This window comes from Chroicocephalus ridibundus, chromosome 7 (assembly GCF_963924245.1).
Source record: "Chroicocephalus ridibundus chromosome 7, bChrRid1.1, whole genome shotgun sequence".
NCBI classification, from domain to species: Eukaryota; Metazoa; Chordata; class Aves; order Charadriiformes; family Laridae; genus Chroicocephalus; species Chroicocephalus ridibundus.
The window spans coordinates 41,964,888-42,108,434 of NC_086290.1; the positions used below are offsets into that span (position 1 = coordinate 41,964,888).

At 43.7% G+C, this 143,547-nt stretch overlaps 2 protein-coding genes across 10 annotated transcripts; one reads left to right on the plus strand and one right to left on the minus strand.

Moving 5' to 3' along the window:
- The first annotated feature begins 9,507 nt into the window (after nt 1–9,507).
- ATIC (5-aminoimidazole-4-carboxamide ribonucleotide formyltransferase/IMP cyclohydrolase) lies at nt 9,508–33,844 on the plus strand. The gene is made up of 16 exons (XM_063340586.1): nt 9,508–9,629; nt 10,364–10,490; nt 12,356–12,432; nt 13,526–13,592; nt 15,898–15,986; nt 17,311–17,462; nt 17,595–17,751; nt 19,448–19,573; nt 19,744–19,851; nt 21,104–21,189; nt 22,415–22,504; nt 24,177–24,305; nt 25,236–25,328; nt 31,167–31,349; nt 32,838–32,993; nt 33,492–33,844. Exons 1-16 carry the CDS (start codon nt 9,608–9,610, stop codon nt 33,609–33,611), a joined length of 1,782 nt encoding a protein of 593 aa, XP_063196656.1. The 5' UTR covers nt 9,508–9,607; the 3' UTR covers nt 33,612–33,844.
- A 4,622-nt stretch (nt 33,845–38,466) lies between these two features.
- On the minus strand, nt 38,467–94,090 carry FN1 (fibronectin 1). 9 transcript variants are annotated; one of them, XM_063340484.1, is made up of 47 exons: nt 93,806–94,089; nt 93,301–93,432; nt 91,686–91,823; nt 89,713–89,844; nt 89,460–89,597; nt 86,784–86,942; nt 85,187–85,387; nt 84,524–84,703; nt 82,909–83,085; nt 81,859–82,011; nt 79,832–79,960; nt 78,065–78,208; nt 75,516–75,637; nt 74,214–74,391; nt 73,913–74,089; nt 72,151–72,279; nt 71,942–72,031; nt 71,213–71,407; nt 69,535–69,807; nt 66,031–66,297; nt 64,372–64,466; nt 63,857–64,025; nt 63,464–63,550; nt 62,503–62,694; nt 59,847–60,119; nt 58,612–58,794; nt 57,553–57,642; nt 56,734–57,003; nt 56,212–56,328; nt 55,639–55,803; nt 54,787–54,942; nt 53,888–54,001; nt 51,890–52,159; nt 49,846–50,033; nt 48,650–48,737; nt 48,292–48,468; nt 47,959–48,048; nt 47,567–47,746; nt 46,923–47,012; nt 45,987–46,086; nt 45,620–45,851; nt 44,889–45,027; nt 43,261–43,425; nt 41,873–41,998; nt 41,177–41,283; nt 40,812–40,922; nt 39,511–40,348 (listed from the first exon to the last, which is right to left on the minus strand). In XM_063340484.1, the coding sequence occupies exons 1-47, from the start codon at nt 93,963–93,965 to the stop codon at nt 40,274–40,276; spliced, it is 7,323 nt and encodes a 2,440-aa protein (XP_063196554.1). In that variant the 5' UTR covers nt 93,966–94,089; the 3' UTR covers nt 39,511–40,273. The 9 variants fall into 9 exon arrangements, with proteins under 9 accessions (XP_063196552.1, XP_063196554.1, XP_063196551.1 ...); XM_063340482.1 differs by lacking the exon at nt 39,511–40,348 and adding an exon at nt 38,467–39,469 and having other exon boundaries at nt 45,620–46,086; nt 93,806–94,090; XM_063340481.1 differs by having other exon boundaries at nt 45,620–46,086; nt 93,301–93,429.
- Between the last annotated feature and the right edge of the window lie 49,457 nt (nt 94,091–143,547).

The following is a 143,547-nucleotide window of genomic DNA, read 5'->3' on the forward strand; positions in this document are numbered from 1 at the left end:
CTTACTGTCCATTCATCAAGCCCACTCTTCCTAAGCTTCCCTGTGAGGATGCTGTGGGAGACCGTGTCAAACGCCTTGCTTAAACGTGTCAAACGCCTTGCTTGTTCAGTCAAAACTGAACAAAAAGACAGGATGTGAAGAATTAACCATCCTTTCCCCAAACTATAACATTAGACCTGAGTCTCTAACATTAAGCCAGGAATAAAAACCATTTCACGTGATTAAAGCACGTGAATTTCTTAACTCCTAGTCTCAGTGTGCTCCTTGCTATGGTTTACGGCATCAGTAGGATTTCATGCTGCCTAACACTGGGATTTCAGCCCCTTGTAGGAGTTAATCTATAACAGAAGAACTCCCCGTGTTACATTTAAAAGATTTCTATCTGACCCATCATGATTAAACTGCCTCTTGCCTGGAGAAATTGTTCCTCTCCAACGTGTTTCTTATAATGCCAATGTGAGCTAGTGAGATGAGTTAAATGGACGTGATCAGACCTAAGCAAGTCTTTTTCCAGGTTCTGACAAGGTGTGTATGTGAAAAACAGTGTAAATAAATAAAAAAAATCCTGCTCTCCAGAGATAACTAAATGTTGCTTATTGTCTGCAAAATTTTGTTTCAGGAATTCTGTCCCCAGCATGTTTGCTTCTTTTCAATTACAGTAAATCAGTCAATAAAACACAGCAAAATAAACTGAAGTGTTACTCTGTCCTTATTAGTCACCTGTGTCTTATAAAACAATAGGATGAGTCCATAGTTATGTGATTAATGATATTATCATTAATTAAAAAACAGGGCTGGAGAAAACATTAGTTAGGTAAATTGAAGAACACAGCTGAAAGCAGGAAGTCCCATTAAGTTCCCTCTGGCGCTGCTGCCTTGGCCTGAGTCCCAGGCACAGTTTTTACCACTGAACTCACATGGGGCCAAAATTGTCACCCCCGTGCATGTGTTAATTTAGCCCAGGAAAACAGCTCTGCCTGTTGGGTGTCATTTGGCTGCTCAGTGGACTCTCTCTCCCAGCCAGCAGACACGTAAAGCCAGCAGTACCTCCTGCCTGCCCAGAGACGGCGTCCATTGGGAGCTGTATGATGACTAACCTGAACCCCGTCAAAGGACCGCTGCTGTTCTCCGAGCGTGACTGAGGACTGACATGTGCACTTCCCGTGATCGGATCCACAACAAAATAAAACTTGATGATAATGACTGTTTCCGAGAGCCCTGTTTTCTGCTCTGTCCCCCTCTTGTTTCTCCTTGCCACTGGAATTTCGAGTGCCTATGTCCACAAAATTCAATCTATAACAGCCTGTGGATACACAGAGGGTTAACATCCCAACAGAAATCAGTTGCTAGAAAAGCAGAGTCTAATTCACTTTGAAAAACACAATAACAAATAGCCTTTAAATGAACATTATAATGCTTCCCCACCCCAACTCGCCATACAATTGAAGTACAACTGATGCTCCAGTGATTCCAGAATGAGAGCCACTGAGCAGAGATGGCCACAGAGTCCCAGTTTCAACACCCGAAATGTATGGAGACAACTGCAAGCTAGCGCGAAGGAAAGGTGCACTACCGCAAGGCCAGCGCTAATCCTGCTCTCACCCTAGAGGGGTCGGACCCAGCCACCTTCCTCGCTGCTGATCTGCAGGAACCAACAAGTAAGTCAGGACACAGCTTGCATGCCGGCAGGAACCACCAGCATCGCGACTCTGCAGCTCCCGGGTAATTAGTACCCGCCTCAGCTCTGCCTAATGAGGGGTAGTATTTGTCATCCTCATCCTGAAGGCTCCCTGCCTCTTACAGGTGGATTTGCCACATCCACGCAGGCAGAGCCTGTGCCTACGATTAATGTAACTCAGTCCTGCCTGCGGCTTTTCATCAATAGCTTTCAACTGCGCTGCACAGGCGGACACGTGTTATTGCCCCCTGTTCGCATGCAGGGAAACACAAACCCCACACACTTAATTTGCACGGGATTATCACGCAGGAAGCAGAACTTGCATTTCCCAAATCTGGAGCTGAGCAAAACCTGCTCGAAAGTTTTCCTGGGGACCCTGGTTAATGGAATGACTACATGACTAAATCCTATTTGTCTGAAAAATATCATCTGGAAAATGACATTGTTTACTCTAGAACTTGGAAATGTTCATTTTAAGGCTTCCTGATCGGTTTCAAACACTTGTTTTTTAATGAAAAGCTGAAAAACTTGGCTTTGACTGAGGTGAAAAATAAAAGGGTTTGATTTAATGATGTTTTCTGATGAATAAAACCCTTCCTTTTCTAGTCATCCCTAGCCACAAAACTTCAGTGAGATGGTTTTGAAAAGCCAGAATTTGTCCTGTTGCGACTGGAGACTCTGAGCAAGGAAGGTCAGAACTGAAAGATGGAGCCACAACTGATTATGAATGCAGGGCATACAGGACAACAGCCTTTCAGAAAGCACAAGAAACTCCTGGGGATTCCAAAGCCATCGAGTTTTGAACACAGAAAAGAAACAACATTTATTTTCTTTCTTTTTCCCTCCACAATTCTTCATTAAAATGTTATCCATGTTTCTAAGGTCAAAATACAGTGCCCTGCTCCAGTTTCTTGGGAGGGGAAAAAAAAAAGGAGTAAGTGATTTATGAAAAAACATTTCACTCACTCTCTCTCTCCGTTTTTTTTTAATTGTTAAAATTAGACCATGTGTAAAATCAGCAAAATCTGAAAATGGATGATTTGCTGCAACTAAAAGCATCTTCTATTGGAATAAAAACAACTGCTCGTTAGAGGCTGCTCCAAGCCTTCGCTGGCTGTGGCACAGACTGCTGTATTATGCTGGACATGTCTCTTTGTACAACTCTTTGCCATCTTTTTCCATGCTCCTATTTGGCCATGATTTCTATTCATATCACAAGGTCTTGGCGGCAAGATCCTGTTTTATCCTATATCCTGGCTCTCTGAGGTCTGGATCACAGTTAGCTCTAATGCAACACACATAAATAACCACCTAAGACTGCCGTTCCAGGAGAGCTTCCTCGGGCCATCTTTGGCAAGCTGCTGTCTCTTCAGGCATCCTGCAAAATGGCAGCTCTGCATTTTCCGTCAGGTCTCCTATAAGGCTGTTAGCAATCGGACAGGGTTTCCTGGGTCCCCCAGTGAGCTGGAAATGAATACAGGCTCACGGCATCTGTCCTTCCCTTTAAGACAGCTCCTGGATATTAGACAGAAAGATGAGCAGAAAGTTTGATGGAACAGAGTGATGGGGTTTGTGCCTAAACCCTTCACAGCCAACATGGGCTCGTCTGCCCCTCAGGGAAATTACTGTTTCCTCCCTGTCTCCAGAGCCTCTCTCTTCCCCAGACAAGTCTCACATGGACTTTGTGAAGCAAAGATGACTGAGGCTGGCTTGCTATACAAAATGCCTGCACTCCTTAATCCATCGCAGGCTCTCTCGCCAGGCTTCACTGATTTCCAGATGCATCTCGACTCTTTATAATCAGCCTTGTCTCTATTTGCATTGTGTATTAAGAACTCCTCAATGGCAATCTGCTTTCATTTTTGCTGTGGATGCCCCATGCTCTACAACACGTGATGTCTGGTGGACAGTAAAACTATGTCACCTATCCCTCCAGGCTCTCGCTTGGGACATGGGAGAACACCCTACCCAGGCAGCATTTCAGCATCTCCCAGATCCTGTCGGAGCAAATTCCAAATATCTGGGGAACCACAATGAATTAACATGCAAATTGAATCCTAAGCCAAGATTCATGTCACTGTCATCTTTATGTATTAGGCCGTAGATCATGAAAGGCATTACGCTCCAGCTGGCTAATTAAGTAAACATGAGGCAAAGGAGGATAGTAGACAAGTGCTAGGGTCTGGGAGCCTGGGTTCAAGTTCTGGCTAAGGCAGAAAATTCCCGTGTGACGATGGGCAAATTTGTTAGGGGTGGTTTTGAAATGCACAAAGGATAGTAGAAGGCCATTAACAGGACCTTGAGATGGACTCCTGTCTGCGTCAAAGTACAACACAGATTCCCACTTCCCCTGTCATACAGAGCAATAAGCTAAAACAAGGGGGCTGTGAGATGAGACTAGTTAAATAAAAGCCTTCAGAACAAAGCTTCTCCCTGCCCTCTGTGTACAGGGGGGAGGCCTTCCACAAGGTCTTTCACAGCACCTGGCTCAGCCGAAGCCTCAGTGCGCTCAGGCAGCTACAGCTGGCTTTGCAGCACTGATCAGCCTCACGCGAGGGAACTGTAGCCAAAAGATGGGGAAGCTAGCCAGATTCCCTGGTTTAGAATCAAAGGTGCCTCGTTTTACGTAGGCATTTTGATGGTTCCACTCTGATGCCAGAAGAAAACCATCCCCATTTTAGCTGTCCTAGCGCGCTCTAGTGGGAGCCTGTCCCCTGCACAGCCGGGCAGCATCCCTGCAGGGCTGCTCTCCCAGCAGCAGCCTCCTCACCCAAGGGGACACCCAGTTACCCAACGCAGGGAGCGAAGGGAGACACCTATAAAACCAGCTCCCCTGGGAAAGGGCCAGTGATTTCAATAGTCAAATTAGAGAAGAGGTAAAACAGCTTGGCATTATTTCAAGATAATGTTGTTTCTTTGCTACTACACACAAGAAAAAAATACCCAAAGCCCAAAACATTTCCCCCCCTTTTCAATGGGAATTCTTCCTTTCATATGAATAGCTCAAAGGAGCACATGAAGAAACTCAAAGTGGATGAGATTTTTGGGTTTTTTAACTGCAAAACGTATATTTGCAATTACAAACAGACCTCTGCAGTCACACCCTTCAAGCACCATCTTCCTCCCATACCCGCACCCTGTTCATCAGTAATGTACCACCACCACTGCCTCCACCTTGCTGAGCTGAGGCTGCTCTGAGGGTACACAACCTTTCCGTAGGACACCACTTTGTCCCTTTGCTTACATGTCACAGGCTGCTTCCTCACCCACTGATACAGGGTTTCATGCTCTGGGATTCATTGTCTCACTGCATGGGGGTTTCAGACAATAGAGTAGGCACCAACTCGCCAGCAGGAGAAACTATTTCTTACCTTTTTATTATTATTATTCTTTCTATGCTTGGATAGGAACAAACCTCTGTAGGGAAAGGAATGGGAACATTCAGAAAATAAATTGTTGTTCGGTTTATGTACCTTTGGGTCTCATTCATAATCCAGAGCGTTACGAGAATAACTCAGGTTGAAATCTGCAATATTTATTCTATTGCAAGGAAACTGTTCCTTTCACAGGAAAAGCATTAGTGATATCAAAGGTTTGGGAAACCCAACCACTTATGTTGGTGCTTGAAGAGGGGATGTAACCTTCAAACCCCAGGTCAAATTGTACATGCAAAGCTCTTTGGTGTCTCTGAACCTTAGCTAATAGGCTAGTCGACATCTCTGCCACTACGTGGAACCCTGATCACGGATTTACAAGGACAGCCGACAGACAGCATGCCAGCCCCATGTATGTGATTTAAATGGGACCTCCAAGGAACACAGTAAAACAAAAGCTGCTCCAAGCTGATAAGGGTTGTAAAAGAAACTCAAAATGCATCGGAGCTCCCGAGTCTCTCAGTTATTGTGGAGTACTCCCAGCTCGCCTGTTCATCAGCTCAGCTGCTGGCGTTACCCCAGAGATTTGGTAACTGGTGGCAAGTGGCATGGGCAGTGTGACGCAGCTTTCAAAGTTCAACAGAGCAATACTTAGCAGCTCTTTTTCTCCTGGAATACACCAAAAAGACTTCACCCTGCAGTTCTCATGAACGCTTAAAGCAAAAAAGCAGATAAACCAAAAGACTGCATATAGCACTATTGATTGAGAAATAGCCTGTATTAAATTTCACTCCCATCTCTACTGTTGTGTAACATTTGAGATGAGGCATTTGAAGCCTGCTTGAGCATGCACCTTCAAGAGTTCTCAATTTTGTGGTAAGTAATCCCATAATACTGAGCGTAGGGGTATATACAAGTGCTTGCAAGACTGTGGTCTCTGTTAGACTGGAGAAATTGAGGCCCAGTGTCCGGCAAACAGTGTCCTGAAGGAGGATACCCAATACCAGAACAATGCAGATGACAGCAGTGCCCGTTGTGAATATAACGTCTTTCTCATTTCTACTTCCTTGCTTCCCATTTAAATAACTGTCAGTAAAGAAAACAGGAGTTTGGGCAGGACAGAGATGTATGTATTTGTCCTACATCATGCTAAATACCACCATGCTGAGACAATGCAATCTCTGCTTGAAGGCAGCTCAGAAAAGAGCATAAAAGAGGCAAGGGGTTGCTTGTATATGAATAGGGCATGGGGAGGTATATGAGGGCCGGGTTAAGGAAAATAAACTTGATACGAAGAAGAATTTCAAAGTTGAAGATTGTTTTTATACAGGCAGAGCTGCCCGCAATATCGTGCTTTTCCAAAGCAGCCTTATAGCAAGGAGACGCATTTAGTGGGCTAGGGCCGATCCAGATGAGACCACTGCTGTAACACTCACCTCCGATGACACTTCATTTCTTAAGCCGAGGCTGCCCCAAACCTGACCAAACAGAGACTTGTACTTTGGTTTCCTACATTTCGTCTGGGTGTTCCTTGCCCCACCACCAGGCCCAGCCCACCCCTTCGCTAGACCCAAAGCAGCTGCAGTATGAGCTGGAGAAACCCGGCTTGTTGGCTTCCTACCCTAACAAATTAATACATGGCCAAATTAACCTGCTTTCTCTACACTCCTCTTGGTGTGCCACATGGGAAAAAAAACACAATAGAGAACAGACTTACAACAGGGACTCACAGCCAAGGTAGAAAGCATTGCTATTACTCCCTACAGTCTCAAGAGAGGGAATCTAGGGTATTGTCTTGACAACCGCAAAACCAGGAATGCCATCCCTTTTGTATGCCTCTATTCAGCTTCACCCTCTTTTTACTTCTCTTTATTAACACAGCAGAGTACATTGCTAATTAAGCCTGATTTTTCTTTCTTGGATGTAGGCCCCGGTATGATTTAGAAATAACCTTAATCTGGTATTTGCAATTTTAGTATTTACCTCTTCCCATGATTTCCAATATGATGTTACTGCATTCTTGACTCAAGATGAGCTTCTGCAATGGTTTAAAACACCAAGAAAAACTGAAGTGAGACCTCAATCCTATTGAAAATGATGGGACATGAGCAGTGCACAGGATATTTTAATATCCTCTAAACATCACCAAAACCAGTTCATTAGTTAAGCTCTATAAAGCAAAACTAAACATTTAGGGGGAGGCAGACTGTTTGTTTTTCCTGTATGGCCATCCCCAAACCAGGACATTATGTGTCACAGCCAAAACCATACACCCTTCTAGCACACAGCCAAACCGCCCCTTCTTGGACTTCAATCCAAGAGAGGACACGGGGTAAAACCCAAACTGCCCTCCGGCCACCCAAGCCCCTGTGCAAACAGAAACCTCATCTCATGTGTCAAGGGACAACAAACTGCTGGAGAACCTAAAAAAGCAAATGCCACTATTTACATTGATAACGTCCCTCCGACCGTTTGTCTGAAAGCAGCAGTGTCCCTGTCCTCTTGTGCATAGGGTGACATAGCCACCCATGCTCAACACAGCTTCTGCAGCATCACAAAACACCCGGCTTCACAAACAGCAGGCAGGCTTCCCAGGCGCTGCACCAGAATACGGAATTGCTCTCCAACATTGGATAAATACGCAGAGCTCTCTCGAATTTTTCATTTTCTTTCACATACATTAATCATCCCCAAAGCCCACCTCAATTGTACAGACCTGTACTCTTTGTACAACTTTTATTCTCTCAAAGGTGTGTATTTTCATAATGATAGTGCTCATGTACCACTTAACAGTATATTTTCATTTGGCCCCAGCCACACTTCTGAACAGTAATTTATTACTGCTTGTCACTAGCTGCTACTAAGAGTAATACATATACTGGGTTTGTTTAGTGTGTTTAGTATTCCTTGCTTGACTCTTTCTTACACAGACAACATTGCCCAAGCCCAGAGATTCACAAATCAAAACAGCCAAGCTTCTGGGCCTTCCAGGTTTTGCACTTCCCAGCTTTTTGCCTGCAAGATCTAGAAACTTTCATTTATTTGTTCTTTTGTTGTTTTTTTTTAATGAAAGTGGAGAGTCTAGTGCAGTCTGCCTACTCCGGGAGCTGCAAGTGTGCAGTGAATACTTAGAGTGGACGATGAAAACGTAGGGGTGTCTCAGGGGCCTGCGCGTGCTGGCTTTATCGCCTACAGACCTGGTTCAAAACCCGTATACCAGGCCCTCACCACCCCAGAGGTAACACGTCAGGGACGTGCATGTTATATGAAGGCAACCAGGTCCTAGCTTGCTGGACTCAATACCTGCAAAATGTTTACCATTTTTTACTATTTGCAAGCTTAAATTTTTATTTTTTTACTATTTGCAAGATTATTTTTTTACCTCAGACTCGGTAAACAAGTGTTTTGTCTTTGCTCTTGCTCATCGTTAGACTGTGGGCTCTGCCAGAGGATTTTCCACAGACGAAATTCCAGTGAGTATTTCTGCGAAAAAATTAATTGTCCTTAGTGCACCACCTTTAACTGCAATGAGGTATTGCCTCACCTACACCTCATTTTTCACCTGCGGAGAAAGGTGGGTTTCCCGTCACTGAAGAGGCCCCAGAAAAACCTGTACCCTGGCCTGAAGGTGCTTGGCCTGCAGGTACCACACTTGTGGCCACCCACCCTGTCCCCACTGGGGACTGTATCTCCCCCCAGGGGGGCATCCCCCTCCTCACCCCGGCAATGATGCCTGTTTGCATGCCTTTCCCCCACACCAGCACCCTGCGCACATCCACACGTCTGCTGGACACACACGCTTCAAAAAAGCGTGGCCAGCGGGTCGAGGGGGATCATTCTGCCCCTCTGCTCTGCTCTGGTGAGACCCCACAGGGAGTACTGCGTCCAGCTCTGGGGCCACCAACATAAAAAGGACATGGACCTGTTGGAGCAGGTCCAGTGGAGGCCACAGAGATGATGAGAGGGCTGGAGCACCTCTGCTGTGAGGACAGGCTGAGAGAGTTGGGGTTGTTCAGCCTGGAGAAGAGAAGGCTCCAGGGAGACCTTATAGCAGCCTTCCAGTACCTAAAGGGCCTACAGCAGGGATGGGGAAGGGACTCTTTATCTGGAAGCATGGTGATAGGATGAGGGGGTAACAGTTTTAAACTGAAAGAGGGGAGATTTAGATTAGGTATCAGGAAGAAATTCTTACTGTGAGGGTGGTGAGCCCCTGGCCCAGGTTGCCCAGAGAAGCTGTGGCTGCCCCATCCCTGGAGATGTTCAAGGCCAGGTTGGACGGGGCTTGGAACAACCTGGTCTGGTGGGAGGTGTCCCTGCCCAGGGCACGGCGTTGTAGCTCGATGATCTTTAAGGTCCCCCACGCCCCCTGGCACACGCTCAGCGCGCTCGTTTCGCACCCCGCCGCCTGCCCGCCATTCCCCCGCCCCGTCAGGGCCGCCCCCTCCGGCCCCCGCCCCTCCCTGCAGCGGGCGCCCAAATCCCGCCGGGCCGCCGCCGCTCGCCCTTTTCCTTCCCGCCCTCCCGCCGCCGCCTGCGCGCACTCACCGACGGCGCCATGGCCGCCCGGCAGCAGCTCGGTAACGCGGGGGCGGCGAGGCCCTGGCAGCCCGGGTCGGGCTGCGAACGCCCGCCCGCCGTGGTGGCGGCGGCAGCGACCATCGGTCGCGGCTGTTGGAGCCGCCGGGGGGCTGTGGGGATAGGGAGGGTGAGCCCGAAATGGCCGTCGGGCGGGTGGGCCAGGGTCGCCGGGCCGAGGCGTGTTTGCCGGGCTCAGCCTAAACAGGGCGGCCCCGGAAGGCGAGGGGCGGCCGGGTGCCGCTCGTCTCGGAGCGGGGCCGCCGCTTCCAACCCGGTAGTTCCCGTGCCCTGAGGCGGTGTGTGTGTGTGTGTCCCGCTTCTTTCCCTCCGGGCTGGTTATACCTTGGCTTCCAGGGGTTTGAACTCCTGGGAGTGGGAGGGAAGCGGGAAGGACGGTGAGGGGGTGCCCCGCGCTCGGCGCCCTGAGGCGGGAGCGGCGGCGCTGCAGGCGGCGGTGGGGGGGCAGGAGGCAAACGGCGGCTTGTCCGGGGGTGAGGAGGAGGAGCGGGGGGGCCTTCTCAGGGTTGGAGGTGACGAAGTTGAGGCCCTGGTGGTCAGCAGTCCTCTCCCCGGCCCGGTCACCTCCTTGTCAGGCCTTTCCTCGCCTCAGAGAAGATTCATAAGTTATAGAACTTACAAAGTGTGTTTCAGTTTCTTAATCCTGTTGTGTTTTTTTTTCTCTGTTCCACTTCTAAAAACTAAATATTTGTGCTCTTTTTCCCTCCTCTGTTAGCTTTACTTAGCGTCTCTGACAAGACCAACCTGGTGGAATTTGCAAAGAGTCTGAATGCTCTCGGGCTGGGTTTAATTGCCTCTGGAGGAACAGCCAAATCCCTGAGGGATGCTGGCTTGCCTGTCAGGTACAGACACTTTCCTATAGATCTCCACCAAAAATGCTCATTTGGGTCCTGAGGTTGCTTAAATTGCTTTCTCCATCTGTGAGCAAAAATGATTGAAAACTGGTCTGCAAGCAAACCTGCCTTTCCAAAAAAACCTGCCCCAGAGCAAACTACACAGCTTTCTTGGCCTGAAGTTGGTTGACTGAGGTCAAAGAGTATCACTGTGCAGGTCAGCACACAGAGATGTCAGGAGCCTTGCATTGGAGATGATGCCTTGTCTACCTTGAGCCAGTTATTTTTCCCGCAAGACCATCAGTTGTCTTGAAATTCATAATCTGACCCTGGTGCGGCTCATCACAGCCAGGTGAAATCTGATTTTTGCCCGGTCCTGGGACAGGAAAGGTGACATGTGTCAGGAATATGCTGAAGCTCACTGGAGATCGTTTGTCACATATAATTTTCCCAGCATGATGGTCACCTTTTTCAGGCAGAGCCTTTTAAGTGTTGTGCATCCACTGTTCGAGGAGGGGCTTGTACAGTCACTGGCTCTTTTGACCCATGATTCCGGGGAAATCTGTTTCAGTTTCTTCCATGCTGTGATTAAAAAAGCAGCTCTAGCCAAATAAAAACTATTTCCAGTACAGTGATGAAAAATCTGTCAAGTATTTGGCAGGACAGGTGACTATAGCTCCTTGTTTGCTTCCAGTGAATGCAGCGATGGGCCCCTGGGACACATGAGCATGAACATACACCACCTCCAGTGCTCCCTGTCCTCGCTGTTATCCAGCACTTGGTCACGTCCCTCCAACCTCTTTGTTTGGCTGTGTTATCAGTGAAGCCTGGAGCAAAGGATGGTCATATTTCCCCTGCCCTTTCCAGCTTCTTGTTCCTTTACCATCATAGAATGTGTTGAGTTGGAAGGGACCTTTAAAGGTCATCTAGTCCAAGCCCCCTTTGTTAAGCAGGGACATCTTCAACTAGATCAGAGATCATAAGCAGTCATAGGGAGCAGTGAAACTTTTAATTAATGTTTTGGCTAAGCTGGGAAGAAGAGTAGTGAGGTATTGTATCTTCTGAGCGTGGGCTTCCATTCTGTCTTATAAACCATGTTGACTTGGGATTTGCTTATCTTGATTATTTCAGCATATTCGAGAAATAACTGTACTGCTTAGTTGAGCATGAACTTTAATTTCATTCCTGGGAAAAGCAGATGTTGTCCCATCGGCATAGGTGGGTTTTGTAGTGACATTTATACAATTTTTTGTTTTGGGTCACTAGAAAGCAGTGTCCTTTCTGTCTTCTGTCAGATGTAGCTTTTGCATAAGATACAGATCATTATCTTGTGAAGAGTGAGAGCATTAAACCAACATTTTGGCTGTTTTTACTAATCCTTCTGTACCTAGCAGCATTTGGCTAAGTAGTTGATGGATGCCAACCGTAATGAAAACAGTCAGATCTATCTTAACATAGAATGCCTCATCTCAGAACTACTTCACAGCCTTCTGAAGGATGTATCCTAGTCTGTCACTCAGCATAGGTTTTTCCTAGCAGTTTAGTAATACACCTTCCATATGTTGTGTTCTTACTGAGATACAAGGTACTGATGTTTAGAGAAATCCTGCATGTGTTTTCTCTCTAAACTCTTCCTATTGTTGATGGAAAGGTGGTGATTTATTATTATTTTTTTAGCAGATGGACCAAAAGAAAGCTAGGTTTATTTCCCCACTTCGCTGCCTTCGAAACTCCTAGGTTTTACATCTCCTTCCAGTAAACCGACATTGCCAGTAGATCTAAGTTGCTGCCCTGATGGGGATAATAAACATTCAACCTATAGATTAAGGCGGTATGGCACATCTATTATTGTGCTGTGTTTTCTCGTTGAGCAGAGATGTTTCGGACCTGACGGGATTCCCTGAGATGTTAGGTGGACGTGTGAAAACCCTTCATCCTGCAGTGCATGCTGGTATGTTTCTGCTAATATATTTTCAGTCTAAAAAAGAAATCCATGGGCAGTGAGGGTGGGAAGAAGGGGTTGACAGATGTCTTTTTTTAAGGGTTGTGTGGAAGACCTGGGTAATGAAAACAGATTTGCTCTAGCAACAGAAGGAGAGGTGAAAAGCGCGGGGTGGAGAAGTGCACCGTGGCTGAATTACTTCCTCTGTTGCTATGCTGGCATCTCTGCAGTTAGAGCTTTTCCTCCCCAGGGCTACAAGTAACAGGCCTTCTCTGCAAATGCCTTTGCACGTTCTTTGCAGACTCCATTTCAGACCTGTTCAGGAGAGAGTCCACTGAATTTAACCTGTGGATGAAACTGGTGCACAGCATAAGGAACGTCACAGCTTAGTCTGTAGTGGGTAGTTTCTGCATGTCTAATCTTCCTTAGCCCCTCTTCAGCAGGGAAGATGTCTGATAGTCGGTCAATCTGGACATTAAACCATCTGCTTTTTCATCTCCTCTTACTGTGCTTGAGATCCTTCAAGTGGAGCCTGTTGCCCATCATACCTGAGGGCTGGAGGCAATCTCCTGTGACAGCCTTGAACCCAGGACTGGGGTGTTGCTTTCTCCATGCCAGACAGTCACCTGCATGTTCCTCCAAGCTCCTGGACCCAAGCCAGCCACTTACACTGCTCAGCTGGAGGCAGAGCCTCTCTTGCTCCTGTTGTTTCATGGCCTTTTGGTGTTGTTGGCTGATGAGCGGCAGGTGCCCTTTCCCTCTCCATGAACTCCTTAATGACAGTTTTAGTGTTAAAAGGGTAGCAGTGCTTATATGCTTATAAAGCACATTTTTGAGGTTGCTGTTCAGCACTTGGAATGCTCTAGGATTTAGCGTTGGGGGGGAAAAAAAAAGATAGCGCAGAGTTTGAACAGTCAAAGAGGCAGTAAAATGGAATAAAGACAGAGGAGTAAGGGCTGAGGACTGTTGTCTGAACTAGAATCAAAACTTTTGTGATAGAAGTCTCTGAGGAAAAGCACAGTCTGAAGGAAGATGTTGAATTAAAGGAAGTGTTGGTGATTTAATTATTTTTTAATAAAGATGTACTGTTTTTTGTAACTAGGCATTTTGGCTCGCAATATTCCAGAAGATAATGCTGATATGAACAAACAGGATTTCAGCCTTGTAAGGTAAATGTTGGGGAACATGATGCAATTCATCAGTAGTCCAAAATGAACATTGGTGACCCGTCAACACCAGTGAATGGGAGCAGTAGGGATTGTAGCATCTGCCCACCAGGAGAACTGCAATCTCCCTTTTCCCTGCCAGGAGATACTATGTTTTAAAAATACAGTCCTCTACAGATGCATCTTCATCACTGGTAGTAAGAGAAAACTGAACCAAGAAAGTTACATTGTGGTTTCCACAGGGAACAGAGGTTTTAATTTCTTCTGGTTATCTGAGAATGTTGACACTTTATATTTAACCAATGTTGGGCCACATTACGCTTCCTGCAAAGCTGAATTCAGTGCTTTAGAAGCTGGTGCATCTCCCCTCACCTTGGCGCTGGATGTCTGATCAGATGACAATCCCTGATTTTGAAATACCTGCTTAGTAAATATACCCTTTGATATTTGCATAATGTTTACTGAGTTTCAACATGTAAATAAAGAGTAGACGTGAACACGCAGCATTTGTACAGGCAGAAAACACACAGATAACAGACAGAAAGCTTACTTTCTGAGAGCCATTGTGTGAGCAAGTGAGCTGCAGCCAGAAATTGAAGCAACACAGTTTGTGTACTAACGTAACAAAAAAACATTCTGTTTTTGTTAGAATGTATTTACTCAGTACACTCACACAGGGCAGTTTGGGACTATGTTTAACTAATTGGTTTTAACATCTAACTAGGGATTGTGAGTAACCAGTCCTATGTCAGTGGTAGCTCCTGGTTTAGAAATAAATGGCTGAATTGAACATAGTAAGTTGTAGGTATATCCAGGGTGGGAGGTGTAGTTTGGCTGTGGTGGTTGGTCCAGAATGCATCTTAGCTTTTAAAATTACTTTTAAAAACCTGATGTGCCTAGGAGGGATGGCTTTCCAGGCTGAATTTGAAAGCCTGACATTTTAAACAGCAGGAATCCTCATAGATGGTGCAGCAGTGGTGGCTCTTCAGAGTACGCTACATATTAAATCAGGCTCTGCTGAATTGCAGGAGGAGTAACACGCCTTTACATCAGTGACTTATAGGGCGCTCGCGTCTGGAGTAATAATTTGGATTTGGGTTGTCTTACATAAAACAGAAGGGGCTGATCCTCAGCAGGTGTGTCTTTGCATAGTTGCATAAAATTTACATACCGAAGTCAAGGTAGGAAACAGTGATATTCATTATCTTGATTTCCACAGATAAAAGCATTAGCAGTGTTAAAAGTCCACAGATTCCTGATGGTTTGGAGCATGAATGGATTGGGAGGAGGGGGTGTTAGAAGTAGAACTGGCAATAAAAGACATGGTAGGAAATTTAGAGACATAGGGGGTTCTGAAAACCATACTGGAAGCTGATCATCCCTTCTGCTCAAGTTCATCACACAGTGTAGAAACAAAGGAGTATTCTAAGTTGGACACGAGTGTATGCATCACAGCAATTCACTGCCAATACTGGGTATGCAGTGGAGTTCAATACTTTCATATATTCACAAATTAATTCTTTTGAATTAAAAACATTGTTTGTGAAGGTCAAAACAGATACTTCCTTCCACCACAGTTCATGTGGCACTGGTAGGATGGGACAGGGCAAGATATTACTTCATGCTTTCTGGAATACGGACTGCAGCTTCTTCCAGATCAGATCAAAAAACTAATTCCCCTAAGGTCCAGTCTTAACTTGAGAAAGGAAAGCCAATTTCCCCCCCTGCTTTCATGTGCTACAGAGGCTTTATGGGATCCAGGCTGTGCACTCAGGTTTCATATGCTGTTGGTATTTTGAAAGGCCAGAAGGTCATTTTCTGCTCTTGGAAAAGTTGCAGAAAATTAGATTGATTGTACTTTGTTTGCAATGGGCCTTGCCCTGGGTGCTTGCTCTCTTGTGAAAGTGGTGGATGCCTATTTTCAGTGCTGCTGAGAGCCCACTTTGAAGTCCTCTGAAATGGATGAAGTTGTGCACCAAAATCACTAAACATTTAAATACAGGCCCATGTATTCAAAGAAATGCTTCCTTTAAACTACTCTAAACTGTGGTTCTATCTGCTGTAATGTTGTTTAATGCATAGAGTTCAGTTAAATTTCATAATGCATTGTACCATCGCTTGGCCTTTGGCTGAACATCACTGTCTCTTCAGTCTTTTGGAGAAAGAAGCCTCGGCTACAGGATTTTATGTTGGTCCCTGGTCTGAGAGATAAGGCCGTACAACCACAGGTGGTATGTTGTGCTTGCCAAGCCCAGTTTGGCATTTTTATTTCTTACTGAATAACCGTGCTTTTCCCTTCAATTCTCAGAGTTGTAGTGTGTAACCTCTACCCCTTTGTGAAGACCGTATCTTCTCCAGATGTAACTGTGCAAGAGGCAGTGGAAAAGATTGATATTGGTAAGTTAAAGGCAGAGCAAATCTGTTGTCTAGGCAGACTTGATGATTCTGGTCTCTTAAGTGGTCTTGGTTCTTTTCTTTTTGTTTGGTGGCCTTGCACACCCATAAAGGAAGTCTGCTAAAGAGCTCAGGAGTTGCAAGGAGCAGACTGAAACCGTAGCTGGGTAAAACTCATTGCTTTTAAGCAGACCTACGATTAACATGGCAAGTGGCTGTTGTAACAGGCTGGCAAGCCATGCTGCCTGGGTGGGCAAGTCATGCACTGCCCAAAAGAAGGAGCCTGATGTACCGGAGAAGGCTGTGCTAGGAAAGGCCAGGTGGAGCATGCTTCCTACTGAAACACAGAGAGAAAATTAAACTACTTTTGCAGCCTCTGGCAGTGTAATAAAAGTAAACACGAGCTTTGGAGAGAAAAAGCTGAACCACTGAAAGTGCTCTGGGGGTTGCTGAAGACATCACTGCAGGAAGCCATTACAAGGAAAGGGGCTGGTCTGCATATGTAGGAGAGTAGTTAGGACCTGAGTTTGGAAGCATGGATACCTATATCAGCAGCAGTTTTGCTTCTGCCGGTTATTAACCCCAAAAGGCTTTCCGTTCCTTCACTGCAGCATCTCTGCTTGGTAGCTTGTGAACAGTACAGGCACGGTTTTGTGCCACGAGGCTGGATTGCGATTGAATTTTCTTGCAGTAGTTTAGTCCAAATGATGCCCAGCAGAGCGCTCTATTAAATGTTTTATGGAGTAATACTCACTCTGCATGCGGCAGTGCCAGCCTCTACTTTTGCTTTGCAGCAGCCTAGTGTCTTGTATGATTTAAAGTGTTGTAATAGCTGTGTAGAGTCAGATTTAAGGGGAAAGAGTGGCATTTTATCTTACACAGAGGGCCTGGGCCGGATTCATTAGTGGTTGCAGAGAGATTTGGGAGCCTCTGTTGCTTGGCAGCATAGAAGTAAATCTTGCTATAGACCCCTCCCCAGCTCCCATCGCTTACGCGATGTGTGAAGACAGCTATCCTCTTTGTGATGTGGCTGTGCTGCTTGAAGGCATTCTTGCCCCAGTTGCTCATCGCAGCCCATGACCTGTTTCCTTGCTGCTGCCGCTCTGCCTGTGCCTGCACCTTCACCAGTGGATTCAGTCACACTCACCAGCCTTGTGTGTTTTGAAGAGTGCTCTTATAGTCCCTTCTCTTTGCTGGAGAGGTGGGGGGCACATTCATTTGGCACAAATGATTAATTAGTGCATGTCCCTTCTTGGCCTCAGATGTGTCTCTCCGCTATGCCGTGTCCAGAAAGGAAGTGCCTCATGCCTCCATCCTTCTCTTGCAGGAGGAGTTGCCTTGCTGCGAGCGGCTGCCAAGAACCATGCTCGCGTGACAGTTGTGTGTGACCCTGCAGACTACTCTGCAGTAGCTAAAGAGATGGCGACATCAAAGGACAAAGACACCTCCATGGAAACCAGGCGTCATCTTGCACTGAAGGTTGGTCGTGTTTGCTTGCAGTGAAGAGCTAGGCCAGACTCGTTTGCCTTTTATTCATTCACTTCTTTAAACACCAAATTCTTCGTAAGTTGATGTTTGTAAGCCGACAGATGTCCCCCATTCTGTCCCCAGGCATTCACGCACACTGCTCAGTATGATGCTGCCATCTCTGACTACTTTAGGAAAGAGTACAGCAAGGGGGTGTCTCAGCTGCCCCTGAGGTACGGCATGAATCCTCACCAGAGTCCTGCGCAGCTCTACACGATGAGATCCAAACTTCCCCTGACAGGTGAGCCCTAAGGCCATGCTGGCCCAAAGGGAGCTCTGGGATAGCTGGGAAAGGAGCTGGTTGGGCATGTTCAGCGGTTGTCTTTAAAACTGAAATACCATCTTGTCCGAGGGATGTCCAGTGGTGCCTTAACAGCTACTTAATTGCTGAGTGATGCTAGCTTTGCAATGAAAAGGTTGAGCTGTGTGAGACAGAAAAGCTTGTCTGCTGACCCCCACAAGACTTACTGTAGCTCCGTATCCTCTGCTAGTGTAAGATTGTGCGTCCACAGTGAAGACATTTTAAGCAGATTTACATGGTGCACCTTCTGCTTGACATCAGATCCAGATTTTGCAAAGAAAAACTTTGTTATCCTTTTAAGATGCTTTGCTCCTTTCCATTTTCCTTATTTAGAACTTCCCAGTCTTTTTGTGTCACCATTTACTCTGTCCAGAAACCAAACGAGTCTTCTCTATGTTTGAGTGGGTTTTGTTCTTTTTTTCTTTGATGGTTTTAAGCAGAGATTTATTACCTTAGTGTTCTAGAAAGCTGCTTCTGCTACTGGTGGCAGGGGGAAGGGATACTAGTCTCGCTCAAAGGGTTTGGGACAGGTCTGGTGGGTCTCTGCCATTTTACAGGGTGTGCCACTCATCACAGCACTACTGCAGTGAGGAAGACCCCTGTTCTGGAGAGGAAGAAAGCGTGGCTACTCTTGTTCTTGAGATTGCTTTTAATGTTGGTGAAAACCAGCTCTGACTTGGTGCAGGCATTGTCCTGTTGAACAGACAATGAAGCTTTGTGTTGCAGAATTTCCTTATTTCAATTTTGGGATCATGTAGGAAGCCTTTCCATGCCTGTACTGGAAGTTGATTTGCCTGCAAATCTGCCTCCCAGTATGGCAGCAGAACAACGCTGTGTCTGCTTGTTTTGTCCACAGACTATTGGTAAAATGATCTTTTCCTCCTATCTCATGAAATGCTCACAGTCCTGACATGTCAGTATGAGCAGTTCTTCTTGCAGGACCAGGGTAGAAGCTTTTGAGAGCACACTTTTGAATGACCTTTACTCTTGACATGGATTTCTCATGGGAGGACCAGATGAAGCATTTTGCTAAAAGCTTTCCCTGAATTTCATGGCTGTGAGTGGTTCTGTTGACATCAGTTAGAGACAACATGTACTTAAAGTTTGGGTAGTGCTGGAGTACTTTGTTGAATCAAAGCCATAGTCACTATAGAAATTTATTTACTAGAATAATAGGGAGCAAGTGCTTTTTGTGTTCTTCCCTGACAGCACTGCTCTGTGCACCTTAGTCAAAATCAAGCTCTGGTAGACTCCTTCAGAAAGAGATCTTGTTCCAAACGGCTGCCAGTTGAAGAACTCAGAGAACATATGGGAGAATGTTCTTTTTTTGTTCCCCTTTCACAAGAGGGCAGGTGCACAGGGTCAGTGTGCATCGTGCTCCAAGGTCATATCAGCAGCTTCTCATAGGGAAGAGAGTTGTATTGGCATCTCCTGAGTCTCAAGCCTGTGCATTCCTCACAAGTCACTGAAGCTCTTCAGGCACTTAACTGGTTGCTGAGGAGCGAGGGTCATTTAACAAGAACTATTTGTAGCGATTTCAGTTCTTGGTGGGAGAAATCTCTTCTGCGTGCTGTCCAGACTCCAGGGAGCAGACTCTGCCTGTGTTAACGTGTCTGTTTGTGTGCTACATTTGCAGTGGTGAATGGCTCTCCAGGGTTTATCAACCTGTGTGATGCTCTCAATGCCTGGCAGCTGGTGAAGGAACTCAAGCAGGCATTAGGCATTCCTGCTGCGGCCTCCTTCAAACATGTCAGTCCTGCAGGTGGGTGGCTCCTTCTTGCCATGCTTTTCTCTTTGAACAGACTGCGGCTTCTGGCGGGCTCTGCCAGGTGTGTAGCTGTGTCCCTTACCCTGGCAGTTTGGGGAGGTCCCAGGGGCAGGGATCAGCGAGAGGGTTCCAATTTGAGTGCCCTGGCTTGTATTTCCCACTAGGTGCTGCTGTTGGAATACCTCTCAGCGAAGAGGAGGCGCAAGTCTGCATGGTGCATGACTTCCACAAGACCTTAACGCCCTTAGCGTCTGCCTATGCGCGAAGCAGAGGTGAGAAGCCCAGGAATAAACTAGCATGTGCAAAGAGCTGAGCCTAATTCTCAGTGCTTGAGCAGCACACTTAGAACTTCACAGCCTCTTCCCTTTGCGTTGTACTCCTCCTCTGTAGGGCTTTTCTCCAAAGGATTGGACTGACTGACTAAATGAACGGACTGCCTATCAAAAATTGCTCTGCGAGTGAGCAGACCTTGCATATCATTTCAAAGAGGCTAAAGCCATTTTGCATTCTGTTCTTTGGTGTACCTGTAGAGATTTTAGGGTTTTTTAATTTAGATGTGTGTATGTACACACACACATAAATCTGTGGAGTTTTGGCTAAAGGATCGGGATAAACAGCTGTGCTTGTAGCTTTTCACACTCAGCTTTCCACTGCAAATGGGGTGCTCAGAAATACTTAACTTCAGTAGAAATGTTTCATCCTAGTATTTGGTGGTGGTTTTTTAATGCTTTTGTACTGCAGAGCTCACAAAAAAGCTAAAAATAAGTAAATAAAAATAGCGTCCTCCTGCTTAGCAGAGGTAGCTTGCTAATTCTTCCATTTTTCCATGATACTCCTAGAAAATCTGCACAGATTATAGAAAACAAAGGAACCTTACTTGATAAGGGGCACATTGGCTTGGGTTCATTTTCACCACTTTAAAGACTGCCTTTGAACGTTGCCCTCAGAAAACCGTTGCATGATAGGTAGAAAAATAAACCTTTAGAATGGCAGGGACAGAAGAATTGAACTCGCTAAGTAGTAGAGCATCCATGATGGGAGCTGAGTTTGCTTTAGCTATGCCATTAAATATAGGGAATACTTATTAAAAAAAAAAATAATTGCTTTTAGTTACATTTTTTGGGTCTGGTTTCTTGCAGGGAAAGCCAGATTGGGAGCATAGGCATCTAAAAGCTTTACTCTTTCCAACTGTCTCCCATGTAAAAGCTTTCTGTATAATCCTTGCTTCTCCTTGTCCTCTTGCCACTATGGCTACAGCAGAGCTGCTTGCAGTAATGGAGGTAGTCATTACAGAGTTAGAGCTTTGACAAATGTAGTGAAGAATGAAGGATATCTGAACTATGCGAATACTTAAAGGCACGTATGTTTGAGGTAGGATTTCTCATCCTTGTTGCTCTCATTTTTTTTTTTTTGATGTGGGATTAAATTATTAGCTCTCATGGAAATTGACTGGATTGTAGGAGCAAAGACGTTCCTTTGTATTATGCTGTAGTTTGATAAGTTACTAAAACCACGATTTTGCAGGTGCTGATCGGATGTCGTCTTTTGGTGATTTCATTGCCCTGTCCGATATCTGTGATGTGGCTACTGCCAAGATTATTTCCAGAGAGGTTAGTTAAACAGCAGCAAATCACTCAAGTATAAAAAGGAGAATCGCACTAGATGGAGTCATTAGTTTGTAACAGCCATTCTGTTTGAGTTTGACCCATTTTACTAAAGACTATTTATTGGTCCATTTGTGTAATTTGGTATCTGGAGTGCAGAATTTACACCTATCTTTTGACACACTTTTCTTCCTACCAGTTAAAACCTGCTTGTATGGGCGAGCCTGTGAAATAGCAGCGTTTGAAATGCTGCTTTCCAAGAGATGATTGCAAACGTCTGCCTCCGAGTAGGCCTCTGGAAATGAGCCCTGATTACGCTGTCATGAGTATCTGGTTGAATGGCTGTAATTGGAACGATAGAGGACCAGAGAGCTGATGACCAGCCTCTTGCCCAAGGCAGGAAGGTGGATGTAGATTGCTGCCTGCCACTTGTTACAAGTTGTGTGTAGGCTCAGCCACTTTTCCAGCCTGCGCTTTTAACTTTGGATTCAACATAAACTCCATATCTGACCGCATGCCACAAGTCACTAGTTTAAATACAGAGTTAACGCTTTAGCAAACACGTTCATCCCATTACGTGTTGCTTACAATTTTTTTGAGAGGGGAAAGGCACAATGCAAAGGGCTGACTTGTACGTTGGGGACTTGTTTTTCAAACAAATGAAACAGCACTTTTGACTGGTTTGTGAGGATAACATTTGGTATGCTATTACTTAAACAACAAAAAAGCCCCACCCACATTGTAGGATAAGAATGTGAAAGGTGTATATCACTTCACGGCACTGATGAATGTAAACTCTTCTCAGTTTCAGTGCTGTTAACAGGTCTTTTGACAATATTTTTGTCTCATCAGGAGTGTCACTTGAAATAAGGATTTTATTATTTTTTTAAGCCATGTTTAGTGTTAGGGTTGAGAAGTGGGGATGTAGTGCATAAGCTGTTTCCCCCTGGAGGGAGATACTAGTTATTGGTTCCATTCTGCTTAAAGTGATGGGGGGGGGGTATTTTTTTTACTAACTCCTGCCAAGAGCTTATAGCACTCTGCTGTTTCTTGTTTCCAGGACTGAAACCAATATTGTAGTAGTGCCTTTGGTATTGTATGCTACATATAGACCTCAATAAGTGTGTGTTCAATGCCTTTCTGGAAATGGCAGGTGGAGCTTTTGGTATTAGCTCCTCTTTTCTTTTCTTTTTTTTCTTTCTCACATGAAAGCTGAAATTGTGTGTTGCAGGTATCTGACGGTGTGGTAGCTCCTGGCTATGAGGAAGAAGCTCTCAAAATCCTTGCGAAAAAGAAGAATGGTGGTTACTGTGTGCTCCAGGTTTGTACTCCTGCTCCACTATAACCCTCTGCTGCTTTTCTGTACCTGTTTTTCACAGATGTTACTGTCCAAATAGCTGGGGGGTTTGGCTGATGCAGGCCCCCCTACAGTGAATGCAAGTGTTTCCACTGGGTCTTTGGGGATTCCTGTATGAGCTGGAATTCCACCAGCAGTGTAGTGGTCACATTTAGCCTATAGTCCTAGAGGGGAATATTTATACAGTGCCTTCCTTGGCTTTCAAAGTGATGTGGATTTAAAGTAATTAAATCTATGAACCAGCAAGAGTGCTTCATAGAAACAGAACTTCTGTGCTCTCTTTCCACTCTTTTCAGCTTTCTTCTCACTTTTGCTGAATTTGTTTCCTCCCTGAATTCTTTATATCTAAGAGATATATATATAATTCTTTATATCTAAGATACAACATCAATGTTGTGAGTCTTGGCAGTGAGAAGTGTGTGTAGTGTGTCACTGGAGGAAGCCGTGTCTTGGCATGTGGTATTTGTGGAGCGGTCTTTATTACGGTCAGTGATGAAGATAACAGCACAGGCCGAGTTTGGACCTGGGATGATGCACCTTTACATACTATATTAATATAGTGTGGTCAAGTCAGTGTCAGGTTGCCTTCCTAGTTTCTCCAGTGGTTGCTGGGACTTCAAAATCATCACATTTTGGTGAACGTTTCTAACAGATTCCATAATGCTGTCAGGGCAGCCAAACAGGTGCTATTTCTGCCTGACTCTGAGACAAATGAACAGAGAACTTTACTATAACATTACAAAAAGAAAATCCAAGGCTTAACTGAAGTCACAATTGTAGTGTTACTACCAGGGAAGCTGTAGAAGATGGCTCAGGAGCTTCAGGCAAGAAGGAATGAAATTGCAGACAATCTTGGCAGCTGATTACCTCCTGAATTCAATTAGTTTTGCTAGGATGAGGTTATATTGGCTAAGCCTGTATCTTCAGGGCCTGTCTGCAGAGGGATGCTAAGGAAAGTTGATCTCAACAAATTTAAATGGATTAGGGAAACCACAGAAAGCACGTGCATGCTCTTATTTAGAGCTGGTAGCCTTAATCTGGTTTACTTCATGTCTCAATAACCTGAACTGGGGCTACCAAAATTCTAAACAGGCCCATGCATTGCATAGACCTGAATGCAGTTTAACAGCTCCATTTAACTTCGCCCCTTACACTGGTGTAAACTAACTGGTCTGCATGTTTGGAGATGTGCCCCAAGAGAGTCCATCTCTGGAAATAATCGCATTCACTGTTTAATGTCAAAGAGGGTTGGGAGTTGTACCTTGAGGCATGTATGAAGCAACTTAAAATATTTCTACCTTCCTGTGGAAGACTGAAAGACTCTTTTTGTGTGGATATTTTTCCCTTTAGTACAAAGACTACAAGACTTTGTAGATTTTTGTGGCTCGCAACGTGGACATTTGTATATAAGCATCCATACTGCATTACCTCTCTTTGCCCTGTAAATGTCACTTTGTGCTCTTGAGACCTTGCTGCTCCAGTTAATTCTAACTACTTCTGATGATTTGACATTGCTTTCTGTAAACAGCTCGCTTCTTTGGATTCTTTAGATAATGTTTTTTAACCTAAGCTATTACTGGACATTGGCTTTCAAGAGCTCTCAGAGCGTTTTATTGCCCTGTCCTTTGGCTTTTAGATGGATCCCCATTATGAGCCAGATGACCATGAGATTCGGACCCTCTATGGATTGCATCTCATGCAGAAGAGGAACAATGCAGTCATCGACCGGTCATTGTTCAAGAACATTGTTACAAAGAATAAAAATGTAAGTGTTAGAACATAAATGAGCTTAGAGAGCGGTGGGATGAACTGGTGTGCTGTCATCAAGGAAGTCATCACTGTTCTATTTTAAGAGTTCTTAAAATATTTTAATGAGATTTAACTGGCTTTCAACAAAACAATGCAACAAACTTTCTGGACCAAATATACTTTGGTAAATCAGGGCAGTTTGCATCGTTTTGATTCCTTGAGTAAATAAGAAGAGCTGGACCTGCCCTTTGTCTCTGACTACCAAAATATTTGTATGTATTATTTATAAGAAGCTACCTTGTGTATTTTCTTATGGTGAGACAGCCATGTGCTCGTTCTGACTCACTGTTTACTTCTCCCTTTTGTATACAGTGTGTTGTATAAACTCTGGCCCTGCTGATATTGCTCATCCTTTAGAGTTCACATCATCAGAAAGTTATCGGTTATTTCTTTGTCTCTGATCTTGTTCTCATTAAAAAACAGATGTTAAATGAGCACATGATTAGTCATGGGCTCAGAAGCAAGTTCAGACGTTGAGGTAATAAAAATAATTTTAATAAATTAGTAATAGAACGGACTTAAAATAATACTTAATGCAGATACTAGGAGCTATTATTGTTCTTGTGGTCCTATGCATACTTCGTTAGCTTTTTGCCTATGAGTACATCTGATGACAGTGAGCGAATACAGAAGACTTTGCAGGCTTAGGGCCACTGGTAGAGCCCTCTTGACTTGGTAACTGTGAGATTAGCTGCCAAATCAATCACTTAGTTTTTAACGTAAACAAAATTTGCTGGTAATTGAACAAAACAGGATATGTTTAGTTACCTTGTTTTACCTTTCTGTGATACAGTACTTGTGATGGCTTTGGGGGTTTGCAGATCACTAGCCAGTTGGCTGGTCGTGGTTGTTAAGATGGGCTGTTGACAATGGCGTTTTGTTTCAGCTGCCTGAGTCTGCTGTCCGCGACCTGATTGTTGCCAGCATCGCTGTCAAGTACACCCAGTCCAATTCCGTTTGCTACGCCAAGGATGGGCAGGTAACCAGATCAGGCAGCTCTGGAGAGCCTGCTTTCACAGCCAAGCTGGTTAGAGTGCTTTTGTCAGGCATGAGTTTTAAAATCATTTAGCATACAGGAAGCTATTAAACAGGTACAGACTAACTGCCCTAGACAGTGCCATGCAGAGCAGGAGCTAAATGTTTGTTTCTCAAGAGGCTGCTTCAAAACCTTGCTGTAATTTTTTCACGGTAATGACAGGGCTGGCTCTTTCAATGATAGGGTTGGAAAAGCTCTTAGGTGCTTCTGCAAGTTTGGCCTTGGGTCATTTCTTTCTAACTACTCTGTCCTTTGATGTAATTTTTTGAGGGCATGTACATGTATTGTAGTCCGTATAGAGCCTTAGGAAATGACAGTGGTTTTCACAGCTGGATTGTGACTGTCCAAATGCTTTTTAGTTTTATTTTCACTTTTTGTATACGAAAGATGGGCTGCGCTTGCTTTTTTCCCCTTTGGGGCATTAGAAATCTTCTGTTCTCTCTTGATTATTTTTTTAAAAACTTATGTTGGGATTTACAGGGGCATTATCAAATATGAATCTTGAATTTAAAGAAAAAAGTATTCTTTCTTTCCAAGTTATCAGTATGTATTCAGCTTAATTCAGTTACCCAAAAGTTATTGTAACTGTGTTAACAATTGTATTTTTGCCCAACCACTCAGTCTCGTAATGCCCTTGTTTAGCTGGTTCTGTATTTTCTGTGCTAACTTTTCCATAGGCCTGGATTATTTAAAAAAAAATACAGAAGAAAAAGACAAAGAATGCTTTTGATCTTGAGCTTTGGTACGTCATAAATCAGCAAAATGGATCAAACAGTGTACCCTACAGGTACAGGCTGCGAATGAACTGCAGTGCTGTCCTTTTTGCATTGGGAGTCAGTCTGCCTTTGTCAGAGTGTTGTTACAGCCTGAAAATATTGCAGTGCTGTCTCTCTGTTACCTTCTGGGGTCACGTGCTGTATGGTTCTTGAAAACATGTCTCTGGAGATCTGGCATTTTTCTTTTATTCAGCTTTAGGGTTTCTTCTTGCTTTTAAATGGCTCTCTGTACTCGAGAGTGTTAGTTCTTGTAGCCCCAGAACAAAGGTGTCACTATCTTTGCTCCTTCTCTCTTATTACAGCAGCAATTTCCCCAGTGCTTTTGCAAGTCTGGACTTAACGTGGTGCTGCAGATGTTTCTGAAATGCGTGTGGTAATGCATGTACCATATGGAAGGGAGAAGGCATGGGGGAGGAGTGAAAAGCAGTGGAGGCAGGCAGGAGTTTAACTGTCTGGGCCTCAGTGATGTTTTGCATATTTGCAGCCATATGTTTAATTAAATTCAAACTTGTGTTGTCTTGGTTTGTTGTGTATGTGACAGGGAAGACCAAGATCAGAGGTCTGGATACTGCACTAAGAAACAAGTAACCTTTTTAATAGTAAAGATCATCAGCCCTTACAATCACTTACTCAAAGAGGTGTTGAATCTGTGTTGGGTTCTTCAAATCAGAGCTTAATGTCGTCTTCCTTAGGAGACTCATTACAGTCTGAGTGCAGAAACAGCAGTGTGGCGTGCTATAGGCAGCAATGGAGGAGCTCAGGTAGGAGCTCCCTTCTGGCTTTAAAATCTCTAAAAGCTTCCTGAGGCTGTTAAGTATTGAGGCTGTTGTTAAGGTACAGATGGGGAAGGAAATAAAGTGGGCTGAAAACCAGTCTCACTAGGATAGTGATTAGCTCAGGTTCTTCTTGGTGATGCCGCGCAGAACTAAGTACTGGCCATATCACCTACCAAGACATAACATCAGATGCGTACGGTGGTATTTGGGTGCAAACCAGAAAATAGCACCAATGGAGAACCGGGGGTGGAAAGTAACTTCCAGATTGTTACACTTAAAATGCTTTTCCAGCATGTGACTGACTTTGGGTTGCATGTGCCAAGCATGGGAGGTCCAGCTCTCTCTCAGTTCCATTGCTTTTTGTTTTCCAGGGATTATTTCAGCCTCGCAGCATCCCCGTAGCAAAACTCTGGTGTATCAGATACGTAGAACGTTTTTGACAGCTTGGCTTTGTTGTGTTTGTGAGTGGATTGGCCACTCCAGCAAGGGCTGGTGCTTGTGTTAACAAGTTCTGGGAAAACATGGAGTGGGAGGAAGCATTTATGGACTTGAGTGTCACTTAATTTGCAGGAAGCCAGCTGCTGCTAATTGCAATAAACACTTTCACTTGTTTTATCTGACTTTCAGCACGGCAAAGCCAGTTTGTAACATGTTGATTTACACGTTCTTTAATGATACCATCATGTTTCAAATTAGCAATTTAAAATTATTCTCTTTCTCTCTGCACAGTAGGATAAAACAAACCTGTTAATTTACCTTATTGTTTTCCACCAGTGGTGCAGACATTTGTCAGTAACTTCATTGTTTGTTTTTCTTCCTAATTGTGAAGTCTTTTATTTATTTTTTACAATTCTGAATGTATTTAGGGTTTCTGTGTTCACACGTTCATTATCCATCTCATCCGCTCAGTGCTTTTGCACAGTATTCCAGCTCTGTGGCACGTTTGGTTCTCCTGCTAGCCAAAGTGTTTTGGTCAAGTAGTTCTCAATTTTCACCCAAGCTTGCTTTTTTTAAGTGATTTTTCTACTCACCCTGTATTACTGTCTCCTTTCACTCCTTACGCTTAATAGGCTCTGCTTAAGCACTTTTTGATTCCCAGGAGATTTAACTCTGAAAGAAAAACAATTAATTTTTGTGCCGAAAATAGGCAGAAAATAGAGGGGGAAGGATTCCTTAGTGGAGGATTTTGAGGTTTCGGCTGTGTTTTCATATAGGAGAAAGCCAGCATTTGAGGAAGGGAGAGATGAGGTGTATTCCTTCCAAAGGAACGGAGGGAGAAACACGAAGTGGAAAAGGGGGAGAACAGTTAGGCCAGTGGGAAGAGAGATTCAGGTACAAGTCGATAGTTTGCATTAAGCAGAAGCTCAACCTTGTGGTTTCTCCTCGGTAGACTAGAAATTCCAGGCTAGACTGAAGAAATCTTCCCTAGCAGTGTTGCATCAAAACACATTTTTCTACAAAAAAGGATTTTGTTTTCCCTGGATCAGCATTTTCCAGTGAAGTGCATCTTACCAGCATGTTCTTCCCGGGCTGTAACTATGAACTTCCTTCTATAACAACATGGGCTCATCAGAAGGCGGCACAGGGAAGCAGCTTTTATATTCCCTTGCCATTATAAAATGTGCCATGTGTTGCAGATAAATCTCTGTATATTTGTGGATGCCTATGAAGAGTTCACAGGAAACATCACTTTAACTGTAATACAGAGTTTTTGCCATTTCAGAGTTGTTGAATACAAGCCAAAGTTCAGTTATGCATCTTCTGACAGAAGTTACGTCACAAAAAATGTAAAATATTTGGAGTAGCTCATAGAGAAAAGGAAAACACCCTTTTTGAGAAGGGTGATTGGGTGCTGACAGGTAGAGCTTGATTTCTAAGGTGCCTTCATGAAGGAGCTGTGTGTGTTTGGGGCTGCGGTGGCCTGGAAACACTTTCTCCAGTACCGTTGCCCTTGCCGGCTGAAGGCTGGGGCTTGCAGCAAACCAGCCAGTTCCATCACAGGAGTGCAAGGCCACAGCTCACAAGTACGTGATGAAGAGGAGGCACCATTCTGGCTGGGAAAGGGCAGAGAGGATGTGGCACTTCTGGCACATGATATCACATTTTTTAGAAACTTGGGAACATTTCATGGTGTTTTGGCCCCTGCTACAATCTGCATCTCCAGATGAGAACTTCTGCTTTAGCCTAGCCTGGCTTGCTAGGCCCACTCTTAAGGGCTGGGTGAGTTATTGGGTGCAGTGTATGACACTATTTTAAGCCCTCTCCTTTGTCCAGGGAGAGAGGATAAACTTCCTTGGAAGAGACGATATACCTACACGCAGCTGGTGTTGAGCTCCCTTGAGATGCAGGGTCCCCTGCAAGTTTGAAGGTTAAACAGGGTGGATGGGAGAGCAGAGGCTGGACATCAGGAGTGTTTGTAGGGGTGAAGGTGTCACTAAACCATGAGAAACTTTGCATATATTTAGTATTTATGATAATACTAATATCCTTGTGGGTTTACTAAGCACTGGTGACTTCAGTTATAGCTGAGCAGATCATATTAGATAGCAGCCCAAGTCTTTCATTTGCTCCCTGGGGGAATAGTATCCAGCAGCATGTTTTATGGTTCTGGTAAGAGGTGAAGTCACTGTGTGTCTTGATGAATGAGAAGACAAATGATTCATTCCTTTGAGGGCAGCCTTTGGCTTATAGCTTTACCATCTGTTTCAGTCTGAGCTGGAAACTCTGAGGCATTGGCCAGACCCGCTAGCCTCAACACAGTGTCCCTGGAGCAGTCTCCCATGCGAGCAGTCTGCTGAGCAGTTCAGCTGTGGCTTCAGAGGAGGAGGAAATTACGGGAGAGAGACTTGTTTTCCATCAGATCTCTGGTTTGAAATGGTGGGAGCTGTCTTTGGAAAGCAGGACCCACAGCTCTGAAAGCCATGGAGAAAAGTTATCAGCCCAAGTTTGATGGTGTTGAGGTCTGCCCTTTGTGTGCCTGTCATGGCAGAGCTGAGGGACAGCAGACAGTCTGGAGCCCAAGAGACCTCAGCTCTGTCCCTTGCACTTGCCAGTTGTGACTGCAGGCAGACCATGTCTGCAGGGGACGATGAAGCAGGGCTTGTTCTGCCAGCATCCAGTAACCAAGATGTCCCCAGCCACGTCTAATTTTCAGTGGTGTCAGCACCTAAGAGTCACCTTTGTCTCCAGTGTGAGTTTGCAGCAGCCCAGAGGGGATGCAAGAGCTTGTTTGCACTGTGTGATACCCTGTGACAAATGGCTGGCGGAGTTACCACCGCCAGGCTCCAAAGAGTCTCTATGTATTTTAATCTATAGTGTACCTGAAAAAATTGTCAGGGGTTGAATATATCCGATGAGAACTCTAAAGAAAGTGGTCTGATAAAAGCAAATGGAAATGGAGCAAATACCGTATTTTCATAGCAGCCTCTTTCAGGGGGAAAAAAATCACCTTTTGGATTTTGCTTCCAGAAGCACTAGGTCTGATATCAAGCACGAGTGCTATTAAGGTTAGCACCAGCTATTTTAAAAATCCTGGACTCTCTGGCAAATGGCAGAGGATGAGATGTGTTGGTAGCTCCGGGGCCTTGACAATTCATGGGATGTAATGGTCCTACTGACCAGCCTTCCTGACTGAGCAGTGTATTTACCTTCTTATCAGCCTTGACAGACAAACTGCCCTGTCACCCACCACATGTCGCTTGGTCTGTTCAAGCAGCGTATGCCTGGCCCTCTGGGAGAGATGATGGTGTTTGGGTGAGGTGGGCTCAGACTTTAATCCTCTAACCCAAGTGCCCTTTCCAAGAACAGGTAGGCAGCCTGTCATCTCTTAGCAGCCACATTTGTTTCTACATCCAACAGCATTTTGTTTTGCCTTAAACAAAAGCCATAATTGTATCAACTCTCCTGAGGTTAACAGTTTGGCTCTGATGGCTGGGGCTATGCTATGTATAGGGAGGAAACAATCTTGTGTCCTCAGAGTGACTGTCAGCTCAGCAGAGCCATGGAAGCTACCTGTGCAGAGAGCTGTAACCAGTGTAACCAATTTACAGGATTGGGGGTGCAGGAATTTTCAAGGTTTTCCTCACTGATTACCCACTCTCTCTCTCTCTGCTTCAGTGAGGAGCAGCTGATTTGTGGGAGGTCTTTCCTAATTGCTTGGCTGGAATGCAGCTCTGATTGCGATCTCTGTGCAGCAAGGTGTGATTGTGCTCTGTATCCATGTGCTTCAGGTCATAGGTATTGGAGCCGGCCAGCAGTCCCGGATCCACTGCACGCGTCTGGCTGGTGACAAGGCAAACAACTGGTGGCTCCGGCACCACCCGCGCGTGCTCTCCATGAAGTTCAAAGCAGGTGTGAAGAGAGCGGAGATCTCCAACGCCATTGATCAGTATGTCACTGGGACCATTGGTGAGGTAAGGGCTGGCTGAGAAGTTTCCCTGGAGAGGCCAGCTTCTGTGAAACAAAGCTGCTTGAAATATCAGCTGTTTGTGTTAGGACCTGGCAAGGCATCCTGATGCCTGGGCCTTTTCTCATACACCTCAGTTTTAATTCTGGCCCTGGAAAAACCAAGTCCTTCCATAGCTCGCTTCAGAGTTTCCTCTGGCATAAAATGAGGCCCTTACCATTTCCACCTCCTGCCTATGCCGAGCTGCTTCTCTGCTGGCTCCATGCTGAGGAGACCTTCTCAAATTTGGATGGGCTTCAGGCAAGAGGGCGCTTGGTTGGTTACCACTTTTGGAACTGGTCAGCCTTTATAAAGGCAGTGATTCCTGTTAGGGCAATGGACATTAGCCACCTTTAACTCTACCTGAGTCACTGAGTTCCCTTGATGCGCCTGTAGTTCTGTAGCCGGCCAACAGGAAGCTGTAGATACCAGGATTAGAGTGTTTTGACTATGGCTTGAAATGTCCGTAGATATTCTTCATGAGAAGCCCCCGTACTGGCTGCCAAACTGTCAGTGCCAGAGGTGATGGGTGCATTTGCAGATTTGATCTTTAGGTAGTACTTAAAAGCCTGGCTTGAGCTTTGTGCCTGGGTGTCAGCAGTAAGTGATCCCAAAGAAATGGGTGATCAAGTGGCCAGGGCCTGGGATGGTGACTTCCCCGTTTCATGGCCAGTGGCCAAGTGTCCTCATTCACCCCTCTGATACCCTACCCACCGCCCCACGTGCTGGAACTGCCCTGCACTTTGCTCTGCAGCTTAGTTTGATCTGGTAGTTCCCCCGGCAGTGAGGAAGGGTTAAAGCTGCAGTTAATGTTTCAGCTCTCACTGCCCTGTCGGGGCAGCTGCCCTTCCCTTGCACACTGCTGTTTGCTTGTGCGGCGTTTTGGCTTCTCACAATCCCTCTGGCCTCCCCGTTACAGGCAAGAGTGAGACAAGAAAATAGTATGTCCTTTTTAAGTATCAAAAGCCAAGAGCTGGATTGGGGACCTGGTGAATCATCTTTGTGAGCAGTCGCTTGTTTAAGGGGGCAAGAACTGGAGCGGTTGCTGTTTCAGAAGGTGAATCATAAACCAAGCTGCTGTTTGTCATGTGTTAAGTCATCTACCAGATCCTGTTTGTGTGTGCTGGCATTTACACAGAGCAGCATACTGCAGGCAGCCAAGCACAGCATCTCCGAATTAAAGGGGACAAGAAGGAATCCCTTAAGCCCTGGGGTGAGGAGGGGTAAGGAAGGGAGTCAAAAGGATGCAGAAAGAGCTGATGGTGCTAATGTGTTCCCACCACCACTTGGGATTTTAAAATCCCTGGTATGAAGCTCTCAGCGGCAGAGCTGTGGGAGCAGAAGGCGCAGCTGAGCTGGGTGTCAGAGGGATGTCATCATCCCTCCTCCTTACGTGCTTCTGGCAGGGGATTGCCGGGAAACCCGTGCTCTGGGGCTGAGCTGGCTCTTCTCGCAGGATGAAGACCTGGTGAAATGGCAGGCGATGTTTGAGGAGGTGCCTGCGCAATTAACGGAAGCGGAGAAGAAGCAGTGGATTGCCAAGCTGACAGCTGTCTCCCTCAGCTCCGATGCGTTCTTCCCTTTTAGGGATAACGTTGACAGAGCTAAACGGGTAAGGTCATGGTGGGGAGAGGATGTCAGGGTGACTCCAAGGAAACCTCTGTGCAACCTGGGCTTTTTGTTTGAATTTTGTGCGGATTGCAGAGGAATGGCTCTGCTCCGCACTGTGGGCTAGGGTAGCGCATCCTGGGAAGAATGTTTCTCATGGTTATTGGTCTCACATGGATAGTAATTATCCAGCCATTGCTCAGTTTGTTGATTTGGGATGAATAGAGGATTAAAGTTTATTAAACTGTTTAAGAATATCAAGACAAGGCCTTATTGCCTCCAGAGGAGCCATTTTACTCTTATTTCTGAGCTGTGGGGAGAACTGACTGCTCGCATGAGGAGCTCCCTTGTGAATGGCTTTGCTTTGGGCGATGGAAGCTTTTGTTTGTTCAACGCTTAGTATCGTGGGATGTGGATGAAGGACTGGGGCTGCCAGCTCCTTTTCAGGGGGATTTTGGTTTTCCATCCTCTAATCCTTCCACTTATCTCCCTCTTTGTTCAGAGTGGAGTCCAGTTCATCGCTGCTCCATCTGGCTCGGCTGCCGACGAGGTTGTGATCGAAGCTTGCAATGAGCTGGGGATAACTCTCATTCACACCAATCTTCGGCTGTTCCATCACTGAGCTTGCCCTGGGCTGTCGTGGTCCCTCTTTGGTCACAGTCTCACCAGCAGCAGCAACTGGAATATCACCAGCTTAATTAGGAGGCATCTGCAGTCTGTGCTTAGCAAGTGTTTGTAAGAGCTGTACGTGAGATCTTTCCCTGTGTTAACAGAATGACAGTGCCAGAAGTTGGCCTCCAATGTAGAAAATAAGCGTCTTTTGCAAATAAACATACGGTTCTTAGCTATGTGAAATCTGTAGTCTTTGTGTCATCCAAATACTGTGTCCTCAGGAAAAAGGTTTATTTTTGAGGTAAATCTTGTGGTTCAGACTTTACTAATTCATTAGAAGGCCTATGGAATGGTATGAAAGCCTGGCTCATGCCCAGCTTCTTAATGAACTGATAAAAATCTTGTGTTGTAAACTGAACTGAGCGGCTTTTTTTGTTTTTGGAGTCAGCAGGTAGTTTTCTCCAGGCACTTCTAATCCATTATCCTCTTTCCCTGTGAGGAGAAGGGAGTGGGTCCTTTGCGGCAATCTTGGTGCTCTGAATCCTGCTTTGGGCTGAGAGACAGCATGGGATTGCTTTGTCCAAGGTAAAAGACTCCTTCCTGCGAGTTTGACATACTTGTTCGCATACCAGGGAGTTCAACTCAGAGTTCATAGGCGGGCATCTGGGAAGCATCTTGCCTGAAGCCACTTCCCTTCTCCATTGTGCGCAGTTTGCATGAAGCAGATTTGAACTCTGATTAGAAAAACAAAGTGAAAATCTGGAGCACAGCGAGATGAATAAAGTAACAGCCCAGACACGTTTCTGCTGGCAATCCCTCTGACCATTTCAAAGCGATTTTTTTTTTTTTTTGGTTCCTTTTTATAAAATCTGTTTGGTTTTGGCAAGGAATGATCCACAGTTTTGCAATAAACACTTCTGTTGTGGCTCTGATCTCAGCTGGTACAGAGCAGGAAGTCTGCATGTGTTCCCTTTGCTCGAGCAATAGCCAGGGCACATAGAATCATAGAACTGCCTGGGTTGGAAGGGACACAGCCCTTGAGGTGGGGCCTCACCAGTGCCCAGTACAGGGGGACCATCACTGCCCCAGTCCTGCTGGCCACACTGTTCCTGACAAGGCCCAGGATGCTGCTGGCCTTCTTGGCCACCTGGGCACACTGCTGGCTCATATTCAGCCAGCTGTCAACCAACACCCCCAGGTCCTTTTCCACCAGGCAGCTCTCCAGCCACTCTGCCCCAAGCCTGTGGTGTTCATGGGGTTGTTGTGACCCAAGTGCAGGACTTGGCACTTGGCCTTGTTGAACCTCACACCATTGGCCTCAGCCCATGGATCCAGCCTGTCCCAATCCCTCTGTAGAGACATCCTACCCTCCAGCAGATCAACACTCCACCCAACTTGGTGTCACCTGCAAACTGACTGAGGGTGTACTTGATGCCTTCATCCAGATCGTTGATAAAGCAGCCCCAGTACGGAGCCCTGGGGAACACCACTCGCGACCGGCCGCCAGCTGCATTAACTCCATTCACCACCCCTCTGTGGGCCTGGCCCTCCAGCCAGTTTTTTTACCCAGCCAGAGAGCGTTCCTGTCCAAGCCACAGGCAGCCAGTTTCTCCAGGAAAATCTGGGGGATAACGGGAGACAGTATCGAAGGCCTTACTAAAGTCCAGGTAAACAACATCCACAGCCTTTCCCTCATACACCAAGCGGGTCACTTTGTCACAGGAGGAGGTTTGTCAAGCAGGACCTGCCTTTCATGAACCCACGCTGACTGGGCCTGACACCTTGGTTGTCCTTCATGTGCTGCATAATGGCACTCGGGATGGTCTCTTCCATAACCTTCCCAGGCACCGCGGTCAGGCTGCAGTTCTCCGGATCATCCTTCCAGCCCTTCTTGTGGATGGGCGTCACCCTTGCTATAAGCCAGTCAACTGGGACCTCCCTGGTTTGTCAGGACTGCTGGTAAATGATGGAAAATGACGTGAGCTGTTTAGGCGATTGTAATCCGTGTGCTGGCTTTACCTTAGTGCATCCGTTCCCTCCACTGCTCTATGTCCATGTGCCCCCCTTGCTTCCTTGTGTCCCAGGCCCCGGGCACTACCCTGGAATTCTGTGCACCCAGTGCTGCCCTTGCTCTGGCCTGCGAAGGGAGCAGTCTCCTCTCTTTTCTGGTCTCTAAAGCGGATTATTTTTTCTTTTCTGATGTCTACCGTGGATTATTTCCACGTGGGTGGCTTAGGCAGGACAGGGTAGAGAGGGTTTTACCTTTTGGGCCCAATAGTCCAAAATAAAAATGGTGCATGGCTCAACAGCTGCCTGCTGGCTGTGCGAGCCCCAGCCCTGGCCTGTTGGGCTGCTCTCTGTGCCAGTGCTTCCCATGGACAGTCAGTGTTCGGAGTCTTCTGTGGTGTTTATATTTTAAAAGTTGGTTTTTGGACTCTCTTTCTTCCAGCGTTCTTCTATTCTTTACGTGTCTTTTCTGTCATGCTGTTTTGACTGTGGCTGGTTCGCACCACGCTGTGAGGTTCTCAGGGATCTGTTAGTCTGTTCTTTACCTGCATCTGAAGCGTTGGCTAAAATAGGGACTGGTGCTAAGCATCCGGCAGCTCCTGCTCTCATGCATTCCCGCTTATCATTACCCTTTGTTTGCTGTCCTTGGGGCACCGTTTAATCTACTGATGGAAGTTAATAGGTACTGATCTTCCAGGTGAGCTCTCTGCATGAGGTGCTAGTAAATGTCTAACTAAGGTGAGATCTATCAAGGGCTTCTCTGCTGCGTTACTTGTACTGAGCAACTCGCAATGTTCTACGTACACACAACGTCTCACGGCGTCTGTAGAGGGATGCTTTTGCCTCCTGCTCTGCCTACGGTAGGGTTAAAGGACGTAGAGGAGTCACACCGAGTTGGAGAAAGGCACCTAAGCGTCCAATGTCCCCAGCAAGTGTCCTTGACTACCCTGCCTCACTTGTCTGACTGATGGCTGAAAACCCTCTGGTCTAGTTCCAGGTGTGAGGTGACCTCATAGGAATGCCTTTCAGGGTGGTTTGTCACCTGGGCTGCGGTGACCATTTCAACCACCCTGAAGCCTTCCCCTTGAAGGAAATTGGCAGTGCATGAAGCCCGGCACTTGACTGGCTCCTGCTTTGGGCATGGAGCCATGGGCATCCTTCTGGAAGGAGTACGCAGGTCTGGAAGCAACGGCTCCAGCTGCTGCTCTGGCAGGTCAGGCCAGGAGCTGCTGTTTTTAAGCTGCTGAGAGATGCCCTAAAGGCGGGGGGGGTCCAGTCCTTCCTGGTAGCAGGTCCCTGCTGGCAGCTGGGCTTAAGAGCTGTGAGCCCTCCCCAGGGCAGCAGGCCAGATGAGTGGTTCTTGGTAAGAAAGGGCTCTGTTGGTCTGGAAGGGTTCCTTTTGAGGTACGCTGACCTCCTGCTAGCTGAATGCATTACTTCTCCCTTTGATATTTACAGTGATTAAAAGCGAAGCGCATAGCTCTGCTTAGGATCTGGTTCCCACAGGAAAGGGCATGTCCCTTCTCGCGGGGGGGGAGGGATAGGACTGCGCCCCTCCATTGATGCTTTTTGAAGCGCGAGCTGCTGACAGGCTGTTTTGCACCATCACCATATGGCACCTTGCCCCTGGCAGGTCCCACGCCGCAGAATGAGAACGGCTCCCGAAAGTGAAGAGAGGGCAGGGAGGGATCATTCTCAGCCTATGTTGTCACTAGCAGGGGATATTTTTTTTCCTTTTTTTTTTTTTTTTTTTTTTTTTTTTCTTCCCTTCAGCCTTGCTGGAATAGAGTCCTGACTCTGGTGGTTCCTGCGCTCTAACCGAAGCTGTGTGTTAGCTGAGAAGACAAACCATGTGGAGATGTGCCTCCTCCTCTGTAAAAGAACAGCGAAGGGCTTAAATGCCACCGAGCTTGGTGTAGCTGTGAGTGCCTTGTTTGGGGGCCTGAAAGCTCCCCGCCATCAGGGGCTGATGCTCCCTTCATCCCCGCCTTGACGGTAACTTGGGTTGGACAACACTAGCTGATCTTAGCACTCAGGTGGCCCATGGATATCAATCGATCCTGTGTTTTAAAGTCCAGCTGCCGTCCTGTTGCCACTTGATGCGCCATGGCCTGGGTGACGCATGGGAACCATCAAAACCCTTGGTTCCTTTTGTTGCTGATTGATTGTTTCTAAAAGGGAAGACTTGTGGTTGATACTTTGGGTCTCACAAGTTTCTCCTGCCTCCGCGCTGCGCTCTGGGAGTGGTTTTCAAGTGTAACTAAAAAGAAAGGATTTAGCTGAATGACAAAATACCCGGCATTACACCAGTAAATGTCAAACAGAAGTTGTCAGCAATGTAAACCCTCGTGCTTTAAGGCGTGGACAAACCGCTGCAGAGAGCTTCAGCAAATGTGTTGTTTAAATCATTTTATCCGGTAATGGTTACTGGGGGGGGGGGGCAGTGTGACGTTGGAGTGAGGAGATGGGATGGACTCTGACTCCTCTTTAGCTGGGCAATTCCTGTGTCTGTGAAATGAATTACTTAGTGGCAAAGTGACCCAGGAGGGATCATTGCAATTGGTGGAAACCAATATATAACCCTCACTTGGGAAGGAGGAATGAATAGAACTCCGGTTTATCAGGAAAGCATTCTTCTGTGTCTACGCCATTTTTAGTTCTCATGTATTTTAGAAACTCATTTGGCTCTCGAGCAGTGGTGGCATACGACTGATTTCTGCCGCAATCGTTTTACTATTTGCAAATGTTTTGGTTGCTCTGTAGATAGCAATCTGCGAAAACAACGGCCATGTGTGTTTCTCATGTCAAGAAGCCGGATTCTATTTTCATGCTCTGCTTTATTCAATCCAGAGAAATGCATTGACTTGGGTGATACAGTGCTTGCGTAGCCAAGAGAGGAACGTGGCCTGAGGAACCACGACACAACCTTTCCTGCTCTGTATGTGCAAGTGCTGTGCAGGTTTTTGCAGCGTTGGCAGCGCAAGCTAAAGGGACGCGTTGCTAACTTTGTTCATTGTAATCAAGACTGGCTTTGTTTTAAAAAAGGTTTTGAGGAGAATTTCCTTTACCTCCCTCCCCACCCCGCGAGGCAGAAGCAGAGTAGATGTGGAAGTGGTCGTGGCCTGTAAGATGCAGGCAGAGACCCAGGTGCTGACTGTCCCCCTCTTTTTTGGGGCTTTCTGCAGAGGTAACGGAAGGGTTTCTCTGGCGTTGTTGCAGCATCACTGTACTAGTTATTTGAATTTACCTCGTTGCAAATGGAGATGGAATAGGTGAGAGTTAAAAGAAGGGTGCGATAGCCCCTCTATAAACCCTTGAGATGGTCACAGGCAAGTTATCCTCCATTGCAGAGAGGGGGGAACTGTGGTCCGCCCCCAGGGCAAGGCACAGAGCAGGGCCTGGGAGACCCAGTGTCCCTTTGGACTGGTGGGAGGTGGGGGTCACTGGGCCCCAATACAGTTAATCTTTGAACACATCCAACTTCAAGGGTGTGGATGACCTCACTAATTTTGGCAACTCAAACACAAAGAGCATATTTGATTCTAGGTGTTGAAGTGTCTGGCTGGATTGAGGACCATCTCTTTGCCTCAGTTAATGTGCAAAGCAGGGAATATTTTCCTTTCCCTCCCCCTTTTCTCTCCTCCACCTATTCCCACAAAGCAAGCCTCTGCCTCCTGAAGCACGGCATACATACTCAGAGTGTCTCTGCCTTCTACTGGGGCAGGGGGTGCAGCTGGAAGTCTTTAATTAACAAACTGCTCTACAAATATTCTCTTGAGGTTTACTTCATGCTTCATGGAGATGTTTGTTCCATCTTGTTTCAAGGCAATGTTACTCCAGCTCAGAATAATAATCTTCATCCTAGATTCCACGGTAGCAAAGAGAAGCACTTAAACTACATGTCTGGTTTGTAAATCTTTTTATTAAAAGAGTTGTTTTTTTCTTTTCCACAGTAGTAAAGCTTTGGCACTTACAGTATAAAAATAATCACTGATCATAATTACACCAAATTCCTCTTTGTCAACTGCATACTAAGTGTCTTCAATACATTTTATTCCCATATAAAAACACTTGAAGGTCAGGGGAACAAAACTGATAAATAACAGTATGAGATATAAAGATACAGCTAGAAAAATACTAGGATCATCGAGAAAGAATTAGGACTGTGCATATTTTAAATATCACAGTGATTGGATTTGCTGTTCCTATCTTATTGCTGGCTGCACGCTTATGTGAAAGCAGAAGTGTTTGGTGGACTTTCCTGTTGCTAAACTTCAGTACTCCAATGTTCTTTGCATGGCACGGGAACCTTGAATTTCTACATGCTCCCTCACCCTTAGTATTTTGATCCCCCACCGCTTTGTGATTTAGCATCTCCCCCCTTTTTCTTTAAATTTGAAAATACTGACTGGTATTCAACACTTGGAGCAAAAACAAGGCAATCGCTATCAATCATGAGAAAAGTCTGAAACACTCCAAGAGTGGCGTTTGGAGAAGCTGTGAGTTGAGCTTAAGCTGGGAAAATGGCTCCAGAGCAGAGGGCCATTCTCAAAAGATGCAGTTTGGCTAGCATCACTCCAGTTTGGATGGTAAATCGTGGCAGATAGATAGGTATTTATACTTTGGTTTGTCTGTTGCCATTGCCGCAAGAAGTCTTGCTGGATGTTACTTTCCCCGTGGATGTTGTGTGTCTGCCTGTACATCTAGGGGCATGAAACACTCAATTGGGCAGTTGACGTTCTGTCAGGAGGGAAGGAAATCAGTTAGCGCTCTGTCCTGTAAGGACGGACACTTCTGCGGTGTGGTTTGGGCTGAGAATTGTTGCCAGTCCGTGCAGCCGTTCAGCTTTCTCAGCACAAAGCACACAGCTGGTTTACAGCAGCAAGTGAAGACTAGGAAATCACTGCATGCACTACCGCCGCAGCCACAGCATGCAGCCGCATCCCGGCACTAGTAAGGGAGACGTCCCGCTGACGTGAGTGTGGCACTGGGCACTGTGTGTGGAAGTGTGAGCTCGAGCGTTACGTTCTGTGCTGTGCAGAGCGATGGCTGGCTGGATGAGTGGCTATCATGCACTTCTGACCAAGCAGAAGAGTTACATGCTGCTCTTCTACCCTGAGCCCTCTACAGACCCCACGTATCTGTGCCGATGACTATGACCCGACTCCCAGTAAGGGTGGGCAGAGAAGGAAAGCGTACTCACGGTGTTTGTGGCCTGGTGGTATCTCTGTGTATACTGTGTGTAGGTATGGCCAGCAGAGCCTTCAGGGGCCACTTCCACGCTGGGTCTGCGGCAGTTGTCACAACGCCAGCCCTAGAAAAACAGAATGTGCCGGTCAGACCACGCTGATGCAGCTGGCCGAGGAGCTGTCAGTATTCATACAGGCGGGTACAGCTCCACCACCACCAGTGAGGTTCATACCAATTCTTTTTCTTCTTATATGGGCCTGTTTTGGCCAGGCATTAGACACCATCTGACCTGAAACCCAGAAGACATAGGACTGCACTCCAGCGCAGCCTCCTCTCTTCATTTCCCTGCGTTCAGCACGCAAAGTCCCTCCTGCTTACCTGCTGTCCTCCGTAACAAGTGCAGGAGCAGATGGCCCCGAAGTACTCCTTCTGCCACTGCTCTCCAACTTGGTACATTTTCCCATCATCGTAGCACGTGGTCTCATCTGTGGAGGGACAGGCAGAGCTCAGTTCATGGCTTGTGCTTGGCTTTAAGCACTCTCAGAGCAGCTCAGTGAGCTGAACAGGAGCCTCTGGCCAGTACGCTCTTCCCTCTTTGACCAGAGGCTCACCGACCAGGAGGGGGAACGTCAGTCATTTTTATAACTCTCCAGACACTTTAAACTAGAACGTGAAGGTGTTTGCCTGACAAGAGCAATGCAGTTTAATTCATAGTGTGAAGACTAGAGGATCTTCAGGGGACAGGCCCTGCAGAAAAGTCCTGTGTTACTGATGAGGGTAATCCACACCACTTAGTGCAGTGTCGTGGCCCTCCTGCGCAGCTCCAGTGCCAAAGGCAGACAGATGCTGAGTGTGCCGCAACCTTAGCTAACAAGAGAGGGTTTTCTTCTTTTTAAGCTTGGGAATGCGAGTTTTATGCCTTCGGCTCTTGTGAGAACAGGGTCAATCTGTCATTGAATCAGACGCACTGATACTCTGCCTGCCCTGGTGGCAGGACCTTAATGGGAACAGCCCTGAGAAGCTGAAACTTCCTGAATGGAAGTTCAACTAAATTAACATCATAAGGAGACTTACGAGGTTCACACTTGAATTCTCCTTTTCCATTTCCAAGGCAGGTACAGCTCATCATCTGGCCATTCTCCCCCTGCCGGTCCCACTTCTCCCCAATCTTGTAGTTTACACCGTTATCGTGGCACCACTCTGGAGAAGGCAGGGGAACAAGAGATGCAGGAGTTATTCCCCACGCTGCAATGACACAGCGGGAGGAGAACAGCTTGGTGTTGTCTCAGGAACCAACAGAGGGGCAGGAGAAAGAATCTTTTCAGCTCATGTAAGTCCCAAGGTGGAAATGGTTTCCTGCTGGAAATGGGTTCAGTTCCTGCAGCTTTTAACTGCTGAGGACTGTTACAGCTCCAAGAAATGGCTAGAGGCTCTTTGGAAAGGAGTAAGTAGGATGTGACGAAGAGTGGGGAGGGGAGGAGGAGGGCTGGCTAATAGGAGAGGAAGAGAAATGAAAGGGAATTTAATAGACATGGGGCAAGAAGGGAGAGAAAAATATTTTAAGTGCTCTTTTCTGAGCAAATATGCAGTAAAACCATATCACAGAGACTGTAAAACACAATGGGTAAGCCCTGTGTATCAAACGATGAAATATAAATATTAGTCCTGTAAAACAACTGTCTTCCCTGCAGTCACTCCTCTGAATCCATGCAAATTGCAGAAATACTCTCTTCACTCAGCTTATTCCACAATTTAAAAGCACAATTTAAATTAGTTGGATATGTGCTGTGTTGACCCCTCAATCACAGATGTTTGTTCCATTCCCTTACGTGAAGTTTGATATTCTTCCATGTAAACCACAGTCCTGCAAGGAATAAAACTTAGTGCCCCAGCAGAGGTGTTGCCTGCTTGACAGAGCTTCAAAGAGCAGCTGACGAAATGAGAAAACTGGTTCCGCAAGATGCTTTGCAGAGGGTTGCCTGCAATGCCAAACAGACTGTACTTGCTCTAATGCCCACTGCAATCCAGAGAAGTTCTGTCTGGCCCAGTGCAACGATGTATGTAATTAGGGAGATGAAAATTCAACCATAATTTAATACTCAAAACTGTCTTCTTAAATGGCTACTCAGATATCGTCACTTAGGCATCTTGCCTATCTCACTTCTCCACCTGGCAAGGGTAAGGAAAATGCAGCAAACATTTAACTTTGGTGAAAAAGTCATTACTTATCACTACAACATCGATTGCTCTTGCGGCAGGGAATGGCAATACTAGATAAGCTGCACAGCTCAGACGTAACCAAAGTTTTCCATCACTTCTCATGATGCAAAACACTGATTTGGTTTAAAAACTTAGGAGTCTGCAATCGTTTGCATCATGTTTGGATCAGGTTGGTTCTGACAAACATGCTATTAGTGCCCAGGGAGTTTAGAGACAGGGATGGTGAAAAGCAAGCTACTCACTAGAAGAATCGCATCTGAAATGACCACTGCCAAAGCCTAAACACTGGCACCAGAGTTTAAAGCCAGTTTCAGACAACCGCTCCCATTCCTCGCCAATGGAATAGAAGGAGCCAGTGTAAGTATCAAAGCAGGTATCGTCAGCTGGCTGGTTTAGTCCTTCAGACACTGGAACGAAAAAAAAAAAAAAGAGAAACAGGCATCACACACAGCAATAGGAACTACTGAAAGACAGGAGAATTTTCACCGAATACATGCTTTTTTTTTCTTCTTACAATATACTGGCAGTAATGGAGCTACCCCATGGGCATATACTTGATGGTTCTGTCAGCAGTCCAGACTCCCTGTGATTTATTTTCCATTTGCATGTGTCAGAGCAGTCGAATGATAAAAAAAAAAACCTGACATGAAGGCTATTTTCATTTTGACTTGCCAAGTTTCGAGCTAGTGTGAGTTTTTGCATTTGCTGCTAGAGAGCAGCAACCTGACTGAGCCTGTTTGTAAGAGAAACGTGCTGTGCGATGCTGGGGAACAGCAGGAGGTTGGTAGCTGCATGTGCACTTTTTTTTGGGCACTTCAGACTCTAGCTCATGGCAGGGGGATGGAAGAAGGGGACCCGGCCTTATAGCCATGCTGTTGTGTACAGATTTCCACCTTAGGTGTGTGCCTTGATTGAAAAATGGGTGTTTTACAACCACCAGTTCAGTGTGTGATGACCAGGGTCAAGAGTTCATGCCCTCTGTTCAGTCTGTGACAGACATAAGGCAATTCAGGTGCTGGAAGGGGAGAAAGAGCCTTGTTTTCCCAGGGAAGTGGAGGGAGTAGGGACCCACATGGAGACACCTAATGGGTGGACAACGCAAATCCTTAACTCTTCATTTCCTCGTCTCCTATCCTGCCCTCCTCTTCTTTTTGTCCTCAAAATACACCCAGGAGGAGATGGAGGGAGAGAAACAGAATTGTTGACCAGATCCTTGTAATAGCAAAGCCCAGGTCCCTCAGGGTGTGTGTGGGCTCTGGGCTTTCCAGCTGCAGCAAGTTGCGTCTCTGACCACAAGTACTTGTGGTTAGTCACATGGCTTCTATGAGCTGCCTGTTTGTCCTTAATCAGCATCTCTGCAGGCAGCCTGTCCTGCTGCTGGACCTTCAGAACGGTCTAGCGGTGCTGCTGGATAGCCGACAGCTGGATAACAAATGTGGCAAATGACTGACAGAACAGTTGAGCTGGCCACTGGCTCCTTCCCATAAGCATGATGTGTTACTGTGACAGCAGATCTTCACTGCTGGGCAGGAATCTGCAACACCAGCGTGATCCCTGACTTCCTTTGAGAGCACTAAATACCAGACCTCTTGGTCTCTCTCAGGCACTGACCCTACAGGAGCACATTCTTCATGAACAGACAACAGACCAGAACAGCTCTGGTCACGCCATCGGTGTGGCAGTTAGTCATCCCATTTCAGCTGACTTCACAAATCACTTGTCCTAGCATCCTGCGATGAAGTCTCCGTGTTAGGAAAAGTCTCCTTCCTGAACTATTCTCGAGCCTGGGCACCAGGTAGGTTGTCTTGAGTAAGGGCAACAAGGCAGGGACAGCAACGGTTTACCCAGGCTCCATAAAGCTTTTACTTACCAGTATTGCCAACTGTGACCACCTCTTCCAGCACCTTTTGTCTCCGGTGATCTTTCAGGGCTTCCACTATGATGTTGTAGGTGGCCCCTCTTGTAAGACCAGTGAGCGTAGCACTGGAGGAAGTGCCAGGAACCCTGAACTGCAACAAAAGGCAATGCCAAGTCACCGGCAAAGGAAGAGTGATTACTCCTTAGGCATCACCCCACCCATAGGACAGACAGGGTGTTTAGGTTGACATCGCTATACCATGATGGAGCCAGCCCATCCCCCTTAGACATTCTGAGAACTTCAAATGTTACCAAGTTAAACTTGACTACTCTGGACTATGGTTCATGAGGGATACTTTATTACCCTTATTTCAGGGAAACAGAAACCAAGGGAGACAAAGGAGAAGGGCTAAGGGAGTCTTTGGCCTGGAGAAGCAGCACCTCAGTCTTTGAAACTCCCAGTCATCTTCCTGACTGCCCCCTTCCCTGGTGAAATGGTGATGCTGGCAGCATTTCAAGGGCTTTCTGTTTTAGCAGTTTTAACCTGTAGCCTTCTCCATGAAAGAGAGGAGGGAGGCATTTATCCTACTCTAAGCTACATGCTAAAAAGACTCTTTAAGCCAACTCTGACTGCCCCTCTTAACCCCCATGAGATGGGGACACAGCTAAGGGACACACTCCCAAGAGACGTCTGCTGCCACAGATGAGGCTAACGCTGTTCCTGTGCTAAGACAGTTCAGTTACCTGCAGAGTATCTTCATCCTGGCTGACTGGCTGACATGAGATGATGTATTCGGAGCTTTCCAACAACGGCCTCCAAGAGATGGTTGTCTGAGAAAGAGCTTCTTGACCTGTGGTGTCGTTGCGCCTGGGCCCACGGGAGTGAGGGTATGAAGGTTCGACTACGATAGGCACTTGGTACCCAGGGATTTCAATCGCTTCGTCTACGTTTGGCGGTTGCCGTCTTGACCCCGGCCTAAGGGGAGTTGCCGTAGTGGGTACAGGCCGTCTGTAGCCATGCTCCTCAAAGAAGACTTGTTGACCCTGGTGCCCTATTGTCTGTGGGTGCCCAGAGGTGCCTGGAAGTTGGATACCGTTTCCATTGTCATACCTATTGTTTGTGAGGTAAGGGGTCCCCTCGTCAATGGAAGGTACGTCGAGAATGTCGGGTTGGTTGGGGTGCGGTCTGGTAATCAACGTGGGAAGCTCATCTAGCCAAAGAAAGGTTAGAAGCCATAAAGCAAAGCATGGCAAATTAACGATGGTAAATTAAACAGCTAGCGGGGATGCTGTACACCACTCCATACATCAAAGATTAGCAATCATCCTAAAACGCAACACACTTTTTATGACCTCACTGTGATTGTGAAGGTATTTTCTATCCTTCTATATATTTATATACTATATAAATATATATCTTTCATACATAGGCATAAGAAGTGTGTTGGTATGAAATTTTCATACAGCTGAGCAACACTTTTGAACACTGCAACCCAAAGAAGCCACCACTGCCCAAATTGAGAAGTGATTACAAGAGATAGTCACAGGCTATCAGTTTAAGAAAAATCACTGCTATGCAGTAAGAAACTAGCTCCTGGGTCACATTCGGATATACAGCTGGATTTTGCTTGCTACAGGTATCTCAATCTCATGCTGTGGAGGGCATAAATTAAGAGAAATGCAACAGGCAACAAATGAATAGATTCTGCCTTTTGATGTCATCATGTGCTATATGCAAGTGTGAGTGTTAACCCTAATTTAATTATCAATTAGGTACCCAGGCAAGAATCAAGCACCAAGCAGGTTATTCTGTTTTTAGTGTTCAAACACAGCTAAATGTGATTCACGTAACTTCATAATCTTACCTCCTGCATCCTAGAAAGGAAAACTTCCTTACAAAGCTTATTTGATTCATAAAAAAAGGTGTGGCCGAATGGTGTGAACAGGGTATTTTAAATAACATTATTATTTCAGTCCTGAGATTGTATTCCCCAAGTGGAAGACATCATCGCCTGTTGGCACACAACAATCCAGAGCTTTGTTTTACCTGTCCTTTTTCTGCCAACCAGCGGTTCACTCTTCTGATTGTTCTTCACAGCAATGATGTAGATGATGTATTCAGTTCCTGGTTCCAAACCTAGGGAGGGAGGAAACGCATAGAACAATCTTAAATTTAAGAGCTGCTTTTCTTTTATGATTTTGTGTGGGATCTAAGGCAGAACGAGAGGTGGGTATGGCTATAGAGTGGGTATGCACGTTTCGGAGCTGAGGTTTTTAGGACAGTACAAAGAGTCTGGCCTCCTGCTCCTCAGAGGGAGTTTGAAATCTGACCATGTCAGCTGGGATCATGGACACTGCAGACACAAAACATAACGAGTCTTCAGAATGTGTGACTGATGGCGTGCCAGAGTCATGGGCTTTTTTCCTTGAATGAACGACGGTTGTGGTGGCAGTGGAAACAAACATCTGTGGATTGTTCAAACCTGATGGTTGCTCTGATCAGAAAAGTGTGTTTGTAGGACAGCTGTGCTTATAAAACTGCTGTCTGTCACTAGAAACCACAAGAAAGGAACAAAATTTTGTCTTTGTCTTAGCTGACCATCAACACGTTTTATAATTAGGCCTTCCCCCTCTCTCTTCAAATTTAAGTGTTTCAGGTGAAGAGCTCACAAACAAACCAGAGACAGGTACCAGTAATAGTAGCCTCGGTGGTGCCGGGCCGAGGGCGAGGCAGAACCTCCTTGGCTGGTGAGCCAGGTTTCTCATATCTGATGATGTAGCCTGTGATCTTGGCTCGTGGAGGCTGCCAGGTGATCAGGAGGGAGTTGCTTGTGGTTGTAAGGAAGCGCAGGTTAGAAGGAGCGTCGATGGCTAGGTGAAAACAAAGGGAAACAAGTCAAATGAAGTAAAGGCAAGCGTATTCTTCACGTGAACTACATCTTCTGACATCCTTTTCAAACTCAGGAGTAAAGCCTACTGCTGTAGGTCACAGTAAATATTATATATGATCAGATAAAGACAAATTCTGCCTGACCATGTGTGATTACTATGTGTTAGCATCAGGAGAAAAGTCAGATCATTACCAGTGGAGGCATCAATCACTACTGGGGAACTGCGTGCGTTCTCGTTCAGAGTGTAAAGGTAGATCTTGTAGTCATTGCCAGGCTGCAAGCCTAAAATGAAGTTGAAACGTAAATGTTAGCTAATCTGAGGAAGCCATCTAAAAGGGACATCAGAATGTCTTTCAACAACTTCTTCCTACGAGACTAGTCTCTATGACTCAGATCTATTTTCTTACCTTTTGTTCCTACATTGTTTCTTATCAAGGAAATTCAACTACTAAACAAGAACTCAGTGTATGTTCTGATATGAACCCAGAAGCTCCTGAACCTGCAGAAGCCCCTCACCTCACTTACCAGTGATAGTGTAACTCCTAACATCAGGGCTGATGGTCCTTTGAATGGGGTTCTGGCCACTCGCTGGGACAGCATCAACTTGAAAGCCAGTGATGGTCTCAGTCTTGGTTCTCCAGGTAATGGTGATGGTTGTCTCAGTGGCATCTGTCACACGGGCCCTGCGAGGGGGACTAACATCTGCACCAGAAGGAAAAGATCTCCTGTCAGTACTGTGGGGATTCTGAACCTGCCCAGCTAAGCGCTTGTGAAGGCCTTTGCTGGAGCTTTTTATAGAGCCCTACTTTCGACACAGAACAAGATCTCGGCCTCTGCACCCAGCACAGGACTAATTGCTCATTTGTGGAGGGTGACTACTTACTTTCAAGAGTGGTGACCACCCCCTGGGCTGGTCGGCTGGTCAGAGAGTCCTTCAGGGCATACACGCTCACTTCATACTTGGTTGCTACCTAGAATGGACAAAGTTATATACCATGTTATGAGAAGGACCTGTCACAGTGGGAAATACTCCTGCTCTCATTCAGTGTTTGGTGGAGCCACATTTCTTGGTCACCCGTTACTGAAGTATGACATCTTAAAATAACTCAAATCAGTGAAGCATCGATGGGATAGTTCTAATTATTTCCAGCTGTAATAAAAGAGTAGACATGGACCCTGATAAACAGTGCTGTTGATAACACTAGTAGTGCACATGTGCACACCCCGCAGCAGAGGAAATCCTGGAAGAAGCTTATTTGTCATCCCTCATTTTGGAATCTGTGCTTCAAAGCTGATTCTTCAGAAAAACCTAATTTACATCCTGTTTTTCCTGGGGTTAATGGATGCCATTTGCTATGATAAGGGGCTCTTGCTGTGAAGAAAAGAGAATGGTGGAAGTTACAGTGTGGTCTTTAGTCCTTGACTGCATCAGACCAGGAGTCCACTTAGATTAGAATGTTTTCTAAGGCTCATTTTTGAAAATGATTCATAAAATTCCTTAAAAACAGATAAGTCAATTTTTAAGATAGCGGGAACCATAAAAGCAGTGATTTTCAGCCTTTCCCAGTTCAGGAGCTCCTGAAATGTTTCCAGTGGAGAAGATGGCTATATAGCAAATTTAAGCCTACTCACAGAAGACTTGCATTTTTTACTTACTTTTTGCAGATGTCTTAAAAATAGGCAATAGACTGCCAGAGCTCCCATATCACAGCTTGACAACTTCTACATTAGGTCGCTTTATCTGACCTCTTTTGTGAAAGATGAATAAAAGCATTTTACTGTTACTGTTGATGATGAACCTGATAATTTGAATTTCATTAAGGCATCCGATCTCTCTGTGCTAAATGAGGAAGGGGAAAGAATGCAGATTTGGCAGGCCAATTCCTTGCCTTTTAAAAACCATGGTAAATGAGTAGTTAGAGCTGATGGCTAGTCAGACTTCAAACAGAGTCAGACCCTTAGGAGCTGTAATGATCTACTCCAGCTGAGGTTCCTGACCCAGGAATTTGAAATTGCTTAAACTTCTCCTAACATCTTCCTCCCACAACACAGTCTGCATTCCACAAAGAGCAGAGTTACCATTAATCCAGACACGACAGCAGATGTACTGTCCGGAGAAAGGTTGATTTCTTTCATAGGACCAGTCTTTTCTTTGGGGTTGACTCTGACTCTGTAGCCAGTGAGGCGAACGTTTGGTGCATTCCAGTTGACAGTAAGGCTGGTAGGAGTTACCTGAGTAAACTTCAGGTTTGTTGGAGGTGGAATTGCTGCAAAAATCCAGATTGACATATGGTTAGTTTAAAGAAGACAGTCATGGATAAAACAATATTCTCTCCTGAACACGAGACAGGCTGAAATACATGGGCAGGAAAGTGGTGTGCCTTCTGCAAACACAGGCATAAAGCCCCATGGAAGGGCACAAGGTATTCAGGAGGAGATTCTCAAATCTACAGTAACACTTTTCATGAGAAATAAGGAGATCTCAGTGCTCCCTGAAGTTAGGTGAGTAATGACAATTGCTGTGATATAAGGTGAAGTCTTTGGGAGGTGCTTAAATCTGCGGTAGGCCAGTCTGTTTTAATTCTTCTGCCTGTCTCTGCTTTTCATCATACAGCTAATAGTTTAGTCCTGCTTCACTTGCCTATCTCTGTTCATTTCTAAAATACGATGGATGGTTTACAAAAGGAGGAAGCAGGCTCAGGAATCGCAAAGATAAAATACTGCAAATGCAGAAGGGAAGCACTTTACAGCCACTTACACAAGTGTAAATTACTACACAGAGAGCAAGGCAATGGAAAAGCAGAGCTGTGGTGGCCATAAGGCTCATCACACGAGAGCCTGTTCATGAGCTAACACATCTGATATCTTTAAAAAAATAAACATCAGCTTAAAAAAAAGAAGCACCCATTGAAACATTTTCTTGCCTTACTATTGGTAATCCTTGGGCTGTAAACACGGGAAAAATACACCTTACCATAGTGCTCGCTATCGGCATATTGCTGTCAAGTTTTCTAGTTTTACAGAGTGGAAATACAAGATAATTCTCCATTGTTGCTCTGCTCGGAGCTCTATCTGAAGCCCGTGAGAGACTTCAAATATGCTTTTGAACAGCCCACAAAGGGTAAACCCACAGAGCATGGGTTTTAAAAGTTACTATATTTGCATTTGTGGCAGGTAGTCAGCCACCTGTTTCACGGGCTGACTTTTTTTTACAGCAGTTTGCTTCAGTTTAGCATAGCAACCTGTACTGTCTTCATTACACACCTGGAACTATAGTGCCAACTTTTCATTCACAAATAACGGTACAGCTTTATTACAAAGGTGCTACCTTTGTAATAAAGACACATCTGGTAATGCTGGAAGCATTGCAATAGATTCCACATTGCTGGAAGTAATTTTTATCTCAAGCTATTAGCTTCCTTTTCCTTTTTCACATAGGAAATTTAAATGTATTCTACTTGGAGTTGGATCAGACTGGCACATAAGGGTCTCTCCTGAATGGAGCGTGTCCTCTTCTTGTGGAGGTGATGTGAGCACAGGGTGTGGGCATGCACGTGGGCTGTAGTCCTTAGGGCAGTGCCAGTGAAGGATCTGGCGGCTCTGTGAGACCTGAGGGTTGAGCAATCTCCTAGCCCTTTGTGCTGATCTTGTGCTCCATCCACCAGCGAGGACCCTGGGGGATGAAAACTGCCCTAATCTCCCAGTTATTGGTAACTGCCTCTGCTTGCAGGGGCCCCATATCCTAAAGACAAGACAAGAGCGTTGTGAGAGGGTGATTCACCATGAATTAGGTTACATGACTAGGGACCGGACATTGCTGATCCACTTGAGGACTGAGAGGCAGCTATAAGGTAACATCCCTCCTTCCTTTAGAATCTGCTCCTTCCATCCTGCTGATCTTTCCTCCATTCCCTGCCTTCCCTAATGTGCATGTAGGCTGACTCCACTTGCAGCCAGCTCTCCAGCGCCAACGAAGCCATCTCTCAAGAGCAATCACATCCCCTTGGCTGCCCCTGGGGCTTTCCCGGCACAGAGCACTAGTTGCGCATGGAAGCACACTTTACCCAACAGGGCAGAAGCCACTGCTGCCACGGCCTGCTGGGTGGTGTAGTTAAAGGTGTACCTGTGGACTGGGTCCCAGTGAGGGGCAGGCTCTCCATGTCATCGTATATGGCAACGATATTGATAGTGTACTCAGAACCTGGCCTGAGGCCATGCAGCTCAGCAGTGTCTTCTTCGCCACCTGGGGCCGGCAATAGCTCATGGATTCCATCCTCAGGGCTTGAGTAGGTCACCCTGTACCTGGTGACTTGCCCCTGCGGGCTTTCCCAAGCAATTTTGATGGAATCAACATCCACCTCAGTGAATGTTAGTCCTTTAGGGCGGTCAATGTCTGTTAGGCAAATTAACGGTAAGAGGTTATGTGATAAAAAGCAGGTTGTGGGTGAGGAAAATAAAAAGCATTTCTATTACATGCAAAGCAGTTTTCGGTTTTGCGCGGGAGAGGGAGTATTTGATTCTCCTCTGTGCTGCACCTTGCACACACGCTTACTTACACACGTGCAGAGTAAGGCTGAGAGTTCGCAGGTGCCAGACAGCAGGAAGGCAATCATTGCCTTATTGAAACCAAAAGGACTTACATTACCACCTTCAAAGCAGCCAGGACACCAATCCTTACCTGTGTTTCAGTCCCCTTGGCACTGAAACCCCTTTTACACAACTCTAGCAGCATTAAGCTACCTTAAAGTGGTCAAGAGAAATAAAATGAATGGGAATTTAAAGTCCATTTCTACCATCAGAGCCAGTAACTGGTTCCTAGTGCTAAAAGCAGCCAGACAACCCACCTGACTCGGTAAGTTTGGATTCATGCTGCATTTGCTTTTCACTATTGGAAGCTGCTGTGCAAAGTGCCAGTCCAAGGAGAATCAGTCCCATTATTTTCTTTCATAAATTAAAATCCAATTAACACACACTTATCAAGAAAGCAAATTACTCGGTATATTACATTTTAAAATCAGTTAGAAACAAACTTTTCAGCTTTGTATTGAGTGCACAGGGAATGTCCACAGGTGCAACTGGGCAATTCACACACTTCCTAATTAGACCAATTCATTGGATTTTCCTAGTGAGGTTGGAGCTCAGTGCTAGAGAGCAAGGTAAGCGAGCCTCGCTCCACAGAATTCTGATGTGGCTACCACAGAGCTATACCCATTTGTTACACAAAATGGGAGGGATCTGGCATATCATTTTTATATTGGATCCAGGTTATCTTTTTCTATAAGATTTCAACTTTTTATTTGCCATGTTATATTAGTCCCGAATTTTGTACATTTTCTAGTTGGCAAAGGTGATTTTTGTCCAGGAATTTGTTGGCTTGAAATTGATGTGGACTCTTTTTCCCGTCTCTGCAAAGTTTCAGAGAAGCTCCTGTTGTCATTAGGACAACTCTGTTAAGTATCTGGGGCTGAGCTGTGCTTTTGAATACAAGCCTCAGCAAGCGAATAACGTGCATGCAAATCCCTACCCCAGAGGCGTCTCTGAAAAAGGCACTTTACGTCAGAGAGAACCCTCCGAGTTACATGTTCTCTCTTGCCTCCTCTTTGTGTCCAGCAGTACTGCTGTTTTGTCCAGGCAAATATAGCAATTCAAAGGCTGAGCTCTCCTTTCTTTTGCAGTGCTTCATCTCAAGTTCTTGATAACTCATGTGGTTCCCTTTACTCCCTTTGCACGTGCAAGTGCTCCCAAACCAAGTCCGGTCCCTTAACAGTAATCACCTTTGCCACCTAGCTCCAGAAAGGAGATCTTTGCACATTTTTTCCACTGATTGGCTGACAGCAAACAAAACCCAAGAAGATTTTGCAGCTTTAGTGAAAGAAAATCAGAAGCACAGCATTTTGATGGAGTGGGGAATTGCATTTTGCCAGTGTTGGAGGGAGAGGGACTGCATTTTTGCCAGCGTCTGCAATTTAGGTGCATGGTACTTATCACAGGGCAGACCACCTTGCATTTTCCTGGAGACTAGGCACCTGCCACTGGCTTTCACTGGGGATGTGGTGCTGCACGGTAGATTCAGACATTAATAAATAACATTTGTTTTGTTACCGTGAAGTGAAATACGTACTGGTGACAGCTGTCTCAACCAAGGGGAGGCTCTCTCCGTTCTGATTCTGAGCGTAGACACTGACCATATACTCAACTGTGGGCTGCAGACCTTCGATAGTGACTTGTGTTTGATCTAGCAGGAAAGAACAACATTAACCCATCTGCAGATACACAAAGCTGCAGAGCACTGGCCTCTAATCAGCCTTGAATGAAGGGCCTCTATTAGCCATACGTCATTAAAATGAGAAAATTGACACATCACGTTTACCTTTTGCTTGCACTATGTCTCTCTGATAGTGCAGGACAAAGCGTCTGCTCGTGGTACCTGCTCAAAGGCCCCACAGCTAAAATGGCAGGTTAGCACAGTAGAAAAAATAAAGGAAGAGCAGACCAGCTTTCACCATTTTCTGGGATAGGATTGACCATTAACCCAACTGCACCACAAACATCCCTGAGTGCTAATCTCTGCAGATCCCACAAAACCCACTGTGTTCCCAAGAGTTAACTTGGCAGACTCTATGGTAACGAGGTCAAGCCTGTAGCAGATGTGACTGAGTCCATGCTGTGACCAAGGGTCACACTATGTGACCTTCAGAAGGACTTCAGAGGAAGTTTTGCTGGATGCTAGAAAATCCAATAGCATTTCTTTGAAATTCAGGTGCCTTTCAGAGACATTGAGGTTGCCAAGAACAAACCTTTGCAGCACAGTGGTGTCAAAGAAACACAAAGCTTTCAGGGAAAAAATTTGCCCTAGCTTCTCCTGGATGAGACCCAACTGAAGTCAGCAGGATGGCAAATAAAGGGATGAGCAGGAGAAAGTTTGGCTTTGAGCACATGCCTAGTGCCCGATAGTGTTGATTCTAGTGATCACATCTTGCGTTCCTTACAGATCTGGTGAAGGATGTCATGTCCTCTTACCTGCAGGGACATTTTTAGTTTTTGTAGGCCCATGTCCTTTCTTGGGCACAGCTGTCACTCGATACCCTGTGACCGGGGATGTTGAAGGGAGCCATCTGATGCTGATACTGTTGTCCTGGACATCGGTAACTTGCATCTGGGATGGTGTGTCTATTTCTGGGCAACAAAAACAACTTTTTCTGAGTATGTTGCTACAGGAAACCCTCCCTCCACGATTACCTCCTAGCTGAATTTTATTCTGCTCTCCCTTTTCCAGGCTGTGCCTCTTAGAACTGAAAACACATGTTGCTGTTTATTTGTCCCTCATGCTAGCCCAGAAAAAGCCTTAACCACGATGTGTGGGTGACTGACCTCATATCAACATTTGTTGAGGACTTTTGTTGTTTTAAAGGCTACTAAATGCCTTTATCTGCAGCTACAGTAGGATTAAGTTATATCCAGATCAGCAGTGAGACAACACTCCTGGAGCTAGAAAGTCAGGTCTCATCAGAATCACATAATATGACAGTGCACCAGAAGAGCCAGAGTTAAGCCAACAGTGTCCCCATGATATGAGAGTCCAACAACATTTCCACTCTGCAATAAGCAGTCAAATATTGCTTGTATCCCCATCTGGACTCCACAGGGTCTCCCTCCTCCAAAAATCCAAGTCCACGATCCCCTTCTGTGTCATGTCATTATCATGCTGGGCCATCACGCAATGCAGCTCCACTGAAAGTGACAGGCTTACAACATAGCCCATGACTTCTAAAAGAAACCAGGGATCAATGATACAAATTTATGGGGATAAGCCAACACAAAGCGGTAGGGTTTTTTTTGTAGGTTTCTTTTTTTTGTTTTAACAGGTCTCACCTGTTTTGTAGGTGACAGTGACTGGCTTGCTACTGGCAGGGCTGTCTCCACGGCCAGTTACAGCATACACTGTGATGGTGTAGTCTACGCCAGGTTTGAGGCCAGTGATGGTAGCAGTGGACACGGTGCCAGGCACTGTAAACTCCTGCACAGGGCTGCTTCCACCTAAGGAAGGTAGAGCAGAAAAAGAAATGTAATGGATCTCTAAATTATACATTTTAAATCATTACAAAAACCGGAACAATCCTATATGCATCAAGTTCAAGAGAGGACCCTGTTGATTTTAGAGGACCTTGCGTCAAAGGCCTTTTCAGACCAACCCAAGGAAAAGAATGAAATATGTACACAGAACCACCTCTAAAATGACTGGAGTGCTCCAGATGTACTTTCTTTTTGGTAGACAAAACACAACTTGCTCTTCTTTAAAAAAAAAATAAATAAGCTGCAAGAATCCCAGAGATACAAGAGTTTGTATGCTGCAGTCAAACTTGCCTTTGCTATTTTCTGTGGCTTTCTAATGGCCTCAGGAATAGAGCTTCTGGTCTGTGACTGGCCATAGCAGCCTGCTCTCACCTGTTTCACCATAAGTGATCCGATAGTATCTGACTGTCACTGCAGGAGCATCCCAGGAAATCACAAGGCTGGTTGGGCTGGTGGGGGTGACTTCCAGGTCCCTGGGAACATCAGACACTAAAAAAACAGAGAACGGAGAGGGAGTTTAAGTACACTTAATGTACATCAGCTACGTATTCCACTTATCATACCGTGCTCCTCTGCTACTTATTTGCCTTAGTTCTAGCCCAGTGCACACACCTCTAACAAGTGATGTATCTGGTTAAAATTCATCAGGCATTGGACTAGATTCAGTGAAAAAAGTTCTGCTGGCCCTAAAGACATCTGACTTGATCTGAAAGTAGCTCGAGTCCTCCCACCTTTTTTCTAAGTCAGGCCCTACCTCACTATCACAGGCACTTTCCTCATGAGCAGTTTCACCATCTGGCAGGGAATAAATATCTAATTTAACAACAACCACTTTGCTAGAGGACACCCAAAATTGTCAATGTAACTTTTAGCTAGCCTTCTCTCAATGCTTACCCGTTGTTTGTTGGCCGACCAAGGGCACGCTCTCCTCCCTGCCGTTGATGGCAATGATGCTGACCACGTACTCAGTCCCTGGAAGCAGGTTAGTAAGGGTGATGGAGTTCCGTGAGGGGGGCACGCGGTCCTCCTTGGGCCTGCCAGCACCATGCTCTGGGTGATGCCGGATTTTGTAGCCCGTAATGGTGGCACGAGGAGCAATCCAGTGGACGGTGAAAGAATTAGCAGTTATATCCGAGAAGTCAAGGCCAGTGGGAGAATCAAGACCTGGGTATTTCAAAGAGACAAGAGACTAAGATCAGCTGAACTACTGCTCATGTTCCATTGAGCTCAGTACCACGACACTGCCAGATCCTAAGCCAAATGCTATTCAGCCATGGAACTAAATGTGTTCAGGATCAAAGTGAGATAAACAAGGACTGCAACGCGACTGCAGGAGAAGAGTGTATGGCACACGCAGACAATACAGCATGAAACAACACACATGACCAGCAAACATTACACAGTTACAAAACAAAGACTCAGCAATAGATATGACGGACTCTGCCTAGGCTTGTTCTCAGGCAGACACTGTCGGTACATTCATTCCTGGGGTCTACAATGCTCTACTTAAAACCAACAGAAGTTCTGTCTCGCAGGCATAACGGTATGTGAGATTTCCTAGCCTTTCCCAAGATGTGCATCTGCATTGCTCTTTGATACCTAGCTGATGAGCCATCAACGAGGTGACAATACACAGGAAATAGCAACAAAGTACCATTAATGAATGCTTAACGAATAGCATTAATCACACGTGTCTCAGGCTGTGTCAAGTACCTGTTTTCTGGATCCCAGACAAAGGTGCACTTTCATGTTGCTCAGAAACACTGTAGACTCTCACCAGATATTCAGTACCAGGGAGCAGATCTGTGGAGTTTAAGTACAGGAATTTAGACATATTTCTTTACTAATATCTAGAAGTCACTCAACCTACGCAATTTTAACTGTGTTTACCCTCTTAAGCAAGGTAATCAGGTTTTGCTTGATGGAAGATCTGAGCCTCCTGGACAGCCAAAAATTTCAATCAGTTCTTTTTGTGGCATTATGGTTGCTTGCAATGTTTTAGCCTGAAGGAGCATAGCATCCTATATCATTGCTTCATTAGCTTGTGGAGACTGGCTAGAAGCAATTAGTTTTCTACAAGGTCCCTTCTAGTTATCTAGTAGTTTAGCTATGCACCAGGCCAAAGCTTTAGCTGATATAAACTGGAATAGGGACAAGCATTTCCAACACAGCTATTCTAACTCAGATGAGCTCCAGATCTGGTCTCTTATTCTGAAAATGGATATTGTCTCTCACTCAACCAACCCGATTCTAGGATGGAGAAAAAAAACCTTAAGATATAACACAGCTTTTGCACCAGGAAAAATTAACGTCAGCTTTTTGAAAATGCCTATGGTTTGTTGCCATGTCCTGTAACGTTCCGAACAGTATTTATTTTCTGGTCCTGAGCATACAAAGCCAAAGGACCAATGACCTTTTCCACATTCTGATCCTCTGCAGCACAAGTCCTTGACATTTTTGGCAAATCATGTGAGTAATATGTGTTTACTCTTAATACCTAACCAGGCTGCAAATCAATGCAATTGCCCCATAGTATGATGCATCACTGTCCTTGGATTGATGGGAAAAACTTTCCTGTGGTTTGGCTTTAACTTGGGTAAAGCAAATGAGCAAACTCCATTTAGTGTGAGTTTGTATGAGGCTCCTTTGGCATCAGCTTAAGTCACCTGAGAATCTGCCTGTAAGTTGCACTTAGAGTAAGCAATTTTTCTTTTGCCTCACTATATAGAGAGCCTCTTACATTTGTTTGACTTATGAAGGTAACCCACTTACTTGTTAAGATCACCATGTTGTCTGAGGGTGAAATTGTCAGCTCTGCAACGTCCTCCTCCTTCTTCACGGGAGAGTAGCGCACCAAGAAACTGCTCAGCACAATGGAAGTTGGTGGGGTCCAAGTCACTCTCATAGTATCAGGCCCCACATTAGTGAAGCGGAGATCAGTGGGAGGAGGCACAGCTACATAGCAAAGAATGAATACATCTTAGTTCTCCGATTCATAAAAGTTGATTGAGAGGTACGTTCAGGGAATCACCATTGAAAGTATCTCATGCATAACAGACTACTGTGTCAGACCCATGCAAACAGACTTCTAAACTACATTCGGTTCTACTGCAGTTAAGAGAAAAATACGCCTGTACTACTGTCAGGCTCCTTTAACCTCTTGGCAGTTCCCGATACTTTAAATATCTCCTGTGGGGCTAATTTGAAAACAAGGTAGCAAGTTTCAGAGTAACGTGCTGCTTGCAGCTGGATTTTGTATTAGAGATACGGAGCCAAGAGAGGTTTAAAGTTGCCATACAGCAGTTTACAGATGGAAGAGTAATCTCATCTAGAATTCATACATGCACACACAGAAGAGGAGAGGGTATATCACTAATTTCCTATGACTCTACTTCTAATCGTGTCGAAGGATTTACAGCCTCGGGATTTTCAAACACAATAGGATTTCATGCAAGAACCAGTTTTCAGCTCGCCTTCTGCTCATGCACTATAGAGACCCTTGACGGTGTGGCATGGCTGTCAATGGCACGTACTCCGGGACTGGTGGTTCATCCGCACCCTTTGGGGCATTGTGGAAAGAGTGGGGCCACCACTGAAACAGACTGCTGGAAGCTCAAACACTTATCAAGCCCGGAGGCTGTCTGCTGAGCTGCTCTGCCCTTTGGCACTCTTACTTTGGGGAATCACAGTTTAAAAGTCTGGTGAATAGACAGCTCATGTTTCGGGCTTTTGATTCCAGCTGGGTCCCAGAAATCCGACAGCAGAAGGTAAACGAGCCTGGCAAGTCTGCAGCCATATATGCAGTATTAAAATGCCTCAAATTAGAAAACTGAGCAGCACATATCCACACCCACTGGCAATTTAGAAAAAGGAGCGAGTTGGGTCTGTCTGGCTTCCCCCCAGTGAGCGGCTCAATTTCTCTTTGGACAAAGCCCCATCATCCCGACAGCCAGTGACAGCATGAAACACCGTCCACGTCACAAAACACAGAAGTTTTCAAAATTCACCCGTTTGCTGTGTCAGAGTGGTAGGGGCGCTCTCTCCGCCATTAATGAGTGTGATTACACTGATGTCGTAATCAATGCCCGGCTCCAAGCCTGTGACTGTGTAGTATCCTACTGAGGAGTCCACAAAATCTTCAAAAATAGGGACACTTTCTCCTGCCGCAACTACTGTGATGCGGTAACCAATAATGGTGGAGGCATTTAACGGGGTCCACCTCAGGCCGATGCTCGAGTCAGTTATGTCAACAAAGCTTAGGTCAGTGAGTTGGGGCACCTCTAATGAGTTAAAGAGCAAAAGGGAAAGGCAAAGACATACAGAGGCAAAAGAAAGACAAGGGAGAAAAAAGCAGTGTTCATCACTATTAACATTGACAGAACTTTAGAAGCAATTGCGGTGATATGCAGAATTTCTCTCAGGGTCTGGGGGAAAAGGAGGGTTTTTGGTGGTTTGTTTGTTGTTTTTTTTTTGTTGTTGTGGGGTTTGTGGTTTGGTTTTGGTTTTTCTTTTTTTGCCTTTTTATGTTGTACCATTCAACGCAGTCTCCAGCTGCCTTCCTGGACAAACAGAAGCTGAAACCCCAGTCTCCTGAGACAATGCACTTCCACTTTAGACATACAATTTTCAAAAAGACCTATAAAAGGTCTTGCTACAAATTTCCTTTGAGCAATGATAAGCCCTAAAGACCCACCATTTTCTGATGAAAACAGAAACAAAAAACCCCCATACCTGATTTTTTTTTTTTTTTAGGTAGAAAACAAGAGCTCAAAGTCTATTAACATATAAATAAAACAACTCCTCTGAAATAATAATTGATTTACCCTCTAGAATTTTTGTCTTATTCAAATGGTAAGTCTAACTTTTATCATTGGGATCATAAAAATATCAACCCGTTTGAAAGGGCTAAATTGGCCTACACCCTCAGCTGGTGAGAACCATCACAAAGCTTCAGGGTGATCATTCACCATCCAAACTATTTACATTGGACTTGGGAAAAAAAAAAAAGTCTCAAATCCCTGTAATGGCTTGAGGATCTGGCCCAGAATTCTTCAAGTTCTACTTACCACTAATTGCTGCAATATATGTGCTAAAAACGGATGATACGGAACGGTGAGCAATAAAACACTTTCTTGGGAAGATGGCAACTGGTTAAAAATAACCTTTAGATGATAAAAATTCTGTAAGAGTGACAACATCCCCATATTCAGAGGTTATGCTCAGCACATTATGTGGCTAAGAGGCTGACTTGATTTGTTGGCTAAATCATTCAAAATCTCCAAATTGAGCAACTGAATAAGGATCCTCTTTAATGACCTTCTCCATATTGCCTAAGTTTCTGTATGGCAAAAAAGCACAGCTGTGACTGTTCTCCCTATCAATATTATTCCTTTTAGCAAAGCTGTTGTTTTCGTTCATGGTACGGCCAACAGAACTGGTGGGGAATGTTAAATGCATCTTTAATTGACAGTGGCCAAACTCTCAGCTGCTCAAGTCAATAGACTGGTATTGATTTAAGCCACAAGGTTTGGCTGTGTAACTTTAGCAGGGTGATCCTGAAATCAGTGGGAGCTAATGGATGCTCTTCCTCACTCAGGATCAGACACCAGCAGGTGAGTCAAAGATGCAGGACTCAGCAGCCATTCTGTTGGATTACAAGTTAGCTTGAAAAGGAATTATGGGACCGTAATATTGCAAAAGACTGGCTTTAGTAATCGTGGTTATGTTCTATTTTAATGTCCTTCTAGGAAAAGGCTTATTTTACAGAACAGATGCAAAAAAATGACAGCTTTCTGTAAAATCATTGTTTATCCACGTGGAATGCATGTACCATATCACCTTTAAAGAGTGCTAAAAGCCAGAGACATACATTCTTAGCTTTCCCCCACCAGAAGATGGTAAAGGGCTAAAGCTGTTACTGCTTTAATTATGCAGTATCACAGTATTAGTTCACCCCCAGGGAGCATACAGCACTTCAGTGAAGCACGGAAATTTTAAAGCAGTGTTATAAGAGCAAGCAAACACAGTAGCTGGCATCATTTCAGGGCTGAGCAGAAACAAAAACAAACAAACAAAACCCTGACAAAGGAAAATGAAATGAAACCATTTGGGCAGATGCATTTTAATTTTGCTACTGTGGCTACAAAGGTAGTTTCTGTAGTCATTGCAGCATGTAATGTGCGGTGGCACATACTACTTTGTGTCCCAGAAGTGCTACAGTGATGGACCTTTCAATCTTGGCTTTCTCCTCCATTGTGCTGAAGTGATCTTCTGCCACTTTTGCTGCCAAAATTTCTCCTGTGCTCGCTTCCCACTCATACCTCTCTTCACCTACTTCCTATTCTCACCAGCTGTGCTCCAGATGCTGGGGCACTGCAGGGCCAAGTTAAATCTCTGCTGCTCTCCAGCTCCGTGTACTGATACAACTGATCCATGCCCTTACCGTCACCCTGTTGACAGACAATGTAGGCTGCCCATGCAGAGAAGTACACAGGTACAAAAACTGCTCTGTCACATGCTGGCACATGACTATTCTGCTTCTTGAGACTAAATACAAAGTCTCAGCCCCCTGCCATCGGGCTCACAGATGTTTTGCAATGCAGAGCTCTCAGACACAGCAATTTGACTTCGAGTAGCTAAAACTGCTGCTAAGCCTTTCATTACCTTGTGTGATGGTTTCAGAGATGGGGATGCTCTCCTGGTCGTCCTTGACTGAGTAAACGCTGACATTGTACTCCACACCAGGGTTTAGGTTTTCAAAGGTGCAGGTGGTCTGATCTGCACCTACTACTTCCTCCAAAGTAGAGCCCTGCTGCCCACTGGTAGGAGCAGTGGTCACTCGGTACCCACTGATGCCTGAAATACAGATATACCAGTATGCAGTAATCTCATGCTGTATTTATTTACATCAGGTCTCAGTATAAACAACCGAAGCAAACACATTTTACAAGTGATTTTGCTGCCCTGAACCCAGTAGGCAAGAGGTTGCTTTGTCAAGCACCCCGAAACGAGTTTCCCAGGAGGTAACCATGCCACTCGCACAGCATGATTTCAGTTCCCTTTGAGACCTTACCAAACTAAAAAAATCTCATGACATATCAAGAAAAGATACATCTACTGACTGAGAAGTGGGGTTTGCAAAAGCTTTCAATCCTTGTTTTAAGGAAGTCAATTGTACAGCTCCCATCAGCTATTGTGGGAGAAGAGTTCATCTTTAACACTTTCAGAAATCCCGTGCTTACTCTCAGTGACGTGAACTCATTCTTCAACTGCCAGAAATCTTTTTTGTCCATTTTGCTTTCCCTCTCTTGGACTTTTTTTAAACCACTGGCAATATTTGAAGACATCCTTCAAATCCCTAAACCAGCTGAAATATTTAAACACGTTCATACTCCAAAATAACATTTTACATGGAATGTAAATCATGAAGAGTCCTATGGCTACCTACACTTAACTATGAATTATATCCTTGAATATATCTAGAAATATGTACATTTTTCCTTAAATTACTCAACAGCAAGCTCCCCATCAAAGTCTCCTTAATGAACTGCAAGGCACTGCAGAACAAATGTTAGCATTCTGGTACAACAGGACATTCGAGCACAATGTGAGTTCATGTAATTACCTGGAGTTGTGCTTCTATCCCAAGAGACTACCAGGATCCCAGTATCAGGGTTGGGCTCCAGGCGCAGGTTGGTTGGTGGAGACAATGCTGCAAGCGTTGAGACAAATGGGTCATTTATAGCACTGAGAATCATGCTAGGTCCCTCAGCAACCCTCCTCCCCAGATTACATCATTACCCTTCAGAATTGGCTAAAAAATATTCTTCTGAAGTTGTCACCCTGCACTGCATAAGCTAGTGCCACTGTTGCCTATGCATCAAAAAGAAAAACACCTTCCAGACCACAACAGGAGGAAAAGACTAGAACTGACTCCCAGAAGACAGCCATTCATCTGGAGAGCACAGGGGAAGCAAGTGGAAGAAGGAATAACTGTGGAAGAGGAAATGTGTCGTACGTGTAGTCACTCTCCTGACGATGGGAGTCTCTCTCTCCTGGCCGTCCGTCAGGACTGTGAGGCTGTAGGTGTACTCCACTCCAGGGGTCAGGCCAGATATCACGATGCTGCCAGAATCAGAGATGACCTCCCGGGGAGCCTCTCCACCTTGGCTTGGGCGCACACCCAGCTGCAGAGAAGCAGCAAAGTTTGCTTTTCAGTCTCAGATACTCCTATCCCAGCACACTACCCGCATCCTCACTAATCATCCAACATGAGTACCATGGGCCCTTATGCTGAACGCCAACTGTTAATCCTGTAACTTGTGTTTTAGATGTCTCACTGATGAACTTGACCTGAAGCCCAGAGGACATGCTTGCACTGACCTCTGCGCCCCTTGTAAGCAACATGTCTTTTGCAACTCCTTCCTTCATGCTTCTATTTTCACTGCAGTCCATAGTAAACACCTTTAATCTGTCCTCCCTATCACAATGAAGCGAGAGGAAAAAGAAACATGGGATTTCAGTTTCTCCTACCTTGAAACCAATCCTTGGGGCAGGTGTCCAGGTAATGACAATGGAAGTCTCGGTCACTTCTGTGTTAAAAGGAGGAACAGAGCCAACAGGCTGATCTGTGAAGTGAATTGACAGAGTTGAAGTCTAGCTGCTGTGAAAGCACCAAACAGTTAGAAAACCTGACCTACAGCACTCCAAATAGCAAGAGGTATGTAATAAGTAAGTGCTGAACTATGTTACTTCTGAAAATTCAGTGACTTGGGAGGGATGTGAGAGATGACTTCTGCCTGCTGCTGGGCGTGATAGACACAGTATGTAAGTGGTCAGTGGTTTTATTGTTCCTGAAAAAAAAGAAAATATTGAAGAGGGCCTCCTAAGTCCTCCACATAGCCAACCCCCAAAATTTGGGGAATATTGGTTTTGGCATTATATCTAAAGTGTTCCTCAAAAACCAGCTTTTTTTCCTTCACCCACTGCAAGCCATTCAATCAGCAGAACACTACACCCTTGTCTGTCATCCAGCTGTCCCAGCTAGGACCAGCTCATCCCTCACCAACATCTTCAACTGTTTTGAAGTCAGTAGAGTGAAAGGAAACTCAAAGTCAATCTGAGGAATCTGTGGTCTCATTGGTATCTGTCAGGAGCACCACACAGAAACCAAAGCCTTTGTGTACTCCAGAATCAGTCTAAATAACTCCACTGGGTTTAATCTGAATTGACCTCATTATTAATGAAGAGAGTTGGTTTTTTAAGCTATAGTCTTAAACTGGACTGCTATCATTCAGATAAGCCAGAATTTCAAGTCAGAATTCATCTAAAGATATCCAATCATATCCTAATTGAGAAATATTTATAGATAAGGCTGTCTGTCAGCAAAAAGTACCTTGCCAATGTCAACAGTGTTACGCTGATTAAAAGTCTGAACCCTTATTTTAAGTTCACATTGTTCTAAAAGAAACCACATTCTCCTTTGAAAAGAGGATGTGGTTCTGGGCTTGGATGGCTTTGAATTTTGTTAGTTCATATGACTGCTTCATCATTATTTAAACAGTGAATCTATTTGTTCTTTCTAGAAATATGTGTGGGTTCTTACAGAACTCCCTTTCCTCCCAAAATTTGCTTAATATTTCTTCCAAGCCAGCAGCACAAGTACAGACGACTGAAATGTAAATAAAAAATAAAAAATTAAAGAAGGATAGAATGCAAAGTTTGTGTCAGTTTCTGTAACTGCAGTTGAGCTGCCTTAGATAGTATGGTTGGGCTTGAGAAATGACTGCCTTCAGCTTTAAACAAACGACAGACTAATTATTCATTGCCCATTTTAAGGGAGCTCTTTGCTTTCCTTGATTTGTCATGCTAAAGCCAAACAACTGGAAATATCAAACTTCTTTTTCATTCAGTTAAACAAAACCTGAGGTACCAGTAGTAAGTTTTCCCTTTTGTTTTTAATCACCAAAAAGCTGAAATACATTTTACTAAAAGCTTTTTGATGCAAATAACTCTCTTTTTCCTGCCAAACAGTTCAGAAAGAAGAACAAGGAATATTTCCCAAGCAGTTCTGCTGGAATGCTACTTCAAAAGGCTTCTTCTGTAAACCAATTCACAATAGCCACTTTCAGCACAAGTTTTGAAGAAAGGCCAGGGCGTTAGGGAAGAGGAATGTGTGCCTATTATACTTACAAGTTGTGAAGACTCCAGTCTCTCTGGCGCTTTGCAAGTCATCTTTAACTGCCACAAGGTACACAGTGTACTCGGTGCCAGGCTGCAAGTTCCTGAGAAGGTACTTGGAGGCAGAAGGTCCCACATTGTAGGTCCTCGGTTGACCTCCTCTTGTGGGACCTGCAGTCAGCCGGTATCCTGTGATCACAGCACGGGGCCGTGTCCACAACACTAGCACTGAATGCTCCGTGGTATTGAGAAATCTGAGGTTGGTGGGGGCATCGAGTTCTGGGAAGAAAAAGCATAACATGCATCAATTTTCCAGCTGAATCTCTACTTCACCTCTACCTCCAAAGCACGTCCGTTACCGTGCAAAAAACATGGGTGTACAATGAAGTTGTTGAGCCTGTATTTCTCACTTAGGGCAAAACTACAACAGTGGGGAAAAGAGAAGGCGGGAACCATAAGAGAGCTGGAAATAGAAGTGCAATAACTGTTATCTGTGCCTCAGTGACATCCGGTAATATGCTGGGCCAGGCAGACCCACGTGGTCTGGGCTGCGTGGATTTGGGTCGTTGCCATACATGCCCATCCCATGGGGGAGACGGGCTAACAGCTGAGGCGGGACAGATGAACCCAACTGCACTCAGGAATTTCAATAGTTTCTCATGAATGCTGAGCATTTTTTAGAAATCAGCTCAGTTTAGACTTGTCAGCATAAGCACGGAAACCTAACTTCAGCCCTTTTTCATTAAAAAGATTTATTCTTTTAAATCTTTGCCTAGTCCTACTCCCTGCCCTCTCAAAATCCCTTCCCAAAACAAAACACCCCTAACTTTGTCATTTTAATGTAAAAATAAGTAACAGTCTGTGACTTTCTGCAAAAAAACAGTTCCTAGGTCTACTTAAAAATAACCACACCATGGAACTGACGATACAACAATTCTAAGCATGCTCATCTCTCCCATGGGATTCATGCAACAGCTCTTATCAGGCCTCCTCCCCTTTTTATCACTACCCCTGGGAAGCTGCTGAAACTGGTAACCCAAAAACCTACATAAACAAGAGGCTGAAGCAACACAGCTTCTACAGCACTACACTGGAGTCCAGTGAATGACGGAGATGTTACTACCTTTGGCTGAGACTTTACTACCTTTGGCTGAGACAAGATGAGGCTCAGAGGGGGGAAAGACACTTGAGCAATTTGCACCACAGCAGGCGAGGCAGCACTGGCTGCAGCGAAGAGTTTATAGCGTCTATATGGCAAGTTGCCCCACCTTTTCTAGGTCCCAATCATATACTGAAATTAAAAGCCGTGAGGAGAGGTTCCATCAATGCTTTTCTTTGATGGCAAATGCTTTTTTCTCCCCCCGAGGAAATAACATTTTTGTGATAAAAATTGTTTTCATCACTTTCCCAGTGATTCAAGCGGGAAGCAGGTTTTGTCCTTTCTGTTTTCTCCCCAGTTGCTTTCTCCCTTTTTGAGGAGGAAGGGAAAAGGAAGGTTTCTTCTTCCACCACTTGCAAGATAGGGGAGATAATTCTAGAAGACAAAGAATGAGCGTGACCCTCTTTAGGCCCATCTCCAACTTTATCTCTTCTTGGTACTTAGATCTGTGCTAGGTCTCATCTACAAGGATTGTATCTTCTTCTGATTTGTAGCCTACAGTCAGTTCCTTTTTGCACAATTTAATTTGTCAGCTCTATTAGGCTTTTATCACTTCCTCTCCCCATACTAAAGGAAAAGGGGAAGATTAAAAAGCCACACACACACACAGAGTTTATTTGTAGGCTGCTTTTTAACGGAAGGCCAAAAAGAGAATCACATTTACACCGTGGGAAGAGACTTTTGCTGCAGGGTTTTCCTTGGGAACTCTGAATGATTTCTGTTTCCCAGGACTTTCGATTACAGGATGCAATTTATGTGAATACTTTCTGAAATGTGGTTTAGGCAAAGCAGTTAAGCGGATGATCATAGCCTATGGAAAATCATTCCAATAGTTTGTAACTAGCCCTGTGCCATCTGAATCAAACGTCTATGCTCCGATGTACACCTCTGTGTGTGGACTTTCAGAGTGGTTCCACACCTAGCCAAGGCTCCTGAAAACAACCACAAAACCTTACAGATCTAACTGGGAAAGGAGCTCTTCTTGTTTTAAACGCTTCCAAGATAGTTCAGACTCCTAAGTCACATCCTTGCTTTTAAAAACCTCACTTGAAAGAGGAAGGAGAGTGTTCACACCATCTATGTTACCCTCAAATCAGGTAAGGACAAACATAATGAGCCCATCCTCCCTGCATAGTCAAGGGAGTTGGTAAGAGGGAGAGGCACTATTCATGGCTCCTAACTTTATGGATGTAAGTAAATAGTATTTCTCAAATAGCATGGCTATATTCACAGATTATCCCATTTCCTTTCCTTCCCTCTCATCTTTATACGAGTTGGGCTGGATTCGCAAAAGGTGCTCTCATTTACTGAAAAGTATCAGAACAGCAGCAGATGAGCATAGCTGAATTTTGTTCCTTTGAATAATGTGACCCAGTCAAAGAACACCACAAACACCAAGTCACCCTTCTATTGCCCAACAAGAGGATCTGTTCAAATGAACCACATCCCAGGTTCTGTCCAATGTGCTTCTCTTGGATCAAAAGTGGAGATAACCACTCAAACCCTGGCTAAACTCCTCTTCCATCTGAAAGCCTACACCCTGGCCCAGCCACTGCTCCTCTCTTCTCTGCACTTCTGTAAAGCAAAAAGCAATGCCTGACAGACTGTGGTACTTTGCTTGTCATCTTGCCTCACACTGATGTGTTGCACTGCCACTAGATCATTAGCAATCGGGTTCTGAGAGATCCTGCACAACCCTTCCTGAAAAATATATGCTCCCCCCGGCTCTTGTCAACAGTCCATTGAGGTCACTGCAAACCAGTTTCCCAGGTTTCACTGGGATGACAATGAAATTTCTGGGGTGGTGAGACAGTCTGTGGAAAGCCAGGCCTGACCTGGCAAAGCTGAAATTCAGTCCTTTTAATCACAAGGCCTGTCCTTACATGTTCACGCAGAATTCCTGCTGCTTACAGTGGAGCCAAATAGGTATGTAGCTGTCAGAAAGGAGATAGGGGTTTTCAGAGCAATCTCAGCACGGATCCTAAGTCATGCTGAAATCTGCCCTAAGGTATCACAGGCTTAAAAAAAAAAAAAAATCACAGGCTGCAATCTGTGCTATAAAAGAACTGCAGGGTCCATCAATTCTCAGTCAGTAATAAAAAAGTTGAATTCCAGCCATACGAAATTGTTTTAAAGTGCCATGAGAGTTAAACTCCCATTGGAAAGCCCTGGAGGAGGATAAATCTGCTGAAGAGATCATTGTTTGAGTGAATGAATTCCCAGCCCTGTCATCCTTGTTATGGGATACCTCCTGGGCTCTAACTGTTGCACTTTAAGTGATCTGTTTATATTTCTCTGAGCGACAGAGAAATATGCGCTTCAAAAGGTTGAAAAAAGCATGAAGAAAAGACACTTACTGGTGGTTTGCTCTCCAGTCAAAGGTTTGCTCTCCCTGCCCTGGCTCACGGCAAAGATCTTAAAGAGATAGGTTGTTCCTGGGAGCAGGTCAACAACTTCAGCAAAAGAGCTCCTGGTGATAGGCAGTCTCTGGCCGTGTTGGCCAGGGCGATTGACAGGGATCACTTCCACTCGATAGCCAGACACTTGGCTCTGCGGTGGAGTCCACATGATGGTGATCTTGATATCAGAAACCTCCACAAACTGTAGTTCTCTGGGAGAAGGAACTTCATCTGAAAGCAGCACGACAGAAGAGTGTTAGAGGGAATACTTAGCAATCATCAGAAGCTACAGGTTTGCATGGAAGAGAAAACTGAATTTTGATTGAACAGTGGATCGCCCAAGAATATTTACCAAATTAAAAACATCACGGTAACCTTACCTTATACACACATTCCCAGACAATATTCAAGCAGACTACAATTCAAAATTTAACTACGTAGTTTTAAGTATTTTATGTCTTCAGACATAAAAGTTATCTTCCTGTCACAGAAATACAACTTAAAGCCCAGATGTAATATGCTACAGAACTTCAAGTATATGCAGAACCAAAAGTTTGGGTGAAAAAAAAAAAAAAAGTATTCCATGGGCTGGAAACAGAAGTCTCCTTTTAAAATTAAAAGGGAGGGTTTTCAAAACCCATGGCATGTTCTGAATATGTATAATTAACTTAAAATCCATCTTTTATAATTAAACAACTATAGGGGCTGATCTGGCCTTATTGTAGTCAAAGACAAAATCCAGTTCCCTCTGTGTTGGTCCACAGTACTGCACCCTTGAATTCCTACATTCAAATTAAGTTTCTTCAGATTAGGACTGATACTGCCCTAAGGTTAACCAATGCACATTTTTAGAAGATAGAGATGCCAAACCATAAAATCATTGAGCTGAGTTCTTTCCTGGTAAATTCCCATTTGCAAACATGTGTTTGCAACTTGCAGGACCATGAAATTCCGCTCCTACCACATGAGATCCCAATTCCTTCACTATTCTTTCTTTTGGTTTGGCTATTCAGCCCAATTGGATACTTAAACTACCCTGAAATCAGTAGTTTTTTAAATCATGGGTGCCTCAATTTTACATGGTATGGTGTTATTTTGGCATATCAGTCAATGCTGAGCAATCTCCCATCCCCACCAACTGCAGTGGAAAATAATGGTTAGGGCTGGACGGGAGAGGGAGAAGTCAGGTGAACGATGTGGATTTGTGGTGTCAGAGTACGTAACCGTACACATCTGCAGGCCAAGTACTGAGGCAAAATGACTTACCAGGCTCTTAAAAACATCTCTTAGCAGAATCCCCTTAAGACAACTTAGGAACCTCTGATCTCTCTTTTCCATAGACACAATGCAAGACCAACCATTTGACCTGCCTGCAGTCTGATCCATAGGAACTACAACGCTATTAATGCCGACTGGTGGCTTGACTGTGTCAATTCATTATTGGATATGACTTTACTATGGAACTTCAATACCCATGACATTTACAATTGAAAAAACCACGACGACAATGACAAAAACCAGGACTGAGTCCATTTAAGGATTCATTCAGCTAGAGCAATGTAAGCCTGCATTGTCATTTGGCTCTAGGTACCGACAGAAAACCCAGTGACTGGTACCAGAACATGACGATCATTACCTGCACGTGGGACGCCTGTGGTTTCTTGTTGGATGAAGACAGGGGTACTCTCCTGATTTTCTTCCACTGCGTAGATGCTGATGTTGTACTGAACACCCGGCATCAAGTCACTGAGTGTTACAGAGGTAGCAGTGTCAGGCAGGTTGAGCTCTGTGCTGCTGCCTTCCACAGACGGTGTGTAGATAATTCTGTAGCCTAAAGCAAGGGAGAGATACATATAGTCATTAGCCACAATGAGTAAGCCAGCTCAAGGAATGTTAGGAATGAGAACTAAACTGATCTCCCCACTGAGATTTCATAAAAATAGTCCTGAACTTCAGTGGGACCTGTGGCTTGCCTGTGCTCACATCCCATCTACAGATCACACACTCATAATGCCTTATAAAGCATAATCTGACCCGGATTAGAATAATTCTGAGTTTTGACATGTGGATTTAGGGTCTATACAGTTCCCATGCTTGTTATGGGATGGTATGGATGACAGAAGGAGAAGGTCACGGGGCTTGTTTTTATTTAACAGAAATCCAAAAGGAATTGTTTTGCATCCAGCCTCCTGAATTGCTTGGTTCAGACAGTGAAACCAAGCAAATGCTAAACTGCCCACGTGCTTTCCAGCTGGTCACTCAGACTGGTCAGAACTATGCACTAGCTCTCTGTCCCAGAGGTTTTTTTACGTATATTGCAGATTCTACCAACAGCGCAAAATAGGTGCACTCCAGTTAGACAAACCTGTGATTGGAGCCTGTGGTCTGCTCCAGCTAATAACAATTGATGTGTCATCTACACTTTCCACGGTGTGCTCCGGAGGTGCATCAGGAGCTGTTTAAGGGGAAAAAAGAGAGGAAGACAGCAAGTGTGAGGATAAGAGGTAACAAAATTTTATTGAGAAAACAATAAAAACAGCTTTCAAAGTGCAGCAACACCCACCCAACACATACCTGTAGTCTGTGAAGTAGACAGGATCAGATTCTGCTCTCCTTCTTCAGAGATCTGATAGACATTAACAATATACTTGCGACCAGGAAGCAAGTCAGGGATGTTGACAGAAGTGGCTGTGCTTGGAAGATCTAAGGAAGGCAGGAAAGAAAAAATTGCCTTAGCAATTCTACCTTCTTGCTTTCTCTCCAAATGAAATAATTGAGACCTCTGTTCTAATCTGGGCTGAATCGTAGCCTTCCTGCAATAAAACAGCAAGTGTTCTGCACTGTGTCTTCAGTCCACATCAGAGAAGTTGTGTGGAGAGTTGGGACAGGTCTCCACACTCAGCAAGCAGACAACACCTAGGACAGCAAGGCTTGATGTGTATATGGCAGGGCAATTTGAGCAGCAGGCCCCCACACACTGCTGGCATTTAGCCATCGCAGCTAACCGAGTACTCATTTCATACCCTGCTGTATTTTCAATACAGAAATATATGGACAAGTTTTCCCATGAATAGGTTATGTGGAAAGACTGACTCATGAGTGGAGAAGAACGACATTATGAGGGCTGATGAACAACTCTCCCCGCTGCCTTCCCCCAGACGTCCACCTACATGCCAGATGTAGGAAATTCCCCATGAAGCAGCTCCCTACTGGCCAGACTGAAGCCAAGTATCTTAAGGGAAACTGGGAATTGCCTTTCAATTTGCCTGTAAACCTCTGTCTGTAGACAAATGAGCTCAGGAGCTGCTTCACTTCACTCAGCTGCCTGTGCAGACAAGAAAGGTGGCGACAGTGCTGGCAGTCCTAATGTAAGCCACTTCTGCCCATGAGTCCAAACCCGTGACTTCAGCGGAGCAACAGTCCAGGGAGAATTAATAGGTCAGGGGATTACTGTTCCTTTTCTCATGTTGTTGTTCTATTGCACTCATGTCCTAATAGCTATTATAACCTCGAATCCTTGTGAGATATTGCTATAACCATTGTTAAGACAGGAAGTTAGGAAAAAGAAGTTAAGATGAAATTATGTGTGGTGACACAGGCTCTACTGTAGATTTTTGAAAAGTGGATTCAATTCCTAGGTTTGAGTTCAGTGCCTTTGACCAGTTTCCTGGCTTAGCTAAGTTGTCACATTATCAAAGATGAATAAGATCTGATCCAAACAAAACAACTGACCGAGCAGACTAGAACAGACATCTATCAGATGACAAGTAGCCAAGAGAGGGCATCTGGGAAAGACTTCTCTCTGTGCATTCTGATGGAAGGACAAAGGTATGAAAAAGATATAGCAAAGGAAATTAGCCAGGTGGCAAGTTTGAAAAATAAGTTTGTTTTTTTTCTCATCTGCACTGCTGCTCACTTCAGGATGCTGTGGAAGCTAGTAAATTTACATGATTTCAAAAGGAAAAAAAGACTGGACAAATTCATGGAGCTAAAAAGAATAAATATATCTACCCACAGTTACTACAAATCCACCACCCCTAGCTCAGGGACTTTTCTTCTGCAGGATCCTGGGACAGCATTCTGAGGGGGCATTGCTAAATACCTGCCTTGTTCTCATCCTCTTCCTTAGACATGAACTTACGGCCACTGATGCAAAAAGGACAATGAACTAAGTGATCTTCTAATCTGAACTAGTCCTGCCACTCTCATATCCTAATTGAATCGTACTGAAAGATATCGAGATCCTCACTATTTTCACTAGCTGTACTGATTGTCACAGGAAACAGCAATGTACTATTAGCAATGCTGTGATCTGGTAGATTAAATATTGTCTCACCAAGATACTGTGGTTCATCGCCCTCTTCGCTCAGCTCATACTCAACACGGAATCCAGAAACTGTGTCAGAAGCAGAAACCCAGGAGACAACAAAGCTGTTGGCTGTGATCTCAGTGACTGACTCTGAAGTAGCAACCATGGGAGGAAGAAGAGTTGTCTCTCCTGAAACAGTGTTGCCTACAAGAGAGAAGAAAGAGAGGTTTAGTTAACCATCACTACTTTTGCGTTAACTGGAATGCACAAGACAAAGACTTAGATGAAGGAGATCGGACTTTTCTGGATGCCCCACTGTTCAACTTACTTGTCACTGCTGTGGTGCTGGTTGTGGTAAAATCAAAACGGGTGACTTCTTTGTGGCCATACCGCTGAACACTGATGAGCTGTCCTTCATATATCACACCAGGCTTCAGGCCTGAGATGGTGTAGGAGTTCTGGTAGCCGGGGATGGTGGCTTCTTTCCACTGCCTCCCAGAGTTTTTCTGCAAGAACAATGACACCCAAACAGTGAGAGACTCCCTCACCTGCAAACAGAGGTAACTAGTGACCTAATCTTCTACAGGGTTACCAAGTCAAAGGAGATGAGAAAGGTATGTCAGGAAGCAGAGCTAATGACATTTTGGTTGATTAAGTTTTACTGGGATAAATTGAAAAACAATTTAGCTTTGAACTTTTTCCTTTAAAAGGAGCGTTATTTGGAATACATACACTAAACTCATTCCTTCATCAAAAGTGCATTAAGGCATGAAGGAATGGCTGGAAAATGCATATCTGAAGGCTGTTCACAGTAACACTCTAAGCCATCATCTGAAAACAATATACAGAAAAGTGCTTCCCTTCTACCCTGCGTTTGAACTCTATGGGAAGCTCTAAAATAATGCTCCATCCTCTGAGGTTTGTACTCCAGTGCTTTAAAGCCCATTTCACTCAGGCCTTGATCCAAGATACACTGAAGTCAGTAAAAAGACTTGAGTGCCTTTAATGGCTTTGGATCAGGGCCTTCATTGTTCTCTTAATAACAGGCACCATCGAGGTACTAATGTTCTTAATCATTAAGTGGTCTTTTGTGAAGCTGTACTCAGGGGAACTGTAACAGAACTCATCTTCGTTGGTTAAAACGAATCATTCTTCAAATATGAAGGAGCCAAGAAGCAGTGGTTAACCCGCTTTGGTTTAGACTTTACAGAAGATATGAGATGACTGTTTATTTAATCCTATGCTAGCTATTTATATCTTCATATCCCAGTTGTCTCTGGATATGCACATGGTACTAAAACAATGTTTCTCAGGATGAGGAAGCTTCTGCAAGGATTTACTTTACTTAAAGTGAAGAAGGATATAAACTTGTCTGTTTACTGTGCTAGTGCTTTGATTAATAAGATACTTCATGAACACACTGACCAGTGAAGCTTGGGCAGGAAAATATCAAGTGTTTATACAGCACTGGTTGTCTTTGATCCTCAGAGTAATGTTGACCTCAACAGGACAAGGACACTGAATGAATTAGCAACTAAAGGTTGCTGAAATTGTATCAGCCACTTCTTTCAGACACAGAAAAAGCCAAATAAAGTATTTTTGATGAACAAATGATGAATGTGGCACTCACCGGCCTCCAGCGCAAAATGTACTTGGTGATGTGAGATCGTTCAGGAGCGTTCCACTGAATGGGGTGGGAGTTTGGCTGATTTGCACTCTCTGTGATGATCACCTGAACAGGCCCACTTGACCCTGAAAAAAAGAATTGTCGTATTTTACATACTGGGGATGCTTTTCTTCTGCCTTTGTTGAGGAGTCATCAAAAAGCAAGAAAGCTGTGTGGCTCAAATACCATTTCTATGGAATTATACCATTTATAGGAAATAAGTTATGTTGTCTTTCTATCTGTAATGCTTCATTGCTCCTTAGAAGACTGATGGCTTAGAACGTATTCTGTGGGGGAGTTAACATGTGCCGTTTGGGTTAATTTCCTGGGAGTTATCAGTTAAACAGAAAATCGGTGTGGTCTAGTACAGAAAAAGTCTGTAAAGCAAAGTTATATTGTTCAAAGAGAGGGAGGTTCTCAGCAACAAACTGCTTTCATCAATTAATATTTTCTGTATGGGAGCAGGGAAACAGAAGAGAAATGTCTGCCCAATCCAGATCTGATCTTGTGGCATGGTGAGGGCAAATTCCTGATATGACATTGAATATACCCTGCAAAGAGATGCTAATCTTTTACTATCTTACTGAATTTCTTCATCAGTTGATTTGCAACCCTGAATTTTCATGACTCTGTGGAGCACTCCACAGGCAGTGAGGCATGTCTTCCACACACACCCACCACCAGAAGGGCTGGTGGAAGTCTTGAGACAAATCAGGCCCATAAACTCATGAAAATACAACTTCAGCAGTGTTGTAATGCTTAAGACCACCAATTGCATTTAGCTAGATCAGGCTCAGGTGTATTTTCTCCACAAAGCCCTCTAATAGGGAAGGGGAAGGGGAAGGTTTTATGACCCTACGGTTCTCCTTTCAGTCCCTCCCAGCCCAGCTGGGGAGGTTTCACTGAACATTCAGCATCACTGTGCTTGTGTTAGTTCTCAGAAAATGCCAGCAAAGAGCAGCTTGGAATCTGCAGGAAAGTGTCTTGGTTTAGCCATTAAATACCTTCACCCTCCACTCCCAATATTTCTAATTATAATGTATTTAGACAACTGTGTAACATATATGCCTGTTCCATATTTAACGGAACTTCCAGGCAAACAAACCTGTGCCCACAGGCAGAAAAATTCAAAGCTCATCTAACCCCAAATCTACATTCAGAAACATTAGATTTGATTTATTTACACATTTTCAGTCACTCTTGTGTCTAAAGAAGCCCAAAGCCCTGGTCTCCAGTCTGGAGGCGTGCATATTTCACATAGCTTAGGGGGATGTTTGTTTAAGCAGTCTGACAGGAGTCAATGAAGCTCAGCAAGGCCCAGTAAAAAGCTCAGGGTCAAAAAAAAGTCCAGAGAAGGCCTGCTTCCTATTCTTGCCCTCCTTAGTTTCCTGCCCCAAAGAAAAGTAGTCCCTACTTCTGTCTGCCAAGAGTCCTATTCCCTTGCCTCTGGCTCACTAGCTGTATGGCCACGGATAGAAATGCAGTTATTTCAGTGACAACACTGCTGGGTATAGGTCAGGTTCAATAGGGTGCTGTCACAAAACCCTTTATACCACGTGCATGAAGCAAGTCACAGAGAAGGGGTACTCACTTCACTTATGTGAAGCACTGAATTGCATTGGACTTCAAATGCGCTAGTCCCCTTCTACAGCAGGATCACCTGTATTAAAACCCTCTTTCTGAATGGGTCTCACATTCCCTTTCTTACCTTGCAGGGCACTTAGGGGATAAATACATTGCAGCTACTAAGCTGACAGATGCTTCTTAATCTATCTTAAAATAAAAACAGAGAATCAACTCAACATTGAAGCTGCTACTTCCAATCTTTACGCGGTTCCTCCATATTTATGCTCAGAGATGGGTTGGGGAACCAATGACTTGAGCATAGTCTTCTCCTCCCAATAGGGAAGCCACAACACAGCCTTAATATTTCATCTTATTTAAATTAAGACAGTGGTAGTTGCAACATTACACAGGAAAGTAGAGTTGTTCTCCTTATCATGTTCTGTTCAGGGAACTGAAACAGAGCAAGCCAACAAACGGGCATTGCCTGTACCCATAAAGATTTCCTGGAACTGACTGAGCAAAACAAAGTTCAAATATTTAATTTCTTCAGGGCACTGATCAGGAAAAACGCTTCATTCCCTGGCAGATTTTGCTTCTGTAGTGAGTGGAAAACGAAAGGCTACACATGTAAGAGTTTTAAGCAACTGAACGTTGCAGGTGTGATATCGCCAAATACCAAGAGGCAATGGAAACCCAAGTTGTTGTGCAAACTGTTGGTCATTCCCTAAACTAACCCTGGCCTCAGGAATAGCTGTTAAAAGCCTGGCCCCCTCTTTATAATCACGACACCTGTTTGCATCTGCCAAGGCAGAGGGTAGGAAACGGTTCTGTTTAAAAAGGAAACCAAAAGGAATAATGTACAGAAATCTGAACAGGTGAGGGGTAGAAAGATTGCTTTCCTCGTGTCTCACTCAGCAGATGAGTTAGTTATCTCTTGTGTTTCTTACCAGGATAGGTCTGCAGAGGCTGGCAATGCCATTCTCCAATACCACGACCATAGCAATAGCACTGGTATCTAACACCATGGACATACTTCTCCCATGAATCTCCGATTTGGTAAAAGGTACGGGTTTCTGAATCCTGGCACTGATCTAAAGGCACAAAAGAGACAGTTAACCACTGCATGTTACTGAAACTAGAGTGAAAAACCTACGCCAAACACAGAATAAGTCACAAGAAACTTTTACACAAAGAAATGTAATGCCGATGTTTTTTTGCAAATATAGTTACATAAAGAGAAAGTGGCAACAGAAGAACCTTGATTTGAGATTCAATTTGATATAGTACTGCATGTGTGAGGTTAGATACTAGGGAGCTAATTCAGCTGTGATGCATTTTTTAAGATGCTGTTAAGTACAGACCATCCACCTGGCAAGCTTCCCACTGAAGTTAATGGGGTGTTCCTTCAAGAAAGGATTTATTTTGAACTATCTATTGTGGAGCCCAATTCTGCTCCAGTCAACTAAGTTCATCTCTCACCCAAAGCTAAACCATGCTGCTCTCAAGGAAATCAATGGCAAAATTTCTACTGTCTTCAGCAGAATTCAGTTGTACTTTACAAGTCCAAAGTGACTCATTAATTTTCAGCACAGTCTTTCCAGATTTGCCATTGTATAAACCAAAGGAGGACAGACCAAATCATGAAATCAGCTTACCTAGTGTGACTACAACACAGTACCAGCGCTTCAGTATACTTTCTAGTCTGACCTATCCCTGTGTTTCTGGGTCAATGAAAATTTTCAGTGAGAACTAGCTTTATGCTTGCTTGGATAGACAGGAGCCTTCTTTAGAAAGAGACAAAATTAGAACAATTGCACCTTTACACATAGCTGAAATCATCCCCTCCCCCACCTTCTTTCAGAATAGTAATTTTCAGGAGCTTTACAATCCAAGTTCCTCCAGTAAACCTGTGCAGATATTACTGTAAATCAAGCAGAACTTAACCACCAGTACTTTCTAATAGATTTTCTTGGCAATAGTTCGAAGTTCTCTTGGGCTTAGTAATTGCAAACCAAACAGACAGGTCTTATCTGCCAATCAAGGTTCACTAGGGAAGCCGGGGGGGGGAGGCAGAAGAGATGAAATCTCATTCCTGCAGAGAACCATGATGGTTTTAGCTAGCCTCCAGAGTGCTATTAACACGTATTCTCATCCTGAGCCTTCTCTCTTTGCCAGAACAAAGGGCAGCCAAAAAAAATCTGTTTAGTCCAAGGTAAGTTAATATACGCTGGTGCTCCATTCCCAGTTGAATGAGGAGACCTAAAGATTATAGGATAGAGAAAGGACAGAAAACTGATCCTACCACCAGTACCTAGCTGCATATTATCAGCGCTCAGTCTGAGCGCCCTGCCTGCTAGGCTAGCAGCTCAGGTACCAGAATTCAGCCAAATCACCCCAGCCTGGGGCTAATATCCCTATTACCACAACCTGCTACATTTTAAGAGGTATGTTGCCACAATCCATTACTACTGCATCATCATCAACAACTTCTGTGGCACATCTGATAACCCAAGCTTCTCTCCTTAAAACTAGGAATCCCCTTTCACTTACCCTCCAGCAAATCCAGCGTTACTTCTACTTTTGCAGTTGTGCAGTTCAGGGGAGAAAGTGGGCAAAGACTGGGTCCAAATTCACACACCAGTTTGACCATACCGCAACCAGTTCCTACATAGCCACAGTCTGTGTTTAGCGAGCGAGAACAGCTGGTGACTTACCAACAGGATCACATTTCCATCTCCCCCGGCCCTGGCCAAAGCATGTGCAGTTCAGCATGTGCCCCTCATCATGACGCTTGTGGAAGGTCTGGTTCACATCGTAGGTGATACCGTCCACAATGCACTGGTCTGTTTGAGAAAGAGCAGAAACACTTTTGTCAGCAATAGCTCTAAGCGTTAAGACAAAATCCTTCTGCTTGGCACGTTGTTCCCTCCTCTTGATCAACTTACAGAGACTGACCATGACAAGCTCCATTCATACAAAAGGGAACCCTCCTGATATCTGTGATCATCACAGATTAGTGCTGCATATCACTGCTCCTGAGTTCATTTATCATCAGTGTGTAAATAAGCAACACTTGCAGAAAAGGTGTCTGTAGGATGCAGTCCAAAGTACTATGCATTACTCAAACTACAGAGCTGCCTGGTTCTTCCTTGTGACATATTCCACATGTGAAAAAAAAAAATCTAAAGTAGCACACTAACTCTCTCCCTACCTCCTCTTAGGAAGATCTAGACTGGAATACCTCGGTGAGTACTGTCTGAAATCATTAGAACTATAAAAGGACAAAAGGGCTAATCCAAATTCATAAAGATACCATGAAGAGGTAAAAACATCCTCATGATGTTATTCTGCCGTGTATTTCTGCTACACTTTGTAGTAATCTGAAGACAGGAGCAAATCTATTACAAACCCAAGATGCTACTGGTACCTACTAATCTACTATTCCCTCAAAACACAGTAACCAGATCCCATGCATAAGTACAATGGCATCAGTCTATTAAGTCCAATGGCAATGTGTCAATCAGTGATCTGGTCCAGTATTCCTAACGCCAGTCTAATCACAGCAAGGAGCAGAAAGACAAAACAAACAAGAAAACCACCCCAGAAGCATGTTGTTTTTGTTAACTGGGCCCCAAGAGACACAAGTTCAGTTCCGGAGTCAATCACAGACCATCTGTCCTTGGGGAAGTGACTTAGTTAATCCCAGGCCTTCATTCCCCACCATACTTTCCCACACCACAGGCATGGCATCAGGATAAAGCAAGCAGTGTTCAGACCCTCCTACAGGCACCAAGGACCCTCCTCTGGCTGCTGTGTTTAAACAGCTCTACTTAGATAACCTTTGCCTTTTGAAAAATCAAAGTATCTCCAGTCCCCACCAAGAAAGACCACTTTAGCTCCAGAATAAAACAGCCGAAAACTAGCTGCGTGAATGGAAAAAGGAGTTTCACAGACCAGAACTTTTAGCAGTGCATTTCTCACTGTTCTGAAGTAAACGCATTAAAAAAAAAAAACCATCCCAAAGCCCTTAAGTGAGCCTTTCCCTATAAATTATGTCTCATTTCAGCACTGGTGTTAAGAGTCCTTTCTTGGCTGCTTGACAGCAACCCCCCTGCCTTTTCCAGACATGAAGCCAATGCTGTGAGCTAGCTGTAGAATGATCAAATGTCTGTGCTTTTAAGTCTTCTTTTTTTGGTATTGCTTAAGCACTTCTCCACTTGGACCACTCATATAAATAAGTAAATAAATAAGAGTAATTTCAGTGCTGTCCTGCCAACTTCTCATATAGATTAGCCAGCAAAGGGCTAAACCAGCACAGAGGAATTGAAAATTTCACTGCAGGACAATAAAACAAGACAGCTCTGCAATCAAACTTCAGACTAGTCTGGAATTTTGTCTGTTCTCAAGCAGGGGAGAGGTGCCTCTGCTGAGCTCACTGTAAAGTCACAGCGCTCTGATCCTAAACATAGACAAAAGGAGGTAGGGATACCTCCTGATAAAGCTCATCAAGTTTTCCTCCTGCTAGCTAGCCTGCAAAGGCTGAAATAGCACTTTTCCAGCATGTAAACAACACAGGAACTCCAGGTAGTCCCTCTGATTCCCTTTCTACTCCAAAGAAAAGCTTGATAATACACAGTTCTCTAGCCTGGGTTCCAACTCACAGTGACAGAAAAGATAACCAATTTCTCCCACCTCCCAAACACTTACACTAAAGTGGTGACATCAACATGACAAGCAGTACCTCTGAGCTGGGAATATGCAATGCAAGTCCACTCTCCGCGGCCATTTCCTACACAAGTACATCTCATCATGTGGCCCATGTCATGTTGTTTATCCCACTGGTCCCCAACACGATACATGACACCATCGTTAGTTGTGCAGATTTCTTCATGGGCTGGTTGGGAAGAAAGTTAGAGGTTTAGAGCATTTGCAAAGCCCCTTCATACTGTGTAGTGCGCTTTCTGACTCTGCAGCTTTAGGCACTCACTCAATTTCAAATAGTATTTTTGCTGGGTCATGGCATTCTCTAAGTGCAGATCCCTTGTAGGACTTCATTAATTTTAACTTTCATTTGAAAGCTACTAGAAATAGCTTCTGTACAACATCCAAGGGGTGCTGTGTGAGAGAGTCAATTCTTGTTACATACGTGCCTTTATATGAACATAGCTATTTGAAGATCCGCATGTTCCACAAGCTGTTTAAGGATTCAAGATGCTGCATTGCCATTAGTTACAAAAGGCTTTTCAGTTAGGAATTGGTAGTCACATTCCCTCCCACATTTCCCCTCCTAACTTCATGGAGATGCGCACAGGTTGTAAGAATGGATCACGATATTGATTTTAACATTACTGCCACTTCCAGGGTAACACACTGATATTCCAAGGGCAGACTTATTCCTAACCGCAGATGGGGCAAGAGGAAGTGATGAGCCATGAGGGAGAAGCTTTGGCAGATGGAAGATAAAAACCTCACTCGCTCTAAAGCGCTGCTGTCCAATGCTCTCTAATGGATCTACACAGTTTGCACCAGCTGAGAAGCATGCCTACCACTGGCTTGTAGCGAAGGAGTAATGAAAATTGCGTTCTCCTGGCAATGCCCAAGTCTCTGCTAGAGGTGATCAGTAGGGAAAATGGACAAAACAAAACTTCAGAAATGCCTTAAAGTGTCTTGGACTTGGACACGGCTCACTGGAAGTCATCAATAACTGACCAATGACTGACAGCTCTTTACTTTTCAGCTCAAAGAACCACTTACAGGTATTCCATAATCCCTTTATGGTTCTCAGCCTTACCAGCCATAGGGCAGAAACCAAATTTCTGGTCAGCATCATAGTTCTCAGTGGTTCCACACCACTTCATGTTGTCTCTCCGTCCCTCAGAAGTACAGTCAGTGTAGTTGCGGTTGTTATACAGGAAGGGGAAGTGGCACAGAGCACCATTGGAATTGCCACCACGTGTCTGGACCAAAACTGTACAAAAAGAGAAAACAGATGCAAATGAAGCCTGCACTCTCCCTCAGCATGCACGGAAGAGCTTGAAAAACAAACCACTAGCACTATTTTTTCCCACGTGTATGTTATCCACAAGCCTCTTTTCTTGGCTTTAATTAATTCAGATCTGGAAACACAAGTCTTGTACAAGGTCAATTCAGTTCAAACATTGCTTTGGAAGGAGTTCCAGAGCCAGCCATGGGAATTCCTGAGCAATAGGGAAAACCAAAGCCTACTGTGTTTGGGAAGTGGCTTTGCAGACCCTTTGTGCCAAACCAAATAAACCCACTCAGCACACCTGTATTGTCTCACTGAGGCTATTACCCAATTGTCCCTTTTGGCTTAAAGTAAAGCCTTAGTCCTCAGAAAAGGGTCACAATTCAGGTACAACAGGACAAGTCAAACCCCCCCTGCAGGTTGGAAGCTTCATGTTTTGCAAGCAGCAGTGGAAAGAGGGCTGTAATCTACCTGAACTACTCACCTCTTGAGCAACTGTGCTTTACAAATAATGGAGAACACGGAGGCATTTATTGAAGTTTTTCTATATTGGTATTTCTCATTCCCCACAGTATATCACAAGAAGCCTCAATAAAACAAGAATGTGTGTGGACAAGGACAGTGGATATTTTTGTTTCGTGTTGTTTGGGGTTTATTTTAAAAAGAAAGAATATTATATGTGCTGGAGAGAAAATCTGAAAAAAAATAACTGAAGTAGAATAGAGTAAAAAAAAAATAAGTCTATGCAGAGTAAGAAGTATTTTCGTGTGGGAACGTGAAAAATTCTCTCCAAGGTCAGGTCTCAGAGAAGCTGCCTGGATGCTGTTCCATGGATGTCTGATGGGCTTTCCAGGAAATGCAACCACACAGGTAGATTTGTGCTATGAAGAGAACACTGACCATCCACGGACAAGAGGGAATGCTGACACATTAGTCATGCAACAGCTCTTGATCAGTGATCACAAACCACATTAAGATTACTGCTATATATGGCAACCTGGCCAGATAGTCAGGACGGGGGGAATGACAGAGGACTGCACAAACTGTACTCCATGGATATCTTTCTCTTCACAGCCTAATATGGGCATTGCTCTAGCAATTCAGCCAAGCAAAGGCAAAGTCTAAGTACCCTTTGGGCCAAAGCTCTGTCCGGACAAGGTACTCCTGTTGAAAGGTCAAGCTCACAGGAGAGAGAACAGGATTCAAAAGTTACACCTGTATCACCCTGAGCACGCTCCAAAGATGCCAAGATCACAAAAATGCCCTGACTCCAGGCAGCCCTCCATTCACAAGACTGCTTTGCTGTTGAGGCATGCCTAGACTACCGGAATTGTTCAGGAAGCCTGTCCCTATATTCTCTGCTCCTTCCTCCATCTGCGCATGAGGGTCACATGCATGTGAAGATCCTCCGAGAACTTACCATTCTGCTCAGTACAGAAGGAGTATCTCCTGTCCTGTTCAAAGTTGGAAGTGGTGCTGCACCAGAGGTGCCCATCTGTGCGGCCTTCAGTGGTACAGGAATAGAAAGTCCTTCCGTCGTAGGTGAAAGGCAGAACACAAGCTTCTCCATCAGAATTGCCACCATATGTTTGGGTCACAGCTTTAAAGCAAGCAAACCACAGCATTAGACTCTAAAGCAATCCCCAAATCTTAGGGTTCTAATACAGCAATAGAGCCTCTGGGCCAAGTCACTGGCTGATGTGAACCCACACTGACTGCCATGGACCTGGGCCAATACACACCAACAGAGGACTTAGCCCCACAGCTGTGTCATTCTTTTACATTCTTTTCCAAACATATATTATTGCAGCTTGGCTTGAATAAAGTTATTAATGCTGCTCCCCAAGGGCTCTGCTTTCCCTCAGCAGGTTATATATAACTCAATGGGAAACGTTCCTGCCCTACAGAACCAGGCTTCAAATAACCAAAACAACTATTTCTTCACCCCTTACACCTTTCTCCAATACATTTTCTTCAGAAGATGTTTCTCATACACACACAAAGGATTCTAGTTTGAAATTAAACAACAGGGCAGTCCCAAAGATCTCACTGGACTGACCAGGCACCAAACACAAGCTCATACCTATTTCCTGGCAGCTCACTCCATTGCCCAGGCAAGTACAAAGCATTTGCTGGCTGCCCTGTGTCTTGAGCCACTGCATGCCCACAGAGTACACCACTCCGTTATCAGTTATGCACTGGCCATACGGCTGAGGCTGGGGCTGTTGAGGCTGGGGCTGGTACAATGCAGTCTGTACATTCGTGAAGCTAGGAGAGCCAGATCCTGCAGCAGAACATGGGAGAGAAGTGAGATGTTACATGCAAAGTTGAAGAACAGAATGCTTCAATTAAATGCTGGGATAATAAAACCTTAGGCACCCCATCAGATCGAAGGTACAACTCTCTTCTCTTCCCTAGAGATATGTTAATTATTCCACTTAGCAAACCTCAAAATTAAAATAACAACTCCCTGTTCTGCTAACAGTAGCCTCTCGTTTCTACCACTAGAAAGGCATTAGAAAGGATTAAGAGCATCAACTGCTTTCCACAGGAATTGTTTAAAAACATTTTTTTTTGGAAAAACATCTTTTTAGTTGAAGAAAGTGTAGAATAGAAAAATCAACATCAGTGAAAAGACAATTAAAAAATACCAAGGAAGTAGGGGAATAATGCAAAAAGGATTCATTTTTAATTTTTCATTGAAAAAGAAAAACCACAAATAGATTCATTTATCACAGAATTTTTAAACTTTGAATCAAAGGGTTTGGTCCATTATAATTTGGAATAATACTGAAAGACAAAGAGGCTTGTTGTGTACATTATGGAAATGTTTGCTAAGGATTCCCACAGGAATCTCCATAAATTCAGCTCTGACAAAACAGGGGAAATATTAATGGAAACAAAACACTGGCACCCTTGAAGGTTTGTGCATTTTGAAGTTTAGACCTTCTGAGAGTTTGAAGTTAGCCTGCTAGTACTGAACAGTTAAAGGTCATTTACCAAGAAAAATTTAGTGTAGGTACGGCAGGAAAACAGGGAAGTTTTACATTGCATTCGCCAGAAGGAAACCTAGATCCTTGAAACTGCAAAAAAGAATTTAGAAGCTGAAGACTTGAAAACAAACCTTGGGCAAAAAACATATGCTACCCATAAACTAAGTAATATTTCATACCAAAATTACAAACTATGTACATGTATTAAATAGCATTGTATACATTCCTTGGCATTTCTGTTTTTTAAAGCTCAACCATTAGTAGGTGTATTTATCTTGTCAAAGAAACCAGATGGTCTCAGTGGAGTTTAAATTAAGGACATTTCAACAAAGTTACCCTGAGGCGAATACATAAAGTTCAAATACTAACTTGAAGTGCCATGCTTCCAAAACAAAGCTAGTTCCAGTGGATGCATGGGTCTACCTGTGATTTACTGCACTGTGATTGTGCAGGCAATCACATCTGTATCTGCAAGCCTCACTTCTGCACAGAAACAAGATATAAATTAATCTTATTTACAAACGCACAAACCTTTGAACTCTGACCCTCTTTGTTGATGATCCTTCCCTGACAAGATGCCTAGATGCCTAAATTGGGATGGCACAGTTCGGCACTAAATCCTAACCATTCAAAATGTGCCATTTCTTGTCCCTTCCCCTACCTGACACACTACAATGCCCCACTTACCAGTGCTAGTCGTATGCAGGGATGTGTGTCTTTCGCATTTCCATTCACCTCTGCCGTTACCAGTACAGACGCACTGAAGCAAGTTTCCACGGTTATCCTTCTTGCTCCAGGTGTCTCCAATTCTGTAGGAAGTCTTGGTGTCATGGTCATTGCACCTATCTGTATAAGGAACAAGACTGTTAGCTGTTTCTGCTTTGGATGGCTTCACCGTACAATTTATAGGACTGAACCACCAACACAATCAAACAAACTGATAGCTTAAAGCCTTTATTGACAGCCCTCTTCATTTTCTGCAGCCCAGTATTACAAGTCCTATATGCACTAAAGCCTGCACTAAACCTCACAGGCTGAGAGATTCTGAAAATCCTGATACTTTATTCTAAGGGAAAATTCCCATTTATTTCCAGAACTGCAATTTCACTTTGTAGCCACTGTCAAAACTAGCATCATAACTTTCCCAGTGTGAACATGGTAAGCTATGTTCAAAATCAACGTGAAAAAGCACATTCTGGATTGAAAACCTTCCTGCTAGTTACTTTTACAGCGATTCTAAGACCATTCTGTCTAGCACACACCTTAAAATTGTTTTAATGTCTGGTTTTTGGGTTGGTTTTTTTTTTGAAGCAGAAGTCTTTGTAGCTTGGGTCATTTCATACTATACGCAGGGCACAGTTCAAGTTCGGGGGTCTACTTCAGCTGGAAGAAACTAAAATCTGTTTGAGGGCAACATGTTAAATTCCGTTTCTTCCAAAAGAAGTGTCCATGAAGCTCCAGTAAAGTTAATATAAGTTGCTCATGTCATACCAAGGATATTAGACTTTCTAAATCTCCCTGTTGTCTTTAATAACCCACAGCCCCTGATGAATTGAGTAAATCGGTTCAAAGGACAGCATAACAAACTACTTTTGTCTGGGTGACAGATCCACATGGATTAACTAGTTCTTCTTCCATTACAACATTCTACCTTCTCATGCAAGGGCAACTTGAGAGCTCAGATATAATCATGGATCAATGAACATGGATTTATGAAGAAATGTGGAAGGACATATGCATCATGCCAGATTGCCACTAAGAGAGCACAGGGGATAGAATATGAATGTGGAAAACACATTACTAATTCATAGTATTTAAAATGACCAAAAACTGAGTATTTACCAGAATAGTGGTAAATTGGTGAAGTATTCATAATGTAATTTGGCAAATGTGAAAAAACCCCACTGTCTTATGGACACTCAGATTCTCAAGTTAGACAATGAAAAGCTGAAGTGTTCCCCAAGAAATCAGCTGTGATTCTGGAAAACGCTGGCCATAAAAGACATAAAACAGCTGCACATACTGAAGCATAATGCCACTTTGTGGGCTACAGCTATCATTTTACATACATAAATTTGAATTTCTCTGTTTGATTACATTTGAAAAACAAAATGAAAAATGAACAGGTCATTTTATTGCAATTTCCCCTATGATACAACAACGCAGACCCCAGTTATGGGAGGAAAGATACTGCCAAATCATTTTTACTAGTAATAACTACTCCTCCAAAATTCACAAACAACACATTCTGTTTTATTCATTCCTATTTGACAGTTAATGATTTTTCCCCATATGTTTTTACAGACTTCATATTGTCAAGGCTGGTTTGATTTTTACAGCCTATTTCTTGACCAAGTCTCTCCAGATCTTCAGGTTTAATCACAACCCTCCTTAGTGTTTCAGTTCTCTACCGGTCTGCACTTTATATCAGCAGAAAGCCATTATCTGTGCGCCCCAAGGCAACTGATTATGAGGCAATTTAAAGGCTACAAAAGAGTTTCTCAAACCTTGCATAACAAAGGTGTAAGGTACAAAGTTAAATTTTCTTGAGGCAACTGGTGTAAACTGTGATAACTCCGCAACGGAGCTTGCTCCTAACAAAATTGGAGCAGAAGGTAGACAAACAAGATTTTGGATTTTTAAAAGCCTTGTTTGCTTTGCAAATACAAATAAAATGGAATATTTACAGTAATGTCCTTCAATGATTAAAAAACTAAAACAGTCACCTGCGCTGGTGAAGCATGTTTACACTGAAGGCAAAATGGTGGGAAAAACTAAGCAAGATGCAAAAGCAGACAGAATAAACCCCGTTTTAGCTAACATACATATTAAACAGTAATAAAGAGAAAAAAATAAGAAGACATTTTAATCTGACAGATCCTGCTGTTGGAGCAGGTAACTATTTCGCTTTAAAAGCACCTAATTCTCCCTCAGGAGGCTACTTAAAAAAACAGAAACAGAGATATCAGGCCAAACTCTCTGCCATCTTGCAGACCAGGCAATTCCCCCGACCTCCTGGGAGACACGCGACTGTGACTCAGCTGGCCTGCGTATTTCTTAAAACCTTTCCCTCTAAATCAGGTTAAAACGCCAAATAATCCAGCTACTCTGTCACCAGCATAGATCACCAACTCCCCCGCGTGTCCCCAGATCGCAAATGGCAACCGGGATGAGCAAACGCTTCCCTCTCACCTCAGCGGGGTCTGTGTCCCACCCCTCCTCAGGAGACAGCCATCCCTCTAAAACTACCATCAGTTGCAATGGGGCAGAAAAAGGAACATCTTTTTTTGATGCAGGACAGATGTGAAAAATAAGTAAGATAAATAAAATGGATCAGGCGGCGGATGCCAGGCCAGCACTTACTTCTGGAGGTGCAGGTGATGCGGCCGCTGCCCTCCCCCAGGCAGGTGCAGTCCACCATCATCCAGCCCTGGTAGGGCTTCTCCCAGGTCTCGCCAACCACGTAGGATGTCCCGGCCGTGTTGTCGTAGCATCGCTCAGCTGCAAGAGGGAAAGGGCATAAGAGTCCACCCGGGGCTATCCCAGATGGGGACGCCTGAGGGAAGAAAAGGAGGAAGAGGCCATACACCTTGACCAAGCTAAGAGTGCTACCTACCCACGGGCTTGCAGGTCCACTCGCCCTTCCCGTTGCCCAGGCACACGCACTCCAGCATGTAGCCACCGGTCTCGTGGGGACGGCGCCAGGTATCACCGATCTTGTAGGACTGGCCCCCCTCATGGCAGCGATCTGCAGTGAGAGAAAGGGGAGCTGAGGTGAGGAGCCACACCAGGGACAGCATCGTGGGGACAAGGTAAGGGCCACCTGGCCAGGGGCGAAGGGAGTCAGCTGGGGGCAAGGTGGGGAGCCCTGAGGAGTGGGGGAGAAGACGGCCACCTCCTTCTCCAACCTCCAAAATGGCACCCGCCATTTTCTGAAGCTCCCAGGCCCTGTCCTCTTTCCTCTCCACAAACCTCCTCCAGGTTTCAAACCACAGCTGAGATCCAGCTGGTGAAAGCGGAACACAAGGGTCCGAGGACGTGCTCTTTCTCCCTCAGACTCCGCTCACAGCCTGAGGGCTGGTGAAAGACGGTTTGCCTCCATCTTGTTCTGAGGTGGTGCCACTGGGCCTCTCTGTGGCTGTCCCTCTACAGCATGAGGGACATGGTGGCAAGGCCAGCACGTGGAGAATAAGGAGGTGCTTGGTGTGACACCACAGTGGGACATTTGTTCTCTTGGGTTTGGAAACCCTGCCCTGGGTTGGAAAGATCCCCAGCCCGCTGATGCCCCACAGTGCTGAGGCAGCCTGGACCCACCGCTTGGCCCAGGCTCAGGGAGGGAAACATGGTGAAGGGCAGCTTGCAAACACAGGGTCTTCTTCCAAGAAAGAAAGGAGAAACACACATCCGGTTCATTTATTAAGGAGCCACTAAAATGTTTTGTTGGCTCATTTATGAAAGCAGGGAATCTAAGAGTTATGAAGATTGAGCCAAAGCCAGTTGCAGTCAGTGAGACTCTCCAGCAAGCTCTAAACCAGGCTGATGATGAGGAAATGAGACTGCTCTTATGTCTGCAGTTTCCTTACTGACTCCTTTTCTTACAACACTTATCCCTGCCCAATAAAATGCCATTAAATTCAGAAGGGCTTCAGGTCTACTTGTTAGATTCAATACTTTTTGGGTTTTTTTCCATGCTCTAATGATGGCTGGCTTCCGAGTCCTCTGTGGCAATGCTACTAGCATCAGCATGTGTGTCTTAAATAAGAAACTGGATACTTTTAAGAACAAGACTTTTCTCAAAAGGTGCCTCAGGGACTTTGAAATCTCAGTCTAAAAGTCCTGACACAGTGATCTTCATCTGTGCTCACAGAAAGTCTAATTATGAACCAAAGGGAAATTGTGAACAATTCAGTGACTCAATAAGGAAAGGATTTCCAGACAGAGACAGAGAAAGCTCTCCCTTCTCTCTGAAAGGGAGAGCTGGGGAGAGAGGATCAAGGGAAGAGAGGGAGGAACAAGAGGAAAATATGGGTCAGACTGGTGAAAAAGGAGTTGCAGAAACACATTGAGCTGGTGTCTAGATACCAAATCCCAGCTCCTTCAGGGACAAGTGTTGGCATGAAATTTTTGGAGGACAGGGGGACTGGCTCTCAGGTGGTATTTATTTATTATTATTTATTCAGAGTAGTTCTGTTAATGCTGATGATGTTATTCTGACTCACCAGCTGCACAGCAGACCCTTACTCTTTTTTTCCAGTAAAAATGCCCTACTTTCATAAAACTCACCTGTGAAGGTGTAACACACTCTTGTATATTGTGAGTGTACTAACCTGTATGGCTGGACGCTAACAGTAGTTTTTGGCATATGATTTTACACATAGCACTTTACCTCTTAAATAAAAGAGGAATCTGGTTGTGCAAATGTATGTACATGGGACAAAGACTTTAAATTCCAAGATTTTAGCAGACTTTGGATTAAACCACCCCCCAAACTCTAGCTAATGGGCATTGGGAATATTGTGTAAATTGCTCTGGAAAATATGACGCTAAGGAACAATAGCTGTAGTAACAGGCTCTTGGTTGGTTACATACTGGCAATGGTGCAGCTGATTCTCCCACGTCCGGCTCCAATGCAAGTACAGTCCCAGATCATGGAGTCCTTGGGGCGCTCGTACGTCTCTCCTACTCGGTAAGTGGATCCAGTGTATTTGTCAAAGCAAGTCTCTTCAGCTATGAGGGGAGGAAAAAAAAAAAAAAAAAAAAAAATCAGCTTCATGTAACCGTGCCAGTAACATGTACAGTCAACAGAAACACACATTCCTCGCCTCCTCACACAGATGCTCTTTTTTCCTGGGGAAAAATGCTATCAGTCTCCTCTTCCTTCTTGGGATGGAACAGCAGAGAGGAAGCTGGATGAAATTTGCCCCCCTCAAGGTCCCCATGATGCTGAATAACCTCGGCTTCCCTCCCCCAGTAGGCCAGAAGTTGAGCATGGCACATCGACATCCATGCCCTGAAAGGATCAATCCCATCTGCCTGAAGGGCAACAGTACAGAAGACAGGAGGGAGCAAACACCCCCTAGAAACTGTGTGCTTTGTCATGCTAATCCTCCTTGTTCTGATCTGGCAAAAAAAAAATTTAAAAAATTGAGTATATTAATTCCAAATTGTACAGCAGTCCCATCAAAGTCAACAGCCCTACTTGTGAATTGTTCACACTCGTGCATGAGCGATTACAGAATGGTTATGTCAGTGCTGCCACCAGACTTGAGATCTGCAACAGAACAACCTTCTTCACTACCGGACAGATAAAGTTAACTGTGCCATAAGGGAAACTTGCTATTGGACTTTGAAGTTTGGGAATTCCTGCAGGGGAAGGAAAGCTAGATTAAACCCCCTTTTATGGGGGAGTAAGGGAACTGAGTACGCCTTTAAAATACTGTAGCTGTGAGGCAGGCAGCACACAAGCCTTGCAAAACAGATTGCTGGGACGCTCCCATCTGTCTTACATGAATACTGTCAGCCAGGAACCAGTTTTTCTCTCTTATATCTCCAGGGCAACATAAAGGAGTTATGGCAAACCAGTGGCTTCAGACCAATAAATACAGATAGATCGCATCTGATTACCTAAACCACATTGTATCCCAGGAGGAGGCATCTTCCAGCAGACTTTGCATTTGAAGTTCTTTGTTACCTAAACTTTTTCTGCAGAAGACTAAACAATCTCATTTTACACTCAATTATAGAAAGCTCACAGCATGGCTGGGGGGCTGTGGAAAGTTGTAAGTTGAAATATTTTTAAACATGCTGACGACACTGCACAGCTATGAAAAGTTGGGGTGAAGCAATCAAACAGCACAGAGCCAGAGCTGCAAAGTGAGTCCAGATTTGAACTTCCCCCATGCGAGTCCAGGAGTCAGTTCAGTTCATTATAAAGAAGAGGTTGGCTCCAAAATTAATGTTTAGATCCAATCCTCCAGAGAGATGAGTGATGTTTGGCTCAGGGTTCTGGTGGCAGGCCCATCGCTAATGAAAAGCATTTCTTAAAATCCCAAGCCACATCTTCAATGTAATTGAGTGTAGATCCGTTACTGACCCTAAGTACCAAACTTCAGCTGAAGTTATAACTCAGTACAAGGCATAGCTTACTCGGCACCAAAAGCCATTCTGGGGTCTTGATGCAGAGAAAGAGAGATCACCAACTTACGTTCAGGCTTGCTTTCGCAGTTAAACCCTCTGCTTCCACCATAGCAGGTACAGACCAACGTGTTTCCCAGGTAAATGCGCTCCCACTGCTGGTTTATCTGATAGTATCTTCCATTGTCAAAGCAGGTCTCTGCTGGGGGGGAAGAGGAGGAGGAAGGAAGCAGCGGGGAAAGAGAAAGAAAAGTTTGGAGTTAGCGAGGGCAGGGGCACGGCACGGGCAAACCCCGCCTGCAGCGGGCACCGGCTGCTCTGCCCCGGCCTCGCTCGTGTGCGGGCCCCGCCGAGCCCGAGGGCCAGCAAAGGGCCGAGCTGCGCGGCCCGAGGGAAGCGAAAAAGCCACGCGGGGGGGTATCACTCGGCGGGATGGGGGGCTCCTGCTGCCGCCGCGTCCCGGGGGATCGGGGCAACGCTCGCGTCCCGTCCGCGCTGCGGAGGGGCCGGGCCGAGCCCCCGGCCGTGCCGTGCCCTGCCCTGCCCGCGGGACCCCATCCCGGCGCGGTACTCACGCTTGCCCTGCGCGGGGGTGCCCTGAGGTACCGAGGTGGTCTGCGCCTGCCGCCGGCTCTTGCCGCCGCCTCCACGGCGCTGCCCGCCGCCACCCCCCGCCGCTGCAGCCCCCAGGCAGAGGGCGAGCAGCGCCAGCCGCCACACGGTGCGGCCCGGCATCCTGGCACGGCACGGCACGGCACGGCACGGCACGGCACGGCACGGCACGGCACGGCACGGCACGGCACGGCACGGCACGGCACGGCACGGCACGGCACGGCACGGCACGGCACGGCACGGCACGGACAGCGGCGCCGCTCGCAGGCAGCCCGACAGACGGGACAGCGGCGCCGCCCGGGACATATATAGGACGGGCGGCGCGGGGAGGGGGCGGCCGCCGCCGCCCCGGCGCCCATTGGCCTCGGTGCAGGCGGGGGCCGGGCGGGGGCTGCCGCCGCCCCGCCGAGAGTAGCCTGCCCGGCCCTACCCGGCCCGGTCGCCACAAAGGGCTGAGCCCCGGGTGGGGCGGGGGCTGCGAGCGATGGGGAGCTCGGCCGGGGTGAGAGGCCCGTCCCCGCAAGGAGAGCGGGCTGCAAGGCGGCCGTGCCATTTTGTGGAACGTTTGGCTTAACAAAATGGCTTTTTTGAGGAGAGACAAACTTTTCTTTTTCCTTTGAGCAGTGCTGCCTGTAAGCTGATACCGCTCCATTCAGGAGCAATAACGTTCTGCACAGGGGAGAAGGTGAGGCGTAACATACGTGTACAGGTTGGAAATAGGAAAACCGAAGGGATGTCTCATCTACTGCTGGTGACTCAAGGTTAAAATCTTTCACACCTCACTTGGAAAAAACGGTGTGGTTACATTCCGTTCAAAATAAATTTAATAGCCTCTTTCTCTGACTTTATTTCTTGCTGTCTGAAATCAATTCTGAGAACAAAATAAAAAAGAAAAAAGAAATGCCAGGCTTTGAACCCCTTTTAAGTGTATGGGATCTTCAGTGTGACTGTCTAACGTAACCCTGCTGTATACAAATTTTGTCATCTCTTTTCCCTGTCTTCTTCCCATGCTTTGGGGGTGTCTCTTCCCTAGTTTGAAGGAATACTGCAAGGCAGAGAGCATGCACTGTGGCTCTCAAGCAGGAAGCTGCTAGTGAGCAAAGCACAGTGTGCCCCGATCTGGTACAGTGCCTGGACCAGCACTCAAATTGTGTAAGAAGGCCACGTTACTAACTGTTTTTGTGCCTCTCATGCATACTCTTTTGACAAAGGGATTATTAAACTAAAAGTCTGCTGTGGTTCCTAATGTATTAAAGCAGCTCTTCAGACAAACGTGAGTGTGAAGTGGTCTACGGTGTTTCCAGACCTCTTAAGCTGAACATCTGCAGGTCTCCATAAGAGTTCTTCAGCAAGCGGGGCACCAAGCTCTTGTCCCACTTACTGCAAACCAGTTGTATTACGTTTACTGAAATGCAAGCAGTACTACCTCACTTGGGATGAAGACTCTTTCAGTAGGCAGTGTGAAGATCCACCACATGTTTTGTTCCAGGAAAGCACATAGCTGTGATGTCAGGTATCTGTTTTCAAAGAAATTTCTATTCCTCTGTGTGACAAATGCCCACAGATACATTAACACAAGCTTCCCTGCTGAAAACTTACTGGAAATTGAAACCTTACCTGGCAATTGAGGTGAGCTGTGGTGAGCTAATTCCTATCTTTCCTAATTTTTATTTTTAGATCTACTGTACTGCATTATTTTTTTTTGAGTTACCAGACACACATTATCCCCCAAAATAATTTCAGAACCACGGTGGCCATAGTGAGGGAGATCATTAGCTTTTGAAGTGGGACATATCACCATACACCAGCAAATATCTGGTTTCTTAAAATGAGAACCTGCTTTCAGAAAGTGTTACTGCTTTTCTGAGGCCTAAGATACAAAGTGTCATCCTCAAATTCCATCTTGCAGCATATCTGGAATTCTCTGATAAAAGCAAGGTGAAAAACACAGATGATGCTGTATGACCGTTTATAACTGGGACGTACTTTACTTGGCCTGCTCCAAAGGAAGCATTACTGAATGGAAATCAGTGGAAAAGAGGGGTTTTCCTTCTAGGAAACACATATGTGCAATAAGAAGGCAAGTTTAGGTCATTTTTCCAGTTACTGTGTGTAGGTCTTGGTCAAATTTTCAGCGTAGCGCTGCTTCTGCACAGTGCTTGTTTCTGAGTACCCTTCCAATGAACGTGTGAACAGGTCTTGCTGCTGCTATGAGCTGCTAATTAAGCTCAATTGACATGGAAAAGGAAAAGGTAACGAGGAGTCTTCAAGTACAGGAGGATTATGATACACAAAAATTGCTAGGGGAAATCTGCTTAAAATGTAGGAGGTAATGGCACAGGTAATCCCTAATGAACAGGCTATGGTGGAATAAGCAAACCTGAGGAAGCAACCAGCAGCCTTCACCTGTGGGTGCTAGATGCTGGGCAAACACAGCTGAAGAGTGTTCCGGGTAGTTTATAACCTCTGTAGGTCTAGGTACATAGTACCTATCAGCTCTCTGTAGGCATTAGAAGAGGAGAGGCCCTGGTCCTAAGAAATAAGACTTTTAGGTGCATTTCCAGAACACTGCTTTTAGTCACCCCCTATTTCCAGAATGCTGCCTTCAGCAACTATTTTAAAGTAGCATTTAAAAGGTTCATATATGGGATATACCCCCCATGAAGGCTAAATGGTTGCCATTGACCTCATTTATGTCTGGTTTAAGTCCGGTTCATGTAATTTTGTGTTGCACTTAGGTCTTCAAGGACAGTGTAAGTATTTACACAAAACTGAAAATGGAATTCGGTCTGAAAATTGAATGACAAATACAGTGTTAGCAAGTGTGTGACTGGGTCTAATGCTTTCCATGGCATTAGTTACACAAATACAGGGACAAATGTAAGATTCTTCTTTAAGAAAACATTACTGGAAGCACACAAAACAAAAAGATAATTTTCAACAGTGCTCAAATTAGTTTCTTGCATAGCCATCATTTATTAGCAGCCAGAAATAATCTTATGAGTTGTATTTCAACACAATTTGGAACAGCCGGTTTTCACTTCTAAAGGAATCTCTGACAGTAATTATGACACAAACATGTAGTAATTATTATATTGCATGCTGTTAGACTTTCAGAGATGTCTCTTACTTATTTCGGGAAATGGATGCAACTCTTTTGTCTGTCCTGCTGTCAGTTCATCCCCGAAGCTAACAGGAAATGAAAGGAAGATTCACCTGACGTCTTTCCTAGGATTAGATCAGTTTGAATTTATAACAACCCTTCTGTGGGTTTTGCATCCGATTAAGGATTAAGAACGTCCTAAAACTTTGCTTTAGCCATGGGTATTCTGATTCATGTTCTTGGTCTTTTCAAAATTTTTTCCTACTGAAATCATAACTTTTCTACTCTTGGTTAGACAAGGTACATGCCCTTACAAGGTTCTCCTGACTTTTGTTGCTCCATTGTATCGCTCTACAGATAAACCCCTCCACTGGGTCAACTTGATTTCCTTTACCGCACATACTCGTGGAGGGCTGCACATAGGACTGGGAGCACGATCTGTCCCTGTAACCATTCTGCAATTTCCAACAGCAAAGAGAGAAGATGAATCAGTACAGAAAGGACGGGTCACTTGCTATTCTTTTAGCAACCTTAGAAGAAAGGCCACACAGGCTGAATCATCTTCTAAAATTATCACTCGTAGGAACAAGAACCATAAAGACAAGAGGTCAGGATTCCTCTCCTTGACATAGGGAGACCATTAAACGCTTCCTGCAGTTCCCAAATATTTTGCAAGAACTCCTGTTGCGAGCTGAAAATTTCTGAATCATCACAATTTCAAGTCTGTGGTTTTTGTTAGGTCACAGCAAAATTCATTTCAAGGCTGCTGAGGCTCTACTGCACAGTGCTTCATTCACTCCTGAAAGTCTTGTCCAGGAATCTGGATCATCACTCTTTAAATGAAATTCATTCCTTCTGTCGGTTAACTGCAACTTCAGCGGCACATAACTTTATGCCGGCTCTCAGTGTAGGAATGAATTTCATCATGTATAAACGGTCTGTAACAGGGCATTAATTAGGCCTTTGGCACTCTCAATGGAAATTCCCTTCTCTTCTCCCTGCCCCCAGTCTTTCCTAGTGAAATGTTCAGTGTCATCAACGCAGAAAAACGCATTTGCTTTCTGTAGCTGTCCGTGGATTATGTTATTTAATCTGTTCTACCCGAACAAGAGGTGTTGCCACCTCTTGAAACATGTTATTTTAGGCAGAGTTGGAACTATTTGGTCGTAATGAGGGATGTTTCATCTCCCCAGTAGTTGTCTGCCCTGCTCAAAGGAAAACCCCCTCTAACTGGCTACTTGTGCCACTTACTTTCCTCCATTCAGAGGTGAAGGAGCCCCCAAGGAGCACTGTAGGGAACGGGCAAACCTTCTCTTCCTCCAGCTCATGGCCCAGTACTCCTTGCGTGGAAGGAGATGGGAATCTTGCAGCTTCTCCCCAAGGCAAAGATGAGAGAGCTCCAAAAGTCCCTGAAATGGGGCTCTTGGGACAAAATGTGCTAGAGAGGATTGCTGCAAGGAGCCTGCGCAGCATGGGTGTTTGCATTGCTCATCACAGGGGGGGACAGATCACCCATCAGGAGCCAGAAGCTCCCTCCACAGTTAGCAGGGGAGAATTAGCAATGCCTGCAATCATGTGGAAACCTGTACACGTTAAGCATGGACAAAGGAAGGAAAAAAGTTATGACAGCTGGAAAAGCACAGTTTCTTATGACTGTTATTTTCTTTTTAATTTTTGTGCTTTGGCCAAAATCCCACCCAGTGGTGTTGATGGGGGAAGGCTCCTAAATCTAGTGGCTGTTTTTATTTAGTCATTATGGGTTTCTAACAATGATTTGACTTTTGAGTAATAGATGGTTTTTTTCTTTTAATGGAAGGACAACAGTTAGTTATGTCCATGTTGTTAGCATAACTTGCGTCTCCCTGAAAGCCCAGAAACAGAATTGAAACCCTCCCTTTTTCCACAGCAGTCTTAGAAGTACTAAAGCAAAGTTAAATAATGGTGATATCACCACCAGCAGCATGAGGTGAACTTGGCCACAGACCCTGGTGTTTGAGTGCAATTGCTTTTATTCTCTCCCAGTGAATATGGCAAGTCACACCGAGTCTCGTTTGGTTTTAGGCAGGCCTGGTCAAAATCCAGAAATAAATGCTAGTGCTGGGTTGAGCTTGGCTTGCTGTGAGGAAGTTGAATACACTGAGCAAGCAAACAGCTATTTATTATGATGATTATGGGGGAATGCGTAACGGGTTGAAATTGAGAGTCACAAAGGGCTGAACGGAGCCAGGAGCATCCAGAAGGAAAATATTTTGGCTCCAAGCTGCAGTTTGTCCCCTGTTTCCTTCTTACCCCTTCCACCCAGCCTTACATGGAGCCAAGGAGTGTGGATAGTTCTTTGCTGCCAATTTTGAAGGGTTTGCTTTATTTTTTTTCCTTGTCTTACTGTTGGTAACCTGATTTTTTGGCTGCACTGTCAGAGATGAGAGAAGCTCTCACTTTCACTTGTTTTTCAGCCCTGCCCAGAAGTTCTCTTTGGCCGCCGTTTATACTTTCCAGCTTCTGGGGAAGTTCTTCTCCCTGTCTTCATTCTCACTTTCTTTTCCCTACTCTTCCACCCTCTCCCTTCTGGCAGTCCAGGTCTCCTGGCCAGCAAGATGTTCCTTGGTTTCTGATGTATTTATTTTAACTTGGTTGTTTCTGTGGCCCAGCAACGCTGTCACTTCTCCTGTGGGACTTTCCCAACTATGGGTGGGAATTCAGCCCAGAGAGAGGCCCAGAGAGAGGCTGTTTCTGACTTATTCAAACCCTTTGTGGAAGATGAGCTTCTAGCAAGAAATTTTAGTAAAGCAGACAGGAGTTTCATTTTGTATCAATCAGTCAATTCATAATTAGTCTGAAGTCAGTGCCTCTTACAGGTGTTGATGCTTACCTAGGGAGCTTTGCCAGTGAGAAGTTTTGGTTCTATATAGGCATAGGTATCAATAAGATTTTTTTCCTCCGAAGTCACTTCCATTGGGAACCTCTAACTGTAGAGTCAGACTGAGAAACGGGGATACCTCAGTCCTACATATCATTGCTCAACTGTTTCTGGCTTTATGTTAAAATCAAGATAAGCTGTGATTAATTTTTGTTTGAAAGCTGGACCTCAGGGCAAAGGACTTTGTATACTAGCTCAGAAAATTTTTGCTCTGTCATTACTCCTTTGAATTAATTCCTTATTTTCAAATATTGATTATAGTGGGCTAGACCTTTTTTTTTTTTTTCCTGGCACTCAAAATTGACAATGGTCTGCATATGTTTTTTTATTATAGTCCTTGTTCTGGTTCTGGGGTTGCTTTGCATCTTGGACTGGCTTGGGGTTCGTATTTTCAGTCTGTACTGAACTATCTATCCATGAAATCATGCAGATTTGGAGCTGATGCTTTCCAACAGTCATCACTTCCTTTTACCTTTCTGAGAGTATTCATGGAGTTTGCAGTGTTCCTCATTCTTGAGACGATGAATTACTGTGGTAACAATAGATATACACTGTTTTCATGGGCCATTTTACATAATTCTTTCTGCCATCCATATTGATACAGTCACACCAAAGTTATTTCTATGTGCAAATGAAAGTTTTATCACTGATAGTATTTAACCATTGATGTATGTATGACACATTGCAAAAGCTTTTCTGCTAGGACATCACAAGTGAAAACAAGTCAATATTTGCCTAGAACAAGGAGCCATGCTCATGTTCCAGGAATCCATTTCACTACTTCCAAGCGCTTATCCACTAATTTAAAGCTTCAAAGTGTTTTGCAGGAAAGCTGGTAATTCAGACACATCTCTTCCTTGCAGAATTCTCTCAAGACCAGCAAGCACCTTTAACTGATGTGTGGGGAAGAGATGGCATAACCAACACTTTCTTGTCTGCATCTCTCCTGTAAAGGCATAGGAGCAGTCACCAGGCAGGCACTTAGGCATGTGATGGATGGAAAACTAAATCCCTTAACCTGATTGCAATAAGGTGATTGCAGTCCAGCCTGTTGAACTGAACAATAAAATTCACATTTTTCTTAAAAGCAGCAGGATTTGGGCCTGTTAGCAGGTTGATCTAGGGACTTTCCAAACTGAGTACCTGTTAGCATTTCACTTTCATAGATATGGAAACAGAGAAAAAAAAAAAGAGGGGGGGGTGTTCCAAAGGAAAGAAAGGCCTAAATAGTTTGACACAGTACGAAGAGGAAAGCTTCTCATTATGTTGTCCAGGATAGCTTCTGGCAACACCAAAAAAGCTCAGCATAATTCTTAAGTGAAGTAGGAAGTTTTGCAAAGATGCATTATGTCTTGTGGTCATATGCTAAAAACAAATATCCCAAAGCTCTTGATGATGCATCTGGTGTTTGTACTCATTGAATATGTCCCAAGCCAGCCATATTTACTGGAGGCACATTTTTGCTTAACCGGGTCATGCAGAAATTAAAGCAAACATTACCTAAATACGTATCACCAAATCAGGGTATTAATCTGGCTAGATTAATATAAACTGACTTGCTGTCCATTCCATAACTGAAAGATTTATATGGGAAGATACAAGCTTCAGAGTCTGGAGATATACATTGCTTCTGCATTTGATTATACTCTCCAGATTTATACACAATGTGGAAAGAGGTCATAGCTAACTTTCCAGGAACAGCATTCATATTTTCCACAGAGTGCGTTAGTATAAAATGCAGATTGCATGCACATTAAATGAAGGGTAAGTTTTTGACAGTATGTATCTTCAATTAGTATAATCAGAAATGTCGTGTAATATTGAAAATAAGTGCTACACATGGCATTCATCTCCTGACTGACACTTCCTTCTCACTATTTTCAGGTTCTCTTTCAGTGGTGTGCAGAGACATGGAAATGGGAGACCATAAAGGGCCTGTGTAAGTCTTCAGTCTTTAGAGAACATTTTGCTGAAACATAGCTTCTAAAAATTACTCTTTTTTCCTCTGGCAAATAAAACAGCTTGAGCCACTTCTTATATGGAAAGCCTTGAAGGAGAAAACAAAAAGGGGAAGAGAGAAACATACCTTTGGTAGGAATTTTTTACAGAAGATGGAGGATCTGTGCATGGGAAAGAAATATTTAAGAGAACAAAATTCTAAGGATCACAGGAAAATCAGTAGTATTTTACCAATGTTGTTGTAAGATGACTTTATGGTAGAGCTTTGGGCTCTGGAGCACTGGTGTTTAAGCACCTGTGAAATGCCTTGGGTTGGGATCGACATATGGACGTCTATCTCCCATGTGTTTGAGACCTAAGATTGTTTGACAGGCTAGGTCCAAGAGACTTGTGAGCATAAGTCGCATTGAAAGACAGTACGATTTATGTTTCTTAGTACCTAAGTCTCTATAGACATGTCATGTAGGCCCCTGGCTCCCAGAGGCACAGAGAGTCTGGTAGAAGCATTGTCAAGGGTTCAGCTGGGGGAAGCAGCATTAGGCTGGAGGCAACCCAGTGCACTGAATTTGTTGCTGTTGCTGGCTCACAGCTTAGAGATCTGCGAGGGCCTTTTTGTAGCTGAAAGGCTCAGATCCTGACCCTGCAAAGATTAATTAAAGTGTCTAGCTTTACCTGTTGCAGTAATTCCACTCTTTGATTTACCTCTGCTGTCACCTGAATAAAGCTAGGCATGTGCTTTGTCTCTCTGGAGCTAGCTGCCCACACCTCTGTGAGAAGCATTTAAATACATCAGTATCCTCAGCCTTGCCACTGGGAAAGTGCGTATGAATAAGCTGCATGACAGGGTCATAAATTACATGGAGAGTAGAACAAACCTTGGCAGCCGATCATAGCTGCTGGAGAGATGAGAGCTATGGCAGACACATGAGGAGAAAAGGAAAGGAAGACTAATATTTAAGAGGAAGGCAGAAATTTTACTACTAGACTCTGTTCCATTGAAATGAGACCATTTCTGACCTTGGTTTCTTTGGGAGCAGGCTTGGTCTCCTAATTTCTGTTTAATGTTTTCCTTCTTGTCTAACCTCTCAGGGAAGGATTGATGCTTTAAGACCATTAGAAATTCTGCCTTCTTTATAGAAAAGCCAAAATCAAAACCATAAAGTGCAACTGATTTTTCAGCAGGCTGGAGCAATCCCACAAAAACATATATACTGTGCAGGCCTATCTCTAAATCCATGGACTGCAGCTATAGCCTTAAATTTGTGTGTCAGCCTTCATGAGGTATAGGCCTAAATATTCTTTCCACGTCTAGTGTCCATCACAAAGCCTAAACACCGTTGCTGTGGAAAATTAATTTTTTTTCTTTGAAGTTTCATAACCTTATAACATTCTTACATATGCATTTGAAACCTGTAGTGTGACTTTAAGACATGCTTGGAAAACCTTCAAACAATTACAAATATGCACACAAAAAATCTGTGCTTAGATGAGGTAATCCACAAGAGGATTTCCAGTTGGCCTTTTGAAAACCAACTATTTTATATATAAATGTTAGCATTAATTAAAAATCAACATGAAACAGGAAGTAAAAGACCATAATGCTGTATTGGTTATGATCTGAGTATACTGATTAAGTCCTACCCCGTTACTAAGAGGTTTTCCCTGTTCTTGGAGGCAGTCAAGTTTTTTGAAGGAAAGAAACAGATATGCACCCACTGGAGGATGTAGCCCATCAGATGATTTCACATTGAAACCAACATGTGGAGAGTAATTTTCAAAGGCATTGTGGGTCCTTGCATGACGCCTGATTAATATGAAAATGGAGCATCCTAATCCTTTTGGCATCTGCCAAAATCCCTCCCATTATTTAAGCATATTAGCCAAAGTCCCCTCCCTGGAGAGCTGCTGTTGTGTGCGTAGGCTTACGCCATGAATCACTGAGACCTCATGAGTTGATATTTGTGTACTTATGCTCTTAGCTGGCTTTTATGAGTGGTACTAAATGGCATTTTAGATCTGGTCCTCAGATACACAAAATGTGCCTTCCAACACTGCTGCTTATATCCCAGCTGCTGGAAGGAATAGGAAATGGCCTGAGCTTAATCCATCCTCAAGATAATCTTAAAATGATTAATTTGTGGTTGTCCTCGAGTGCCACACAGCAGGTTTCACTAATACTGAGTTTTTTCTAGATCTTCTTGTTTATTACTGCTACATACGTTACTGCATTTTTTTAAGGATGGAAGAAAATGCCAGTGCATTCAGTGCACACTTCACTACCTCACCAGTGGGACGCACACTTGAAAAAGTTCCCAAATCATAGCACTTTAAATCAGAAATCATATGCAGATAAAATTAATTTCAAAAACATGTCCCACAGTGCGTCCAGTGCTATGTGCACCATTTCTTTTTACAAACGCACAGGGACACTGCACACATGCCTCAGCTAAGGGTGACTGCTTACATGTTTAAGTCCTGTTAGGTCAAATTCTGTCCTAAATGGTAGACAGAACATAAATAAAATGAGGAATTATGCTCACCTCCTTCCCCAGATAAATTATCTGTCCTGGGGACAGGATGGGGTCGGAATGGAGTGTTCACACATGGAAGTGGTGGGGGTGTGCTAGGTGAATGGGAGCCCCAGGGTAGAAGGCTGGCTGGAACGAAGGGTGTTCTCAGGGTTTCCCTCATGGGCGCTGCAATAAACATTACTGAAGTTTGTGCTCCCTGCTGTGTGAGGTTTAGAAAGTGGAAAAGAGACTGGTACCTCTCAAACAAGTTAGTTTGCATGACGCTCATAATTGATAAGTGTCTTTTTATCCCTTCTTCTACTATGGGGTTTAAGGCAAGGAGGAGCTTTGTAAATTGTCAGTCCACACACTTCTCTGATGAGAAAAGTTTCCAAGTATGAGAAGTAGAGATTTAGACCTGCTGTAATGAATGTGACTTTTCCCATTTTGCTTTCTTGCCTATTTGACCTGACATGCTGCTTGGACTAGGGACACAGGCAGATAGAGTAGGGGTGAAAAAAGTAGCCCTGTGCACCCCCTGCCCTATAAAAATCATCCCCCTGCAAGGGAATCTGAGTGAGGCTGCAAGAAACTGTCGAATCCTGCAAAGAAGGAAGGAAACTTTTCACCTGTCACCATTTGCAAGTTGCCAGAGGCAATGAAAGCATAAATACAGTAACTCACTGCAGTAGCAATAGCTTTGCAGTGAACTGCAGAGTCACCCTAAACCCCCGTGTTATATTATAAGGGTATGCTGAGCATGATGAATGCTTCTGGTTTAAAATATTCCAGAGAGAACATTTTTTATCTCTCTCCTATTCCAGACTTTGACCAACTGTGTTTGCATCTAATAAAATCCAGATGCTTCTTGAAATAAAATTGCTGCTACATTGGATTGCAAAAGTTATTTTAAAATTAAGGTTGTGACATTTTTAGCAAATGTTCCCTTTCGTTGCAGTGGACTCAGAGCAGGAAACAGTAGATTTTATGACAGTAAAACACAGACAGAAGGTGTTTATTCCTACCTGCTAACAGCAGTATTATTGCTCTGTGGTGCTCTGGTGCACAGTTTCTAACATGGCTTGTATCTATTATTTGTAGACATCTAGATCTTGGGAAAACTATATCCTGAGAAAAACTCTGATTTCTCCTAACACGGTCTATACTTACCTATATGCAACTACATGACATCTGAAAAATACTATAGGGTGTCAAGATGACCTGCAGAATTAAAAGAAGAGTATACACATGGAAATTTGGAGACATACTTACAAAGGAAGATATTTTTGGATGCTATGTCAAGGAAGGCTCTGAGGCATCGTTGTGATGGTTTGCAACACATTATGGCAGGGGACCAAGCTAGACAAAAAGTGAATTTATAGTGGGTCTATTATGATTACAGTAATAACCATATTTTATGCTAGTATCACAGCCTGTTTTCATTTTGTTTAGAAGACCAAAGGTCTTTATGTGCAAACTTTGGCTTGCACATACCTATCTTAAATCACCTCCACTACCACTACAGTAAAATACCTTGACTCCTTGTGTATTTTGTATTGTCAGTCATCCCTGAATCACAAATCATCACAAATACCTCTTCCAGGAGTACTTCCTTAAGCACATCTCTGGTACGCACAGATTGTCCCCAACCCCACTGCAATATTAAGAAGTATGTTTCATTTTTTTAAAGAACTGAAATATTCTGATTGCAAGAGCAGGTCCCCCTGTGTTCAAAAGGAATTCACATGTGGCCAGATGCTTCTGAAATCCTGTTTCCCTTCCTGAAACAAATGCATCTCAAATAATCACTGACTGCTTTTCCCTAGGGTTTCCTCAGGTCAGGTTCTACATGTAATAGCATGATGCTAACTATGCTCTTTTTTATCCTCAAATTCTTTTCAAGTCAGAAAACTTTGGGAGCCTCACGCTTTGAAAAAATGAAAGTTTACAGGGAGAAAATCAGTTTTCAAGTTCATCTCTGTAGGGAAAAAAGTCTTCATTTTGAACGGACTAAATGTATCATTTATGCAAAGAAAAAAGTCAGATAAGTGTTTCACCTTAAATGTTGTGGCAAATTCTAATAATAAATGAAAAAATAAACCAGTCTGATGTCCATGAAGGTTTCTAGTTATCCTGATACCAACTTGAAAAACAATTCTGAGGGAATTCAGGAAGAAAAGACGTTAATGCAAGGATTGTTTCCTGCAAAGTATATTAAAGGGCCATAAAACCAGCTGTCTAATTTGGATGTCATAAGTGGAAATGACATAAGGTACAATAAATGAAAGAAAAGATGGAGATCTCGTCTCTGCAGATCCTAATGTCAACCACTTAGTCTACTAATGTGTCTGTGTGTATGCAAATGCATGCTAGTTTGTTTTGAAGGTATTACTGTACAGAAGATAAAAACATTCGGTGTCTCTGGTGTATTTAGATTTATAGAAAACTTACCCTGAGAACAAACACAGAAGATGAAATGAGTCTTCAAAATAACTCACTGCATTTCCAAAAAAAAATACACTATTTTTCAAGAACTGTCATTTCTGTCTCCAGTTAAACATATGCTGGGCTTCACTGCTGAAACGCAGGAGTCATAGCTTGTACTTCATACCAGCCATATATATTGGTGAACCATATCTGAGAAGTACAACTGACCTGCAGTGTGATGGACCTAAGTGCTTAGAAAGGCTGTAGCAGAGAAAACTTAAGCCTGCTAATTTCACTGGTTATTGTCCTTCAACTTCGCTCTGAAGATGGTAGCATTCAAAGTTTGAGATCTGGGCTACTTTCAAGTCCATGGCAGAACTCCATCAGTTCAAAGAAGTTCAAGACTTCAGTTACCAATCATGTTGACTGCAGAGAAGCGTTGGATGTAGACTTGCAATCATTGGAAAGTAAGGTTACAGGACTCAAAAAGCCACACGCCCAATCCTGGGCTCAAATATGCCAGAGGTGTAGATTATTCCAGCAGACGTTGGCCTGACCTTGACTTTAGCCCCTCCTGTGAAGGAGACTGCTTCAATAACCCTTCTCAGGGCTGCACCTTCTGACTTCAGGAAGTTTTTCTTCAACCACCACAGCTGAAAACTATACTAAATTCTTCTCCTTGTTAATGTTCCCCAGCAGCCTTTTCTTCTTTCCTTCCTTCCTTCCTTCCTTCCTTCCTTCCTTCCTTCCTTCCTTCCTTCCTTCCTTCCTTCCTTCCTTCCTTCCTTCCTTCCTTCCTTCCTTCCTTCCTTCCTTCCTTCCTTCCTTCCTTCCTTCCTTCCTTCCTTCCTTCCTTCCTTCCTTCCTTCCTTCCTTCCTCCCTTCCTCCCTTCCTCCCTTCCTTCCTTCCCAGGTAAAGCCCAGTTCATAGTTCATATCTGATCACCATTTATACTTGTCTTACTGTTCCCTTCTAGACTCTTTCCAGTTTGTCCCTTGTGAACTTGTTGAAAAGCTGGAGCACCAAAACAACAGAAGTGGCATCATAGCTGATCAGGCAGAGCATGGGAACCATCCTCTGAGTCTTACCTACGCTATTCTGCTGTTTTTCTCCATTTCTACAGCCCAAAATGAGAATTGCAACTTTTGGCAACAGCATCTCACTGATTTTTTTTATAATCTGAAGTTTTCCTCATCCCTCAATTCTTTGCTGGAGTTCTGCTCCTGAACCACATAAGCTCCTTTTATCACTGGGCAATCTCCACTTGTCTCTATCAGATTTCATGTTATTGATTTCAGAGGTGATGTCAAGGTCATTTTGGATTCTGACACTGTCCTTGAAATTCTTGGAAGTTTTGGTGACTTTTGGCCACACACAAATGTTCTAGTTATGTTCTATTTATTTTTGACAGCTGTACGAGGGAATAATGTTTTACTTGGAGTAATTTGAATTTTTAGCTTAAAGTCAGTCCCTGAAAAAAGAGCATTCAGGACTGGAGAAAGTCTAAGCATAATTGTATTTAATGCAATCCTTAGCCTACCCTATCTCTTATTTCTTTTGATTTTTGAAAGATATCAAAGAAGTGATTTATTCACAGTCTTCATAAGTGAGCACTAGCAGGTATGTTTAATGTGCTAATAACATGTAGCAGCAAGAGAGATGTGGAAACTGGATTATGTGGCAAATGTGTCTTTTTCCATGCATTCCAATTACTTGCTGTGGATGTAGCATCCAAATAAATATGTAAAGTTTATATACAGAGTAACAGACATAACAACTTTCAACAAAAATTCCTTTCTTTCTGGCTGAGCTGTATAAAAACAGCTATTCTGCTCCTAACGCAAACTGCCGTTTACATGCCTTATGTATGTGTGTTTGTGTATACGTGTGTCTTTTGAAAACAAACTGGGGTGAATCATATTGGAAGAGCTTCACAGATTCGTGTTGTTGGCAGAGCCTACCTAGAATAGCAGTCTCGCGGAAAAATTTGTTGCCGGCAGGCAGGTAGAAAAGGCAATTGTTTTCTCACTTGCATGAATCAGAAGGAGGTGGTTTTTTACCTTCGCTTTATATTCCTAACCAGTTGTGTCTGTTTCTGCATTCCCATCAGTATACTTAGGACTGCTGTTGTTCTTTTGTCGACAGGTTTTTAAGCATAGATCCAGCCACGCTGCTGGTTTATCTGCACTCTCTATATTGCAGCCCACAAAAAATGAGAAATTTGGTGGGTATTCAGTGGGGTAACTACTTTGGCTTGCCGGAATTTCCTCTCGATTATAGAGATTAGACTTCCCCAGTACCCACAGCCACCAATAACACCGAGTATGTGATTTCTTCTAGTGACTTTGCAGGGAATTAATATTGGCAGAAATCAAGGTATTGCCCAGGCTGTTGCACTCACTGCGTAGGAGACTGCAAGAGGAGCACTCCAGCCTGCCTTTGTTAGTAAAGCTGACTCAGAGAGGGTTTGCATGGGCTGAAGCTACTGACTCTTTTGCTCAGTTTTTTGCTCTCCTGGTGGGATGGAAATTGCAGTTTTTGTGGTGGTGGTGCTTTTTCTGATGAACATGCTCAGCCTCTAGGAAGCCCACGGGGTCTTCTTGTGCACCCAGGCTGCCCCCAGGGATACATCCTCCATCCTCTGACCCACCCCAGCCACCTTGTGCATGACATCCTGCTGGTTCTTCTTCCCTTCTCTGGAGCCACACTCATTCTGCCTATCGTGCTGTCCCACACTCTCCCCTGGTTTTGTGTCCTGACTTTCAATTTGGGAGGGTGTGCCAGAGGTTACTCTGAGCTCTGATAGACAAAGAAAGTATGTCTCGCTCCTACAGTCAGCTGAAGGATTTGCGAAAGCTTAAGGTGACTGACAGGATTTTGAGCTGCACAGAGGTGTTGGTGGAGAAATTACAGCATGTAAAACGATGCACAATTAAACACCTAGGGTATTTATTGGATCTCAGCTTATAGCAGCTGATTATCCTCTACATTTTTTTTTTTAATAAACCGTTACTTACTGGCCTAAACCCAATCTCTGGAGGAGCAGATTAGCAGGACTATTATGCCATCTTGCCTAATACCCCTCAAGATTTATTCCTGCTGGGAGCTATAAAAAAAAATATTGTGTAATCTCCAGCTTACAGAATACGTTGGACATATTAGCAGTCACACCTCCCTGATATCAGGATCCTCACTGACTTCAGGACTGATGGATGATGCTGTAGGAACAGAGATAAACTTGGCCCTCGGTGTATCATGAGTCTGATTTCAAAAGCAGCAGGTTTTGCATAGAGGTTAAATCTATAGGCTTGCAATTTTAGAAGACATTTTTTCAGGGAATCCATGCTTTGTCTCTCCTGAGCATCTCAAACCCCTCAAGAGAGGCTCTACAGCCGGGCTGCTGCTGCCCTAATTAACTCTCTTGCGCATTGGCATTTACAAGCAAATAATTTGACTCTCTCTGTTTTATTAAAACACATATAGTAAAGCACTCAGCTAAAGAGGAAATTAAAATTTCCTTTCACACCCAAGACTTTTCCTGGTAATACAAATACCTCGATATTATAACAGCCAGCATGCTGCGTAGACAAAGCACGACAAAAAAGTGCAAAGAGACTTTGCAGAGAGTGTGATGAAAGACATTTGTGGAGGCAAGAATTCCTCTTGCTGCAGAGCTGGGGTGAGATGGGGAAATGAGAATAACTGAGGAGATCTTTAGCTGGTGCAGTTCAGTGTAATTTAATTGATTCCAGAGAAGCCACTCTCCCTGATACAATGTGGGTGAAAATCCTCAGAAAGGTTTGCGCTGAGGACCTAGCTATTCATAAGCTGTCTCTTACAGAGCTTTATTTTTACCAAAGGCAACTCTAAAACAGGCTTGAAATGAAGGGTTCAGGAGAGAGGCCAAGGGTACAGTTATTGCAGCTGTCCCACAGTTGGGATGGGAGATGTGCTCCGCAATATATTTTGATCAGAGACACCTCCATCCTGTAAGATCCTGAAGTGCTTTTAATTATTCACTAGTATAATTATTCAGCGGAAATACTTATTCAAGAGAAATAATTACTCAGGAGAAAGTATCCATGATCGGGAGGAATGAAGCAGCATGTCTATGCACCATCCATGCACAACAGCATTTACAAGAAGAGGGAAATAGCAGCTTTCCTGGTTGAAACCACAAGTGAAATTATAAGCAGACGAAATCCCATTTGAAACTGAGCCAGGGCTGTGGGCTATCACTCCTACTCTTGTGGCAAGTGCGATGAGGTTTTTAATGATGAGATACAGTCAATGATGTAGAGGGATGCCTCCTGTGAGAAGCAGGAGGATCCCCTTCCATTGGCATTTTCTGCCTCCTCGGTGGACTTTATCCTATGTCCTTGTCATTAGGTGACAGTCATCAAAAGTGCTGTGCAATGTCTTATATGTCTCTTAGGAATCCTTATCTTTGTTTTTCTTTGGCTTAATAGCTATTACTTTTAATTCTTTCATGATCCAAGTGTGCTTGGGTGTTGAGTCAACTCCTGGGTGAGAATCCCTGGGATTCAAATGCCCCGATGGAACATTTTTCTTTTGGAAGGTACTGTATCCTCAAAGTCAAAACTTTGGAAATGTAAACAAAATCTCCACAAAATTGATAAATGGTCAAAAGCAGCATTTGTGATAATATCATATGCCCCTAAAATTGCAGAAAAATTTATTTTTTAAAAATCTATACTAATTTCAAAATTTTAAAGATGGTTTTCTTTTAAGAGCTGGTATGAAGGTGAAACATGGGTAAGATTACTTCTGCTTTGTTCAGAATCTTGAAAAGTAATATTCCTGTTTAATTTGGAATGAAAATAAATGCTGAAATTGCAGGACTCCTGAAATGCCTTGGATGCAAGTCTGCTCTGATCAGAAAGTCAGATTGCTGGTTCATTAGCTCGAACACATGCCTGTACTAATCCTCAATGATATGCAAGAAATTGCGATGAGTTCGGGCTGACTTCACCTTTCTGCACGTGTATGTCCTTGATGTCTGTTAAATGTTTCCTCTGCATTAGTCTTGGAGAGGCCACCAAATAAAAGTAACTGCCTCTTTCCTCTATTTTTTCAGGACCCTTGGAGAGGCTCTGGGATTTTTTGCCCTGCTCTATTAAGTAGCCGTTGTAATGTGTAGGATGGGGCTGCTTCCCTTGAAATATTTTATTGTAAATACCTGTATGGGGTTTATCAGCTCCTGGTGTATTCATGGACTACTGTCCCACTTGCTTGCAAAACCTCCTATATTCCCTGCGTAGGGAAGCAGCTGGCAGTTCAGGAGTGGCCTGATTTGAAAAATAAGGATGGAATGTGCTCTGAGCTGGGGCAGTGGTAAAGGTGGTTTGGATCGAAGGGAGAGCAACTTTACCTTCTTAATCATCCCGTGTTTGCTTAATTATCCCAAAGCATGTCTTTCATTCCCCTGCCCCCTCTGAGAATGTGAGATGGGCTGTTATAAGTATTAGGAAGTATGAAAAGTGAATTTCCCCTTAATTTAACATATTTCTGAGTTGCGCGCTCTCCCTTCAGAACACAGACGCTTTGACTGCTGTTTTTTGTTTGCTTTTCTTCCAGCAGTCTTGCCTTTCTTTGGCCTGTTTTTCCATCTTCTCCTCCTCCTCTTCTGAGTCATATGTTGACACAACTCAGTGTTGTCCCTGGTTGTTAGAGTGGGGCATTGTTGCTGTATATAGGTACAAAGAGGGCTTATTTTCATGCTTGGCATGTGAATACCAAAATTCCCTTAATTCCTGTTGCTTCGAAGTCAGGTAATTAGTATCAAGATGTCTAACTGGTGCGAGTTCGCTTTCAGAGAGCTATTCTGGTGGGCACCAGTTGGAGTTGATGGAGAGACAACTTTCACCGCATGAACTAATTTTTCCCATTTTCAGCCAGGACCTGCCTTCTCTGAAGTGATCTTTGTCCACCCCCTAGACTGACCCCAGTGAAAGCTGGTGTCATAACTTTGAAAGGTTCCTTTTACATGGGTGTCTTATTGCCCAACACATATCACAACAACATGATGCAGTGCTGCGACAGCAGATTATTTATATCCTCTGGTTGGGTTAGGGAAGAGGACCGTTTGTGTATCCTATATTGAGGCATATATCATGTCCTGGAGGGACTTGAAACTTGATTTATTTTTTTTAAAATGTCCTCACTCTCCTCCGTAGCCCTGTTTTGAGTGCTGCATGAATGCAAAGTGTTTCCAGTAACATGCAGGTATGGAAAGCCCTGGCCTGATGTCAGGTTGTAAATGGTGATGGAAGATAGTTGAGAATTGCAACTGTTTTGTGACTTAACCAAGGTCATTTCATCGTGGCACTGATTCCCATCTCAGGATAGCTCAGCTGGCAATCTTGTCATGATCCTTGGACCTGATCATTTTGGAAGACCTTAGTCCCTGTGACCACAGGAATGCCATTTTATCAGGCCACTCCTGTGCACTCCTGTAGCCTCTCCTTACTTCTTTCCTCCTACCTTTCTTACTGTCCTTATTGATATGAAGTCATCACTGGTAAGAGACCAGGGCTGATGGGTTTACAGAATACCACTTCAGACTTCATAGTAAAAATAGTTTAAAATTATGAACAGTTCTTAAAAGACAGAGATTTATTCTTCTTCCAGGAGAATAAGATACTAGGGAGCTGTTGAGCTGAACATTTAACTGGCATCAGGGGAAAGAGTGTGTGCTCCCATTCCCTCTGCTGCAAATCTTACATGCCTTGATTTTCTTTTCTCTGCCTCTTGCCTTCCATGCTGAAGCAGTAAATACTTCAGGGAAAGGATTCTCTTACAGTTTGTTTTACAAAACATCATGCATTAGAGTTCTTGATCATCATTTTAGGCCTTGTGGTGCTAGCATAAGATAAAGTGAACATTGCTGCCTCAGATATTAGAGAACGTATATTTAACAGAACTTTTTTTTCACCTTTAATGATGTGCTTTGTTTTTAGAAGGAGTTCTGGCCTTTCTATTCTAGTGTTTTTCTTTGTTCTGTACTCTTCCTTCTCTGGGTGATGGCTCAGTGTTGCATGGTTATTACATCGGTCTTTGCTCTGCTCAGAAGAGAGTGTACAATGAACATAGGTTACCACTCACTGATAAAGATGGATGAATCTGTGCTTATTTTTTAAGAGAAACTGTGAGCCATTTCTCCAGCTCAAAACAGGGCTGATTTTGATTTGATGGGGTTTGTGACCCCTTTTCTTTGTTTTCTGCAAACATCTGTCCAACCATTTTTATTTACAATGGTATATTTATGGAAAAGAGCATGTCTCAAATATGGAAAGGAAAAAGTGTGACACCCTCTGAAAACATTCGCTCAGCTGTTTTGGAAGTTCTTTGTGGGTGTTGGAGTGTTTTAATCTTTGAATAAAAACAATGCCATGTAATTTAGCAGTTCAGAGGCCATTTACACAGCCTACTCGCTATTCTAAGGCTGGAATACATTCAGCTGCTCTTGACCACCAAAGATGTCCTTAATTCCTCAAAAATTGGCTTTATGAAGTTGGGTGGTTTCATTAACATGATTTCTAAATGGAGCCCTTGCTGAATGGCTCACAAGCAACTCATATTCAGAAATACTGTCATACAACATATTTTTCCATTGTGGGTCTTTTTAAGAGCATGTTGTAAAAGGCTTTACCATCAGTTCTTACATAGCCTAATTTTTTAAAAAAGTGTTTGTTGTAGAGGAAGTGATTCAATAACAGGGGAAAGAATCCCAAAGACATGGACCCACACAAATGAAATTACAATCCTCCGCTGGGGTGAATTAGGCAGAGCAGAACTACAAATGAAAGTAATAAGATGAGCCTCTGGGGGACTAAGTTAACATGAGATCAGAGCAGTAGGATGAAAAGAGTACATTGGAGCTCTTTAAAATCTAGGGAGTGACTATTAATTGGATTAAATGCTGGATGAGTGGTTAGGAGTATAAAACCAGTCAATGTGTCTGAAAATCGTGGAGATTTATTCCCATTTTTTGCAGCAAGAGATTGTTCTGTTCATGGGTTTGGGATTGTCACCCATTTCTGGGAGCGAGGATTTGAGAATTTCTCTTTTACAGGGCAGAGATAATTTTAAAAGGCAGGGTCAAGATAAGGACAAATGCTAAACACTTTCCATGGGTGAAGAAGGGAAGAAAACCCCAAGCAATTAATATCTTCCTTTCCAACCACAGGACATTAAACAGAATGCTTAATTAGGTATCTGGTGATCAACAGAAGCAATAGGGGTTTATTAGAAAGTGTAAGGTGATCAGAGAAAAGACCGGGTTTATCATTCTTCGTAGAGAAACATCATTCAGACACAAAGGGCAGTATTGGTAGCAGAGAACAAAAAGGGGGGAAGATTTGTAGGGAATTTGTTGAAACAAATGGGTGGTGAGCCCAGTGCTCTGAAAAAAGTATTGTTTTAAAACATGACACATCAGCTAGAATTAGATAGGTGCTTGTGAAACGCTGCTTCCTTGGAAAGTTAGTCACAAGTGTCTCTTCAGCAACAGGAAACTAGTATGTAAATCATTGCAATATTTATTTTAAATTCAAGAATACATGGGGTGATCTGCTTTTATAGTATGTCTGTATTTAATGTATTAAATAAGTGGTCATGCTCTCAGCAGCTGTTTTCCATGCCTCCCACTTCCTAGGATAAAACATGATATTACCTGTCTATATGCTCATACCATAATACTGAAATATAACACATTTCACATTTCAGCCTCCTTGTGATAAATTCTGCTCTTCATTTCAGCCTTGCTTTGAGTCTTTCTACCTTGCAAGGACAGGCATTTAAAGAGGGGCCCATATCCCTGAGAAATGTGAAGTTGGTTTACAAATTGTGAGATTGTTTTAATTGTGTTGCCTTCACTTTGTTTCCTTACGTGATCACACTCCTCTCTTCTCAACTTCTGAACCCAATGACTAGCGTCAACCAACTTCACCAGAAGGGTGGAAACGTCAAAGATACTTTTGTTTCTGTAAGTGTCAGCAATAAATTGTTGAGTAGGAGAGAGAGAGATCTTGTGACTGAAAGGAAAGATTGAAGTGTGAGTAGGTCTGAACGTGCCCAGGAGAGATGTTATGAAAGCTCCACTAATGGGAAAATGATTGAGAATCCACACATCCGATGTGGCTCAGTAGCAAACCAGCTTTCACTGCGTGTTGAACTAGTAAAATTAATTGGGGGTTCCTTCGACTTGTGGCCTTTGAATTTGTAAGGTTCTCTGTTCTGCCTTCCTCTACAATCTAGCAGGTTGTTTGCTTTTTTTTTTACCATGAAAGTCGACATTGTTCTACAGCTTTATGTCTTTAGAATCTGAGCTGTTAAGAAAAATGACAAATAAATTGGAATTAATGGTAAAATTAAAGGCGTTGATGGCACAGCAGAGGTCTTTAGAGAATCTTGGATTATAACAGTATGGAGACCCAGAAGTGACGTGCCACAGGAACTCCACGAATCTGTGAACTCTCAGGAAACAGTTTCATGGCCGTTATGCTGGGTAGGATTGATAGAAAAAAATATGCTTCCATATATATACTTAACTCCATTTCCCTATACCTTCCTGTCAACTGACTTATTCCACTGCCTACCTGGATTAACTCTGAGGTCTCTTGTGCTTCCTGAAACAGTTCAAGTGGACTATTTAGAGAGGGACAGGGTGGTGAGGACACATGCAGCTCTTGGTCACTGTGAGGACAAATGCTGATGGAGAAAACTGGTCTGTGCAACTTCCTTAGACACAAAGCATCAGCTTCTGTAAATCAGCATAATTTAATTGATGTTGAAGTAGTCATTTTGCCTTTCACCAAATGAGTCACTGCCTCAGTCCTCCCTTTGGTGAGGATTTCCTACGTTCTTCTGGAAACAATCATTACTGCAAGATCTGTGGATACATTTTTCTTTCAAGCCCTTCTGTATGTGCAGGTGTGGGATGGGTGCTGTGTGCAACCTTTGTTTGACCATTCTTATAGCATATTCTGGTAGAGTATTAGTTTTCTTTGTAGATTAAGAGCAAACAAAAAAAAAACAAACCAAAACCCACCTCCACAACTTCCATGATCCATTGACCCTGGAAAATCTACAGATACTTAGGCTTTACCTCCTCTCTGCCCCACCACCTGACCATTTCTTTATGGCAACAGGATACTTTGGGGGTTACAGGAGAAAAAGCGTCAACAGCTTCACTGCCACCAAGGCCACAGTCATGCATTATGTGGGTTCTCTTGAGCTATTGCTCTTTAAAGGTAGCTGCTGCTTTGGTCAAAATGCTAATGCTTCCTTCTGAGGCTGCGCAAAAAAAAATAGGTCATGATATAGCTGCTAACAGTGGAGATAGTCGTCCTTGTTTGGTGTTCCCAAGCTCGGGAGATAGGGTCTGTTGCCTTATCCTGCCCTCCCTGGGAACTGTCTTTGGGTAAGATATGACTGCCCTCAAACAGAAGGCTGACATCCTCACATCTGGACACATCTGTGTAGCAGATGATGCGGGATGCTCCTGGACCAGTAACCTGGAAATATTATCCACGGTTCCCTTCCAGTTGTGTAATCACCCGCTGCCCCACTGAACCTGGGTGAGTTTTGCCATTCACCTCTCTAGGAGCAGGACATGCTGCTTAAAGAGTGATGGTTAGAAGTATGCAGGAGAACTAATTAAGCTGTTGTCATATGTTTTCCTGGTGGATTTCTCTTTTCCAGCTTTCCTAAGTGGGGCGATAGTGAAAAAGCTGTCTCCACAGCTGTTTTCTGTTGCAAATGAGGGATGTCAGTTCACAAATTACAACTTAATTTGGCCACACCCTTCCTGTAAATGAGTAATAATTAAAAGCAGATTAAAAATGGTTAGTAATAGAAATAAGAGAAACACTGATGTTTCTAAAGGTCTGGATTAGAAATAAATAAATAAACAGGACTAAAAATAGGACGGTTTGGTAAAGAGAATTGTTGAATTGGGTGAGGAGTGTGATTTGAAACAGAAATCCTCTTCCCTTTATGATTGTTTGCCTCTAATATATTCAGGGTAATGCAAAACTGACTGGAAATTTCCAGTCAAAGCAGAGTTTTGACGGAAAATGCCAATTTTTCTCAAGCTCAATTGTACAATTTAGGTGGACAAACCCCTGTGCAGCAGTGAGGCAGGGCTCTGTGCAGGGAAGGGGACTTGGGGAGCAGAGCTGAAAGGAGGGCAGCGCAAGAGGAGTGCAAGACTTTTCCTCAGGAATGCATAATTTTAGCATGTACTGAGGAAGATTTGAACCACATTAAGCTTTGAATTTACAGAATCTTTTTAGTTGTTTGAGAAGGCAGGGGAAAAACAAAGTAATCTCAGTACCACCTCATCAGTCGTGAGCCCAGCATTGTGACCAGCTGCAGCAGAAAGCTGATGGTCATTAGCAGAGCAGGCTTATTAACTGGGATAGTAACCAGGGTGGGGGAAATCAGGAGGACTGCAGGGGGAGTTCTGTGGTGTGCACTGAGTGGTTGCTGCTTGTACCCCTTTAACTAGAGCAGAAGCTGTTTGGGTGGTGCTTTGTAAGGGAGAGTCTTTACTGGGTATCCCATGGGGGTAAAGCTTGCAGTGGGTATTGGCTCTCTGCTGTTTGGAAGAGGTATTTCTGGGTGATACTATGTTGTCCCTTTACTTGGTTTTCTGTTGCCTGATTCAACTTTGTGTGAAGCTTCCTCCAAGCTCAAAAGGGGTGAAAACTCATCATATTGGACTGCCCTCTTCTGAAAAAAATCTTGTGTTAGAAGGGTGCTGTGTTTGTCTGTGAAAAGGGGTTTCTAGATGCTGATAAATCTGTTCCACTCTAATCATGCCTCACTACTCTTAAAAGTTAAGAAGCCTTATGGATGGTTGAGCTATCTTAAATCTCCCCTTTGCACAGGGAGATGTTTAAAGTGAGGAATAGTCAGTGTCTTGCTGCTTTCAATGCTGCTTGTGCTTTCTGTTCCTACTAATCAATGGTGACTGAAATAAACCCTTGTATTTCTTTTGCCCCTGTGTGCTTTGAGTAGCTCTAAAGTGTGAGACTAGCTACAAAAACCCAATGAAAGACCAAGCATGAAGATGGCTTAAAATGGCTTAGGTTTTTTTTTGTGTGTTCTCTTTCAGCATTATGCTTTTCTGTGGATGAACTCACCTTTAATGCCAGCAAGTGGCCTGCTGCAGCTATGTGGCTGAGTGGAGTTAAGTGCCTCAACGTGTGCAGCAGGTAATGCCTTTCATTTACTGAGTTGTGGGTGTTCTTTGATATTTTTTTTTTTTTCAGTCTGGTTCACGGAGTTTTATAGGTAAGGCAACTATTCTTGGTGCTGATGTGCAAATGAGTGAAAAAGAAGAGGTAGCAGTAGAAATATACTGGTATTCTGAAATAGTTCTCTGTATCATTGTGAGGACAAATAGAGGCCATTCATAGTACATAAGATTAAAGACAGCATCTCTTCATGTGTGTGGGAAATGAGCAAATAAATTGTAAATGATTGACCATGACGAAGAGATACTGATTCACCTGAGACACCACCCATGATGTTCTTGAGAAAAAAATATAACAAATACTGGGGTTTTTCTTGGCTTTTTCCTGGTTAAGGTAATGGAGTAGTTTTCTCTCTGCACACTTCAGGCAGTGTTCAAAAACTTCCTATTAGTAAACAGAAGAAAAATAAGATCTACCTTTTGTCCTAAAAAATAAGTTTTGCTTCAGTTTTGTGGCCTTTATGACAAGGAAACAAATTTATTTTAAGAAGAAAGTTTGTAGGGTGTAAATAAGAGTTTACTTATTTTGTCAACTATCCCAATGTTAGTGGGTTTTTTGTTTTTGGTTTTTTTTTTTTTTCATTTTTAAACCACTTCTTTGTTTTCATATGAAAATGGTAAAAGTCTTGTTTTCTTATCTGGGGAAATGTGAGCATTTCTGCAGAAAATACTGAAAGAGCTTTTGCAAGGAGGTCTAGACAGAGTGATACTTCCCTCATTGCTGAGCAATGCACAGAAACACAGCCTGAGACAAAGCCTGGCTTGTTTATGGAGTACGGCACAGATAGCAGCTGCAAGCAGTTAAGGCTTAGAGGAATCCTTTCATAGCTGCTGTCTTCCCCACACAGACCCACCCATTTCTTACACTCCTAGTCCCTGGGGAACAGGCAGTGTAAGGTATTAACGTAAAACACTATTTCTTCTTATTCCTGTTAACAACAATCTGGTTTGGAAGCAGTATATGTTAAACTTAAATAGATAATGGTCTGAGAAGGCAATACTTGTGAAAACTCTCTTAAAAATGTGGATAATGCTGGTATTGCTAATTCCCCAAAAGCCCTTAAAAGTTTCTCTGTGTGTTTGGATAGCTTTAGAACCAAGGGAAGTAGGAAGGTTTTCTGGTGCCAGTTTCTAAAAGCCAGGTACTACTTTGGTCTGGAGGGTGCTTGGATTTCTGTCAGCTGACTTCTTTCAGCTTTTGTTAGAAACAGATGTTCATTTGAGGCAAGCCTGTTCCTTAGCCTTTTGCTGATGCCTTTGAAACAAATGGTGGTTGGCCAGTTGTCAGAAACAGCCATTCTCCTTTAAGCGTGAGAGAAGGGTGCAAAGAAAGGCAAAGTATCCTTCCCCTATGCATCTGGTGCTTCTGCCTCTTGTCTGTCCCACTTGTTGAGGTGATAGGGCAGCATGGCTCCTCTAAAGTATGCTGTCAGGCTACAAGGCATGTTTTGGATGTATGACCTCCACCTGGAGTCTCTGTGAACAAGGAGTTGTGTCGCAAAGTCTTCTCCAAGTTAATGACTGTTTTCTGGTGCTGTATATGCCTATCGTTGTGGCCATGAGCTGATGGGAAGTTTACCCCAAAACTAATAGACGTGGAAGTGCTATAGTCCAACTTGAAACATGAACTTGGATACCTCCTGGAGACTTTGGGCATCTCCCTGCCTTGTTCCTGGCTCATACAATTCTGGAAAAGCTGGCTGCTGAGGGCTTAAGAAGTGAAGTGTGAACCACTCTCATGTTGAGTTTCATCTATTTAAGCTGAAATATCATATAGGTACTTTTATTACAGCACAGGCAAATCCAAATTATTGCACTTTGGTCAACTGCAACCATCGGTGCCTTTGGGCTTCACCCTGCAGTTCTCTCCTGTGGTAAAATGAATCCTTGGACCTGCTGCTAGGGTGCTGGTGGTGGGTTGTCAGCTTTACGCTGTTCTAAAGCAGCATTCAGCTCGAAGCTTGGGGAGGTTACAAGCTTGATATAACTAAGTGCTAGGTTTTTTTAACTAGCTGAGAGCACAGTCTGTGTTGAGAGTCATCTTAGAGTATCTTGAGCGCAGGCAGTAGGTTGGCCAGAATAACAGATGGAATTAGAACTTGCGCTGTTTCTGCAGTGATGGTAAACTGTAAAATCTTTCTACCAGCAGGAAGCTGGGAGACTGGGCCATTGTGATCCAACATACTATTCCCTCTTCCTACTGCTGCATCTGGCTTCACACCCATACAGTGTTTCCACACAGTGGCTGAAATCCATCATCTTTGTACCACATCAACAGCAGAAGAAGAAAAGGCTGGAGTCTGTGGCCCAATGTTTCTCACTTTTCTTCCACTTTTTGTATTTTCCTAATCTGAACATTACTGTCACTAATTCTGTGTGTTTCTTTTCTCCTGGCCAGCCCTTTCTTTTTTTGCTTTGACATTCTTTCCGGCTCATTTGCTGATTATGCAAGTAAAATATGAAGGCTACATTTTCTCCACTGGATTGCTACTTTTGAACAAACATAATAAATTCCGCACACGGGAAAGTTACCAGTGCAATTAATTTCTTTAGTGCATATACCTGCAACCTACTTCTTGAAAGCATTTCATTCTCTATAAATTCATGAGAGTAGAACAGTGGTATCTGCAGTAACTTCTTTGAAAGTTTATTTTAAGGATTTGTCCCAGGGTGTGGGGTCTGTGCCTGCAGTCACACAAATACATTTTACCACTGACTCCCTGGTTCCATGTGGAACAGCATTGGTTACAGGAGCTGTTATTATTCATGTGCATGGTGCCAATGGTTTACTAAGTGGGAACTGCTTATATGAGTAAACCTTTTGCTGGTTCTAGTCCTAAGTTACAAAAAGCCAACCATTTATTAAACGTTAAGTATCCCTCTCAAAAGGCTGGGCGGAAATATGATTCATTAATACATAGACAGAGTATTTCTCGCCTGCCTGAACCCCCCAGGGCAGCAAATTGGTGGTTTCAGTGGAGGTGTTGCCCAGATAATTACCGCCCTGAAGTATGGCTAGTAGAAACAGATTGGAAGCATTATAAATGAGATATTTACGGTCTTAAGGTTTTTTCCCTTCATTTGTTGATTTTAAAAAGATTATGAAGTGGGGAAATGGGCAAAAGTGGGCGGAAGCAATACGCAAGGAAGAGAAGCTGGGGTTGGTTTTAAGGAATATAAAGCACGAATTGCCGACTATTTGTTGACATGTAAACAGTGCTGTCTTAGTGATACGAAGATGCTGATCACCAGCAGTCATGTCTGTAATCTACTGACTCCTCTTCACAGGGTGCATTGCTCAACAGAGACTTGTGATGACAGCTAGGGAGGCAGGCTGGCTCTTGAGAGCAGATGTGGTAGGAAACCTTCCGACAAAGTTTCCACAAAAAGAAAATTTGTTTTAACAAATTCAAAACTTTCATGGTAAAATTGCTGGCATTGGTGTAGCTTGGTCGTATAAGCAAATGAAGATGAAGGATTTCCTTTCAGAATAATGCTTTCACTGAAAATGTGTTGAGTTATAATATTATCAAACTTCAAAACACCATTGTTTGAACAAGCCTTCTCAATTTTACTGAAATAGAATGATTTTTTTGATTCCAACAGACATTTTCCTAAGATGGTAATTTAATTGTTGAAACATGAAACTTTTCTAATTTGGGATGAAAACTGACTTGGAGGTTTTCAGTAAAATTGAAATGTCACTTCCTATGCTTCTAATTGGGAGTTCTGCTTATGTCCGACACATAGAAGGAAACTTTGAATGGCAGGGTAGGGGAAATGGCAAACCCTGTTGTAAGTGTATACCTACTAGAATGTGACTTTCATTAATTCCTGTGTAATCAATGAATATGTACCATGATGCTGGCAGTAGTTTGCAGAACCTTGTTAGAAGTTGGTGGTGGAAGAGGAACTGTAGTTTCCTCCCTTTGGAGATCTTCATATACCATACCTGATAAGGTGACATATTGATTTGAATCTTTAAAGCTTATTCTAACTTATTTAGCTGTCTTCAGGCTACACTCCTAAACTGCAAAGGAGAATTAAGTGGCTGGGAAAATGTTGGGGGGGGAGTGGAGTACGGAGGAAGTGGTCCGCTTACTGTAGGAGTGGGCTGGGGACCCACTGTGCTCGGGAAGGCAGTGTGGAGACAAGTTTGAGCACTCCTCAAAATATTGAGTGTCAATGCTGTAGATGTGAGTTAGCCTTTCAGCTGAGCTCCTGTGTGGCTGAAGCTGGGTGTGTATTTAAGTATTGAATGGAGACTGTGAAGAAAACATGTATAGAAGGAAACAGTTTAAGATGCCGCTGGCATGGGGTTACAAAGATAAAGTCTCATGGAGATGACATGTTCTTAGCCAAGCCTGCCTCTGTAGAAGCAATGAGGGAGGCTACAAAGGTGAACAAAAAGGGCAGACACCTGAGGTGAGAAACCTCCAGGCTGGAAACCTATGTTGCTGTCAACAATGGCTGAGCACTGCTCCCTGTGGCCCTCTCCCCATCTACCACTTGTGTCCATAGCCTGTTGCCCTAGGAGCTGTGTCCCCAAACCAGTTCTCCCTGAGGCATGGGCAAACCTGCCTGCTGGGAATGCCACTAATCGAAGCTGATACTGTGTGACTTCTTCCTTCCCCAGCTGTAGGATGAAAGTGCTGGCTGTTGCCCCATCCCAGAGCAGCTGACTCTGACTCTGTTCCAGAGTGTCATGGGGGGCAGCAAAGAAGAAACACTTCAGTTGTGATGACTAAAAATCAAACTGCTGACTCATCGCCAAAGCATGGAAGGAGAGAGGGGAGCCTGGCCTTGCAAACCAGCCTCCTGCTGCCCTCTAAGTATTATGAGTCAGTGCTAAGGAGATAATTCCCTTACTTAAAATATACTGTAGTAGCTATCCGTCTCCTTGGCCAGCTGTTTGCCCTGGTCTGTGCTTGTCTCGAGTGGAAAGACTTCTTCCCCTTTGGACAGCTTTCTCCAAGGGGTCAGCTGTAGGGTTTGATAGTTAGGAGAGCAAGGGCCTTTGCTGGTTACCAAATGATGACTGTTTGCTTTGAGGGAATAAAGCCTATTTAGGCAGGATGCTTTTGCAGCAGACTGAATCTTTCAACTACCTCCAGACAAGAAACAATTGCTTAATAATAGTGACAGAAAAATGTGAAGAGTTTGAAAAAGTAAAGACAGAAGAGATTTTCTGTTTGTTGAAGAAAAGGGTCTCTGCCCTCTGGGTTATGATGTCCTTATGTCAGACTTCTTACAGAAGAGGCAGTAATAGATGAGGTAGTTTGGCTGCTTGTGCAAATTAGAGGAGTTCTGTGACTGTTCTTGCTCTTCACTGTATTCCCCAGAAAGCCAAGTTAAGATCAGAGCTCTGTGATGCACAAGGAATGATGCATGTTGTCAGGAGAATTTGTTACCTAGGAAGTTTATCACCTAAAGCAGGAGATGAGTATTGCTTTCTTGCTGATGTCAGGCTTTTCAGACATAACTGGAAAGCAACAGTAATACATCTTTCTGATGTTTTGTCAGTCACAATGTGGGAGGAATCTTGCACCTCTGGGTCATATGAATAAACCATGAGCTGTATCCTCCCTTCCCTGCCCTTGGCTTCTCCAAAGGAGCTTGAAATAGATAAGAAACCCTTTGAGGCAAAGGGAGAAAGAAGATATTTGTCCTAGATCACAAGGCAGATGACACCCCAGGAACAGACCTCAGAAACCTTGCTTTACAAGCCCATGTCCTCTCTATCTGTCATAGAGCTTTGTGTTGGTTTTGGGCAACAAAATAATACCTGGGTGCCCTCCAATATTCCTCATTTTACTCTGGCTGTGTCCTGTACTCTGAGTGCTGTGAAGAGGGTGGAGTAGGTACTGATGCCAGTTCTACAATAAAATGTTTGACCACATGCAAAGTATTGGTACTTGGCTGTCTCTGTGTGGAGTTTAGGTCACCAAAACAAATCAGTCCTACGGGGACCAGGGCTGATGGGACCACTCTTGCAAGGCTGGATGTAAATGAGTGTACTGAATGGAGTCAGCAAATGGCAAAAGTTTGTAAGCGTTTGGATCAGGACTTTTATGGTCACATCAGCCACAATCCACTCTATGCCAGGATCATAAAACCATGCTAAATCCTTGTTTGCCAGTTCTTCGTGAAAAGAGCAAAACTGTCCTGCAAATTCCTTGCAGATAAAGCTGTGTGTTTAATCACTTCCACTCTGTAGTTTAGTGCCTTTTTTAAACTGCTCAAAATTGATGACTTTGTTGCAGCAGACACAACTTCAGTAGATAAATATTATTTCTAAGTGGTGTAATGGTGGTTTGTTATCCTAACATTCAGGCAACACATACTGGTCTACTAGTTAAAATAGTGGAAAGTCTTTTAAGTTTCTGAAACTTTCAGGATTCTATTTTTCAAGCATGTGTGGAGTTGGCTACTGAAAGGGTAAAACAACTCATTGAGCAAAAACCAGTTGTGCTAATGATTGAGGATGAACTCATTTCAGAAAACCTAGAGCTTGATTCTGCTTGTAGGAGAGCTAACGCCCATCCCATATTTCACAGCCTCTACAAATTGTTGTTGTAATATTCTGGATAAGGATATTTCTGAAAAAAGGTGCTTTTTGCTCCTATTCTTCTTGGAAAAAGCTTTGAGAAGGAACTTTCTCACACTCTACAAGCCAAAAGTAATCTTGCCTATTCCAAATGGGCAAATGGAAAAAAACATTCAAATTGAGTGCTTTTTGAACCTCCAAATGCTTTGGCTCATGTTCTGCTCTAGACATGGCTAATATTTGAGGTGAGGAAGCTATCTAATGACTGCTAAATGTCTGTTGTTCCTTGTCATTGCAGTAATCATCCTAAAGTGATTTTTCTTGACCACTTCTGTGGGGGGAAAAACCTGTTGCTATTGTACTTGTACATGGGTCCTCACCTCTTAGAGTTAATTCTGGGTTTGAACATGCAGTGAGCCATGAAACCTGATGCAAGCCTGGCAGTGAAAGGAAATGATAGGTACAATGCTAGCCAGAAATGTGCAAAAGGGGTGAAACAGCACTGGAAAATGTTCAATGGAACAAGGCTTTTCACCAGGAGGTCAGGGAAGAGAAACTTGTCACATCAAGCATAAATTTCTTTTAATACAAAATAGAGTAATCCAAAGGAGCTGGAATAAGTTGATGGGACTTTGTCAATTAGAGTTGATGCATTTAGCATTGGACACTAAAAGCAGCTGATCATGTATAGTATTGGCTTGATTTTAATCCTTTGGGGTTTGTGACAAACTCACTTGAAGTCTGATGCTGACTTCCGAAGCTTTGTTTTCAGTTTGGAGCTCTTAATGGCTTTTAAGTTGCTGTTTATAATCAGCTTAGGAGTCTGAATTTTCCTGCGTAGCTTACACCAAGATAAGTTGCACAGGAAATCCCACATAAACCCAGAGTACTGATTTTATTTTTATTTTTTCTTGAGGACACTGCCTGGCATAAGGTGCCTCACTGCATGATACTGGGGTTTTGTCCAATAGCCATCAGACTGGGACATCTTCTGAGGCTGGATATGAAATTCAGGCTTGAAAACATAACAAGATGTCTGATCTGAAGGGGGGAGAGAGACTTCCTATTAGGGTGGGGTGTTTACTTTGCTCTGTGAAGTGTTTTTATAGTGTTCTTTATTTCTTCAAAGCGCTCTGTGCAATCATTTAAGAAACCAAAATGCTGTCAGCCTTGTTAACAGCAAGTCCTGGAAGCATTTTTCAAACCACCTCTGATTCATCCTGCCAGTTTTCTTTCACATATCTAATATTTCTGTATGTAAACAGTTTATTTTTAAAGTTTCATATTTCATGCTAAAAAGGGTGCTCCTGCACATACTTACAGCTTACATTTTTGTAATGAAGAGGTTTAATCAGCACCAGTACAGTTATATTGGTGCCTTGTCAGTCTGTCCAAACATAGTACTTTCTGCTCAAACTTTTCTTTAAGTTGCTTTTGGCTTTACTATGTAAGGACCTCAGACTATTCAACTAATTTTAGGACTAATTTATCTGTATTCTTGTTGACACAAAGATTTGTACATACAGTCCTACTGCAGGGAAAACTTGGAATGGTAGGAGCCCAAATACCCATGAGACTCTTGGATCATTTTCCATTTAATATGGAAATTATTATATATATATGCCCTTCTGTGGCTTGGGTAAGGGCTCTAGCCACACTGCCCAAGTTGCAGAAGGCAAAGGCAAGGACTGGGAGAATGAGGAACTATCCACTGTAGGAGAAGACCAGGTTTGAGATCATCTGAGAAACCTGAAGCTGCACAAGCCCACAGGTCCTGAGGGAACTGGCAGTGACAGCCAACATGGCTTCACTAAAGGCAAATTGTGCCTGACAAATTCGGTGGCCACCTACAACAGCATTACAGCATTGGTGGATAAAGGAAAAGCAACTGCATCATCTATCTAGAGTTATGGAAGTGTTTGATGCTGTCCTACATGACATCCTTGTCTCTAAATTGGAGAGACATGGATTTGATAGATGGACCACGTGGTGGATAAGGAATTGCCTGGATGGCCACACTCAAAGAGTTGCTGTCAACGGCTGCATGTCCAAGTGGCAACCAGTGACAAGTGGTGTTCCTCAAGGGTTGGTTGGTACTGGGACTGGTGCTGTTTAACAACTTTGGTGACATGGACAGTGGGACTGAGTGCACCCTCATGAAATTTGCCGATAACACCAAGCTGTGCGGAGCAGTCAACAAACTGGAGGGAAGGGATGCCATCCAGAGGGACTTGGACAGGCTTGAGAGGTGGGCCCATGCAAACCTCATGAAGTTCAACAAGGCCAAGTGCAAGGTCCTGCACATGGTTTGGGGCAATCCCAAGCACAAATACAAGCTGGGTGGAGAATGGATTGGGAGCAGCCCTAAGGAGAAGGACTTGGGGGTGTTGGTGGATGAGAAGCTCAAAACGAGCCAGCAATGTGTGCTCGCAGCCCAAAAAGCCAACCACATCCTTGGCTGCGTCGTGTGGCCTGCTCTGTGGGAGTGTAGCATGGGAAGCAGTACACTAACAAGGATCGAGCCTTTATTTTCTGTAAACAGAAGATGCAGTCAGGTGGTTGTTCAAAACCTCTCCAGCAGATGTAAACTACAGTGTTCTGAATCAGCTGATTCTGTCTCCTGATGTCCCCTTGATCTTCACAGGTACCATACAGGTACCTGTAGCTTGGAGGTATGCCAGTCATTCAGAGCCTGCCACTTCCCATAAGCGTGTGCAGCTCAAATCTGCATAAGTTTAATTGTGGGCTTGAGTTAAAATGAAAAACCAGAATGAAAGCAACTAATTCCACTTTGAGAGTGGACAAGCGACATTGAGCTTGCTAAAAGGAAGCACACTTCCACAGTAATGTCTCTCCTCCAAGACTGCTAGTGTAGTTCAATCTGCAGAACTGCTTAGGTAAAGCTGCCATGTAATGTTGGAGGAAGGTATTGTTCAACAGTTCCTACCAAAAAGGTGTCGTTTTGATAAGATGCTATTCAGGAGCAGTGTGTGTTTGTGTGCCACCAGATCGTTTGTGTGGCATCTCCGGTGGGAATGCAATGTGGTGAGCCACAACTGTGCCTTCAGAGGATGTGCTGCAGCTTTGTAGGGAGTCCTGGGGAAAATCTGCAGTTTATCAGATGCCGGTTTATCTTACTGAGTGGATTAAAAGCTGCAGAGTTATTAGCTTGAATTTAGCAGTTAGCTTGATTTTTCTTTTTTTAGGACTAAGGTCCCAGAGTCTCTGGGACATCCCAGAGCAAGCATTTGTCAGTGCGAATAGTACTTGGTGGACACAGGCAGTGTGTTACACAGTGCACAAGTAGTTAAACACACCTGACTACCAAGCCTGGGACAGCACACCTGCATCTGCTTGTCTCAGTCTTTCTGGCTTTACAAGGAACTTCTGCATTTTACTTCTACCTTTAAATGCTGGAGGACTTGCCTTGTGCGGTTTAATGTAGCCTTAGGTCTTGATCAGTGTAGATACTTAAGAGCAGCACAAGTACTGGTGATACTGCAATGTTCAAAGGGCCTGCTGAAGTTTGAGACTGCCCACTATACCTGGTATTGTGTAGAAAAAGGGGGAGGGAGGACACCATCCTTGCTGTCAGCTAAATCACTTAGCATATGACTAGGCCCACTAGAGTCGTGCTGACCCTCAAAAACATGGCAGTAAATAACACCTGCTTCCCCCATCTTGTTTTGAGATCATAATCTTTTTTTGCCTTTTTGTTCCCCTAACGGCAGGGGGGCTTGGTTTTTACCTGTGGGCAATATTCAGGCTAAGATTAGCATGATGCTGGAGGAAAGAAAAACAGAGTGAGGCTTAAGCAGTGCCCAGCTCTTGTTCTGACCTTAATTTCCCCCACCTGATAAGAGTTAGCTTCCTCCTCCCACAGCAAACTCACAAACAGCAGCTGGTTATACAGTAATGGAGATTAAGAACGAGGAATTTGCTGAAGACCTCAACACTCTGGGAAGTCTCTTGTTTAAACCCTGTATTGCACTTTGCTATCGTAGTTTACTTGAGTTATTCCAAACCCAAGGAAGGAGAAGGTGTGCTGCCAACTCATGGGTCATTAATTTCCAAACCATGCTGAAAGGTGCAAAGGTGAGTGCATTTTTCTTAGTGTTTCACTGACAACAAATATTTGTGTTTGGAATATTTTTGTGAAAAGTGGAGACCAGGACAGCTCACTGGCTTGGAGCTGCTCATGGCACCAATCTGCAGTGAGGTATTTGGAAGACCTTAAAGCTGCGTGGGACATGCCTAACAGGCCATGGCAGTCATTCTCAGCTTAAGATTTACAGGATGATAAGAGATCCTGAGGGGGTTTTTGTCAGCTGTATGCTAATTCTTTTCCTTTAGTAAGACTTACTCCCTCCAGTTACTCAGTAGGTATTCTGCAGCCCCTAGGCTGTGAAATTTTGGAGTATATTCCCCTCTCAAAGCTTTGCTGTGCTATAGCTCATCTCTTGCAGGTGATTCTAGTGGTGCTCAAACCAGTGGCACTCTCCTCTGGGGTTTGGTAAATTAGGATAAACCATCTCTGGCAGAGACTAGATTTTTCACAAGATGCAGAGGCAAGGTTTTGACTTGTGAACATATTGCTTTTTGCATACCTTGTGTTATGCTTTTTGTTTAGAGAAATGATGTAAAATCCAGTCCCGGACAAGTTTTAACTTAATCTGTTATGTTCTGCCTTTCTGCATCTTCCTTGAACTTGTGTTCAAACCTGTTGGCTTTATTTATTGGTGTCTTCTGTGGTATAGAGCTGTTGAAAAACTTTATCTTGCTATAGAGGTGTCTGTATTTCAGTGGTATATAAGAAACCTCTCACGCAAACTCACTTCTGCAAATACATAAAGTGATGACTAATTTTAAATAAATGAATAATCTTGCTGAGTTGGGAATATTCCTGTGAACAAAAGTCCTCGGGGGTTTCCCAGGATTTGAACGGGTGCCACATGTAAAGCTCTTTGGGAAGAAAGTTTCTGTGTAAAATACAGTTCTAAATGTTTGTTTGTATTTACACAAAACTACATTACTTCAAAGTTAAAGGAATACCTTCAATTTGTAGCTTAAACGATGTAAATGATTTGTTATGGGTAGTTTCAAATATCCTATTTTCTATGCCAATTCTTATGATCTTACAGTTATGGTTTCCTATAGTTAAAAGACTGTTTTTCTCCTGGTTGCTAAGAGAAAAACACACAAACAGCACAGCAAACTAAACACGGGCTTTTAACTATTCATAAGAAAGCTACATTAAATATAAAACCAAATAAAACCCATTCCCTTAATTTTTGTCATTTGCAGTACATATAGATTTCACAGAGCAACAGCAAGTGAGATTTTTGGGCAGGAGCATAATTAAGACTGCGCACTTAAGGCAATGATAAATCCTGTTTGTAGAGCTGCGCACTTAATACACGCCTCAAAATGGTGTGTTTTCAGAGCTGTGCAGCTTTAAATCAACTCTGTATGTTCAAAACCATATCCCAGGTCTTATTATTTGATCTTGGATACTATTTCAGCTATGACAGTGTTGTATTTATACACATCCACGATGGTGTTCTTATGAATGTTGTTATAAATAAGCATAAGCAAAATTTATTTTAAGTCTGAAAGGCACAATAAAAAAAGTCACACACCCCAATGTCTTTAGCTAGATTGCAGGCTGTAGGTTTTTTTCCCAAGTAATACAGTCCTAAGGGTTTGGGGGAATGTTCTGTTATCTGTAATGTGGCTTTTGTCTGGGTTTTGTGTACTTCAGTGTTAGATCTTGGTAGTCAACAGTGAGGGTTTTTCATGTGGAAATGTGCTTTGAAATTCCTATACTTTTTTTTTAAGAAAAGCATTAACAACATGAAAACTTGGAAAAAAAAAAAATTAAAAATGTGAAAACCTTGAAAAAGGGTGGAAGAGGAGCCCTTAAGAAAAGAATGTAAAAACTGATGATAAAAGGAGAAGTGTCAGTTAAATGAAGTGAGCGAAGATGAGCGGTGTATGTACTGCAGGCACACAACCTCTGTGGGCACAGAACATTAGGTGGGCTTACCCATGGGAACGGCTGTGCACGTTTGATCTGGTTAAGTCTGGAAGTAGTACGTGAGCATTAATGTACAAATGTCCTCAGGAGCAAGAGGGAGGCAGAGAGCCTGAACGCTGAACTTTATTAAAAGGGAGCTTAAAGTTAGGGAGTGAGAATTGTCCCCTCCACCTCACCCCACCTACAGGTGCAAGTAGAACTGGCTTATGTGGCCTGTGAAGAGACATGAGTTAATGCTGGGTACTTCTGGATCCAAAATATATGCAATATTTTAAGGTACATTATCTGTGTAACCCAATTTACCAAGGTGCATTGAATCAGATGCAAGTGTGATGAAGGGTTTGTAAACCACTGCTCTTCAAAAGCCAGGAAGGTACAGTGGGAGATATTCCTGTGTCCTCACTCTCCCTCCCTAGCCCTCTCCTCCCCAAATATGCTGTCAGCCGCGGTTAGAGGGTAGATACTGTGTTAGATCTACCATGATTGCTTTTATATCCTCAACGTTTCCAAAACACAAGAAATGTGAAATGTATCTTAGAGGCTTATCAAAGGTGTACAGAAACAGGTGAAATTGTTGATAGTGTGGGAACATTAATATATTCAGGTGTGAACAGGGAGTTATCAGAACAGCTGTAAACTGTGCATGTAAGGAAATGAAGGGAAGACCATCTCTGCAGGGATGTTTCTCTAGCATGGAGACTTACATGTTTGGGTTTTTTATTGGGGATTATGCTTAATTTGGAGACTATGGTATACAGTGCAAGGGATCAGCTTCTAAAAGGCCTGTCCCTGCAGCATCACCAAGGAGACTGTAATTTTACAGTGACTTCAAATGTGTGGATGATATGATGGAGAGTGTATGGAATGTCTTCTAAATGTAACTAACAATATGGACATGCAAGAATCATGTATAACAGCAGCATATTCTTCTCCCAAATATGCTGTGATGGACGCTACAGATTTATGGCAATATGCATTCCAAATTAGGGATTGTGATTCACCTGGATTTTGTTCAGATGAGGTATAATACAGTTTTATAACTAAAATAAAGGATTTGAAGAATTTTTCTTCAGCTTCTGTGGAAAATGCCTCTGAAACTCAAGTTGAAAACCATCACAAGAACAGTTTGGAAAAATGGAAGACAAAAAAAAAAACTGTTCTGAGTTGCAGACACAATGTACTCTAAGATACAACAAAGGTAACCATATGGTTCATAGCCATTCTTGCCATTTCTGCTGTTTTTCAGATACTTGTAACTTTCTACTTCTAGGCAATGGTTTTAAACAGAGGGGAAAAAAACCCCACACTTCACTGTAAACATACCTATCTTGATGAAAAGTTTATCCCAAATGACCTCAATTAAGGTTCTGCTTTAGAAATTTATAACAAGAGCTGTATCAGAATCAACAATCCTGCAGCTGAGACTGGCATGTAGGGCACAGTGAGGTAGAGTAGGGATGTGAATAAAGATTTCAAGTATCCTCAATGCCTTATCCACTGAACTAAAGAAAACAAGAACGCTTATTACTGTCTTTTTGGTAAGAAAAACCCTCCTTAGGTCCTTGCTGCTTCTTTCTGCCAGAACTTCTCATCTGGGTTTAGTCATCACTTATGACTGTAAGACTAACAAACTTTTATCTAAACATTTATGTATAAAGGCTTTTACTATTGTTTTGGTAGGAAGAAGAGTACACAAATTCTGCTTGTCTTTTTCTAACAAAGCGTATGGTCCTCATAAAAGACTGGTTAGAGACACTTTAAAATAACTTCTGGGTTTCTCCTATTTCCCCTGCAGCAGTGAGAAACTTGCTGCTGTAGGGCAGGCCCCACACCATGTCCAGCCTCTCTGAGCCCTGTCTCTTCAAATATAGATAGCTCCTGCCTCCCCCTGTGCTTCCAGGGTTGTAGCTGGACCTGTCCCTCTGTCATGAGTTCTTCACTTTTGTCCTCTTTTTTTTTTTTTTCTTTGCCTTCGAGTTACTTTGAGACCTTGTGCTGTTGCTGCATGTCACATTGATGCAACTTACCTCTTTATATATATATATATAGGTGTTTGTTTCCTAATTTGTCATTAAATGTGATTCTAGTTGTTGTTTTCAAACATTTCTATGGCTCCAAATGTTTACAGAATAGTCTGTTTTCAGTAGGTGTTCCAGAGAGACAATTGGTCCAGTCTTCCTAGTGTTATCATTATGCAAGGAGCAAAATAGAAAAACATCAAGAACTAAGTTGTCTTGCTTTTTAGAATGTGTTCCTGAGGATTTTGATTTCTATCCAGCTATGGTCAAATAATCCCTTGTTCTTGCAGATGAGCAGTGAATTTCCAGTAGGGATGGTCTTAGACTGGTAAATACACATGTAGTTTCATCTCTTCCAGGCATTTCTCCTTGCTTTCTGCCAGCCAGTGTTTCTCTCAAGCACTTTCATTTTCTGTAGAAAGCCCTTCTTATCCGATTCCTAAGCTTCTTTTTTTTTTTTTCTTCTTTCCTGATCTCCAAATGTTTTTTCTCTTTAACATAGATATTAAGTACAGTCTCTTTTATTGAGTGCTTAAATCATTAAAGAAATCTCAGTTCTCAGTATCTCTGTATAATCATCAAATAATCAAGTGTCTGATATCTGACTGTTCTTACTTTAAATTTGAGTTTTCAATATTACTCAACATGTGTGGAGCAACCGAGCTATGAACTGTAACCTCATACTCGGAGGATATCTGGGAGTCCCCACCAGGGAGAGCTTTTTGTAAATGGTCCAAGCTGAGGAAAAGCTGCACTTGAAGCTGAAGCTCGCACTTCTGTTTTTTAGCTTCCAAAGCTCATCAGGCGTGAGGATGCTCCTGAACGCACCTGAGGACAGTTAGTAGACAGGTATGCTTGTAGTATGAACAACTTCACCATTTTTTTTGAATGCTCTTAGAAACACTTGGTTTGCCCTTCTAAATATTAAGAAGGTCACTTCCATGGTGTGGTCACTGGTATGGGTAAGCCCAAATAGCATCAATCTAGCTAATATATAAGTAATCAGGGAAGGACTATAGATCATACTTCAAAAAGAAAGATGCAAAATCCCTGGGACACCTAGTGGGTTATCTTCCCATTTTCCATGCTTCTGCACTCTCACCTGCTACCAGTAGCTGTGCTGGCCCTTGAGTCCACCTCTTCTGCGCTATGCTTTTTGTATTAATATTTGTGTTGAATTTATTGAGAATGTTATAGGCAGGCCTCCTTTTCTTTTTGTAGCATTCGTGGTAGACAAATTGTGCCATATTCTAAGCACACAGTCTTTATTTACAGCAGCTATGTACCAATAAATCCCTGGTTGATGCTTAACTCTTAATTAAGAAGGAAAACAGCATTCTTTTTCAGTAAATGCTGTCAGAGTGGCTGCCTCTAGCCGTACTTCATGCAAAGAAAGCTTTGACAGTGGGTAGGTGGGCTAAATAGCTCTGGTTTGCTCTTCTACCCTTCAAGTTTCTCTGCTGCCTGGGATACTGAAAAGGACTAGTGCTGTTTTGTACCCCTGCAGGGCGGCTTTCTGCGCCACCGTGGCACAGGCAGCTTAACGTTTGAAAGCAAGTTGCATCAGACCTTGATGAAACAGGGATGAGGATGGCAGAGATTTCTGTACCATTCTGACAGCTCTGCCTTGGGGGTTTCTAAATGCACTGGCAATCATGACTTTTTTCTGGCTTTGGTTCAAGCTGTTCCTAAATGTTTGGATTTGCAGGGCTCCCATCCAGCTGGGATACCCCCTCCCCTTGCAGAGCAGCATGTCTCTCCTCGCCATGTCTTTTTCAACAAGATAGCAACAGTCTGGGTGCAAGGAAAGAGTAAACGTTGCAGATTCCCGCATTTCTGGAAAGAACTGTTGTGATAGTACGCTTGCATAACATGGGTACATTCAAAGCCTATAGGGTATTATCTGGTAACTGCCTTCTAATTGGTCTGAGTCTGGGAAGGTGAGAGCTCACACATGATATAGGGTGATCTCATCTGGCTGTCAGGAACCCGTTTCTTTCTAACCCATCTGCTTGCAACACCCTTGGGTAATAATTATTAAAAGAATACCAAACTGCAGGGTGACCCAGGATATGATCTGGCTTTATGTGTGAGAAACAAAGCAATCAATAAGAAATAATAAATAAAATAATTTGAAGAGTCAGTGCTGGAGCCTCTGAAACCACATCAACTTTATTGGGAGAATTTCCAGACTGGCATCAGCTCTCAGCAGCTTTGATTTCAGCTGTGATAAGACGTGGCCAAGAGGTCAGAGTTTAGTCTGATGGTTCTTAGTAATGTTAAATGCCATACCCCCTCACTGCGGTACCAGATCAAAGGTAAGGCTTGGGATTTTAACTTTCCTTATTCTTCAGTTTTTTACCTGAATTCCATATCCGTGGAGAAAGCAGAAGAGCAGCTAAAACCTAAAAACTTGCTTTGGTAGATAAGATAGGATTGGAATAAAATTTTATTTGGGAGATCTTGGTGTCTCCAGTTCACATGTCAAAAAGACTTCAGCAGGGTGAAACTTTGTGAAACATCCCTCCTGGGAAGCTTTACTTTGTGTAAAAAACAAATCAACAAAAAATATTAAAAAATAAACCCCAGCTGGCCGGGAGAGCAGCGAGTGAATTGATTTGTGTAGTGCTCGGTTCTGCCTTTATTTTACACAGAAGGCTGCTCTTCGGGAGTAAAAGATGCTGTAGGAGATGAAAGTGATTTGCCCATCTGGTAGGAGGGTATAGGGAGTATTTTGAATCTGAACAAATACATGATAGTTTCATCAGAAGAGCTTAACTCTGAATCAAGGAATTAATCTCATCCTGCTTAGCCTCTGCCCAAATACAAGTGCACCCAATTTTGCAGTGGAGAAGAAAGCTATTGGATTGTATTGGATGCATTGCAGAGATGGGTATTGTGGGGTGAGAGACTTCCTCAAGAATTCTGGACACATGGGGAGCAAAAACATTTTTGGGGAGTGATGGCTTAGCTCGAATTCATCCACTTCTTTTGGCCTCTATTGCTGGAAATTCACTGCTTGCGAGAAGAGTTGTTTCCCACAACTGGGATGTGAACAAACATACTTAGCAGTAAAAATCTTAACCCATAAGAACACTTGGTTTAATACATCTTCCCTTGCTTATCTTAGGTATAAATAAAACTACTTTTACTTCCTAATTCTAGCAGAATAGGTTGCCCTACTTGCCCTTCACAAGAATCTCTTGATGGAAAACCATGAACTTAGGAACAATTTTCAAGAGAAAGTGAGTGAACTGCTTATGTAGATAATTTTTGACAAATTAATCAAATCTCTAATTCTAATTCCCTCCAAGGTGTGTAATGAAAACCCATGTAACGCTTGACAAACGCAAGGACTGACAAGTGGATGGTTTTCCATGTCAAACTTCTTTCCTGCCTCACAAGAGCAGTTGAATAAAGGGAGAAACAGTGCATGTGTCTCAGTACAATCTGATTGAGTTGTTACAAATGCTTATTAAATCAGAGGATGGAGGACAATACACTGAGTAGTGGGTGTTGGGAACTGTTTGGCTTCCGTTATCTTTTTATATATAAACTTGATAACCACTGTGAGACTGTTCTGATTATTTTCTATGGCAGGGATTCTGTGCCAAAAAAAAAATAATCTGTGAATCTGTCCCATCAAATACGGAACAAAACTCGCTCTGTGGTGCGGGTGTCGGGTGCTTGGTTGGAGCCACAGGAAGGCAAGTGTCGCTATCCCTTGCAGTGCTGAGCTACCACTAAAGCTGATGAGACCTATATTTTTTTAGATGTCTGTGGTTTTGAGTAACAAATTTGCAGCATCTTGAAGGAAGGGGGATTTTCAGAGGTGTAATATCATAACTGGACTGAATTTGGGCACTGAAAAAAACCTGATAATAAAAAAACTTCCATCAGTACTAGAAACTTAGGTCAGTATTGCAAAAGCTTTGAATGGCACCAAAGGATTCAGAACTAATTTAGATTGAAATTAGCTGAAATCTTTTTGGCTTGGGTATTCTCAGTCTACATTTCTTCCCTGTGATGACATTCTGTTTCCAGTTGCATCTGTGTCTGGAGGCCTTTCCTTTGAAAGATATCACCAATTTGAAGAATGGGGTGTCATAATCCATGGGTCTTCCAGCAAAACCTTGAGGCTACAGCATTGCAGATGGCTACAGCCAGAAGCCATTGTGCAGTTTGGAAACTGAGGTGCCTCAGATACGGTCTCTTCCATGTTAAAGATCTCGCAAAGTGGGAGTCTGATGCTGTTTCACTGGGAGCAATGTGCAGTTTGAGCACATCTGGTTGACTGTGCCAGGGAAGAGAGTATTCTGGGTACTGGTGAGACAGCAAACGGAAGAATTGACCTAACTTCAATATATTTTCTAGCCCTCTTAAAAATACTAAAGCATCCTAATTCTTCTCATTGCTAGTAGCATCTCTTAGCTGTGTACCAACAGCAAGGTACTAACTTTCTTTAACGGAAAGAATGTTTTCAGAGGGTGATGGATGTTTTGCAGACACTGGGTCAGGAGTGGACAAGCTCTGTGTGGACAGAAAAAGGAGATGATGCTGGAATATTTTCTATTTCTCAACCCTACATTTTCATTAGGGAAATGGCAGGCTGTCTTCCACTGGATGCTGTGAACACTTACTCCAGTGGACTTGAAAGGGACGTGAGTAGTTTGCAGTGCTTGGGGAAACTTTACATGCTTGAATACTATGCATTTTCTCCTCTAGGGGTTATATCATGACTTAATTACAGAAGAGTAGATTAGCTACACTATTGTGGTATCAGTCATTCGAGGTATGAACCAACCATTAGAAATGCTTATGGTAGTGCTGGGAATGTCCTGCTTCCCCATCTGGGAATGACACCATTTTCTCTGCTTGACCAGGAGAGATTAATTCATGTCCCCCACTTTGATTTCTATCAAAATAGACTAGCAGGACTGTCATGTTCATTTGTTGCACCTTGACTAAGAGGGTGTTGTGTCCTAATTGGCAGCACTAATTTTAAAGTGTTTTGTTTCTTGCAATTATCTAGTCATGCTAATTTGAGTGTGTTAAGCAATTTCTTAATGGAACTTTACTTACTGCTTAAAATCCTTTGTTTAGATCTGGTGCTTTGTTTGCTTAAACTGAATGAAGCAATGATCACTTCGGTCTCCTAAAAAGAAACATTAGCTTTGAGGAAAACAATAAATTATTTTCCCCTTAACAGCACCTCCCTTCCATTTCTGCTTGTTTCTCTTTCCTAGTTCCTCTGAAATTCAGAGATTTCATAGTCTGAAGTGATGATCATTTGGGAAATTCTTTATACAGAGAGATAGAAACATTTGACTCCCTCCTATCTCTGATTAAATAAATGTCTCTAATTTCTTGTTAATGAGAATATTTCTCTTGTTTGTGTTTTTTGTTCCCCTCTGGGAGAGATTTTGAGCAGTAACGCTCTAAGAATGTATGGCTGAATTGTCTGCTGCTCTGATTTCAGTGGAGTTGGGCCAGCAGAGACTTTGGCCCACTGTTTGTCTATGTTTCTCAGAAATGCTTTTCTGGGCAGATTTGCATTGTTTCCCGGAGGAAGGCTAACTCCACTTAATGTAATAATCCAGGCAAGTTTGTAAATGCAAGAACCACATGGCAAAGAGCATATATGGGAGTGAAGGCTACCTCACATCCAATTCCCTTAATGGGTTTTATAGAGCATGAAGCAGTCAATAGTAACTTCCATCTTCATCTAGTTATAAGGAGCCGTTAGTCATTTGTCTGTCACCTGAACGTGTCTCTTCTCCCCCTGTAACTTTTGAATACATAAAACAACTTCTTACATATCACAGGACCAAATGAAATCCAGCACTAAGAGGGTTTCCCACTTAGATATAGCGAAGTCAAATCTGGCCCATAATGAATGAGCTGAAGAAAGAAGTAGGTGTTCGTTGCACAGTAGCTTACTTCAGCACAGCTATGATATACTTGTAAACATATTATAAAGATCGTGTCATGTAATGAGTAGGATGAACTAGGAGGCCCACTGGCTTCTGGTTTTTGTGGCTGGTATTTGTTACTGGTATAAGCGATTTCAGGACACTGATGAATCTTGTTGGAAAAGTATCAATTTGTTATGGACAATTTGGAGGCATCTTTATCTAAATCTGCCTAAAAAGGTCAGCTGGGAGGAGCTTGCATGATGTATTACTGTTGTTGGACACTTGCAACGCAGAAAAGACTTGCCGTACTTGCTATTTTAATCCACAAGTGCTGGTGTATCTGCACAATATAAACATTTGTGGTCCTTCATTGTGAAGTCATATAACCTACCAAGCTCTGAGCACTCAGCCATGTCTGATCAGCCAAACCATGAAGCCAGGCCAATGTCGTTGCACTTCCCTTGAGGCAGTATTCCTCCTTTCTTCCTTGGTGGGATTCTGTGGCTTATTACAGGACAGGGTGCTTGTCACTGCATAAGGTGACCCACTTGAACAGAGTCGCAGTGAGGGAGGGCACTTCTGTCCTTGGAGTAACAGAGGGGAATTGCAGGAGGTTAAACCTGCATCCCCACTCCAAAATGAATGGGTCACAAGCAGCACGTGAGCTCTGGTGCATACAATCATCTATAGGTATCTGACTTCCTTGGAGCCCCTACTTCATAGAGAATTGCAATGCAGGAGTCTTGTCTCTAATCCTAAAGCACAGCTCAAAATTTGGGTGTTGGGATCCACCAAAAATACGTTGCATTGGAGAAGAGGGAGGGATTCTTTCCATTTCTGGAGCTTTCAGACCTTGTTGCAAACATCAGGCTGTTTGACTGCATATCTTCCTGAGAACAGACTGAGTCACTGGCCGGTTCAAATGTCCCTTTTTGCACAACTGGCAGCATGTCTCTGCTTGCTTATTAGATGTGGAAAAGTTGTGGCATCTCTCCCTGCTTTGGACAGAGGCACGACATGGACTTGTGGCTCTGTACAAAAGGCCACAGCCTTACTGACAATATGCCATCAAGTGAGTCATTTAATAATAATAATAATAATAATATTCCAAGCTGTCTGAGCAACTGTGAGAAAGATCCTGGTATGAACAGTTTTCTGAGCCTGAGCGGATCCATCCTTTCATGCTGTTGCCCATTGTCTGCTGTTGCAAACAGACTTTAGAGCAGCTGACTGCAGAGCTAGAGGGAAATTTCCTAAGTGTTCCTAAAAGAGAGGCCACGCAAAATTCATGCCCAAAGATAGTAATTAGGGGTGAACCCTTCTGTAGATGAGAAAAAAGGTTATGGCCTACTGCTTAGAACAGCTTTTTTTTATCCGCCTTTTTTGGAAACTTTTCTTGGTTATGTTGGTAATTAGTACTTCTGTTGGGGGACTAGAATACGTAACCAAACATCGGAGGCAGATGTGTCTGCAGGTTCTTCTGCAAGTTGTTCTTCCAAAAGGGGAGCTGAATATTTGTCTGACTGAGCAACCCAGAAAGCCTGGAAGGTGCAGGCGTGAACCCAGCACTTCCCAATCTGTCCATTTTTCTGGCAAGCTTCAGTCAGAAATGGAGAAGGAAGAGGCATGATGATGGGAACAATGTTATGCTCTGGTAGATCTGTGCCCTAAAGGGCTAGTCTCAAGCAGATTGGAGGGAAAAATCCCTTCTCCTTCAGTAGAGTCTGAGCAGACAAGGTACAAGCTATTTCTCTTGCACCTGTACTAGTTCAAGAACAGGAATAAATCTGTCCCGCCAGGTCTGTTTGTCCCCAGAACACCGTAATCATTTACCATAAAGCACCGGCCAATGGAGCTTCCATGAAACACACTCTGAATAAATATTTTTTTCTCCTTCGTCTATTTCTGCAAAAAGGGTCTTTTGATGAAAATATCATCAGTATGTTTGAAAAAAACCCATCCCCTGAGTAGTTATTTACTGAGTCTTTAAATACACAGGCTGAATAATTGACTCCTGTGAAAGCGCTGCCACTGTAGACCAGGCAGAAATGCCCCATGTCTCAGTCTGGAGCCTCCAGTCATTTCCTCCCTCTGCTGCAGACAGCGATGTGGCTGCATTTGTGTGGATGCCCAAGGGGGAAACCCGTGCCACCACTCCCTGTCTGACCAACTGCCTCAGGACACAGACAGTGTCTTGGACCTTGCCCTTTCCTGTGCACCATGGACCTGGCTGTGCTCAGATGGGGAATGGGGTCTTGAAAAATAAGTGAAACCTGCAGAAGATGTCAAGGGGCGTTGGGAGTTTTCAACACCCTGTCCCTCTGGAAGTGCATAGGGCTGGAGTTGGTCTTGTCCATCAGTGTTGAGACTGGTCTTTTTTGTCAGACAATAACTTTAATGGAATTTAAGGAGTTTCAAAGAAGCCCCTGTTGTATCCCCTGGTGTCTCTACCAAGAGAGGGCAGGCGGTCTGGTGGTGCCCCTCTAGCATCTAGCTGAGCACTCTTTCTAAAAGCCTCAGGCAGTGAAGTATAAAGGTCACCAGCTATAATCAACAGGATTGTCTCCTTGCTGAGATCCTATTCAAACTGAACAGTAGTATGGGAATTACATCTTAGGTGGAAATCTATGTAATGGCTGATTTGGCAAAGATTATTTCAAAACGTGCCTTCTACTGAACCTGATGTATTTTGCTGCAAGCCAAACATACACACGTATATCTAAAAACAGCTGTGAAGTTGAGAGGCTGATGAAAGGTTACCATATAAGCAGTTGATAAATCCTTGACCCATTTCACATCTCACTGAGTTTTTTAGAAATTAAGGAGGTGTAAAATATCTGTGAATCCTGATGACCTGCAACATGTGAGATGAATAACCAGCTCATACTGGAGAGTGAAGCAGGAGCCAGCAAATGGGAATGGTTTTGGTTTCTTTTGCTGTAGGTGTTACAGGTGTTATTTCCACTCGTGTTCTGCATTTGCTGTAATGTACTTGGAGTGCTGGAAGATATTGGTTGTGAGCAGCGGAAAGGTTTTTTTCTATTGTGGGTAAATAATTATTGACTTCTCTAGAACCAGAACAGTTATGTAGTTGATTCAGTTGCCTGTCTAAGCATTCATTTTTGATTGCTTTTTCTTTTAATCATGAATATTTTTTCATTATTCAGCAAGGTATGGTATTTTTAATATAATCTTTGCAAGGGGTTTACTAGTGTATTTTGTCTGTTTGCTCTTCTCCATTAATGTATATGTGCTAAATGGCGTTATTAATGGCCCTGCAGTGCCAGAGCAGCACAAAGTCACCAGAATCTACTAGTGAGTGTTGGTTGCTCTGTGTATTCAAACATAATATGGATAAAAATGTTGGCTATGACTGCGCTGTTGAAAAAGTGATGGGAACATTTTGTAATGTGTAATCCCTTTCATGGTGTATTTTCAGGGAAAATTGAAATACTTGGTAAAAGTCTCAATTTATCAATATATTACTATCACGTACATGTTGAAACCAGGAACCTTTTGAGGTTGAATGAGGTTTAAGTCTTTCTGCATGGTTCTGGGTGAGATTATTGAACAGATCCCTTTTCTGTTACCACTGCCATGTAAAGAGCTGTTAGTTTAAGCTGGCATTCAGTTCTTCACATTTAAACTTGGGAAGGGAGTGTTTGAACCAAACCTGTTTGTATAAAGAGCATCTTGCTTTCTCAACAGCCTCAAACTCCAGTTAGATATATACCCTAAGTTATAGTGAACTGAAAACCTCCAACTTCCCCCGTGTCTCAAACTCACCTAACTCTGGAGCTAGGTTTGTGTGGGTAGGAACTGCCTATTTTAAACATGTATTTTGAAATGTGTGGTTTAAGGGATGGAAATTGTGCCTCTGTTCTAGGCATTTTTCATTTCCCATAGTTCCCAGGCCAGTCTCTTAATAAAATAATATTCAAAGGGGAGGTTGGCTTGTATTCTTCTCTCCCCAGCTCATCTTCAGGCC

What these genes read in the sequence shown, in the direction of transcription:
- ATIC (XM_063340586.1), top strand. Translation starts at nt 9,608, where the DNA reads ATGGCCGCCCGGCAGCAGCTCG. An exon ending in CAAACATGTCAGTCCTGCAG is followed by an intron (nt 19,574 to 19,743) that starts GTGGGTGGCTCC and finishes ATTTCCCACTAG; the next exon opens with GTGCTGCTGTTGGAATACCT. An exon ending in TTGTTACAAAGAATAAAAAT is followed by an intron (nt 24,306 to 25,235) that starts GTAAGTGTTAGA and finishes GTTTTGTTTCAG; the next exon opens with CTGCCTGAGTCTGCTGTCCG.
- FN1 (XM_063340480.1), bottom strand. Translation starts at nt 93,965, where the DNA reads ATGCCGGGCCGCACCGTGTGGCGGCTGGCGCTGCTCGCCCTCTGCCTG. An exon ending in GCCTCTGCAGACCTATCCTG is followed by an intron (nt 75,638 to 78,064) that starts GTAAGAAACACA and finishes TCTTTTTTTCAG; the next exon opens with GGTCAAGTGGGCCTGTTCAG. An exon ending in CACTCTGACACAGCAAACGG is followed by an intron (nt 58,795 to 59,846) that starts GTGAATTTTGAA and finishes TTTGCTATGTAG; the next exon opens with CTGTGCCTCCTCCCACTGAT.